This window comes from Haliotis cracherodii, unplaced genomic scaffold (assembly GCF_022045235.1).
Source record: "Haliotis cracherodii isolate W230 unplaced genomic scaffold, xgHalCrac1.p SCAF_8, whole genome shotgun sequence".
Taxonomy (NCBI): Eukaryota; Metazoa; Mollusca; class Gastropoda; order Lepetellida; family Haliotidae; genus Haliotis; species Haliotis cracherodii.
Window position 1 is genome coordinate 43755565 of NW_027266341.1, and position 123934 is coordinate 43879498.

At 38.9% G+C, this 123934-nt stretch overlaps 1 protein-coding gene and 2 long non-coding RNA genes across 3 annotated transcripts; 1 reads left to right on the plus strand and 2 right to left on the minus strand.

The window, feature by feature from the left end:
* Nucleotides 1–318: 318 nt before the first annotated feature.
* LOC139450060 (A-kinase anchor protein 17A-like) lies at nucleotides 319–84236 on the minus strand. The gene is made up of 4 exons (XM_071231699.1): nucleotides 83196–84236; nucleotides 75237–75385; nucleotides 2673–2913; nucleotides 319–1221 (listed from the first exon to the last, which is right to left on the minus strand). Exons 1-4 carry the CDS (start codon nucleotides 83970–83972, stop codon nucleotides 931–933), a joined length of 1458 nt encoding a protein of 485 aa, XP_071087800.1. The 5' UTR covers nucleotides 83973–84236; the 3' UTR covers nucleotides 319–930.
* Nucleotides 35129–41172, minus strand: LOC139450061 (uncharacterized). Its single transcript, XR_011652214.1, has 3 exons — nucleotides 41045–41172; nucleotides 40664–40747; nucleotides 35129–35569 (listed from the first exon to the last, which is right to left on the minus strand). It is a non-coding gene; the product is annotated as an uncharacterized lncRNA (long non-coding RNA).
* On the plus strand, nucleotides 41323–43786 carry LOC139450062 (uncharacterized). Its single transcript, XR_011652215.1, has 3 exons — nucleotides 41323–41551; nucleotides 41989–42079; nucleotides 42755–43786. It is a non-coding gene; the product is annotated as an uncharacterized lncRNA (long non-coding RNA).
* Nucleotides 84237–123934: the final 39698 nt, after the last annotated feature.

The window sequence follows — 123934 nt, forward strand, 5'->3', positions numbered from 1 at the left end:
TTAGACAAATGCTTACATAAATATATATAATAATGGAGATAGAAAAAGCTATTAAATGGAGAGAATTACCACAAGGTTTTTATTATATCAGTGATGTCAAACCAACCAAATACGGTTATCAATTGTTTCTTATCACTTTACAAGAAGAGTGTAGTTATATAGTCTGGTCTCCTAGTAAAATGAACGAAGAACTTGTCTAATATCGCTTTATTGATAAAAATAATAAAGAATATTTTTATTACCATTTAGGCTCATCTAAAGCAATGATTGGCCCCATGCATTGGTGAGCTAGAGCCAATTTAACATAATCTCATGACTATCATTGAATCGCATAATCATTTTGGCATAAAAAATGCCACCTGTAGTAGCAGTATAGGTATATAAATCCAGCTCCAGTGGGGTTGCGGCAGAACCATCATTACCTATACTACTGCTACAATAACAAGCGATATGATGTAGGTTTTTTTTACCAAATTAGAAAATAGTTTGATGAAAGTGTAACATTTACAAAGGCCGACCCCAATCTACAAACAAATTTAAATTCTGGTAATCAAAGGTCCAGCTTATCTAAGATTTGATACGGTATATGGTGACCAAAAAAGTAAACTAGTTTTCCAACCTATCCAATTTGGTTTTATTACAATGCAGAGAAAGAAGATACTATTTTTGGTGAAATGGCTTTACTTTAGCAATATCTTGAACAAACATGGCAGAACGTTATGCACTCATTACAGTGAGTGAGTATGGTTTTACGCCGCTTTTAGCAATATTCCAGCAATATCACGGCGGGGGACACCAGAAATGGGCTTCACACATTGTACCCATGTCGGGAATCGAACCCGGGTCTTCGGCGTGACGAGCGAACGCTTTAACCACTAGGCTACCCGACCGCCCCTGCACTCATTACAATTGCTCCATAGTCAGTATAGGTCACTTCTTCAAGACAACAGCACTCTTCAGTTTGTGCTTTCCTGACAGTTTCTTTCTTAAAAGTTCTCTTTCTAGCTCTAGTTTCTTTTCTTCTTTGGCTTTAATATTTCTCAGTATTTTTTCCCTTAATTCCTTTTCTTGACACATCAGTTCTTCCTGCTTTCTTTTCTTAACTTCAGCTTTCCTCATTTCTTCCTCTAGTTTCCTTTTCCGCTCCATTTCCACCTGCTTCACTCTCTCACATTCTAGTTCTTTTTCCTTCCTCTCCAGATCCTCCTTAAATTTATCCTCCTGTAGAAAAGAAAACATTATATTCATTTACCTATGACAAATACCTTAAAATCTCTTTAAACCAGAGTTCAGGGCTTCAGCTCACCTCTTGTAGATTACATCAAAAAAGCATACAACCCAAACTTTTCTGAACATTTTGTGATACCTTTCATTGCATAGCATCATGCTTTGGTGCCTTTACTGATAATGATCACTACAGTCTATTTCAAACAAGAAACTGATGAATAGCAACAATACTGAATAAAACAAATAAACATAATGAAACCAATGCAACAAAAATGTATTTACCCATACTAACATTCTTGTTACTTCTCCTTTCTCTAAAGAACCTTGTCAATGTTTCCTCTGGCAAAAACCCAAACAATATTATATCCCTTTACCTTTGACAATTCATACTTCATTCTTCATACATTGTTCTTCTTTGTAATTTATTTAAATTGGCATTGTTTACACTTTCTTCATCTACTGTACTTAGTCCTGTAGACCTGAAGGAAATTGATTGATGGCTTATGATTTAATGTGCTTATCCTCATGTGAAGTGTATAGCACAGCCTTGACAGGCTCGCACTGACTGAACTTTTGGAGTCATATCAAACAATAACAAGAAGACAAGTCCTTCTATATCACCCAATCCTTCTTAACCCTTGTGTATATCAAAGAGTGGATGTTTTCCAAGTTATTTTTATTCAATTACTGTAATATGTTTACGAACTCTAGGAAATTAAACTGATTGTAGTTTCAGAAAGTCAAAATCAAACTGATGGGGAAAATGATGCAGACTAGTGTGCTGTTTCATGGGTGAGGGTGAACTGGCTAAGGTGATTCCTTCACCACGGAAGAAGTGACATAGGCCAAACCTTCCCAGGGGTAGAACTGGCCAGGGGAAGGTTACACCTGAAGGCAAGTAGCATTCAAGGATGAGATCCTTTTTAGCCATGTTTTTAGCATACTTTACTTTAGGTCAGGAGAGCCAAAACTGGCTGATGAATGGCCATATATATACTCTCCAAAAAAAGTAGGGAATCATGAAATATAAATGTTATGATCAGTCGTCAGAAGATATGCGTTGAAAACAGGGACACATTCTAGCCGATGGTATTTAGAGTGTAGGAACTGGGAGAATTGCTGGTGTTCTGTTGAATGTCTTCAGATGTGTCCAGAGGTATCATGACAGATTTTGGGGTGGGTCTGTAATGATATGGGGCAGGATCACTGACACTGCCATAATGCTATTGCATAACCCATTTTTAACAAGTCATCTAAACTCATTCATTTTTTTTACGACACACACCTGTCTTCTTCATTGGTTGTTTGCACCCTTATAATACACCACCATCATGTTCTGGTGATTGTCATGTTACACCTAATCCTTTCTTTTTCTTATCAAGACAAGCAGGCCAACAAAAAAGCTCATATGACTTTCAGTGAGGTGAGCTAGAAACAAATCATACCTTAATCCTGTTGAAAAGCTCTGTCAACAAATGCAGCGACTCTAGTTTCCTCTTGGCCAGCAGCAATTTGCGTTCCTCCATGGCAATCTTTAGCTTCATGCGCTCCTCTTCCTCACAACGTCTTCTTTTCAAGTGTCTGTCTCGTCTTTGTTCTTCTCTTTCCTTTCTCCTTTCCTCTCTTATTTCCAACTTTTCCTGCTTTCTCCTTTCTCTTTCTCGTTCATCATGGATTTTCTTTTGTCTAAATGAGCAAAACAAGAACAGAAAGTATATATTTATGATGAAGCATTTGTTTTGTGTCCAGAACTAGCTCTCATGGTATAATGACCGCATTAAAAGTCAGCAAAGGTATGTAGCAGATAATGCTAACTATCTCCCACCACGAAGTGGTAGAAGCACATAGGAATGGGTGCTGTCTGTCCGCCCCTTCCGTATCTGCATCCGTCCACCACGTTTCATTTCCGAAGCATAACTCACAAACTGTTACCGGTAAATATTTTATTATGAAACTTTGCATATGTATCAAACACTTGCTGAAATGGTGACTTTTGAACGTCTGGTATTTCAAAAACAAACATTTTTTTCTGTTTCCTTGGCAAGAAACCAGACGTAGACTCAAATATGTGCTTAATATCGTTTCTGGAGCATAAGTCGAAAACTGTTTAATATTTTATTATGAAACTGTGCATATGTAACAAACACATGCTGAACTGGTACCTTTTGCTGTTTCCTTGGCAACAAGTTAGCCTTAACCCAAATACAGGTGTAGTGTAGTGTTCTTTTCTGAATCATATGTCCATAATTTTTTTCAAATATTATAAATGAACCTTTATACAGTGTAGATGCAAGATTTCCTAATGTTTCAAAGTATGAACTGTTAGTGAAATGACATGAAATCAAGTTAAAATTGTTACAATTGATTTAACTTATTATTATACATGGTGGTCCAATGATTAAGACACTTTATTATTACACTAATGTTCTAAAGTTCAATTTCCACGTAATATTTTTCAATTCTAAGATACATGTATACAATGTTTACATGTTCTCAGTAACTTTCCACTACCTCGTGACCTTAACCTTCATGTGCAATGTCAAAGCTCACAGGTCATGTCGCGACCTCTTCAAAGCTCATGCATTTCGAAGCACATGCTCACTAGTGTGTATTGGACCTCCATGCTGCCAGGTTCTCACCCTACTGCCTGCTATATTTGAACTATGTAAAGACACATGTGAGTACCTTTCCCTTTCATTGTTAGGTTTTATGTTTATTTCTGAACACCCTGAAATTGCATATATGCCAAAATATTAATTTAGTGCAAAATTGTTTAGATATTTCACACAACTGTTACATTATATTTGCAAATGTGTGCTTGGTAATTTTGCATAATTTCAATGTAATGTAATTTTGGATGTAATTTTGAATGTGTTAAATACTAGGAAAATTGGTAAATGTTTCTGAATTTACAGAAAGCTATTGTTTATTGTAGTTTTCTGAACATCATCAACTTGTCGACGCTTCAACTTGTCACCAACTCGTCACCAACTTGTCATCAACTGTCACCAATTGTTCCTAAAGCCAAGACTCTGACTATAAACTGTACTACGTTAAACGTCACGAAATAAACCCTGTTGATGCGAGTGTTAGTTTTGTCGTCTTGCATCCACATATAGTGTTCCCTCGCTATTGCGCTCTTCAATATAGCGGTAACTCGGTTATAGCGCACAGTAAAGCATGGCTCCCAAAATTTACTAACATAAACTCAAGTTTTTGAATGACATGATGTTTTCCCCACATCTCAGAAAACATTAGGAGCTGATCACCGGAAATACCAGTCAACAAATCCGAACAGAAGTACGCAACTTAATACTATTATTATAATATCTGGTTATAAACAAATTGTTCATTGTTTATCTGGACTAATGTTGGCAATATATTTTATCAATTATATTCATGATTTCATTCAATAATTAAAATAATGTTTACAATAATTTCTGCGAAATTGTATGCGAAGTAATCAGTAGATCACACAATTCACCGTTATTTACAGCAACCACGGTCAGATTACCGCTATTGATGCCTTGAAACAGACTTAAGTAGCAAGAGAATGGATACACATATCATAAATACCTACCATGACTCCTTAAAAGTCATATTTGAGGCAGTTTGACTGTTTAATGTCAACATAACGTTTTCGCAAGCGAAATACATGTAGCACAGGAAGTCCCAACATTGACCGGTCAAACTGTTCCATACAGAAAAAAATATCCTGCATACCATCTGTACCAAAGTGCTATGCTCATGATTCTTATCATTATAAATGAATATATCCTGGAAGCTGCAACTAAAATAACACGATATTGGAATATATTATTCCTGATAAAATAATAATTTCAGATACAAATACTTCCGACAAATAAATTGCATCAAAATTCTTTGAAGTTTCATTGGATGTTTTTTAACTGAATCACCGGTAGATTGGGAAGAAACATGTGCACAGCTGATTGCTATTTCCTGCTTAGTTTACGAGAATATACGCACAGAAATCCTAATCTCAGCATATAAAACAATGCCTTGGAGAGCAGGAAATACAATTTGAATGGTACATCATCATGTCTAGTAATGTTTTATGTCAAATTTAATACTTTATTGACCAAGTTTGTTATACCTGTTTATTCACCTGAATTCGCTGAAGGGATACAATGTGGTTTTTTGAAAGCACATATTAGTGCTCAATAAATCTTTTCAAACTCTGAATCGTGCAACGTAGATCGTGTTAGGTAGGCAAAGCATGTAAACTATTTTGTTGGTCATCTACCACCCATGACTCGTCAATCATTTGGACCCCGAAGGAAGCGTTGTAGCGATGGATCACTGTACCCATATTAACAGAGTACTGAAATTGTCATCCTATTTTGGATTTTTTACAAAAAGATCTAAGCAGGGTTGTCTGAGAACCTTTATCATTACCTAAATGAGATGCACAAGGTATAATGTGAATGGTAAATAAATACACAAACCAGACTACTTTCTCTCAGTGGGTTTAACAAATTATTTAGAGCTCGCAATCAGGCCATTCACAAAAGATTCCTGTGAACTTGTCAAGATTGATGCCTTCATGTTTTTGTTCAGGAGTTACCTTCCCTCTCTCCATGCATATTAAATACTACATGAGCAAATCAAATTCTAGTGTGCCCCATGGCGGGGGATAATGATAACACTGTTTCCTTCTTGTAGTTGTCTTCATCATTATTCTCATTACAGGTATCCAATGTGTCTGTTAGCTCTCAAAAGAATTTGGATGTAACCATATCCCAGTATCATAATAACAGCTGAATAATAATTATAATAGTCATGGATAATGTATCCCATATCCATAAATTCCAGAAATGAATAATGTTTGAATCTTAAAAAACACTATATTACAGAACATTTACATCATAATCCAGAGTACCGCACAGTACAGAAGCTCAGCTGTATTCATAGGTGTAAAAATTATAGAGCAAGTAAACTGAGCATAGCAACTTTGCAGATTTTAATATTTTAGGGCAGGCTTAAAGGGGCACTGATCTAACGCAATTCCCCGGGACTGGTTGTTGCCTTTGTTATTGTTTTTCCCCAGTGAGTACCCGGATGTATAGCAGAAATCTAGACTAGTTCGCGACCTCTGCTGCGCCATTCGTAAGCGCATTAGTCACTTTTATTGTTAGTAATAAGGGCGTATGGTCAAATTGATCAACAAAATGAAATAGCATCGGTAATGGTGACGAAGTCACTTGCTTGGTAATTTTGCGATTTTCGTTTACACTATTTTGACTTGCAACACAAAGTAAATATTTCACCCGAACATTGCTTTTTTTATAGTGTGTATATTTTTTTACTGTCAAATGTGTAACACATTTATTAAACGTCTAAATATTCAGTTATTTTACAAAGTGACTGAAAAACATTTCTATCTGTATTATCATGATAACAAATTCCAAACATTTTGATGTTTAATGTCATCACCAAGAGACTGAAAATGTTACGTTGAAAAGCTGCTAATCCTACATAATAATCTGTTGTGATGTTTGTAGGCCTTTTTGATCGTCTTAATCAATCTGGACAGATTTTTTAGTCGAAATGACTGAAATATTTACACATTTTATAAATTGCCTGAGAGAATCACATTTTACAAATTGACAGTAATATATACACGCTTACAAAGGAAAAGACCTGTGAAAATAACGTCTATCGCGCATTGAAGAATTTCCCAACCAAGACGTAGAGAAACAAGAACGAATCGGTTCAAAAGAAGGAAAACAAAATGCAAATATCATAATTACAACCTACCAAATTTATGTGTATAAATTTTAGGCAGCTTCCTTGTTCGAGGAATGTATCCATGAATATCCACACAAAGGAACAATATCCCACTCGTCTGCAGCTTTACAAAGAAACTTATTCGATGTCACGTGTCTCACTAACAATCAAATATTTTAAAAGATATATATCGTTTCGGGATATTATAACCCGTGTTCGTTTCTCAACTGATCACTTGGATTGTTTCAAGTGTTTTACATAGGTGTCACGTCTCAATGGTCGGCTGACAACTATTTTCATAACGTCCACGGTTCCGAAAAAATCCACTGAGTGATAGATAACAATGATCAATCAATCAACGTATTATCAGTTAACCATTTGAACAAAGTATGTTGTTTTTACAGCGGCACTTCACGCCAATATATGAGTGTATTCCCTTTGTATTAGAAAACCTAGACATGTAAACACTCACTCTTGACATATCCACTGTGCAAGATAACAGTGATAAATCAATCAACGTATTTTCTGTTAATCCTTTGATGACTAGGAACGATCCGTTGATTTACAAAACAAAGTAAATCAACTGATCATTCATCTCTTGCTGGGCTGCCACGTGCATATTACATAACACACATTTCACCTCACTTCAAACCTGGATTTAGATTGAATAATTACCCCAGACACAATAAATGCCAAATGGGAACCTTTGTCAGGTAATGTAAGTGGTGCTACCACTAATTGCACCTGTAATAAATTCATTAACTGAGCATCAAGTGAATGACGACAAATACACAAGTGTAGGGTTATACGAGAAAACGTGGATGACAACAAGGGAGTAGTAATCGTATTATCGACGCAAGCCGAAATCCGAAAATCCTTTCACTGCATGGATACTCTTTTTAGTATTAAACTATAACCATCTGGGGTATTTCCAAATGACATCTGATGAGCTCCGCTGTTCTTTTTGTCTGTTTGTTTAGGCTGAAGAAATTAATTAACATGTGTCCTTTGTCGAAATCTTTATAGATCACAGTTAACCAATCAGTGTTTATGCAAAAATGCGTAAAACAAATATTGCCTCCAGCCTCCAAGTTTATTTAGCTGTCCTTGCAGACGGTAGCCCAGTCTCTGGTCACGCTCAGTTGCGTTGCGTATCATCCGGGTACTCACGGGGGAAAAAACAATAACAAAGGCAACAACCAGTCCGGGGAATGGCGTTAGATTAGTGCCCCTTTAAACTAGGCTAAATCATCAGCCAAACAAAACGATTCACCACTGTGGTTAAAGCATAGAAAATGAGTTTCATGCTGCACAATTTCTACAATCAGGCCTGGAGCCTGCCAGCCTCGCCTTAGAATTTTTAATTGCGATTTCCCGCTTTCCTGTCTTCTCATCCAGGCATTTCATTGTGGAATAGCAGCACCTGAGGTGATTCGAGCACTAACAGTGTGATGTATGTCAAGCAAGCGAGTGTTCCCGTGTTTTTTCAGGACTGGCCTTTGCATTTGTTTGTGATGGATGCCAACAGAAAGGCAGGTTAAACTCACCTTTTTGCAAACATATGGTATCATGGCAACTAATAGTGATACATTGAATTATATAGTTGGATTCGTACAACAGACTCAGTAGAGATATCTTGTCATTATCGAAATTTAAAAATAAGCAGACTCATTGTCAAAAGAGTGATTAAGAGCAGGCGTGTGTACACACATGTGAATTCAAAAATAAATGGACAGACTGATTGTAGTAAGGCTCATTGACAAAGATAAACCAACTAGTTCAAAGATTTATTATTCACTAAGCAATAACAGCTAAGCATTGAGGATTTAACCCTCTGGATGCCATTTGGACATATATACACAAAATGCATTTTCTGTGCCAGGGGGACATGTGTCCTTCTAAAACATGTTAAAAGAATTGAAATTAATTTGGGGGGGATTACCCCAAACCCATATACATTGCAATAAATTGCAAAAAATAGTAAATTTCTAACACATTTGTGTCATTTTCTACTATTCTACTGTCAGTAAATAATTACACTTTCACCCAAATGTGCCGCCATTGAATTTTTTTCAGTTTGAACAAATTGCACCAACTGATTACACATGCAAAGGAATGTTTGAAACCTTAAAAAATATTGGTTAAAATTTTTAAAAGGACATTAATTCTACTGATCTATGTATTATTAAGCTTATGAAACCAAATAAAACCCAAGTTTATTGATGATGAATGGAGTGTATTTTGGTGTACATGTCCAAGGCATTGTTTTTTCACATTGATGTCCATATTAAAAGACATTCAAACAGTTATACACACATACTGACATCTGTTAAAAACAGTCTGTGTGAAACATTGCCACTTGTCATATTGAAAATAAAACTTGGATGTTCCATTAATGCTTCTTAAACTTCAAATTCTGCAAAACCACAGACAAGGTATCGCAAATTCTTGGACAAAAATTTACACTAAATGGTGACCTAAGATAAAGGTTGCTTTGCGGTCCTTTTCAAGAGAGAAAAAAGCAGAATGCATTGTTTGAAACAAAAATGAAATTATATCCTAGTGATGTAGTCATCGTAAAACACATAGCTGGACATGTAATCACCAACATAATTATAGCAAATTAATACATCATGAAATATGCAATTCATTCTTTAAATGTTGACGTATTGTCTTTATAAACAGGCCCTTATATAATCGGCCCTTGGTGAGACAACAACATCCAAGCTTCTTTGACAGGATGCATGCATGATGTCTGTGAACTCGGCAATGATTATGATTTGAGTGTCAGGCATATATCCCTGAATAGACCATCTTGAATCCGATTCCAATGAACCAGACAATCCACAGTAAGTAACATTTTGCATTGTCATGTCCAAAGGTCACATCTTAATTTCCTTCAAAATAGAAGTTGCCACATGACCATTGATACTGTGTTATGCCTGGTCTGAAAACTTTCCTTCATTAAATTGAAAATATTGTTATATTTTCTATAAATTTAAGACTTGAATGTCTCTGGAATTGAACTCATTTGAAACATGAGAATAAAGACAAACTACCTTAAAGCATCTACTGCTTGTTTTTGACAGAGAGAAAGAGCTGTCCGGCATCAAGTGACCATTCCTGTTGACAGGCAGGGGGGGAGGGACAGGCAGGCAATGTGTGTAGCATGTAGCCTTCTTGTCAGAGGTGATACGCACTCGAGAGGTCGCAAGAAGGTGTCAATGGCACTTAGTACCAACATCTCGCAGAAAGTGGCTGGCAAAGACGGTAACACGTAACATCTATCGCGTGTATCTCGTTTACACGTGCTGCCGTAGCGAGAACCAGGAGGAAGATTGTCTTCTTAGTCAGGTTGTAGAACAACGCTGAATGAAGTGGTTCAAACGGCGCACCTCTCAGTAGGGTGAGGACTATGTTCAGGACCCAAGCCGGGGGTCTTAACTCAGGCATCTGGGTCTAGATTTTTGAAACCATCTTAGCTAATGCCCCCATTTCACTACGACCATGAATAACCCGAATCACCTTGAATAGGAAACTTTTCATTTTCGTAGATAAATCTCAATCATTTCTTGAAGTTCTTAAATGAATCTTATTTGATTCCCAAATATTTGTACAGTTCTTGGGAATTTGTTGAATCAGCGAGAAAGTTTTTGCAATTTCGTGGCTGTATCGTAATCCATTCGTGATTAATACTTAGGTCCCGTAACAGCTTCGTAATTGATTCTTTTGCATTCTTGGCTATTCCTAGCGATTTGTGGCTCCCAAAATTTCTTGTCCTCAACCCCAAAACATCCCGAAACAGCCGAATGTTCTGAGTCAACAACAAATCATGTAAGAATTAAAGGGGCACTGATCTAACGCAATTCCCCGGGACTGGTTGTTGCCTTTGTTATTGTTTTTTCCCAGTGAGTACCTGGATGTATAGCAGAAATCTAGACGAGTTTGCAACCTCTGCTGCGCCATTCGTAAGCGTGTTAGTCACTTTTATGGGTAGTAATAAGGGCGTATGGTCACATTGATCAACAAAATGAAATACAAGTTTCGAGATAATAAGGAAATGTAGGTATCATTGTGGGTAGCATCGGTAATGGTGACGAAGTTTTGATAAGTCACTTGCATGGTAATTTTGCGATTTTTGTTTACACTATTTCGACTTGCAACACAAAGTAAATATTTCACCTGAGCATTGCTTTTTTTATAGTGTGTATATTGTTTTACTGTCAAAATGTGTAACAAATTTTATTAAACGTCTAAATATTCAGTTATTTTACAAAATGACTGAAAAACATTTCCATCTGTATTATTATGATAACGAATTCCAACATTTTGAGGTTTAATGTCATCACCAAGAGGCTAAAAATGTTACGTTGAAAAGTACATATCTATGTTGTTTGGCTTCTAATCCTACATAATAATCTGTAATGTTTGTAGGCCCTTTTGATCGTCTTAATCAATCTGGACAGATATTTTAATCAAAATGACTGAAATATTTACACATTTTATAAATTGCCTGAGAGAATCACATTTTACAAATTGATGGTAATATATACACGCTTACAAAGGAAAAGACCTGTGAAAACAACGTCTATCGCGCATTGAAGAATTTCCTTACCAAGACGTAGAGAAACAAGAACGAATCAGTTCAAATGAAGGAAAACAAAATACAAATACCATAATTACAACCTACCAAATTTATGTGTATAAATTTAAAGCAGCTTCCTTGTTCGAGGAATGTATCCGTGAATATCCACACAAAGGAACAATATCCCACTCGTCTGCAGCTGTACTGTACAAAGAAACTTATTCGATGTCGCGTGTCTCTGTAACCATCAAATATTTTAAAAGATATATATCATTTCGGGATATTATAACCCATGTTCGTTTCTCAACTGATCACTTGGATTGTTTCAGGTGTTTCACATAGGTGTCAAGTCTCAAAGGTCGGCTGAGAAAGCACACGTGACAACTATTTTCATAACGTCCACGGTTCCTAAAAAATCCATCAATTTGAGTGATTGATAACAATGATCAATCAATCAACGTCTTATCAGTTAACCCTTTGAACAAAGTATGTTGTTTTTACATCGTCACTTCACGCCATGATATGAATGTATTCCCTTTGTTTTAGTAAACCTAGACATGTAAACACTCACTTTTGACAAATCCGCTGTGCAAGATAACAGTGATTAATCAATCAACGTATTTTCTATTAATCCTTTGATGACTAGGAACTATCCGTTGATTTACAAAAAAACAACTAAATCAACTGATCATTCATCTCTTGCTGGGCTGCCACGTGCATATTACTTAACACACATATCATTTCACTTCAAACCTGGATTTAGATTGAATAATATACGAGAAAACATGGATGACAACAAGGGAGTAGTATCGTATTATCGACGCAATCGGAAATCCGAAAATGCTTTCACTGCATGGATACTTTTTTTAGTATTAACTATAACCATCTGGGGTATTTCCAAACGACGACATCTGATGAGCTCCGTCGTTCTATTTGTCTGTTTGTTTAGGCTGAAGAAATTAATTAACATGCGCCCTTTGTCGGAATCTTTATAGATCACAGTTAGCCAATCAGTGTTTATGCAAAAATGCGTCAAACAAATATTGCCTCCAGCCTCCAAGTTTATTTAGCTGTCTTTGCAGACGGTAGCCCAGTCTCTGGTCACGCTCAGTGGCGTTGTGTATCATCCGGGTACTCACGGGGGAAAAACAATAACAAAGGCGACAACCAGTACGGGGAATTGCGTTAGATCAGTGCCCCTTTAAGTAAGAACAACATTCGGCATATTCGTAACTTAGTCGTACGTGATTCTTACAATTCGTTCCTGATCTGTGAATGAATCTTGTAATTCGTACATGTTTCTTAACCCATTCCTGGCATTATTCATATTTTTCAACCCGACTAGCCACAAAAGTTTGCATTATTGGCCGAATCATAACAAATTTCGAAAGTCTGATTTGGGGTGAATCGGTATATTCGTGGTCATAGTGAAAGGGGGGGCATAAGATAAATCTTAACTACTTACTTTCAAAGATAAGATATCTTAAGGTTTCCATAAGATAGATTTTCGAAACTGTCGTCAACCTGTCGCAGACAAACCTACATATGTCCTTCATGTAGATGTTAAGTGATGTATACTGGGTCAGTTTGACAATACTGCATGTTTTTTTGTGTTTATGCCAAAAGTCAAGTTTAAAGAGTAAACACCAACATTATACATGGAAACACTCAAAACAAAAGTTGTTCAGGAAGCAGGGCACCCACCAGCAAGTTGTAATGACAAAACAAACTTAACAAGCTTAGATTGTTATTCATATATCCAATATATTTCACAAATAAACAAAGGACTTAAATACAATATCAACTTATTTGTATTTAGATTATGTAATTATTTTTGTATCTGTCTAGATCCATAATTCTTTTCAAAATTTGAAAGTGACACCAAGTTTCGTTCACAAAGGGAGATAATTTAGGAATTGTCAAGTTATTTTGTCTCATGGAACACGCCAGAAGTTAACGTGAACATAATAAAATTTAGTCTATCCTTTTAAATAAAGAAGAGCTAATAAACCAGGGGTCCGGAAACCAACATATGCGCCGGACATGTCCGATTGGGAATCTCAAATGTCCAGTTTAAAATATTGCTTACCGGACATTTAAATTTTTCTGTCCGGACATTTTAAAAAGTATTGACTGGACAGTCTTAAACTTTGACCGGACGTGATCAACAGTTAGGACTGAGCAGTTTCTGTCTGCACTTGTAACACAATGAAGATTATCTACACTGACAAGCTTTGTTTGTTTTGATTGCTGTAAATACATCGTACCTACATGATAGTCCAATTGGTAAATTACTGTAATAGGCAATAAACTGAGTTGACACTGATTAATCGAGGATTAATTACTGAGAACATCTTGTTGATTTGAGTAAAATGTGTTTACAACTGTACATAAATACCTTGCATCATCGATGTACCTCATTATCCTCACAATTCTATGATACGTAACCTCAGACAAGAAGCGAAAGCGTGACAACAGCCAGTCGACCGATGCAGATCAGTCGAGCGGATCTGCCAAACCCTCAAAGTCTGAATGATCATTTTGTAAGGTGTGGCTAACGACTTTCACTTGGTTGACATACAATGAGGATTTGCAGATTTTATTGTTTTCAGTAGCTAGTCGTATATTGAATCTTTAGTTTAAAAAAACACTTTTCCCGTGAGGTCACATGATAACCAAATATGGGATGATTGTCTCGATCCAAATGTTACAACGCGTACACTTGAGCAGACTCATGAATATTAATTAGACCGTTCACTACGTTAACAGATCATTATTATAACAGAAACAAACATATGTTTTTCATATATATCTAAAATGATATTATTTTTATTAATTGTCCGGTGAATTAAACAATTTAAATTGAAACAATTCATAATTCATCATATTATGAAAACGTAACAACTTGTAATGTGTGTGTAAAAAGTTGTACTAAAATGCGCTATTTGCAGGGGGCGTGGCCTATATGCAAATGTCCGATTGGGATTTTAATTTTTCCGGACCCCTGTAATAAACTGATTTGTCTGATTTGATTAAAATCCAGCCAGGAGCAAAATAACTCTCTCAAGCATCTATATTTTTTTAATTTAAAATAGGTAAATGTATACTTAAATATTATAAAGACCAACATCAATTATTATTTTAAAATCGGTCCATTGAATGCAAAATTCAAAGATTATTGTGGTGAAAATGTCTATTTCATATTCATCAGTAAATTTTATTCAATAAACGGTTTCTGAGAAAATATATGGGAGAGTAAACTTTGGACAAAATATGCTACTTTTTGACAACATTTTAAACCCAAACAAGCATGGGAACACATGTTTTATTTGATTTTTCCATTCTCAAAAATATAATAAAAAAATCTGTGCTTAACTTTTGCTGTCAAAATTTCAATAAATTGCTTTATGTAATGGAATACATCAATGCCATTAATCACCTGTTTTTAAAGAATGCAATTGTTCAATGGACAAAAGTTAATCACATGTCCAATATTTGTCTTTCAATAATATATAGTCTACCTGTTGTTTTTAAAACAGAAACAAAATACAATTACTTTTGCCAGAAAAATCTTAAATATACTCGAATATGAATATACATGTACTACACAAATATTTGATCACATGTATTTCACTGCATAGTTAAAATTCAATTGTTAACACCGCTCGTCCCACACCAATTAAGATGTAAAAACTGAAACACTCATGGTTTTACATTTCGTTACATATGTAAATTAATATAATTTTCTAAATTGCAAAATTAAGACTACAGCATTGACGCAAAAGCAATCCAGAAAATATAACAGCGGAACTCTGCGCTTTATAAAAAAAACATTGAGCAAGGTCTCGCCAGGAATATAAAGGGAAATCCACTCTCAACTAGAGTATGAACTGAGATTAGCTGCCCATGAGTTATCAATAAGGTCACGGTCATTACAATAGCCTGCCGAAACCTTCTGTTTTTATCCTTCCCAAATTATCGAAAAGGTATGTTTCACACTTCTTCAGCATGGACTCGGATAGAAATATATTGTAAGTTATCGACTCCATAGTTATGTGGATCGCTGTAGCGATTAAGAACATCAATGACGTGAAATCTTTGATGCATTCTTCTTGTTTTCGATGTGTCAATTTAAATCACACAGTTTAACAAAATGAAATGTCAATGATTGAATGTTTTATTTGTTTGAAAAATACCTATAGCAAAGTATGCCACTATCTTGGATAAAACTAATGACAGGTATGGGGCTATCTTATATTTACGACAATCTTAGGTTATCCTCGGGCTCGATAGTTTCCAAAATAGGCTATGATAGGCTACGATTTCCTCACGAAAATCTAGGCCCTGGTTTTTCAGTAGGAAGGAGCGAAGTAAGGCTTGGAGTTCATTTTCCGATCTTCTGAAACTGCCAAAACTGAATTGAGGGCCACAAGGTCATTGTGATAGTGCTTCCCTTCAGATGACACTTGTGACACAGAAAGAATAGGAACTCCGCCAGAAATTGAGGAGACGCAGAGGTGGAACACTGGTGTTTTTCCTTGTAAAAACTTTCGATGTGCCAGTGTAATAGCTCTCGCTGCCCTAGCCGAGTGGACCTTGGCCCTTAAGGCTCTTTGTAGATGGACCAGACTCACATATGTAACCTGCATGTCTGGTGCCGGGTCTGGTCGTTTGCTGTATGGGTGAATCAGTAGATTCAGCTATCTTTCTGAGAACCAACCCATCGCTGGCCACCAGCACACGACCAAAGTCAGATCGAGGCTCTGCGTCGGGTTGATCTTCTGAATGACCCTGTGAAGGAGTACTGGAGGCAGAAAAGCTTACACTTTTAGTCCTGGTAGTTCTGGCGGTTCAGGAGGCAGTTGTCTATGTACACCTCGAATTGGACACTCCTCATGAGGAGGAAGGAGGCTATTGGCTTGGTGATGCATGTTAATTGCCTTGGGGCCGAGGAAATTTCAAATGTGAGCTCTGCGCATTAATAGTGGGCTCCCATAAAGGTGAAGCGGAGGAATTTCCTGGATCGGTACATGTAGTAATCATGGTAATTGCCGTTCGTGTTTCACTTCGACTTACCCGATATCCCAATGTTTTATGTAGTAACTAAACTGAGCAAAAACTCTGCAAACCTATTTTTATCACAACATCGTTGTTGCTGTCACGTGGAATTATAAAAAGGCCTGCATGTGCTTAGCACCACTGGTAACGCAATATGATTCGCCAGGCAGTCTTTTTACCCTTCTCAACTGGTGGTCCCTTAAAGAATGCGAAAAGCGACACGTTGGAATCTAATGCTTGCTATTCGTATTTTTAAGCTACATTTATTAAACGAGGAGAGTCAGGATTTTATTATCGATTTCAATTGTGTGGCCGCAGATTCATATATAATATATACTCCCAGATGCATATTTGTAATGCTTTACACATGGAAATCAAACTCGATATCATGGTTCTATATAATTAGATCTGCTTTCACAACTAATATTGCTAATAAAATTCCACATGTCCCCCCATTTCCAACATATGTCTCCTGCGTTTGATCTTTTCTAAAAATGTATTTCAATTTTTCTTGTAATTGCTGTTTTTGAGGACTGTAATTTTCGATTCAAATGGCAGATTTATATATAATAAAATCCCACATACAATACAATAGCAATAGTCTAAATAATAATGCCATACAATATGTAAAGCGCACAGAAAGGCTTGCATTTCTAATTTCAGAATAAGCATGTTTGTTTACGAAAAGCTGTGTCACATGATATGCAAATTAGGTGTAATGCCACTTCATCACTGCGCCGGAATATAGCTTTTTGCCATAACCTCTTTTGCCAGATCGTGGTTCAATGGAACAATGGATAACGTTTTGCTGAATCGTTATATTCTGCACATTTTTTAGCTTGAAATCGCGTGGATGTTTCAATATGGTACTTCGTGGACATATTGTGACAAAGATTTCTTGTGTATATATTCTGGTATTAAACATTGTGTCCGAGCCGAAAACTTAGATGGCAAAAGCCGACTAACATGACTAACATAAGACAAACTTCTTTTGCATGCTCAGATATGAACCCGTTTTATTCCGTACCATATCGCCACATAATAAAGTGAGGGTACGGAACATTGAGGTGAACATATATGCTGTCATGTGCTAATTAAGATAGGAAAAATTGAACACTTGCTGTCTCAATTTGCAGATGACACAACATTAAGTTTGGATGGAACAGAAAAAGGCCTTTATGCTGTATTGCACACATTGCAGTTTTTTGCTAGATTTTCTGGACTTAAGGTTAATGCAGAGAAAGCTAAACTAATTTGGATTGGTTCAAAAAAGAGATCAAGATATAAACTATGTAAGGATTGGCATCTAGACTGGACTAATACAAAGTTTAAACTATTAGGAATAAACTTTGATGTTGATTTAGATAATATTGTTGAGGATAATTATAAAATAAAGCTTGAAAGATTGAGAGAGAAATGAACCTAAGAAATGAACGGTAAGAAATTTGACTCCAGTAGGTAGAAATATAGTCCTAAAAAGCCTCTTAGTCTTACTGTCAAAATTGAATCATGTTTTTTCTACCATACCCAACCCTCCAAAGGATGTGACTGATACTTTTCAGAAAAGATGTTTTAAATTTTTATGGAAGGGAAAAACAGATAAAATGAAAAGACAAATAATGTCTCAACCCCCAAAACATGGCGGAATTAACATGCCAATTATAAAGGATGTGGTTGCAGCACAAAAACTTTCATGGATCAGAAGATTATATTGTTATCAATCAAAATGGACTGAGTTAGTTGCTTGCTATATTCCAAATAGAGAGAGATTATGGTTGGCAGATGCCTCCTATGTTGATGCATTTATTGATCGACATACCATGAATGTATTTTGGAAGGATGTTTTGGAAGCTTGAGCAACATACTTGTCCAAAAAGAAACTGAAAACTGGTCAAGATATTACGAGACAGTCTATATGGTTTAATAATGGATTACAAATAGGAAATAGTCCAATCTTTTATAAACATTTGTCAAGCAGTGGTGTAGCCTTCATTGGGGATTTAGTGGATTACAACGGTAAATTTTATGTATTTGATGCTTTTGTGCATATGTATGGAATCCAAACAAATTATATAGAACATTATGGAGATATAAATGCAGTCAAACAATTTTGTAAGGCAAAGGAATACAATATTTTCAATTCTATATCTCCTCGACCAACCATGCCACTCAACATATCACATCTTCTAAACCAAAATATGGGTAGTAAAGAATTTTACAAGACTTTATCAGCACAGGAGTTTGTTAAATTCCATGACATTGAAAAATGGGAAAGTATACTATATAAGACATTTAGTGAAACAAATTGGCAAGAACATATATTGATGGCAAAAAGGTGTTCACAAAGTGAGGATATTAGATGGTTTCAGTTTAAAATTACTCACTATATTCTTACAACTAACAAATATTTATATAAAATTGGATATTCTGTGTAATGTTTACGTTCTGTATTATACTCCGAATATTTGTTCCGCTACAATATGGAATCCGATTTTTAGTGTTACCCCCAAAACGGAAGTTATTAGTGTGTATTAATCAGTGAATAAAACCAATCATCATCACCTCGTGCTCTTGTAGTTTAATGACAGTACATCACATTTTGGCGACGAGCAGCCTATCGGCCGACCTCTACAAGTACCCTAGAGGTAATTACTGGCGTGAGACACTTTTCTAGTGTTTGAATCGATACAAACATTGACTTTTTCCATAGTTTGTTCACACCTACCCTCGCACAACGTTGACCGTACGTAGACAAAATGGCGGCGGCATTACCCCCATTCGCAGAATTCGAACTGCAACCACGAGAAACTGCACCTACTCGTTTCTCAAAGTACCTCAGGCAATTAGAAAACCTATTCCTCGCCATGGACATCACTGATGCAAACCGTAAAAAGGCTTTGTTGTTGCAATATTCGGGTGAAAATGTGGATGACATTTTTGATACGCTGACTGTTCCTGCGGTTTCAGAGGACGCCGAGGACCGGAAGGACGTTTATTTGTGTGCGGTGAAAGCGCTAAAGACTCATTTTGAACCGCTGAGATGCATTGATCAGCTGTTTTACTCATTTCGTCAGGAAACGCAACAAAGTGATGACACTGTCAGTGAATTTTATACCAGGTTAGTGATTTTGGCAAAACTGTATGAGTTTCATGATGAGAACCTGGAAATTAAACGGCAAATCATCCAAGGAACACGTGATCACAGACTCAGACGTAAAGCCATTGAACAAACACTGACACTTGACAGTATTTTGAAAACTGCTCATTCCATGGAAGTTGCTAAAGAAAATGACCTCATGATCAGTTTTGACAGCAATCACAGCAACAAGTGCATGCACACCAAGCGATAGATCAGAAACCACGCCCAAGGGTTACAGTGGAAAATACAACATGTGGATTGTGTGGAGGACACTATCCCCATCATGGCACCTGTCCAGCAAACGGAAAAGTATGCCACAAATGTGAAAAAATTAAATCATTTCAGTCACGTGTGTCGTTTTAAACCAGCTTCCAGTCCCCACAAACCTGGCAATTTCAATCGTGGCCGTGGGAGAGGAAATTGGAAACAAGGAAATTGGAAATACACATCAGGGAGAAACAGACAATCTGCTCGATCAGTCAATCATGAAGATGAAACAAACAACACAGTAGCTGGCGCAACACACGAAACAAGTAGTGAGGAAGAATACACCTTCCTGCTATCGAAAACAAGTCTGGTTGACGCACCATTTTTCGACATTTCAGTTTCTGGTTCCCCGATCCGAATCATGGCTGACCCTGGTGCTACAGTGAATATTATGAACAAGTGTGACTTTGACAAACTCAACCCGAAACCACAACTTATTTCATCCAAAACCAAAATCTACCCCTATATGTCCAAATCACCATTGAACATTTTGGGGAAATTTGAAGCAGACCTGGCTTGTGAATATTCAGACACGGAGTGTAGAGAGACATTTTATGTTGTGAGTAGACCAAGTAGCTCACTAGTCAGTTGGAAGACGTCACAGAAGCTGAACCTCATTCGTGTGGCCAACAACATACACGTCTCGACCCAAGAAAAGTCAAATGAAAAGTCGACTTTGCCGTCAATCATACAAGAATTTCCAAATGTGACAGAAGGTATGGGTGCATACATAGGAAATCCTGTCAGAGTCTACGTTGACCCTAACATAAAACCAGTAACCCAACCCCGTCGCAGAATTCCATTTGACATTCGGAAACAGGTGGAAAAGAACATCGAAGAGCTCGAGAAATCAGATATCATTGAGAAATGCAATGGGCGGACACCATGGATCTCGTCGATCGTTGTTGTACCAAAACCGAGAAACCCAGATGACATACGCATATGTGTAGAAATGCGATCTGTGAACCGTGCTATCATTCGTGAACACCACATTATACCCACGATTAATGACATCGCAGCTGACCTCAATGGCTGTAAGTTGTTCCGCAAACTTGATCTCCAGCAAAGGTACCATCAAATCATGCTACACCCTGATTCTCGGAATTTGACTGCATATTCCACGCACATTGGGCTTTACAAAAGGCTCAACTTTGGCATGTCGTGCTCAGCCGAAATATTCCAAAAGGTGATTGGAGATGTGATCCAAGGCATCCCAGGCATCCCAGGTGCTCGCAATATCAGCAACGATATCTACATTGGTGGTAGAAATGTTTCAGAGCATGACCAGCGCCTACGACAAGTGTTACAGCGTCTCTCCGACTGCAACCTGACAATCAATGCATCAAAGTGTGAGATTGGTGTGCCTAGCATGCTATTCTTCGGTCATCGATTTAGCGCAGATGGTATCTCACCTGATCCAAAGAAGGTGGCAGATCTACAGGCCATCCAACCACCGACAAACGCCTCTGAAGTTCGCAGCATTCGGAGTTCAGCGTCATTCTGTAGTCATTTCATCAAAGACTTTGCTCTCATCACGAAACCACTGCATGGACTCACGTGCAAGGATGTTCCTTGGACTTGAGGTGAAACCGAAAAACAAGCTCTTGACAGGCTCAAAATGGCGTTATCTGAAAACATAACGCTCAGTTACTTTGATCCCGAGAAGCAATGCATATTGTTCGTAGACGGAAGTCCCGTTGGGCTTGGCACGGTGTTGACACAGAAGGATCCTGTCACAGGTGAAGTGAAACCGCTTCATTTTGCAAGCCATCCACTCTCTGACACAGAGTCGCGCTACCCTCAAATCGAGAGAGAAGCACTGTCTATCTATTGGGTAATCAAACGTTTCAACTTGTACCTCTACGGTAAAGAGTTTACAGTTGTGACTGATCACCAACCATTGGTATCACTCTTCAACAATCCAGTATCAAGACCATCGGCAAGAATCGAAAGATGGCTGATGGACTTGAAGCATTATCGCTTCACAGTGGAGTACAGACCCGGATCAAATAATCCGGCAGACTGCCTGTTTCAGATCGATCAGGAGATGAAGACCAGACTGCTGAAAGTTATGTCGCGTACGTCTCGCGAAATGCTGTTCCCAAAGCCACGACACTTACCGAAATCGAGAATGCAACATTGCATGATCCACTCCTGCAGGCGGTTATATCGGCTCTGAAATCTGGAAGGTGGCACGAAACCCCACCAGGCGTGTCACTGGCAGAGATGAGTAGATTCAAGAAAATCCAACACGAACTTACCTGTTCTGACACGATTCTCTTGAAGTCCAATCGGATCGTTGTGCCAACATTACTCCAGGAACGTGTGGTTGATATCGCACATGAAGGGCATCTGGGCATTGTAAAAACAATCGCATTACTCCATGAGAAAGTTTGGTTCCCGCTTATGGACAAATTGGTCACTCAGAAAATAAAATCCTGCTTACCGTGCCAAGTATCTGTGCCAACCATGCAACGAGAACCCCTGAAAATGTCGCCCTTACCAAAAGCTCCATTTGAAAGGGTGAGTGTTGATTTTGGGCATATTGAATGTGAAACCGTGTTACTGCTGATCGACCACTACTCTACATACCCATTCGTCGAACCAGTATCCAGCACAAGTGTACCGTGTGTTATTCCCGTGTTGGACAAAATCTTTGCAGCAATGGGAACACCCGAAGTTGTCAAGTCTGACAATGGCCCACCATTTACCAGTGACGAATATAAGAGATTTGCCAATTCACTCGCCTTCAAGATACAAAGAGTTACTCCTCTTTGTCCCCGTGGAAACGGAGGCATTGAACGCTTCGTTGGCTCCTTGAAAAAGCACGTGAAAGTGGCAAAGGGAAAAGGTGAGACCTGGAGAAAAGGTTTACAATCTTACCTCCGGTTGTACAGAACATCGCCTCATGAGACAACAGGAGTTGCCCCAGCGACATTATTTGTTAAACGAATCGTCAGGAACAAGCTACCACAGCTTCCCTACATCGATCCCTTGGCAGAGATTGTTAGCAGTCGAGATGCTGAACAGAAACAGAAAATGAAAACCTACCATGACCACAAACCGAATGTTCGACCGTGTAATCTACAAGTTGGTGACAATGTTTTGGTACACAGACCATTCAACATGGTGAAAGGAAACACACCATATGAAATTGACCCCATGATCATTGTGTCCCAGAAAGGCAGCATGTACACCGCAGAAGGAGGAGGGAGGAGGGAGAACAGTGAAGAGAAACTCATCTTTTTTCAAGAAGCTACCTTTAATGAACAATCAGTCAGATGATGACAACATGAGTGTCACTAGTGATGTTTGCCAGCCTGAGAATGTGATCCAGCACAACCCCGGATAGCAGATGTACAGTCCGACCCATGACATTCCCGTGTCGACCCAGGCGTGATGTCAAAGTGTCTGATATCCCATCAACGGCTGTCGATGTTAAAGAGACAGTAGTCGAGCGCGATACAAGTCGCTCGAGTCCAGATAAACAAACTATACTTCGCAGATCGACCCGTGTCCATAAAGTTCCGGATAGATTGGATCTTTAAACAAACAAACAGTGACTGTGTTTCCATATTTGTTCTGTGTATTTGTTAAATGTTGATTCTTATTCCTGAAATTCATCAGAGTGCATATGTTGTGATGTGACTTACATCAGCAAGAAAAATGGCAGTTTTAGTTATTACGGTCTAATTTGGAACTGTAGGTGAATAAGGTATCTTCTGTGGACCAATTTTAATTTGTCTAAGTGAAAGCATTGATTGTCAGAGACTTAAGTGCATGTATGTTTATGCAATCAGTGCATGTTTTGAAGACTTTACAGAGACCAGTGACAGTTATAATATAATGTGTATTAATGCGCATAATAATTAGTCATTAGGAATAGGTGTTTAACAAGGACATGATAAGCAGGTACATAATGCCTAATTCAGTTTTAATGTGCATCATTTCCAAGTTACATTCAACAAAGAAGGGGATGTAATGTTTACGTTCTGTATTATACTCCGAATATGTGTTCCGCTACAATATGGAATCCGATTTTTAGTGTTACCCCACAAAACGGATAATTTTGTGGCGGCAGATTAATGTATAATAATATCCCACTTACAAATTTGTCAGGCATATTTGTCATATTTTATACATATTTGTCATATTTTATACATATTTGTCAGCAAACCAACCTCGTTATCATGGTTTTAATATATTTAAATCACAATCCAACACACTTCTCCTTTTTTTCGCCACTGCATTACAAATGGAAGCTGGTGAAAATAGTGAAAAAACAAACCGCGTTATAGTGTTCCGTAAGCATTTTCGATTCTAATGTTACCCAAATTGTCATACAAAATTCATGAATTCAAGGAAACGCCATACATCCCTATATAAACAACTAAAAATTGTCATACAAAAATTCATGGGTCCGAGAAAATGCCGGCTCTGATTTTATTAACGAGGTGCCATAAATCCCTGTATAAACAACTTTGTGACACTGACAAGTTTATTACATAAACAGAACACCTGCCCGACATGCTCATACATAACATTTCCTGTGTGTTACAGCAAAGATCACGATTGTATTTGCAGGAATTACCATAATGAATTCACATGGTGTTATGAGGCACATGTAGTCAGCTGATCCAGTCAGTTGCAGTTTGTACTCCAAGCCAGCAACACCTCTCCAAGCCTCCAGAGCCTCCTCAAGCCCACGCACAGCACCGCTGATAGCAAGCCCAGGGAGAACTTCAAAGGTAATTATATAACCACTCACCCATCCATTCACAACAACCTACACCTCCTAATCAACGCTCACACCCAAGCCCAAACCTAAAACTACACTCACAAAGCCCACCTAAACAAACTCAAACACTTCAAATTAAAACACAAGCCCTCCAATTAATCTCTTAAAGCTTTAAACAACTCACAAACCCAAAACAACCAAAACACCGCAAACACTACTCACCCCTTCCAAAACACTCCATCCACAACCCCTCACCTCAAACACCAAAACTCACACACACATCCTATACACCCAATCCCAGCATGACAGACCAAAGACAAATCGAGATATGCGAAATATCTGGCATTACATCCCCTACACCTGCGGAGGCGCACAACACCTCCGACAGGGCAACACCCTCACTCATTCCCGCAGGCTACGGCGATGAAGACCCTCAAGCCTCCTACATGGAAACTCAACCCAGCACCCCACCTCCCCAAGCATGCAACTCAAAAAAACGCAAACTAGACGCATCGGCATCACCTACCTCACACACCCTCTCACCCGCAGCCCTCATCACCACATGGGCCCTCTACTTTTTTTCGGCCACCCCCTCAGTACAACTAGCTCCAACACTGACCATAAATAAAATAGGCATGTGGCTAAGGCAACAAAAAATCAATTACCTAAACATCAAACGTAGTTTCAAAGGATATCAGATAATCTTCCCAAATCAAGAATCCTACATAGCAGCAACTAAAATTAAACAAATATTCCAATTCACCGTAAATAGCTCTAAACCTAACTGGCAAATATACACTAGGGGAGTTATTCGAGTGCACCCAAGGGAAACCGACGAGGACCTCGACATATACGCCAAAGAAGCTAACACTATCCAAACCCAACCACAAATAACTAGCCTCCGCAGGATTAAATCAAACAGAAACGGGAAAACCACCCCCACACCTATTGTAATAATAAACTTCAAAAAAACAGCTAAACACCCTGAAGCCCCCAAACATATCACTTTCGGCGCTAACCATAACTTAGAGGTCAAACCATACATCAAGCAAGTAAAGCAATGTTCTAATTGCCTACAATATAATCACACCGCTAACCAATGTACTTTCAAAAAAACTAAATGCAAAAACTGTGCTCAAACGGACTGCCCAGGCATATGCACACCCTGGTGCATCCACTGCAAATCCATAAAACACTCATCACTCTCGAACCAATGCCCCCACAGACTATCACTCACCCAACAGGCCAACAGACATATAGACATGAACACGGCCAAAATCCAAACCAAAAAACCCACACCGCAAGCATACAAACCACTACTACCAACACCACCCTCAAACAACAACACTCACGCACGCAAAACAGTATACCCAGTCTCCGTATGGGACCCAAATCAGCGAGACGCATACACCGCAAATGAAATAAACACCCCACACATCCCACAAACTCACACTCTCACCCTCCCCGCCTCTCACCCTACAATTACCACATCTACACCCGCAAGCAAAACCCAACGCACAACGACCACCACACAACCAGCACCAACACAAGCCATCACAGCCACAAGAGCAACAACACTCCCAAACCTACAGGCAACCCCCGAACACCCAGTCAACAGGGAAACTACAGAAACCACTCAGACTCTCGCACCCAAACCCAGCATGCAACCCACCACCGAACAGATTGACCAAACTAAAGACAACTTAACCGAAGAGGACCAGTACACATCCTCAGAGGAAATAAACGAGCTTACCTTGTCAGCCCCAAAAACCAAAAGCTATAGAAAAAAACTCACCCAAAACGTAGCAAGCAAAAATCTGAACAACTTAGTCCTCCTACTAGCTTACGTGTTAAAGCAGTCTAATCCAGAAGCCAGCTCCAAAGCCTTCTTTGGTGTAGCACATAAACTAAAACTCGTCACCACCTCTTTCGAACGTTTCAGCAGCAACCTTAATAACCTACTAAAGTAAATACCTAAACCAAGCCTAAACCAAACATAAATCCACCCATTTTCCCAATGGAAGGCCTAAACATTTTTCAATGGAATGCCAATGGCCTCGCCGGCCATGGTTCTGAACTCAAAGCTAAATTCAAAATAGATAAAGGTCCCCATGTAGCTTGTATTCAAGAAACCAAATTCTCACATAAAACTAAATTCAACCTACCAAATTATAACGCAGTGAGAACCGACAGGTCCAAAACCATGCCAGGCAGAACAGGAGGAGGTCTAATCATCTACGTTAGAGAGGATATTAACTACGAGGAAGTTAAAGTAAACACTCCTAATCTAGAAGCTAATGGAATCCAAGTCACCATCAATAACCAAAAAATAAAAATCATTAACATCTATCACTCAACACTAAAACCAATTAAAGATACAGACCTAGATGTCCTTTACCAATTAGGAAATAAATCAACCATCTTCCTAGGAGACTTCAATGCCCATCATCCTACCTGGGGCATTGCAGATAAACTAGACAACCATGGACAACTAATATCAGAGTGGATCGAAAAAAATGACCTAATACTATTAAACAATAACCAACCAACTAGGTACGACAAAACCCACCACACCATGTCGGCTATCGACTTAACAATATGTACGCCAGACTTAGCACAAAGTCTGATGTGGGACGTCCACCCAGTACCTCTAGGCAGCGACCACTTTCCCATAAATATAACCCTAGGAAATATAAAAATACCAAATCAAACCCCTAAACAGGAACCTAAATTTCAGTACAAAAACGCCAACTGGGACCAATTCCAAGAATTATGCAACGAAGCTAATCTAAACGATTTAGAAACAACAGACCCCGAAACATTCTGTCAAAACCTAACTAACTTCATAATCAACGCAGCCAAATCCGCAATCCCCTTCAAATCATCCAACCCAGGAAAACCCACTGTCCCTTGGTGGAATGAGGAAATAGAGCTAACTTGACTAAAACGCAAATCAGCTTTCAACAGAGCTAAACGAGACCCCTCTCATCTCAAAACAGCTCATGAACTTAACCACCAAGTGCAAAACCTAGTTAAAACTGCTAAAACCAAAAACTGGAAAAAATTCTGTGAGGAGCTAAATCACCACACCGACGCTAGGAAGGTGTGGCGCAAAATTCACGCCATCCGAGGCATCAAACGGCACAAAAAAAGCCCCAATATAAACAACTCAACTAACCCCACCCAAAAGGCCAACAACCTAGCCAAACACTTCTCTAAAGTTAGCAGCAACAGTAACTTCAGTAAGAAATTCCAAGATAAACTAAATAAAGAAACCAAATTCTCCAAAGAAAACAGACAAGACAACCTAGAAATAAATCAACCTTACACCATAGAAGAACTAAATCACGTACTAAACAATAGAAAAAAAGGAACAGCCCCTGGCCTAGACCTCACCTCTTACCAAATAATCAAACACTTACCTACCAAACTACTCCAAACTTTACTTAAACTATACAACCTAGTCTACCTAAACGGACAGGTCCCATCCTCATGGAAGGAAGCTCTAGTAATCCCAATACCTAAACCAAATAAACCAGCAGATCAGGCAAACTCCTATAGGCCCATCTCCTTAACCTCAAATCTCTGCAAAATAATGGAACTTATGACTAAAAATAGGCTACAGCACTACCTAGACCAAAACAACATCATAAACCCTGACCAAAGCGGCTTCACTCCTGGCCGATCAACTCTCGATAACCTTGCCCGACTAGAACAGGATATAAAAACAGGACAGTTAAACAAGCAATACACCATAGGCATATTCCTCGACTTCTCTAAAGCTTTCGATATGGTATGGCACCAAGGGCTAATACAAAAACTAAAAAAAATAGGACTAAAAGGTCAAATAATAAACTTCATCCAAGATTTCCTAAACAATCGCAAAATTACCGTGGGTATAGACCATACACTATCGGACCAGTGTCCCCTAGAAAATGGCACTCCCCAGGGCAGCATCCTCAGCCCAACCCTCTTCAATATAATGATAAATGATCTATTCGAGGGCTTATCCCCTAAACTAAACACTTCAAAATTCGCGGATGACGGAGCCCTATGGATCCGCACTAAAAGCATTAAAATGGCAGAAAACTTAATCCAAAAATCTCTAAATAAAATACAACAATGGGCAGACAAATGGGGCTTCTCCCTTAACTCAGATAAAACAACAGGAATAGTATTCAAACATAAAAACATGAAACCTGCCTACCCAATCCTCCAGCTAAACAACCAAACAATCAAATTCCAAAAACAAACAAAATTCTTAGGACTTATTTTCGATCAACACCTCACCTGGGAGGCTCACGTCCAAAACCTAAAAACTAGATGCAGCAAAGACCTTAACACATTAAGATGTCTCACCGGCTCTAACTGGGGAGCCTCCAAAGATACTCTCCTCTCACTATATACAACACTAATTAGATCAAAACTAGACTACGGCTGTGCCATATACAATACCCTAAACAACTCTCTTTCTAAAAAACTTGACTCAATACAATATCAGGCTCTCAAACTAATTACACGCACCCAACATGGCACCTCTTACACCTCACTTCAGGCCCTTACAGGAGAAATGCCACTAAATCTACGCAGGGAACATCTAAGCCTTAATTTCTGGGCCGCGTCCCAAACAAACCCTCTCATCCAAAACCTAATTAACCAAAACATTAGCCCAAGAAACCAAGCTCTAGCTCGCAAACACCCCTTACTCACCCCAATATCCCAAAGAATAACTAACTACCTCAATGAACACCAAACTCAAAATCTTAAACAAAACTGCAAAAAATCAAATATCTTCACCCCTAAACTCAAAATACCCCAAATAGACACAACGCTAGCTAACCAAATAAATAAACAAACCGACCCAAACATAGCTAAAACCACCACACTTGCATACATACACGAAAATTGGCCAAATTGGTGTCACATATACACTGACGGATCTTCAGACCCGATCTCCAACCACACAGGCTTCGGAGTCCATACCACACAACCAGTTATATCCACACAATCTTACCGACTCCCTAACAACCAATCAATATTCACGGCCGAACTTATGGGCATGGCCACAGCCCTGCATAACCAACAATCTAAAAACAACAAAAAAATCCTAATTCTCACTGACTCCCTTAGTGGACTACAAGCCCTCCAAAACAAAAATACCAAAAAACGACCTAAATTAATAAACCAAATACTTAAAAGCTCCAACGACCTAACAAAAGCAGGCAAACAAATAACCTTCTTGTGGATCCCCGCCCACGTAGGAATTTACGGCAATGAAAGCGCCGATAAAGCAGCTAAATTATCTCTCAAAATACCAGAAATAAGCCTAAACCTACCCATCTCAAAATCAGAAATTAAAAGTGTAAACAAACAAAAAATAACCAAAAAATGGCATAATCAATATCAAAACTCAAATAGCCAAATAAAAAAAGTGCTCAGAAAACCACTAGCCAAACCTAAAATCCTACACCCCTCTAAAAAAATTGACAGATTAATTACAAAACTCCAAACAGGACACACCAACCTAAATAACCACCTAAAACAACTTAAAAGACACACCACAGGCAACTGCCCCCACTGCAAACAACCCGAAACCACAGAACACGCACTCATTCACTGCACCCACTATCAAACACACAGAACCACACTACAAACCGCCCTCAATCTAAATAAGGTTCCTACTCTAGATGAAATACTAAACCCTCAAAATAAACTAGAAAACTTCAAGGCCCTAGGCGTATTCCTAATCAAAACAGACCTAATTAAGCGCATCTAAAAATTAATTAATCTACCAATCCAAAATCCAATAAACATACAAACACGCACCTCACCCGGCTCCCTTAGTTCCCTCCTCCACCCACCTCGGCATTTATTCCAAATTTAAAAATTTCAAAAAATCAATATAAGCAACCCCTAAAAGCCCCCTCTTGGGTTGCACACACCACTTTCACCCTTCTCGGAATACACTAAATGGTCCGGCCAGGCCCGTGTGCGAAATACGCTGTAGTCGGAAAGCGCACGTTAAATCTTTTATATCAGTCAGTCAGTCAGCTGATCCAGTCGAAAAACTCTCAAGTGGTCAGTTGAGCTCTCAAAATGTGATGAAATGTCATTTCTTGGATAACTGAGACAGGAAAAGCTTTTGAGAATTTCCCCATTCTCCCTTCAATGTCTTTTTGGTTGAAGACAACACTGTAATAATTACGCTTTATAATTACGATATTTATTAGTGGTGTATATTTTATTGCAGCTTCTTCTTCTTGGCAGCTGATGGTATATAAGCCACACTCGGTTACCTCCCTTGGACGCACACGAACGGCTTACCCACTAATTCCAGCACATTTCTCCTGCTTTTGATATTTTTTCGACACTGTGTTACACATGGAAGTTGGGAAAAGTAATTTTTAAAAATGCGTTACAGTGTTCCTTAAGCATTTGCGATTCTAATGATATAAATTTTATAACAAAATTCAACATAGTTTTTTGTATGATTTCTTTACACATTTTCCCGTTCTAAGTCAAGATTACTGTTAATTATTTTTCAAAAGTACAAACATTATGAATGTATGTTACTATTTGTGTCTTTCTTCATGTAAGTTAATACAAAAACGGATAAAATGTGCAAAAACAGGCAGAATTGAATTTCTACACAGAGTTATGGGAACTGAATTGACACATAGACAAGAGGCCACCCTGACTGTCTAGGGAAGAGTATTCAGAAAGGTATGAACGTGAAAATGGCTTTGCTACTCATTCCTGATGAAATAACTACAAATCTACAAATGCAAGAACCATTCAGGTAGATGATGTGAATGTGCAGCTTAAAAGTCCTCACAACTCCAGATTGCATATGCCCTTGACATTTGACATGTTCATTACAGCTTTTGGGAAGTATAAAGCCATCATGTGTCTACACTGGCCACAAAGACGAGCTGACTTGATGATTATCAGCGCCTTATAGTTGATATGCACAACCAATATCAGAATCAACTTTTATACCAGTATCACAAACATTTCTCGGCTAAAGCTGCAGCCTATCTTGAGCAGGGAAATATTCCAAAAAGAAGCGGATGATTGTTGACCTCTTTGACCCACATGATGATGTAGGAAACCCAAGTCTGAACTCTTTGATTGACAAAAGACAATTTTCCCTCACCTATGTGAAAGTGGATGATGCTAGTCAAATTATCAAAGCCATGGGCCAACATGCTTACCTGTGTAGGGTCGACATCAAAGATGCGTTCAAAATGTTTCCAATACACCCTTTCTTATGGAACTTACATAGCATATCATGGGATCATCAGCTTTATTATTACACTCTCTTGGTATTTGGATGCCGGTCCAGTCTAAAACTGTTTGATGGCCTGTCTGATGAAGTATGTTGGATTGCAAATAATATGTATGACATGGACAATATATTGCATCTTTTGGATGATTTTTTACCTGTTTATAAGGACTTAGAACAAGGCATTAGAACTATAAACAAACTGCAGTGCATAGTCTCGGAACTGAACATCCCCTGATCCCCCCACAAAACGGTCGGACCGGTCCCATGTTTAGAGTACCTGGGGATTATTTTGGACACTGATAGAATGGAAGGTCGTCTACCCACTGAGAAAGTTGCCTGAATCGTCTCCATCATGGAATCTATTCAAGCTGACAAAGTCACTAAGCAACTACTGCTCAGTCATCTAAATTTTGCTATACGTATCATTCCAGCTGGTAGGGCCTTCATCAGTTACCTCCTGCAACTGGCCCACTCTTTGAAACACCAAAGTCAATGGGTCACTTTGAACATCATTTAGACTTTGACATGAGGAGAACATTCCTACGAGGTTTGAACTGCCGATTGTTTTTCATTGAAGACCTAATCACAGCCCCTCAACTTCACCTGTTTTGGAGCTCACTTCCAGGGGAAATGGTTTGCTCTCCATGGCCGATTAACTTACTGCAAGCTACCACAGATGACATGTCCATTGCCTTACTCAAACTGGCGCTGCAATCTGGGGGAGGCTATGGGCTAACAAGAGTAGATGTTATTGTGACAATACTGCTACCGTTTACATACTTTGCAAATGTCATTCTAAATCTCCATTCATCATGTGTCTGAAAAGGGAATTTGTATTAACAGCTGCCAAATATAACTTTGTATTCAGTGCACGACATATACCTGGCAGAGTTAACCATATTGGTGATAACCAAGTTCCCACAACTAGCTCTCAATGCCGAACCAACACCACCGACATGACTCAGTCTGTCAACTCACGTTACCGCCAGTGAGGACTTAGATAAATTGTGGACAAAAGCTGTGTCTAAAACTACTAGGGCGGTTTACAGATCAGGGGTTCAAGCTTTGTCATTTTTATGGCTATGTTCGGGTTTGTGTGGCAGCCCATTGTGTTACCATCATAGTCGGAAGATTCCTTATTCCTGTTTATAGCCCACTGTCGTCATCATCGACTGCACTTAAGATATACTACCATCAAGTGTTATCGGTGTGGCATGAGATTCACATATTTCAGGCATAATGTGCCAAATGTTCTATGAATCTGCTACGAATAGAGCCAATAATGAAGCTAGGCCATCAAGCAAGAGCAAGGTGTTAATCAATTTGTGCAACTACTAATTACTGTGACAATTTAAAGCAGATTTGTCTCACTTTACAGAAAGGACTATTTTCACCTTGCACGGACTTGTTGATAAAACCCGTGTTCAGAAGCTTTATTTGGCTTTCTCTGTTGTGGATAGTTTACTTGTGACCATTTTAATGCTAAATTGCATTTGTCTCTCAGTTCTGTTGTGTTTGGACCAGATTATGAATCTTCTAAATTGACACTTAAATTGTCATAGATAGACGCAGGGGTATAACATTGTCCATCCAAGCGGTTCCAACAACTTCCTGTCCGGTTTGTTGTCTAGAGAAATATATTCATCTTAGGAGGGTCATGGGAGTCAATCAGCATGATCCTCTGTATTTAAATGAGCAGGATATTCCCTTTACCCGTACTTTCTTCATATAGCTGGAATATTGCTGAGTGCGGCGTTAAACAACTACCAAAGCAAAGCAAAGCATAGTTTGTATATCTTTATTTCTTTGGGGATTCTCAGTCAATTTTGAACTTAGATTACCCCCTGCAGTCATAATTCGGATAGGATGCTTTGGATGCCTGTTGTCAGAATACAGGTCATGCTTGACCTCTATGTATTTAACATCTAATGGGTTCTATCCATAGTATGATAGATGTGTAGCACAGCAAAAAAAATGCAGTTTCCGGTATCCGGATACCTGCCGGATACCACCGGACACTTACCCAAAACGCGTCCGGGTATCCGGTGGCAGAAACCTTGCCGGATACCAGATCCGTGGTATCCGGCATGGACACCTCACCTGAAAGTATGCCACCTGGAATCCGGGTATCCGGCACCGGATACCTCACCGGATACCTCAATCTGGGTGTCCAGGGATCCGGCACCGGATACCTCATTCTGAGTTTCCAAAAACATGTCACAATTTGGGGGGTGCATTTTGTTCAATTAAGTGTGAAACACCTAAAAATATATTGGAAACTAACCATGAAAATTGAACATTGCTGAAGGTATCCGGCAGGTATCCGGCAGGTATCCGGATGCAATTTTTCGAGATGTCTTTCTCCTAGTAAATAATGTTAGCCTGGGCATAGCAGATAGCTGTAGTAATATTCTGTGTTATTTTGGTTGTAAATATCCCCTTAAAGTTGAGATCTATGGGCAGGTACTTTTGGTGAAAACATTTTTCAAATTCATATATATTTCATTTTAGATGTTCAGCGTATTAAATGAAAAGCATTCAGTCCTGGTATGATGGTATCCTTACATTTCATCTTCATATTCCCAGTTTGTTCTAGCTTCTCGTGGTTGAAGCGCTTGATTCACCACATCGGTACATTGCTTGGTGTCACCCATCATGATATTGTTGGAATTTTGCTCATAAAGTGACATGACACCATATTCACTCTGACAAAACAAATGAAAGTCATTGGCTATGTGCTCACTTGGGCCTTTGTTCCTGGTGAGATTAAAAGATTATTTTGGAACTGTATCAGTACTTGTTACATCTTGACAGACGAGTTTCATTGAAGTTTGAAACAGAATATCATTAACCCAAATGGGTGCATCCACAGAAAACACCTAATAAAGTACCGGTACATAAAAACATCAATGTAATTTTTCTACTGACATGGAACTAAAAACTTCATTCAGTGAGCTGTATTAATTGTTGGAAAACATTCAGGGCATTAGTATATTTGATATATGTTAGCACCTATGTTATGAATGATCAATATCATATTTCTTTAAAGAAGCAAAACAAAAAAATTTGTTAAGATAACAAATCATATTTATTGATTTTATGACATTTCATTGGTTCAGTAACCAAAGGTGTTTGCAAGAACATTCAAAAACAGAAACAGATGCTTCAATGCCATTTTCTAAATAAACAAATCGGTCAAATCTCAGAAGAATTTCAAGGGAGAAGAATATCTAAAGTCAATTATGTTTGTGCAGTAAACCACAAAAGTCATTCAGATTTGTATAGTCAGCGTCAGTGTACACCACATAAACATAGTCTCACTGCTGTGGTATTAATTCCTTTAGACTTGATTAATGTCGTAATAAAACAACCTACAGAATCACACTGATGTGGCATTAGTCATTCAGAATCATCACTTTCTGAGGTGAACCTGCTAGTTGTTCTGGGGAGGATTATTCATCACCCTGAGAGTCCTTTGTATGACTTGTCTGATCTGGTGTCATTGTGAAATCCAGGTGCCTGAAACAATTTATAACATCTTTAAGATCTTGTTATTAAAAATATAAGAAACACACATATATTGACAAAGGGTAAAAAGTTGGTTTCTCAATGAGTAAGGTAATGACAGTTTATCAAGCAACTGTTAACCAAACAATGTTAATCAATGTAAAAAAGCCATAGCAAACAGTAAATTTTACAGAAAATACAAAATTGTAATTGATCTTCTGAAAACAATTCCTGTAGTGCCATAAGGCAGGCTCACCTGATTTTTTCTCAAATGTTTGCATTACATCAAAACATAAGGAAGGTTAAACAAGGCAATGCAAATTGCATAAAATAGGTTCTTATACATAAAACAGAACTACCGTATTTGATGTAATAAGCGCCTCGCTCTAATAAGCGCCCACGGGAATATTTGCTAAAATATTGTCTCGTTAACAATCCCAAATAGCACCCTTTCCAATTGATCAATGTATACAAGACTTATTTATTTGCATATAATACTCATTCGTGTGTGATATGCACCCTTAATTATGGGGAATTTCATTCTGGAAAAATATATTTGTCGTACATTAACATTTCAGGCTGCCAGCATAAAGCAGGAAATTTTGAGAGCGCCCTGGGCGCTTATTCTGTCGAATACGGTATTCATAATTATCAAAACTTTCAATCACACAAGTAATGTAAGTGATCTCAAAATATTATATAATGAGTGTGCAAGTTAGTATAGTTCCACACAGCTTTTAGCAATATTCCAGCAATATATCTGCGGGGACACCAGAAATGGGCTTTTCACACAGTACCCATGTGGGGAACAGAACCCAGTGCTTCGGAGAACGCATTACCCACTAGGCTACCAAATACAAATATCATCTCAAATACAAAAGTAAGTAACATTAGGATTTCATACAACAGATATTTTCTCCAAATATCAAGTCACTATACAACTGATTGAATTACTGATTAGAGAAGCAAGGACATATAAATGTAGCAGCTGAATCAGGCTTAATTTGAATCGTTCCTTGCTTCAGTTGCAATGGGAGCCACATTGAAAATAATTATCTCACTTATTATTGATAATTAATATCTACCATTAATTGGTAGGCCAAAATAGACACTGATACAAAAAATCAACTGAAAAGAACCACCTGAACAATCGACTAAAAACTATGTATATTACATTTGGGGGACCTTATTTCGGCTGCTGGCAATAGCATGGGCGGATACAGAGGGGGGGTTGCTGTGGTGCGCACCCCACTTTTTATTTCGAAAATAAATCTTTATTTCTGTATAAATTTCCACCAAAGACAATAAATAGCTGTAAAAAAGCTGTATCCGCCCATGATTAGTCATGAGTAAAATCATTATCATATTTTTATCATTTATCCTATCTTTAATTAAGATTAACAATAACAGGAAAAGCTGCCAAATATATTGGTCAAGTGTAATCATAATTTAAGTAGTTCTATTTGGTTTTGGAACTTTTCAAGGGTCATTGTAAATATATGTGTATTCCTATTTGAATACTCGTTTGATTGTTATAAAGTTACACAGTATTGCATCTATCGTCTGTTTCTAAATACAGTGGAACCCATCTTTGACTTGTGTGACATAATTGAATCATACCCCAAGTGCATTGTTATGCATCTGCACAGAGTGGTCAAAGTCCTTGTCACACACATAGTTTGCTACAAGGCAGAATCCAATAAGTACAGTTGAGACATCAGGTTGTATCCAGACAAACTGTCTGATAATCTCAAGTATGGTCTTGGTAGGATCAAGGGATGTAGCTAATCCTAAATAAACATTAAACAAATGACATAATCTCTTCTACAGAACACTTGATCAAAGCCTGCCCCACCTTTGATGTTTATCATCTTGTTACGCTCACAACAGCTCATTAGCAAGATGAACTCAATGTCAACTCATGGTGGATTAGGGATTAACAGGGCAATTAGTGTCAGGTGGGTATTATCACTTGCAATTATCTGTTAATTACTTAATTGAGTAGTGACGGCTTAGTTAGTTTCCAACCACACTGACAAGTCAGTTTACAGTTTACTAGTAACATGTTTCTGTGGACCAAGGAAATGTATCTTGCCAGATACTTAAAAAGTTCTACTCATAAGTAATAAAATAATGACAGTTTTGACAGTCACTAATTAGATCAAAACTAGACTACGGCTGCGCCATATACAACACCCTAAACAACTCTCTATCTAAAAAACTTGACTCAATACAATATCAGGCTCTCAAACTCATTACACGCACCCAACATGGCACCTCCTACACCTCACTTCAGGCCTTAACAGGAGAAATGCCACTAAGTCTACGCAGGGAACAACTAAGCTTAAATTTCTGGGCCGCGTCCCAATCAAACCCTCTCATCCAAAACTTAATAAACCAAAACATCAGCCCTAAAAACCAAGCTCTAGCTCGTAAACACCCCTTACTTACCCCAATATCCCAAAGAATAACAAACTACCTAAATGAACACCAAATTAAAAATCTTAAACAAAACTGCAAACAATCAAATATCTTCACCCCTAAACTTAAAATACCCAAAATAGACACAACACTAGCTAGCCAAATAAATAAACAAACCGACCCAAACATAGCTAAAACTACCACACTAGCATATATACACAAAAATTGGCCAAATTGGTGTCACATTTACACGGACGGATCCTCAGATCCGACCTCCAAACACACGGGTTTCGGAGTCCATACCACACAACCAACTAAAACCACACAATCCTTCCGACTCCCAAATAACCAATCAATATTCACGGCCGAACTTATGGGCATGGCCTCAGCCCTCCACAATCAAGAATCCAAAAACAACCAAAAAATCCTAATACTTACTGACTCCCTAAGTGGACTACAAGCCCTCCAAAACAAAAATACCAAAAACCGACCTAAATTAATAAATCAAATACTTAAAAGCTCCAACGACCTAACAAAAGCAGGCAAACAAATAACCTTCTTGTGGATACCCGCCCACGTAGGAATATACGGTAATGAAAACGCCGATAAAGCAGCTAAACTATCCCTCAAAATCCCAGAAATAAGCTTAAACTTACCCATCTCAAAATCAGAAATTAAAAGTGTAAACAAACAAAAAATCACAAAAAAATGGCATAACCTATATCTAAACTCAAATAGCCAAATCAAAAGAGTGCTCAGCAAACCACTAACCAAACCAAAAATTCTCCATCCATCCAAAAAAATCGACAGAGTAATCACTAAACTCCAAACAGGACACACCAACCTAAATAACCACCTAAAAAAATTTAAAAAACACACTACAGGTAACTGCCCACACTGCAAACAACCAGAAACCCCAGAACACGCACTCATCCACTGCACACACTACCTAACACATCGAACCGCATTACAAACCACCCTCAATCTAAACAAGGCTCTCACTCTAGAAGCAATACTAAACCCACAAAATAAACTAGAAAACTTCAAGGCCTTAGGCGTATTCTTAATCAAAACCGAACTAATAAAACGCATCTAAAACCATAATAACCTACCAAATCAAAATCACATAAACAAACAATCATCCACCATACCCAGCTCCCTTAGTTCTCCTCCCCAACCCCATCGGCATCTATTCCAAATCTCAAAATTCCCAAATTCTATATAAGCAACCCCTAAAGCCCCCTCTTGGGTTGCACAGACCACCCTCGCCCCTTTCGGAAACACATTAAATGGCCTGGCCGGGCCCGTGTGCGAAATACGCATCAGTCGGAAAGCGCACGTTAAATCTCCAAAGTAAGTAAGTAAGTAAGTAAGACAGTTTTGATATGCAATTCTCCCTACAAAGACATTTAACATTTGATATACATAAACTGTCTGTTGAAACTATGATGATGCTAATATACAAGTCGCACAAAACAACTAATTCAGATACTGGTACCTAGCCAAACATACATAATTTTTATACGCGTATGCACATGCTTGTACATATATACCTCTACTGGCACAGCACACATACAAACAATCATTAGATGGATGTAATCGTTGAAAAAATATTTTACATACACAAACAAGTGAACAGATTCTGTAATAGCATGGTTAATATTGGGAGATGTTTAAGCATTTCCATTTTCACAGAATCGAAGGCATATCCTTTCAGGACTCAGATCAGCTTGTAGTGATTTAAATTCACATAAAAATGATTCATGTGAAATGACCTATCCCGCACGTGTGGCACCTGTTATAAAAATACCATTCATTACTTATTTGTGTGTCCAAATTATGCTATTATTAGAAATAATAGGTATTATTATACAGCATGGATATAAGAAAGCTTTATATGGAATTGTTGAAAATTATGTACAGGAAAACATTGAAATAAATCAATCAATACGTGCATTTATCTCAGAATCTGGTAGATTTAATCAATATGGACTTCTCCTTCATTATCTAATTATAATCAGATGATTACATTATTGCTCAACTGATAGTTTGCAATAGTATAGAATTAGTATTTTATTAATAATTATTTTGTATTTGAGCATCATTTAGATAAGCCAATGAAATAAATATATGTTTAAAACACATGTAGTAGAACATATTGCAATAGTTAAGACCCGAAAAGAAGTTATGTGTAGGATCCTCAAAATGGTATCCACAAGAGCAGGTTGTAGAATCATGTTGGTGTTTGTTGTTTAACTCTGCACTCAGCCATATTCCAGCTAAATGACGGCGGTCTGTAAATAATCAAGTCTGGACCAGACTATCCAGTGATTGACATCATGAGCATCCATCCACACAATTGGGATACAATGACATGGATCAACCAAGTCAGCGAGCCTGATCAGCCGATCCATTAAGTTATCTCTTACAACTAGCATAGGTTGATCATGTTGATGGGGACTAACTTCAACCTGGAATCCCCATGTGAGTATGTATGCGGCTGTTAGCTTTGTTTGATGTTTAACGCCACACTCAGCAATATCGCAGCTATGTGGCAGGAATCAAACCTGCATGGGTCAAGAGTGAACGCTTCAACCACTAGGCTACCCCACCACCCAAAATTCCCCCATGATAAAGTTGTCATCATGGTTATTGTTCAGCTAGTTCAAGTGAAAATGTTCATACCCTTAAAATGTCTTATCTTCCACTTCACGATGATCTCTGATGCAAAACTTCCCTGTCATTAAAGCTGTTCTTGATTCTTCACATCTGGAAAAATATGTTGAGGCTATTAATCATCTCACAGAGTAAAGGGAGTATATGAAATAAGACAGTGAGTCACATTAGCATACAAATTATCCAGTTAAAGTAAACATATTTCTTCATTATATACATAAGCATATACTAACATATGATAGACAGGCTACTTGTTATATAAAAATATAATTATATCCTGATACATTTACTTACATGTTGGTTATGAAAGTTAATGTGTCACATGTGACAGGCTTACATGTGGTAAATTACTTTAATACGTGATCATTGTAATATTCACATATTCCTTACCTTAATGTGTCACTTCAGCTGCCAGCATTACCTCAGCTGCAATCTCAATATTTGGCCAGTTTTGACGAAATGACCGATTGTGTTCAGTGTATAAGCTGGGCCTCGTCTCTAATATAACTTGGCGCAAGTTGACGACGCGCATAGAGAGCCGGGAACTAGCTTATGTCGTGTTAAACTAGTTCCCGGCTCCCTATGCGCGTCGTCAACTTGCGCCAAACAATATTGTGATATTAGAGACGGGGGCCCAGCTTTGTGTTAACCCGGAACAAGCCAATTTACCCATATTCCCCTGCGGTCCAGGGCGCCATTTTAGAACATGGATGTAAACAAACCTCGTGTATAGATATACACCGTGATGCTTGATTACGATAAGCTTACCTCGTGTATCGATAGATTGTTCTCATTCACCTCCACCACGGAAATGCCGGCCGAAGTTCCTCTGAGCCATCCACAACGCGGAAGTCAACAGTATTTGGAAAGGCGATTGGCAGCAAATGCGGATGCCAGGTACGTAGCAGGGCTTCGTGACCTTATGATTTCCGTGCAGAGATCTTATGGAATGGATTGATTTAGATATTTTCCTGCTCTACATACTTTACTGTAAACGCCAAGGGTCCTTTTTTTAGTATTATGGTCAACTGTTTGTTATGACGACAAGGATTTGCATAAGGGGCGTAATGGATTTGTGGTCAAAACAAGATGATCCAAATTAGATCGGCTTTTTATAGATAATGAAGAAATGTACAAAGATCTAGGAACGATTATTAACTCTAAACTTTTGTGGGATGCTAATACAGACTATAATTTACAATAATGGCCACCAAAGACTTTACTTTTTTTACGCTTAACATATTTTTATAATTACACTGTTATGTCCTTGTTTTGTATAAGCTTCATAATTAAATAATATATTTCTGTAATGTGAATGCTACTTATTTTTGCAGAATGTCTGGATAAATGAATGAGTCAGTCATCTGCACAGCATCAATGGAAAAAGGGAAGCAATGAGGAACAAGAGAAGAGTAGCAGTGAGTGGTAAATATTTGAAATTATTCTGTTTGGTTCATCATGTTCATGTAGCTATTCTGCAAATATTTCTTCAGTTTGCTTGTTCTTTATCACCTGTTGGCATGGATGGCCTAATTATCAAAGGCACCACAACTTGCTGTGCATAGTTGCATCTCTTGGGCTTGACAGAAACCAATGGTCGTGGGATTGAATCGAGGGTAGCATCATACACTTGCTTGTGGGTTTCATCAAAGTGGTAAACATGTAAGACCTGCATCACTTCGGGCTTTCTTCCCATTTCACTCATTTAACACCACATCCAACAATAGTTCAGCTAAATGACAAGGATTATAAATAATCAAATCTCAAATCTCAACTAGGCAAACCAGTTATGAGCTCGATCAAGACGCACCGATGATGACTGTTATGGACAACATCCCACGTTATTGGGTACGATTACGAGCGATCAATGAGCCCACTTGCTACCTCATCTATTACTTTGGCTTGTATGGCAAGCATTTTTAAGAGATGTCAGTTAATGATTGTTTCAACTCATCAGCATGGAACAATATATATCTCAAATGTTTGGTATATAACAAAACTCAAAGACGATAAATTAAGTGAATTTGCTGCCTTTTATCTGTAAGTACATGTTGCAACGATTCTTTTTTATTGCTACAATCTTTATACATAATTTTGCAGAAACTGAAGTCCAGCTTGAGATACCCGGATGACTGGTTGACAGTCTGGAAGGACCCTTCCAGATATCAGAAGTGATAGGCAGACAGTGATGAGGAGAATCCTGTTATTTCAATGGGGGCCTACCAAGAAGTTATATCCCAATTGACACTGGGACACACTCACACAGGCTGGTCTGGCTAATGTGAGAAGACCAGCCAATGCCAAGTCGGAGTGGGACCCTTCAAGGACGTTGAAGAAATTATTGTCTTTGGCCATGTGGTAATCACTTGAAAGGAATGATGTTTGCGACTACTTGTCTATAAATGTGGACCCAAACACCAAATAGAATTTTCACAATTCTACTAACACAATGCAACAGGGATAGAGCCGATCTGGCCTCCCCTCATCCTGGTTCCTGTTTTTCCATGGCAATATAGAAGGGAAAGGATATTTGAGGGCAAGTAACTCTGAACTGGTGAGCATGGTCTGCTTATGCTTTCAAGCGAACAGTTATCCCACTCTGTTATGAGTATTGAAGAATAGGAGGAAATTGCATACTGCATCAGGAACCATCATGTGAACAATGTTCAGTGTGTGATATAGGCATATAAATAAAAGAAATTGATAATTTGTTTGTTGTTTATGTTTCTTTAGCCAGGTGTGTAAATGGGGATTTTCCAATATTTTGCCTCACTTTGATAGCCATAGTTATCGGATGAAACCATGCATTGCTTGGACATCTTTGGAATAACACATTGATCTGCTATGTCAAAGGTCAATGTCATAGCCAGACAAAAAAATTGTTAATGGCCAAACTCTTCCTTAGGGCAGGGATAGAAGTTGGCAACAGGTCATACACTTACTTTTTATCCCCCCGGCATATAATACGGGGTGATGTAGCGATCAGCCAGTCTGTCTGTCCGTCCGTCCATCCGTAATCATTTCCTTTTCCAGGGGAAGGATTCCCAAACCATTCAGTGTATTTGATCGAAACTTGGCAAATCTATCAGGCACATACTGAAGTGGTGCCTTTCGATATTTTGGGATTTTTCTAAAAAAAATTTTTTTTTTTTTTTTTATGGAATGACGTTGGACATAGACTCAATTGGGGATGGGGTTCGTTTCCGGGGCAGAATTCAAAAACCATTCAGTGTATTTGATCGAAACTTGGCAAAGCTATCAGGCACATACTGAAGTGATGCCTTTTGATATTTTGGGATTTTTCTAATTTTTATTTTTTTAAATTTTTATGGAATGAAGTTGGACATAGATTCAATTGGGGATGAGGTTCGTTTCTGGGGCAGAATTCGAAAACCATTCAATGTATTTGATCGAAACTTGGCATTCATATGGATGCGACCATGGTGGATCTTTTGTGGATAAACAATGTATGCTTCTTAAAGAACTTTAAACTGTTGACTCATTACATACAGAATTGCACATTTACTAGTGGTTACTTTACAGACAGCTGCCGGGGGGTTATGTCATCTTTCTGATGACTCTTGTTCTCTAATGTGCCTTTTCCTGCAGAAGTCTAAATAACTCTTATACATATAGTTGTATATCATTGTCATATGTTTGTCAATGTTATACTGAATGAAGCAATTTACAATTGTTTTTGAAATAGTCGCAACTGATATTGAAGGTCAAATTAGCTTTCAATGTCTTTCAGTAAAAATGTTCACAGTAACTGAGGAACAGCTCTCTGTAGTGTGATGAAATCTGGTACATGTCACCCTCAGAGTGAGGCATATTGTGTTTCAAAACTTAAATGAAGCTGGTATGCTCGTAACAAGTACTTGTACCTTTACAAATAATCATATTATCATCTCACTAGGACCAAAGGCCAAAGTGAGCACACAGTCGATGAGTTTATACTTTCACTCAGAACAATCTGGAAGTCTGAACATGAAATTTAAGGGTATCATCATACATGTATTAGAACTGATGTTTGTTCATTAAACAGCTTAACATCTAAAAAGATTGAAAAAATTGTCTTCTCCAAAAGTACATGCCCATAGATCTCAACTTTAAGGGGATATTTACAACTAAAATGACACAGAATGTTACTACAGCTATCTGATATGCCCAGGCTAACATCATTTACCAGGATTAAGACATCTCGAAAAATTGCATCCGGATACCTGCCGGATACCTGCCGGATTCCTTCAGCAATGTTCAATTTTCATGGTTAGTTTCCAATATATATTTAGGTGTTTCACACTTAATTGAACAAAATGCACCCCCAAATTGTGACATGTTTTTGGAAACTCAGAATGAGGTATCCGGTGCCGGATCCTTGGTATCCGGTGCCGTATCCTTGGACACCCAGATTGAGGTATCCGGTGAGGTATCCGGTGCCGGATACCCGGATTCCAGGTGGCATACTTTCAGGTGAGGTGTCCATGCCGGATACCACGGATCTGGTATCCGGCCTGGTATCTGCCACCGGATACCCGGACGCGTTTTGGGTAAGTGTCCGGTGGTATCCGGCAGGTATCCGGATACCGGAAACTGCATTTTTTTTGCTGTGTAGTCAACTGCCCAAACCAGTCCGTAATTCTCTGTACCACTCTTGACAATTGATCCCAACAGCTTGAGCCTGACTGTTGCTCGGTCAGGTACACCAGAGCTCCAGATAAGCTGGGTATCTGCGTAAAATACGCATCAGAAATGCAGAAATATGTAGTAAAATAAAATCCAAGCGTATCAAATACGCAACGAACATTACAGATACGCTACAAAATAAAACATATGCGTATCATCAAAATATTGTGAAATAACCCTGCGTATTCGATTAGCAAATCAGCAACTTATTTTGAAATTATAAACAGGCATTCCGTCAACCTTGCCAAACTCCACAATGACAGTTTAAATTAAATACCCACATGTGTAAAAACCTGTGGGTAACAGAAATTTGAATACCCAGATAGAATTACTGATCCCCAATGATTTTAAAATGCATGGGTAAAATACCCACAACACCAAAAGCTTATCTGGTGCTCTGCTTGGGAAGGTTGTCATTTGCCAGGCAAATCGATCCCTAGCTGGGCATGGCTGTACATGTACCAATAGCATTTATAGTCACATTTATATAATTTACAGTGAGAATCCCCTTACCCCAAGCGTATGTTATGTATGTATTATCTTAAATATGTCTCAGGTATAAAATCATTGTTGCAGTTTTGTGTTGAGTTGTCATTATAAACAGTATGGTAAAAACACCCAAAGAAGGTAGGGTTCATCTCGAAAACAAAACCGGGACGTAAGGGGATATTAGACAGCTTTGATACAGGGTGATTAGGCGTATAGTGTATAAGCTTTATGAGCAGAAGTTAACCCCGACTTGGAAGTAGAATTCAAAGGGAAAAAAAGGACACAATTAATGTTTCTGTGATTTCGATACACTGCACGTGATGATGAGGGTTGAGGGGAAAATATTCCATCCTGTTTATGGGATAACATTATCTCTGCACCATTCATGACTATCGCAGTCAGGGCTTCCAAATCATTTACTTGATAAAATCTGGGTGAATAAGAATCATTCCACTGACTACATGTGGCTACCGTCAGATTGACGAAAAGCAATCATCAGCTAAAGCTAATTGTGTCATTTTGAACGCCGCAACCCGTGATCTGTGGCTTATTGATGGCTGGTTTCCGAAGAATACTTAGATTTGCGTCAAACTCATGCTCACCTTGCACAAGATAAACACGTCCATCAAAGAAACTCACAACCATCGAACAATAGTTATCATTGTTCATAATTCTAAGAATACTACCTCTATTACATCTTTGCCATAAATCCTGTATTTTGGCTTCAGTCACACTAACTAAAATTTTCAGATTTTCAAGAAACGTCCTCTTCACAGCAGGGGTCCGGAAAATTTAAAATCCCAATCGGACATTTGCATTTAGGCCACGCCCCCTTCAAATAGCATATTTTAGTACGACTTTTCAAACACATAACAAATTGTTAGATCTACGTATTCATAATATGATGAATTATGAATTGTTTCAATTTAAATTGTTTAATTCACCGGACAATTAATAATAAATAATATCATTTTAGATATATATGGAAAACATACGTTTGTTTCTGTTATAATAATGATCTGTTAACGTAGTGAACAGTCTAATTAATATTCATGAGTTATGGTCATGAGTCTGCTCAAGTGTATGCGTTGTAACATTTGGATCGAGACTATTATCCCATATTTGGTTATCACGTGACCTCACGGGAAAAGTGTTTTTTTAAACTTAAGATTATTTAAAAACAAGACAGATAATATAATCACAAATACTAAAATATCGTTGATAGTTATTTGAATACTTTTTTCATCTGTACTTAATTATTGACCATAAAAAAAATTGATATCGATCATCACAGAAAGCAAAATGGCGGTCAATTAAGATTCAATATACGACTAGCTACTGAAAACAATAAAATCTGCAAATCCTCATTGTACGTCAACCAAGTGAAAGTCGTTAGCCACGACTTACAAAAAGATCGTCCAGACTTTGAGGGTTTGGCAGATCCGCTCGACTGATCTGCATCGGTCAACTGGCTGTTGTCACGCTTTCGCTTCTTGTCTGAGGTTACATATCGTAGCATTGTGGGGATGATGAGGTACATCGATGATGCAAGGTATTTATGTACAGTTGTAAACACCTTTCACACAAATTAACAAGATGTTCTCAGTAATTAATCCTCGTTTAATCAGTGTCAACTCAGTTTATTGCCTATTACAGTGATTGACCAATTAGACTATCATGTAGGTACGGTGTATTTACAACAATCAAAACAAACAAAGTTTGTCAGTGTAGATAATCTTCATTGTGTTACAACTGCAGACAGAAACTGTTGATCATGTCCGGTCGAAATTTAAGAATGTCCGGACAATACTTTTTAAAATGTCCGGACAGAAAAATTTAAATGTCCGGTAAGCAATATTTTAAACCAGACATTTGAGATTCCCAATCGAACATGTCCCGCGCATATGACGATTTCCAGACCCCTGCTTCACTGTCAGTCTCACACAATTAGCACTATAGCAACCCAAGCTATGACATGCGTAATGGCGGGAATCTCACTTCTTTTCCCACATCTAACCACTAGAGGTAGTATTCTTAGAGTTATTAACAATGATAACTATTGTTCGATAATTCTTGCGAATCCTCTACCTCTATTTCATCTTTGCCAGAATATACCAGAGGGACCCGGTGGAATTTGCCTCCAGTAACTCCCTGTGTAATTGACAGTAATCCTCTTCTGGAAACAATTATTCACTGATTCTAATCCTGATTCGAGATAATTTCCTCTGAAATTCCCCTTGAGGACTTAAAAATCAGAATGTATCAAGAATCAGTCAAATACATGATACCTTCACTAGAATTACCGTTACCGTTTATTTGATAATGACATCTCTTATGGTTTTTCACCACATAAAGACATAATTTCGTGACTAGATGGACCTTGTACAGCTCATTCCGGTGCTGACATCACTTCCAGTGATGACGTCAGTTCCTGTTCTATCTCTTCCGGTTCTGACAACAGTTCCATTCACTGGCAGTTGATACTCAAGGTGCTCCTAATCCATCCTACATATAATAGATAGGATAATCCCTTTTTTCGATAGACGGGGGAAACTATTTATGGATGATGGTTTGCGCCACAACTATATAGGGATTCTAATATAGGGATTCTAATACAGGTAATAGTGTCACAAATCCAATTTAACCAGAAATGGCGTCATTGGGTAGAAATAGACCAGAAATGCCATCATTATTACTGACAAGATCAGCAAATATAACGGTAATTCTAGTGAAGGTATCATGTATTAGAATATAAGGGAATATAGGCCCTCTGGCCCTCCGGTTGCACATGAAGCAAGCAAAAACTAGTGAAGGTGTTTTGTGAGGCCAACTGACAGCTAAACACTACTTGTTCTACCAAGACGAATGTCCATCAAGTGAGACTCGTGGCTAGGGCTCTAGTCTCATTAGCCGAGCAGGATCCAAGACTTCGGGTGGAATTGTATCCCTGCGTATAACTCGCTGCAAAGGTAGCCTTAAGCCAGCCTGTAATTGTAGCCTTGGTGATGTCCTTGTTGGAATGAGGCTTGCGGGATATAAATAGTCTCCTTCGATGGCATCTATGTGGGTCTGTAGCCGAGAGACAGAACTTGAGAGCTCTGATGGGACATAAAGTCTGTATGGGTGATCCACTGTCGGTCCCAAGGCAGGAATAGTATAGTGTCTAGGGCCCAACGACCCCATGGTGGTATATTGATTTTTGGCTACAAAATCTGGGAGCGATCTTGGGTTGATCATGTGTGAGACTAGAATAGCCCAAGGCATGGAGTTCTGAAACTCTTGCTGCTGTCGCCATGGCTAGGAGAAAGGAGGCTTTCCTGGATTTTTGGAGTAAAGTGGCCTTAGCCATGGGCTCATAAGGTTCCGTTAAAAGTGCCGATAGTACCACAGATAGATTCCACTTGGGAAAGATACAAGGTGTGCAAACATCTTCTGATAGGAAGGATCTCATAAGTCTGTTTAGAATGGGATGGTTTCCAATTGGTAGTCCATCATGTTGAACTACAGAGTGAAGTGCCAATCCGTAACCTTCTATCATTCCATGTCGGAAATTATTGTCCTGACGTAGATGTAGTAGAAAGTCCGCTGCCATAAGGATGATCATCTTACAACAGCTTCCGAGGCAAGTCCAGAGTACCCGGATGTCTGCATCTATTGTGTGATAACTTACAGTCGGATAGATGTAGGCTGGGCAGATTGTCCTGGCAAATGTTTGGACTTGGGCTGTCATAACAGATCTCAACGCAGAGGTAACTGGACAGGTTCTTCTATTAGTAGACTTAATAATCTGGGGAACCAGGCTCTGCTGGGCCAGATTGGTGCTATCAAGATTATCATGCAATCCGTCTCCTCCACCTTGTGGATGACCTTGTCTAGGAGAGACAACGGTGGGAATGCGTATGCCAATAGACCCGTCGAATCCATGGATAGAGCATCGATCTGGTGAGCCCTTAGGTTGGGAACTGGTCTGACATAAACCGGAAGTTGAAGGTTCTGGCAAGTGGCAAAGAGGTCTAGGTGCGGAGTGTCACATAACCTGGTTATCCAAGGAAAGATCTGGGGATGTAAGATCCATTCTGTTGCCACTATTCTCCTGGCAAGGATGTTCAGCTTCCCAGGAATATGTCTCGCTTCCATCCCGCAACTGATGGAGTCTGCCAAGGCAAACAATCATGTAGTCTCCGCAATCAGGGAACTGGATCTGGTTCCCCCTTGTTTCTGGATGTAAGCCACTACTGTACTGTTGTCCGTGGCTATGAGGATGGATGATTTGGAGATGGTAGGATGGGGTAATAGATGGCCTTCATTTCCATGCAGTTGATATGATGGGTCCTCTCTCAGGTGCTTCAAGATTCCTGTTCCTTGAGATCATCCATATGGGCTTCCAATCCCGAATCTGACGCATCTGTGAATAGATGGTGTTCGCGAGTTGGAGATGTCAGAGGAATGCCGCTCATCACATGCTCTCTGAAAGTCAACCAATGCCATTCCTGCACTAAGTTGAGAGGTAACTGAGTCTTGAACTCAAGGGTGTGGGGTCGTCTGTAGAGGACGTAACATCAACCTTCCTCTGAAGGTCATATCCTGTAGAGATGTTAAGTTGCCTAGAAGAGACATCCACCACCTTAGAGACCTGCTGGGTTGACTTGATAGGGATTGAATCATCGTAATAGTCTTGACGAATCGATTTTCTGGTGGACATAGATATCCCTTGTGAAGTTTTGTAGCTCCGATGTATACAATGTCTTTGACTTGGAGGGAGGAGGGATTGACTAGGAAGCCTGGGAAGGTCATAAGCTGGACCAGAAATAGCATCTTCTGGTGTAACTGAGCTTCCTCTTGGTCTGCAGCCAGGAAATCGTCCAGGCACCCATGGATTCGTACTAGGTGGAGGTGGCCAAACCTGATGACTGGCGCTGCCATCCTGGTAAACAAGCAAGGGGCTCTTGATATCTCGAATGGTAAGACTTGGAACTCGTAACATCGACCATTGATTGTGAAGGGCAGGTATTTCCGTGACGATGGATGTATCAGGACGTGAAGATAGGCATCCATACGGATTCCATCTGGAACTTTGGCGGAGGTACCAGGAATTTCTTGTTGAGGGTCTTTAGGTCGATTATCATCCTCATGTCAGTCTTTCGGGAAACTAGGACTACCGGAGAATAAAGATGACCACACTTCTTGCAACCAGGAGTAAAGGGAGACTCCATTACGACCTCACAACACACCTCACACCAGCTTATACTCACGTGAGCACAATCGTCACTCCAATTAGTAGCTATTAATATTGACTTACTATGTCTGTTTTAGAAACTTTTAGAATAATCTTACATTAATGTGACTACTACCAAATGCTAGATCGTTACAACTATAACAATAGGTGTTGACTCTAGCACACAGAGAAAAGAAGTGAGATTCACGCCATTACACATGTCATAGCTTGGGTTGCTATGGTGTTATATTGGGAACAACTAATTGTGTGTGATTGACAGTGAAGAGGACATCAGCTGAAAAACTGAACATTTTAGTAAGTATGACTGAAGCCAAAATACAGGATTTATGGCAAAGATGAATAGAGGCAGAGGATTCGCAAGAATTATTCCAGATGTAAACCTCAATATAGCCACAATTGCCAAGTATGGTTTACTTGTGGTAAAGCGTACAGATCCCTTACTGACAACACATGATAGTATATGTTTCCATTCCAAGGATCCGTGAACGGCCTGGGTAGAATCGGTCTTCAGCAACCAGTGCTTGCCATAAAAGGTGACTATGCTTGTCATAAGATGCGATTGACGGGATCAGGTGGTCAGGCTCGCTGACTTGGTTAATGCATGTCATCGATCCCAATTGCGTGGATCAATGCTCATCATATCAATCACTGGATTGTCTGCTCCAGACTCGATTATTTACAGACCACCGTCATATAGCTGGAATATTGCTGAGTGCTGTGTAAAACAACAAACCAAACCAAACCATTCCAAGGCAAGTTCTTGATGGTTTCCTCACTGCACTACACATACAACTGCAACATCCATCAGCTAACCAGTTGAAGAAGATAGAGTACAGATATTTCTTTGCACTTTGACAAAGCAATTACTCACATGTCCTCTGCTTATCATCAATGTTCAGCTTTACAGGAATCTCCAGGTATTGCATAACAATAAACAACCTCCAACCCACTGGAAACTATCATGCGTGAAACTGTTACTTCATATACTGTGGCTTCAATTGTTTAAAATGAGTGCTTAGCGACCATTCGCAATGCTTTGATTCAAAACTGCATAGAAATGATTCCACTTGATTAATCACCATGCTTTACCAAAGACCCAATCATGAATCCACATTGCCTGGGAATAGAGATCAGTCTTGCTAAAAACAAGAATAAAAGTCTTGTAGCAGAGAGGGCTATTCAAGAACTTTAAGAGGAACTACTGTGTAAAGATCCAAGTCGAGGATCAGTATCTCCAATCACTTTGTCTGTGGCAGTTGCCATCCTCAATTCACGCATCAGACACATGTACAGAAGCATGTCTGCAAGAGAAATGTGGACATACAGAGACCAATTCACTAATAGCCAACTTCCCCTCTCCGACAGAGAATTAATTTTTGGTCAACATGATTTTTGAAAAAAAGAATGCCTACAGTCAAACATCCAAAGCATCACAGCACAAACTGCCATCGCCGCAATTTACACTGGTAACATTGTGAACCTCCAAAGTGACAGAATCTAGACTTGCACACACAATCGTTACCTAGTGAGTCATGTCGATGGGCAGTGGTTTAATACACACATTTTCGGGTTCTCAGCTGCACAATACCTCATATCGCATAAAATCTTCGGAATGTTAAAAAGTACCTTCATGGCTTGGGTCAACAAAAGAGACTGACAACAACAACAACATTCTTTAAAATGACTGTGGTCCATCTGCTGAGATACACCTGGACATCATGGCAACAGAAACTATTACTCCACCTCAAGACTTTGACAGACCCACGCGTGAGTGGCAACTTCCCAACAGGTTTAAGGATTACGTGATGAACTAATTGTTTCAGATTTTTATGTGTTCATTTCAGGTACTGTATTTTCTTGAGTATAGTGCGCACCCATGTATAATGCGCACCCCCCTCTAGCGGATTCAATATTTTGGAAAAAAAGAAATTTGAATATTATGAGCAGCAAAAAATTACACCGTACCCCTTCAGCTAAGTCCGGCAAATGAACGGGTGATGAGAAACTTTGTCAGTACAAATTCGAAATTTGAGATAAAAAAATCACCAGACATGTTGACTTACAGTTTAAATTGTATTTTTTGTTCTACTAGGCATTGTTTTATATCCAGGGATTAAGATTACCTTGTGTATTTTCTCGTAAACTAAGCCAGAAACAGCAATCAGCTGTACACACATTTTCTTGGAATCTACCGGTGATTCGGTCAAGACACACCCAATGATATAACTTTACAGGATTTTAATGCAAGGATCAGCATAAATTGTATCTGAAACTATTTTTTTTTCAGGAATAATATATTCCAATATCTTGTTAATTTAGAGGCAGCTTTTACTAAACATATTTAAAATAATAATAACCCTAAGCGAAGCAGCTGATCGCTATTGCCGGGAATTATTTTTTCCATGGAACCAGTCTGACCATTCACCGCCAAGGCTCCAGTGCACGTGATCGCGAGAAAATCGTCAAACAAAAACAAATATGACTTTTAACGATTCAAAGTATGGCATTTATGATATATGTATCCATTCTCTGTCAACTAAAGTTCGTTTCAAGGTGTCAATAGCGGTGGTGACCGTGGTTGCTGTTAATAACGGTGAGTTGTGCGATCTTCTGATCGCTTCACACACGATTTCGCCGAAATTAATTAAAACAATATTAAAAGGAATTTTGAATAAAATTAATGAAATAAGTTTCAAACATAAGTCCAGATATACAAAGAACACTTTATATAGCCAGACAGTGTAATTACATGACTAATTTGCGTACATCAGTATGGATTTGTTGACATGGTATTTCCGGTGTTGCGTGCTCACAGTAATGTCTTTCCATGGGGGGAAAAAACATAAAAACTCATTAATTCGTGTATAATGCGCACCCCTTTCTACACAGCTGTGTTTTTTGGAGAAAAAAAGTGCGCACTATACTCAAGAAAATACGGTATATCAGAGACAGTATTTATTCACTGGATGTGAACAATATCTTTCTAGTCAATGTGCCAGTAGACACACACCTTCTCTTCTACACTTCTACATACACATAGAGAATCTCACCCTAGTGACTTTTGATATCAAATATACCCAACAGCAAAAGTTCCTGTGACACCAATATTTTAGTGTATTTTTCAAACAAGTAAAGTTTGGTTTTCAATAGTGTAGTTCATGTATGGAATCAAGTCACAAAACCGCAACTGCTACAGAAAAGCATGCATTCAATGCAAAAGTTGACTTTTATGCAAGCCCCATGCATTTCACTACCCAAGAATGGGTATAAAAACATGTGCATTAACGGGATTCCATATGCATTGTTTAGCATCATGCTTACAACAACCACTCAGAAAAACAACAAAATTACGCAATTATTCAAAATAACGAAATGAGATCATCGGCCCTGTTGTTCTACCGTTTTGGCATTACCTTTCAACATGACAACACCCGGCCTCATATTGCTCGACTTGTTCAGGATTCTCTTCAACAAAACAACGTGAATGTCATCCCCTGGTCGGCTCGCTCCCCTTATCTCTCACCAATCGAGCACATGTGGGATGAGATGGATCGGCGCCTTCCACGTCAACCACGTATTCCACAGACACTCCAGGAACTTCGAAACATGCTCCAGCAGGTATGAACAGATATCCCACAGGACTTTGGGCGACGCCTGGTCCATTTCATGAGACGAAGATGTGTTGCTTGCATTGCAACCAGAGGTGGACACACACGCTATTGATTTGTAAATTGACATTTTGGCATGTTCATGTTTTTTATGAAATCACACATTTTCTGAAGTCAGTATGGCAAATTAAACCATTTGAACACTTACTGGAGTCTTTTATCTGTTGCAAACTGAAATTGTTTCAGATTTGGTAAAAAACATAACTTTGCATTAAATCTTATTCAGTGTCACAGGAACTTTTGTTGTTCAGTATATATCAACACAAGTTGATAAAAGAGGAAAAGCTCCGAAGCTTTTGATATCAAAAGACACGAGGGTGAGATTTTATTTATCATCCAACATCATTCTTCCAACATTTTTAGTTTGTTGACAGTAATAAGCCATATCTTAAGTGTAAAAAGTACTGCTAACAGCTTCAGTAACAGAGCCATTAGAGATGTCATTTGATTGAGACATCATGGTAACCAATGATGACACAATGGTCTGCAAAGCAATGTCGATATCTCCTGTGGGAATCAGTTTTGGATGATAAACTGCCTTCCTTCCAACTTTCCAATTCTGTTCATTCTGGCCTAATCTGATTTATCTTCAAGGTGCTCCACATGAGTCAGCTGATTGACTTGTGCTTCGTAGTTCTGTATCTGTGTAGTCCACATTAAACCAATATTTATTCATTCGAAACAACTTGACAGTTTCCGTGCCATTGAATCGTCAGTTCGTGTAGACATTTTACAATCAACACATTCTGATAGACAACACTGAGGACAGGTTTCATAGATGGCTCCCATACTGGTATCAAAATGTGGCTGAAATATGGCCAATGTAGATGGTGTCTAGTACTGGGTGTATATCTAACATCAGGAAAATGGTGCTCTCTTGGAGTTGTCCTGACTGGCATAGAGGAAGTTGTCTGTATGGCCACGTAGTCTGACAAGATGTAGATAAGCAAAGCTGACAATTGGGGTGGTTAATCACAGATACTTTCAACTTTGAGTTGAGGTCACACCCAGTGTCCTTCCAGATAAAATCAACAGCCCATAGGCCATAAGTACAGGTGCAGTTTGCTGATTTAAGAGCAACTTGTACCAAGTCCCCACAACTTCAAGTATCCTACTGTCAGTCGTAATGACCTTGCTTGAGATGTCCTCCCTCTGGTCCTAGAGTTGACGTTGTGTTGAAGTCCGGTAGTCAGTCAACAAGATCCATAAATAAAGCCAGGTTGACAGGGTTTGGGTGAACATGAGTTACTTTGTAATTACTCTGTAGTGGTTGAAATGTAGAACTATCTCTATTGTCAGTAGTGTAGGGAAACGACGCTCTCCCACCTTCCATGCAGGGGCACGAAAAGAGCCTCGACCCAAAATATTATGTCTCCTGTTCGGTGGATCCTTATGTTCTATAAGCCTTTGCCACCAGAATGCTAGTTGAACCCTTGGATCTTTTAGCGGTGTCTTGATTAACCTCATTGACTACTCTGTGAAGTTTCTGATTGAAGAATACAAGCGATGTGATGAAACAAGACTTCCTAATGGGCTCAGATTTCTAAGTACAGACTGATGATACTGAGTAGGTAGAAGCTGGCCTGACATCCACTCTTGGGCAGACAACAGATCTTCCTGCATCTTCAGAATGCACTCCAAAGAACTGTGTGTGAATGAAGCCAACTTGACCTAGTTTCATTTCAATCGGTATATCTCCTGCCATGTCAGAGTAATCCTGCCTCAATCGAACTGAAGTAAGAACCAATTTCCGTCATCAGCCTGTTGACGACTTCCTTGTCTTTCAACTTGGACACAGGTACATACATCCCTAGCATACATGATTTGACAAGTAAATAATAATCGTGATGGTAGGAGGCTGAAAAAACAGAGAGTTGTACCTCATGCACGTTGACATTATTATGGGAGGCAACAGAAAATTGTCTTCGAATTTGGCTTTCATAATGCTCTCATTAGACCATTAGATGACTTTCCCCATGAAGGATGGCCACAGCTGAATGTTAAATGGCTGTCAGCATATGGGGTGACGACTCTTTCACAAGGGATGTAATTTTCCTCAGTGACCTGAGTGAAGGTATAATCTGGCCTAAATTGCGGACAGGCGCTGATTCTGCTTTGTAGCTGCCATCTGTTGCATCATATGCATCATATTCCAATGCTTCTATACTCTCATGTTGTTGACTGGTAGTCCCTCACCAGTCACATATGAGTGATTTGTCACTGCCTGTTGGCTGAAGTTTCCTCAGGTGCTTGACATGTAACAGTTAACCTCAGAGGAGAGCATGGCATCCTAGCTCATATCATTCATGTATTAAATCTAGCATATTTCACAATGTCTGAAATACGTATTCCATTTCAATTTATCATTTTTTATCACTAGATTAAATTATTCATTTTAACCCGCAATGTTATTGTAAATAAAATTCGTGGACACACACTTTGACAACGGGTCCACGTCAAACATGTCAAAGAGCAAAATTAAGACGTTTCAAGAAAATCTTTAAATATATTATACAAAGTAATGAATAAAATCAATAAAAATATATCTAAGAAGTTGTTAAACTTACACCTAAGTTATCATTTCCATGTTTTAGTGCAATCGCGTGTATTGTAAGTCAAATTACATCTCAGCTTTCGTCGCCTCGATTTCCCAGCTCGGACACGATGTTTAATGCCAAAATAATACATGAAATTTTTTGGTCACAGCTCGTAACCTAGCATGATACATCCACGAAGTTCCATATTTTAAATATAGATAACACGTTAAGAAGTAACACAATTATCAAAAAACTTTTGTCAAACTTTGAAATTTATCATACACAAAGATGGTACCATTGCAGTAATTTGACTGCCTGCCTTAGGTCATGTGCTCAGGTCACGTGCTCAAATTTGACCAATCATGAACCTTGAATTAGATTTCGGCAAGAAAGCGTGATTAGAAATCAATTTTTATCCAATAAAATCACATGTTACAGATAAGTAAAGACTACAGGCGATGAAGACGAAGATAAGCTTTCTATCAATGGTTCACATGGCTGTCTTCAACGAATGTGTTATTCATACAAAACTTCGAAAACGGAGGTATTTCTTCATGTTACTAAGCGGACAGCCGCTGTTACCGGGGAATTGGTGATGACAGGTACCACATATAATTCTTTTTAAAATAATTTTCTGATTACCTCAACAACAAGAAATAGGTAGATCTAAGTGGGTTTTATGAAATCGTCAGATTTTCACTTACTTGGTCCTTAATCTGGACGTCATGAATGTGTTTAGCTTACAACAAACATAATAAAGTCGCAAATGCATTATTCAAATGATGTGATAAATGTCTTATCAGTAGGATAATGGTGTATAACATGTAGCAGCAAAGATGTATTACAAGCATCTATTTTCCTCGATAAATGCTGGCTTCATCTATCACATAAGAGCCTATGGAAACTCGGTGTCACAGCAGTAAAAGCTTCGGGTTGCTTGGTGTTGAAAGAGTTAGCTATATAGCATTCTGTAATTAATGAAAACATAAAATATTTACTGGCAATTTCAGATCCAAAATACAAACAAGAGGCCCATAGGGCCTCACCTGGATATTTACGCAATCATGACAAAATATAAATTTGCATTGTACATGTATATAACACGGCAAATATTTCGTAATTTTGACTCTGTCAGCATTTAAAATGGGTGGATGGCAAATCTGAGAGCATGAACGTGTATTTCTCTAGATGAAAATGTAGCATAAAGATCTGAACCGTTTCCACGTTATGATCCAGGATAAATCATATTAAAGGTATTATTCTCTCCATAACAAACAAATGTATACAATGTATCTGTTTATCATAGGGTGGGGATGATATCGGTTTGCGTGTTATGGTCAAGGTTCTAACTCCTTTGGGAGTGCCGGACAGATGAAAAGAAGGGCCAGTCCTGGTAGGATATGTGCATTCCTCTCCTTATACTCTCAATTGTACATATGGTTATACGGTAGGGATCTTAACTGCGTCCAAGTAATAAACTCTTTTTAGCCCCGCCCCTTAGTCCCCGGGGGTGGGGGTAGGGTTCAGCCCCTCCATTTCTCCAATTTGAATCCCCATAATTGGAGAATGCTTCCAACCAAATATGGTTAATATCTATATCTTAGTTCCAGAGAAGAAGTAACTTAAAACAATATAGCTAAATTACCCCTATTTGGCCCCGCCCCTCATCCCCTTGGGGGGTCAGCCCAACCATTTGTACAATTTTGAATCCTCACCACCGGAGAATGCTTCCAACCAAATATGGTTGACATCTATTTCTTAGTTCCAGAGAAGAAGTAACTTTAAACAATATAGCCAAATTACCCCTATTTGGCCCCGCCCCACCATTTGTACAATTTTGAATCATAACCACCGGAGAATGCTTCCAACCAAACATGGTTAATATCTATATCTTAGTTCCTGAGAAGAAGTCGTTAAAAGCAATATAGCCAAATTACCCCTATTTGGCCCCATTCCTCACCATCTAGAAGAAAACATCAATGTATTGTAACAACTGTGTGAACTTCCACTTCTTGAAATAGAAATCATCAATATCTACTGCCCATTTACTACACATATCTAGCTTCCATTGGTAAGTTGCATGTGCTTTTTATCTTTACTGGTACAAAATCAATAATTAGTGCCCATATGGTACTTATTAAGTTAAAAGGAAGTCTGCCACCATAGGTACTGTTACAGTCCCTCCAAAAACTCCTCATTTTCTGCACCACTGACAACTCCATCTGATGTCAAACAGGGCAGAGGTGGTTTGGATCCAAATCAAAGAAACTACCTCTGAAACTGACTTGGAGTAATTAGAAATAATTATCTTCACAATTTAAATCTTCACAATAACCTCCAAGAGTGACACACAAAGAACATAAAGTCAGACCTGGGTTGTAGTAACAAATTTCAGCTTTCCAGTAACCTGAGAGGTTCCTCCATCAGGAATGGGAATAGCCCAGGAAACCAGTTCTGAGCTGGCCATACTGACATTATAAGGATGATCACTGAATCACTCTGCAAAGAAGACTCCAATAAGGGAATGCATAAGCGTACATCCCCACTCAGTGGAAATCCCATACATTTCCAGACTGACATATACTGGAAGCTTGTTGTTCTGAGAGGAGCGAACAAATCCAGGTGGTGACTGTCCCATATCCATGTTATTCATTCTAATACACTTCCGAGTGTAGTAACCATATACATTCTGTGGCTACCACCCTCCCCTGATGGGATAAGCTATCCGACAGTATGTTGAGCTTTCCCGATATGTGCTGGACTTCCAACCTGTAATGCATTGATTCAAACACATTCAAATAAATGTGTAGTTTTGTGCATCAATCAATGCAATATGCTTCACTTTATCTTTGTTTGATGTTGGCCACCACAAGATTTATGATTGGGATAAATGTGCTCTCCACTCTCCACTTGTTGATCACATAAACAACTGCTCTCATCTCAAGAAAATTTATATGCAATAAGCACTTGCTTGGACTCCACCTTCCCTAAATCATGAGGTTACCCATATGAACTCCACAGGCCGAAATGGATACATCCATGAACATGTGATGGACATGAGTGGGATGCCTGTCATGACATTGTTCCAGCACTTCCACCAAGAGAGACAGTCCATTTATGCTGTTGGAAAATGTACTGAAAAAGACAACTGTTTCGACCAAACTGCATTTATCCAAGACTGAATGTATTCTACTGAAGTCAGATTGCCGATTAGTGACATCCACCAACTACCACCTGCCACCTTCTGTACCAACTACACCCCAGGACCTTGACAAACAGATCCTCTGGTGGGCAAAGAATTCCCTTGTGGCTTGAAATCATGATAACTTTGATCCAGAGGACGGTACAGTATTACCACCATAACCATAAGCATAGGTAGTTATGCCATCATTATCAATCCATCTCTCTGTATCTAAGGGGGATAATGATGTCTTGTTCATTCTTAATCCATATATCCTATGATTGTAACTTCTTAAAGAGTTCATCTTGTGTTTGAATGTTCTACCGTTGAATAATGCTTCTTTATACTGTTCGTGTCTGATATGCTTTTTTACCACATACTTTTTAACACCCTTGGCTTTTCTTACCTCTCCATTATCGGACTTCTTTATAGATTACATCTTAGGTCTTAAATCCGACATACTCCTCTATAGGAATCCCGGCACATTCATCCTTCCTCTTACTTAACACCTTTTTATTTACTACGCTGTGCAGTGGATTATCTTTTGGGTAATCGCTCCTGTCATACATATCTATTTTTTCTGCCATATCTTTATACACATCCTCGGTTTGTATTTCTATCAACAAAGAATCTGTGTCGGTATATAACACCTCGCATCTATCGCCGTATTTCTTCTTAAGTTCGTTGTAATAAAAGTCATACATTAAGTGTTTTGACAAGTCGAGAATACTCATACCGACGTACACCAGTCTGTTGAATCTTATATTACTCTTCTGCATATGCAACACGGCTAAGTCGTTATCGAATATCTTGCTTCTGTTAAAAGCCGGACTGGCTATAAGTTTCCTGAGTCTTTAATTTAACATCAACACGCTTCCTTAGATTCTCCATAGTTTTACCAAATACTGAGTTATTCATGAGCTTATATAGATTCTTTTCGAAATCGCTGGTAGCTATCTTTCTTAAATCTGTGTTCAACCTTATATCGGGCTCCATCCAAGGGCTTTGATCAAACTTTAGAACTCTGTGTATTTTGTTAACCCTTTCGCCCCGACTGCCCGATTTATCGGGCAGCATAAACCATGTCCCAGTTCACGGCTGCCCGAAAAATCGGGCGGCTACTGTCCAAGCCTCACACACGGCTGCCCGATAAACGACCGTGTTTACAAAATCGTTCTTTCTACTTCCTTTCTCGTGTGTAATCTCGTTCTAAATATGGAAACGAGATCTACACGTAATGACACGTCATTCGATGGAATTTCCCCGTGTTTTTGGCGCGAAAATCGCGGATATGTCACCTGTTTTCACGACAGGTATTTTTCTTGCTTGAATCGTAAATCTAGCGTAATGGCGGCCAACTATGATTCGGATAGCGATCACATGACTAACGACTCTATCGGGAATAATAATGTGTTTGATTTGAATAATTTACGCAAAGGGGAGAGGGAATTTCGCGAATATTTTGGTGAAGATTTTGACGGTTTCGACGAGGTGTTTTTCAGGAGGCGACCGGACTCAAGAATATATATTGACACGGTGAGTGAAGTATCGTGCTATTGATTTTTTCCAACTGTTTTACAATGATTCTGTGTTTGAACAGATTATCAGTGCGACGAATGAGAATGCAGCCTACAGGTGAACGAGCGATCACAACAACAACAAAGGTGAGTGGCATGACGTATCTCTTTCTTTTTTTTTAAATTTAATTTTCTGATCGCAATCCGAATTGTAGTTTGCCGGTTTGTCGTATGTTCTTATATTTCGCTCAATTTGAATAAAATTTATTTCCATATTCATGTTTGTTTTCTTGTTTTTTACATCTTAATTTAAATTTTAGTAACTGTAATAATTATTTATTTATTAATTGATGTAATAAAGAACTGATTTAATTTATTATGCAATTGTAAATAGCAGTGCATTGTAAATATGTTATCACAACTTGTATATTTGCAGAACTTGAATTTACGATCTTTCCGTCCTTTTACAATCTTTCCCTCCTTTCAGATCAATCTGTGATATCTTCTCTGTGATGTCATTCTTATAGTAGCTGTGGTTCAATGTTAAGGTAATGTGATAAATTACCATTTAAAAGCTTAAAGATAAAATTTTGTTTCACATCCTGAAAAAGAACAAAATAAATCAAATATTTGTGTTTTTACCTGTGTTAACGAGTTTACCTGCGTTAACAAGTTTACCTGTGTTAATGAGTTTACCTAAGAGGCTGTAAGTGTATCATAAGTAATATGTGACATCAGTATAGAAAACAAAGGCAGTACCAAGAGTTGTAAACTTGTTTATTTGTTTACAGATGTGCATGAAGAGATTTTACCTGTAACACCTGGGATTACCTGTGCCGTCCAAGATGACAAGACCACTGTGTTATGTTTACCTTGTGTCTGTGATTTATTTTTGTGATTTTTAATACAATTTGAGCCAAAATTCATTGTCTGTTTTCATTTTTTCAGTGTTTTCAAGTTTTATTTCACTTGTAAACACCTGTAATTAGAAAATAACAAAGGTTAGAGACAATAACAACAAAGAATATTACAGTATACTTAATCCTCTTTACAATGGTATATGAAAAATGTATATTAAAAGCAAGTTTCTGGTAGAAAAAGTGCATCAAAAATGATAGTGTGATTTTCCAATGATACTGCCAGGGAGGCCAGTGTGCAGGCCTTGTCAGTGTCAGGGACTGCAGGGTTTCAAGGGACATAACTCTGGGGCAGCCAGGGATGAAAGAGTTACGTTTCATACCTAACGATAGATATAACTGGAGATTTCTGTAGTGAACTATATATTTTGTCTTATCCATCAAATTTGGTACGAGTTTTTCTATGTTAGCTAACCTACTTTTACCCATCAAGGAGTGTTGATATTCCGACATCCAATCTATATTAACCATTAATCTTTCGGGAGCTAGCGGATAACTGTTATTGTCTTTATGTAACGAATTTGGATATTCCAAGTCAACTTCTAGTATGTACCCTATATTCTCATTGATATTATTCACATCGATATCATCGACCCATTCAAAACCACCCGTGGGTAAAGGTTGACTCATAGCCCATTCGTACAAATTGTTGGCGTCGAGATATAATATGTGCGTGTCGGGTTTACTCAGATCATATCCTTCCACTAATTTATTATTAGCCTTAGAATACCTTTTCGCTACCATTGATATACCACCTCTTAATCCTTTCTCAATAAACAAGTGCATATCGTAATCTGTGAGTAGTTTTAGTTCTACACCGGTCTTCTTCAACAATGCATCCCACGATAGTCCCGGACTGGAATAGTACCATGCCAGGGCCAAGCCGTATTGTTTTAAACATGTCTTTCTAAATATCTCGAATATATCGGTGAGTAAAAGTACATCGGTTTTAAAGTACAGATTGTGATAGTCGCCTAAATTCTTACAACCTAATTTATCCCACACCGTCAGAGCGTGTTCATAATCAGCATCTGTTATTTTAGATTCTGTTAAGTTACTATAGAATGATTCAAGGGGTGGTAATTTAGTTTCGTCAAATCTAGACCAATCATCCATATATTCGTAAGGATATACACCTTTTCTCAGCAACAAATGACGTGTTATCTTATCGGTATATTGATTTGTTATCACAAAGTCATCAGGATTGTTTGTATTAGCTAAATTGTTCAGGGAAAATAACAGAAACTGTACGCAGTCTATGAATCTAAGCCCATTACTTTGCTTTATTCTGGCCTTCCCATCCTTGTCCCCATAATGTATAGTTTTAGTCAACAAGAATGATATGTATTTTTCCATGTTGTTAGGAATGCACGTTAAACCGCCATCGGTCTTTGAGATAGCTTGCATAATGAGATGTGAATCGTATCCCCTAAGGTTATGAAACACAACTGGGATGGGAATTGTTTGAGAATTAATTTTTAGTTTCAAGTTACACTCGTTATGCGCGGCCCCCCGATAATTACCCGTGACGTGGCATTGATCTCTTACGGAATCCCCATTCAGGGGTTTATTACAAATATGACAACTCGTTGACTTCTTATAGGCCCTCCAATCATCCCTCGTCATACACATGGGTTTCTTACGCGATAAATTTTCCCTTATTATTCTCTCTTCGTTTTGTAGATATTCTAGGAACTTTCCCGCTGCATCGGGACCTCTGTAAATCACGGGAGTGTTTGTTTTCCCATCATACCTTACAACTATATATCCCAACCGACAAGGAATATGTTCTTGAGTTTTGTACGTATTATTGCGTTCAGTATTTTCTATGGGCTTGATAAGCGCTTCGAAGTCAGCGTAAATCACGTAAGGTACTGGCATTTGATTACAATAATGTTCAAATTTTAATATATTTTTTCCTTCTTTAGGCATATCGATCCTGAAAGCGGTCTGTCCAACACCTCTGCAGTCTTCTTTATGCGCTTCTAATAGATCTTGTCTGCTGTACCCATGTAGGCATCTTTCGCAGAAATATTTCTTTTCCTTATGTTTTGTTTGATCGTATAACAGCCTGTTTAAACTCTTTATCCATGTATAATGATATTTTCCATCTTTTTCGATCAAAATTGAATTGATTCTGGGAATATGTTCCGGAGCGGAATTTATCCTGTGTACAACAATTCCTTTTTAATGTCCGAAAACATTTATAGCTAAATTATTTTGCTTTTCCACCTTATCAATTTGTGATATTGGTGTAGGTTCGTCTATACCATCGAAGTTGAGTCCATCGTTTTGAGGATAGCTAGAGGGTCTATTTGCAATTTTAGAATCTACGGGGAACAATGCAGATCTTATCATCATTCTTAAACAATCATCGGATTTATTTTTTACATTAATTATGGCTTTTTTCTTCTTATAATACGGGGGTAAATCTATATAAGATCCATCTTTGAAAGGCATATAATTTGCTATATCTAAATATAAATTATCGATTTTATCCAAACCCCAACCAGAACCTATTATTAGTCCAGCGTTCTAAAGTTTCCTGTATCCTCTGAATTGATGTATCTATTGATGCGTTTATAGTATCGGATTCGGTTATAACTTCTTGATTGGTTCGGAAATATGGTTCTGTATATTCGGTGCTATCGTCTGCGTTACTTTTACTCAATGACATTTTAACCATCAGCTGGTATTTTATACTATGTAAATCATCTAACTCCTCGTTAATTTTACTCGATATGATGGGCTTAACATCATTAACATCCATGTTGGAATTAATATCCATCTTCCAACCTCTTAGATATATACCAACGACGGCGGATGTGGGTATAAATATTAATTCTTCTTGTTGTTTATCATCAACATCATTATTATCTAGTAAAGCGATCAATTCAGCTCTTCTCATTCGCGAATAAACTCTCAGCCCACTGTTTTTTGCTTGAGCTTTGAGTTGTCTAACAGTCTGGGGTTTGTTGTATTCCAAACCAAGTAAATCGATCAATTCAGCTTTTCTCATTCGAGAATATCCATGTAGACCACGTAGACCACGTAGACCACGTTGCTTTGCCATAGCCTTCAACTCTCTGACAAAAACCATTGTGGTTTAATGGTATATGCAAAATGATTCATTTGTCTAATTGGTTGTTTTTCATATATCTAAATACGTATTCTCCCCAACCTTTTCCTCTCGTTGATGTAATCTCTCTTCCTAGAGTAAATAATCTGGTTCCTGACCCTATCAGCACTGTGTATCTTACATAAACAATAACTACCCCTATCCCACATACAGATCACGTATAGTTTATATTTCCCCGTCTGATGTAATAAGAGTGTATACCACAGTAGATATCAACACAGCGTAGGTTACATTGAATTTTTTTCCCCATGAGTGTAAATCTGCATACCGTATATCGCTGTGTATTAGGCGACTCCACGTATAAGACGACCCTCCTGTACACGCCTTAAAAATCAACCCAAAATCCTATACTCCGTGTATAAGGCGACCTGGAATGAAACACATCATAAGTCTGACTGATATACCGGTAGAAGATTTAACGTGCGCTTGCCGACTGTAGCGTATTTCGCACACGGACATCACAAGTTAGTTAGTTAGTTACTTTGGAGATTTAACGTGCGCTTTCCGACTGGTGCGTATTTCGCACACATCACAAGTGCGCACAGAAACCTTATATATGCAATAAAAATATGTTTATCTTGCGTTGTTTTTTTTCTACAATGATAGGTCGCGTGTGTAACTCCAGCACACGTCGCCATTTTGTGTTTACACGGTACGACATCAAATTGGTGCCCGTAAAATAAAATTCATTTATGAAGTAATAACATATAAGAGACAATGGTGAGTAATTTAATCGCCAATTAACTATGTTGTAACTAACTAGGCTTATGTTTGCTTCACATTTAGCGTGTTTATTCCACAATCACTTGTACACACCGTCTCCAACACTTGTTAATACAACTGTAAAAACAGCGGGAATTGATTACAGCTTCACCGGTTATCACATGTTAGGTCACATGTGCAATATGCAAATGCTTACTGGTACTTCCGGCTCTCTACTCACGGATGTTGATTGTTTTACCGTGTCAGGTGGTTTGACAATCTGCATCGAGGCGAGGGTCATTTCAACTTTATTTGCAGAAATTATTAAACTTTATTCAAGGAAAGAGATAGAAATCATGTTTATGAATGGAAATAGTTATTGGAACAGTTATTTAGGACGAAATGCGAAGTTTTATTGTCAAATGCTGGGCTGGCTATCGGACGCCGGTTGACATCGCCAGTGGAAAAAAATGTGAGATCTTTGACTCCGTGTATAAGACGACCCCCCTCCTTAGCCCCCTCATTTTAGGTACGAAAAACTCGCCTTATACACAGCGATATACGGTAAATTCATGGTTATACATCTATCATATCATTTGACTAAATGCAAAGCAAATCACATCTCCAATGCTATTTATAGTTTAGCAGTCATGGTGATTTATTGATTAGCTGTCACTCTGTTTTATGCGTAGCTATTGTGTAGCTAAAAATCAATACAGCAGTTAACCCAATTATCACGAATATGACCTAGCGGTTCTTTTGTTCCTCTGACGGTGTATAAAACTGACTCATTGTTGGTCTCGGCATTGGGTCAAGTTTTTCCCATAAACGAGGAAGTATTCGTGCATGGCAGATTCGACATCCTTAAATGTTTGAATTGAATGTCCTTCCTTACGCAGTTCTTCATGAATAAAATCTAATCTCTTCATTCTCTGCCGCCCCCATTGTGACTGAGCTTTTTCGAGTCGTTCTAAAGCTTTATTCTGTCTTTTCTGCTCCGAACCTCTCATACTAGAAAATAAAAAATTACTCCTCGAAAAAGTTAGAGCATTAACAATAGCTCCACCGACCATCATCGCAATTGATGCCATGTTTATATTATCAATGTATTATTGTTGAATAACTGAGACCCAGTTAAAACAACTGCTTTCTCAAAATATTATTCATTATTCTTATTTCCCTTCCATGCATTCTTCACAATCACTGTGATGCTGTGTTTTGAAAAGGTAGTCATTGCATCTTCTCTTATGACAGCAAAACGCGTACCTGTACATGTAGGATATATTCAGGATTTTACCCCCAAAAATGTCAAATAGATGCGTATTAACAATGACCTTATGAAACATTTGTAGGATCATATATTTACGTGTTATGTTATATTTCAATATTTTCATAAAACATCGTTAGGTATTTCTCTAGTTGCAGCAATATCAGACACACAATTCCATATATGCAATCATCCTTGTAATAAGGACCTGATTATAAAACTGTGCAAGGTGCCATGGAGAGAGGTACGTGTTGTGTGTCGTAACCAATTCCACTATTGGTATTAACAGACAAATGTAGACAGAAGTCGAATTTAAGAGATTCATAATTCCACTGTTGAAGATTTCAATCTTAGCTAAGACTGTGCTCTGAAAACCTGGTCGTCTTACCATTACGCTAAGATTGGTTTATGCAAGTGGACTAGGGCAATTGTATGGTGATTGTAAAGTTGATTGTAGGCACCTAAGACCGATTGTAACCTAAGATTGCTCTGGGCAAGTAGGCCCAGGTCTCTTAGCCTCGTTAATTGAACAGGCATAGACATGTTTAGGGATCTAACCAAATCATAGACTTACTTGTCTAAAATTGGCGGGTCAGCAAGGCAGAATCATAAGTACTGTAAGCACGTCAAGGTAGTCTCTCATCACTCCTATTTTTTTAGCCTGACCAAGGTAACCAAACTGTTTAGGCCCAGTTGTGGTGACAGGACATATATCCCAACATTTCGGGAACCAGGACCTCCTCTACCTGGGGTCTAAGTGCCGGCATCAGGAAACAAATCTCTTCCATTAAATTCAAAAGCGAGTGACCAGGTGAAAAGTTTATATTAGTTTTATCTTCAAGGGAACCAACAGGTGAAATCCATTCCAGTGGTCAGTGAGGAATCTCCTGCAGATCTGATGGCAGCCAACAGTCTGTACTCTGTGAAATCTCTAACAGGAGAGTGCATGATTTCTCTCAGAACTCCATTGGTTGCCAACCACCCTTGATTCAAGCTAAAGGTGATATCCACACCCGTGGTAAAAGATCTATCCCATACGATATGGTGACTCAATGACTAATATGTGACTTGTCCTCGGTGAAACGGATTGTATCCTAGTGATCCAAAACCCTAGCCCAGCTCCTCTAACCCCTCTATGTAGTAACGATTCTTAACAAAGGTGCTCTCACTCAGGGATATTGTTGAGATACTGTCCAGTCCCAAGTTGAAAATAGCGCTCATTTTCTCTTGAACTTTTAGCAAGTTTCTCTGACACTGACACTGAGTGTTGGTCAGAAAGTTCAGCAACATTTTTTCAATGACTGATAACAAATAGGACCAAAACATTACGCATGGGCCCATACTTAAATTCAGTTAAAAGGTCAATAAAATGTGAACTCCTGGTCAGCTAACCTTTTATTGAGCTTTGGGTGCAAATGAACATCGAAGGCTACACACTGACTAAAAGCCTTACATAGACTATGAATGCACATGTTTCAGTTTCAGACAGCAACTGACAACATAAATCCAAACAAGTGAGAGAAGCTTTTTGTTAACGGTATGTGAACAAGATCACCAAAGACTATCAAACTTTGTATAAAATTGAATGACAAACCTTGAATACCACAAATGGATCCATAATCAGATATTTGTCAATAAAATTTCTTTAGTTTAAACATAAAAAATTGAATACGTCATGTTTGAGCAATCACAGAAGACACAGCTTATTGTATTGTCAATTTAAACATATGTGCCCACTTACTAATAAGGGAGACTGAAGTGACACCGATTGTGGAGACGCAACAACAACAAGTCCTGATTGCACAACAAGTGAACGATGAAACACCTAGATTGCACAACCACAACAAGCGATTGCATCACAAGCCAGTGACTAAGAATCCTCGAAAAGTCGCAGCTGGTAAGAAGGGTGCGCTAGCGAGGAGGGCAAAACTAATACACAATACAGAACAACATAGTCGTCCGATTAAAACTTGGGCTCCCTATGTACTAGGAGTTGTTGCTATAGCAGCGGGTATGGTTTTATAAGACCGGAGAAGAGAAAACATCACACCCGATTACACAATCACATCAAGCGATTGCATCACAAGTTCAATTAGAGTTAAGGCCTCATGTAATGTTATAAAAGCATGACTACTCCAGTTACAGACGGTAAAATGTTGGTAAACGCAACGTATCATTCAGCGGTGGTCAGCGGCTTGGCCATTGGCTATGCCCGTATGGCTATGCCTGTATGGCTAAAATGATTACTAAAGCCACACCACCCAAGCTAGATTTTAATGGTTATGATATCGGTATGATGATTCTTAATATTGGATTGGCAATGGCAACAATAGATATGCTCATCAAACAAGGACTTATCCCAGAAGACATAATGAAGTAATTAAACATTTGAATATTTTATATTCATATAAAACATTTGAATATGGCATCAATTGCGATGATGGTGGGTGGAGCTATTGTTAATGCTGTAGCTTTTTCGGGGAGTAATTTTTTATTTTCTAGTATGAGAGAGGAGCAGAAAAGACATAATAAAGCATTAGAACAACTCGAAGCAGCCCAGTCACAAGGGACCAGAAATAGGACGTTGAGATTAGATTTTATTCATGATGAACTTTGTAAACAAAGACATTCAATTCAAACGTTTAAGGATGTTGAATCTGCCATGCACGAATACTTCCTTGTTTATGAAAAGAAACTTGACCCAATACCAAGGCCAACAATAAGTCAGTTTTATACACCGTCAGAGGCTCAGAAAGACAGCGAGATAGCATTTATAGTGTTTGGGTTATCAGTAGTAGCAATTTTCAGTCATACAATTACTACGCATAAGCCATGATCTATTGCGCATCAGCCATTAATAATAACCCTGACTACTTAGCTATAAATAGCGCTGACTGGCTGTTCAGCTATGTCGAGCTGACTGGCTGACTCACCAGTGGAGATGTGATTTGCATTTAGACAAATGATATGATAGATGTATAACCATGAATCTGTGCAGATTTACACTCATGGGGAAGCCGATTCAATGCAACCGACATTGTGTGGGTATTTACTACGGTATCCATTCTTATTACATCAGGCAGGGAAATATAAAGTATACGCGTTCTATATGTGGGATAGGGGTCAAAGGTCGTTATTGTTTATGTAAGAAACACGGTGCTGATAGGGTCAGGAACCAGATTACATCAACGAGAGGAAAAGGTTGGGGAGAATACGTATTTAGATATATTTAGATATTTAGATATACCATCAAACCTCAATGTTTTTAGTCAGAGAGTTGAAGGCTTTGGCAAAACAACGTGGTCTATGTGGTTATTCTCGAATGAGAAAAGCTGAATTGATTGATTTACTCGGTTTGGAATACAACAAACCCCAGAGTGTTGGAGAACTCAAAGCTCAAGCAAAAAAAAGTGGGCTGAGAGGTTATTCTCAAATGAGAAAAGCTGAATTGATTGAATTACTGGATAAAAATCAACCAGATGATAAAAATCAACCAGATGATAAAAATCAATCAGTTGATGAGTAACTATTTGTACCAACAGCCGGCGTTGGTAATTATCTAAGAGGTTGGAAGATGGATATTAATTCCAACATGGATGTTAATGATGTTAAGCACATCATATCAAGCAAAATTAACAAGGAGTTAGATGACTTACATAGCATAAAATACCAGCTAACAGTTAAAATGTCATTGAGTAAAAATAACTCTGAATATACCGAACTTTATTTCCAGAGCAATCAAGAAGTTATAACCGAATACGATACTATAAACTGATCATAAGATACATCAATTCAACGGATACAGGAAACTTTAGAAGGCTGGACTAATAGAGGTTCGGGTTGGGGTGTGGATAAAATAGATAGTTTATATCAGGGGTCCGGAAGATTTAAAATCCCAATCGGAAATTTCCATTTAGGCCGCGCCCCCTTCAAATAGCGTATTTTCGTACGACTTTTCACACACATTACAAGTTGTTACGTACAGTGTTCCCTCATTATTGACCGGTTCGGTTACAGCGCGGTAAAGCATGGCTCCCAAAATTTACTATCATTTATAGTAAACTCAAGTTTTCTAACCATACAATGTTTTCCCCGATCTCAGAAAACTAAAATTACTCACCGATTACAGTATGCACTTGTTTATTGATAAAAAGGATTAAGAGGTGGTATATCGATGAAAAGGTATTCTAAGGCTTATAATAAATTTCCAGAAGGATATGATCCGAGTAAACCCGATATGAACATATCATGTCTGGACGCCAACAATTTGTACAGATGGGCTATGAGTCAGCCTTTACCCACGGGTGGTTTTGAGTGAATCAATGTGAATGATATCAATGCGGATAAAGGGTACATACCGTATTCGACCCATTAAGCGCCCAGGGCGCTTAAAAAAAGACAGAAAGGGTTGGCGCTTATTGGGGACAATTCAGGTCAAATTGGCGTAAATTCATCAGTAAGCCTTACCGTATTCTCTTGAGTATAGTGCGCACTTTTTTTCCAAAAAACACAGCTGTGTAGAAGGGGGTGTGCATTATACACAAATTAATGAGTTTTGATGTTTTTTCCCCCATGGAAAGACATTACTGTGAGCACGTAACACGGGAAATACCATGTCAACAAATCCATACTGAAGTTCGCAAATTATTCATGTAATTACACTGTCTGGCTATAAAAAGTGTTCTTTGTATATCTGGACTTTTGTTTGTAACTTATTTCATTAATTTTATTCAAAATTCCTTTTAATATTGTTTTAATTAATTTCGGCGAAATCGTGTTTGAAGCGATCGGAAGATCGCCCAACTCACCATTATTAACAGCAACCATGGTCAGATTACTGCTATAGACGCCTTGAAACAAACTTAAGTTGACAGAGAATGAATACATATATAATAAATGCCATACTTTGACTCGTTAAAAGTCATATTTGTTTTTGTTGGACGATTCTATGTCAACACGTAATTCTCGCGATCACGCGATCACGTGCACGGGAGCCTTGACGGTGTCTGGTCAGACTGGTTCCATGTAAAAAAAAATACCCGGCAATAGCGATCAGCTGCTTCGCTTAGGGTTATTATTATTTTAGATATGTTTAGTAAAAGCTGCATATTATTCCTGATAAAAAAATAGTTTCAGATATAACTTATTGGGGGAGGGGCGCTTAATGGGTCGAACACGGTACTAGAAGTTGACTTGGAATATCCAAATTTGTTGCATAAAGACCATAACAGTTATCCGCTAGCTCCCAAAAGATTAATGTTTAATAAAGATAGGATGCCGGAATATCAACACTCCTTGATGGGTAACACAAGGTTAGCTATTATTTGATGGATAAGACAAAATATATAGCTCACTACAGAAATCTCCAGTTATATTTATCGTTAGGTATGAAACTAAAGAAAATACACATAGTTCTAATGTTTGATCAAAGCCCTTGGATGGAACCCTATATCAGAATGAACACAGATTTAAGAAAGATGGCTACCAGCGATTTCGAAAAGAACCTATATAAGCTCATGAATAACTCAGTCTTCGGTAAAACTATGGAGAATCTAAGGAAGCGTGCTGATGTTAAATTAGTCAGATCTAGCGAGGAAGAAAGACGCAGGAAACTTATAGACAGTCCGGCTTTTAACAGAAGCAAGATATTTGATAATAACTTAGCCTCACTACATATGCAGAAAAGTAATATAAAATTCAACAGACCAGTGTACGTTGGTATGAGTATTCTTGACTTGTCAAAACACTTAATCTATAACTTTTATTACAACGAACTTAAGAAGCAGTATGGTGATATGTGCGAGGTGTTATATACCGACACAGATTCTTTGTTGATGGAAATACAAACCGAGGATGTGTATAAAGATATGGCAGAAAAAATATATATGTACGACACAAGCAATTACCCAAAAGATAATCCACTGCACAGCGCGGTAAATAAAAAGGTGTTCGGTAAGATGAAGGTTGAATGTGCTGGGACCCCTATTGCGGAGTATGTCGGACTAAGACCTAAGATGTAGTCTATAAAGAAGTCTGATAATGGAGAGATAAGGAGAGTTAAGGGTGTTAAGAAGTATGCGGTAAAAAAGCATATCAAACACAAAGAGTATAAAGAAGCATTATTCAACGGTAGAACATTCAAACACAAGATGAACTTTTTAAGAAGTGTCAATCACAGGATATATGGATTAAGAATGAACAAGACATCATTGTCCCCCTTAGATACAAAGAGATGGATTCATAAGGATGGTGTAACTACCTATGCTTATGGTTATGGCAGTAATACTGTATCGTTGGGAACTATGAGCAACTCTTCTCGTACAAATGCCCTGCCCGGTCGATCTTTAAGATAATAAAGAATAGGCTCTCCTGCTTTCGTAACCAACCGACAAAGATCGGTTGTGCGACGTAGGCCTCCTTCGAGTTCACCGGGCTGGTATAAATATCTTACGCTTACTCTATCTTGAAGTATTTGTTCTTTGCCTCTCCGCAGTGCTGAAGATTCGGAAGTCACAGATTTAATTTTAATCACATCGGATGGTTTCTTCCCAATTAATCTTGTTACTTCATTATTTAACGCTGATACAACAACTGATAATCGTGTCACCCATTCGGTTGATCTTAATCGATCCGATTTCATTTCAATCCCATACTGATATCCAAACAAACGTTCCGCTAGTGTCCGGTTAAATCTTTCAACAATGGCTTGACTACGGTGAGCTTCGAGGTTAATGGCTCAGCCTCTTTGTACCGACTAGCCACATCCACTACAGTTAAAGCGTATTTATACGTTTTGCGTCTTAGCTCATCATGGGGAAGAAACAAGAGGTCAGCCTTATGAACTTCATTCGTTGTAAAAATATCAAACTTCTTTCTCAGTATAAAACACGGTGCCTGTAAGTATATTTGCCACATCCTTGGCTACATCTTTAGATACCTTAGCCGCAGTGGCTAATTTTTTATTGATCCTATACCTTTCCAATATCCTCGTGGGCCACAGTAAATTTTATCCATTATTAATTAATATTGATGATTCTTTTAATACGACTCATGACGATCGTTGAATTGCATCATCATCTTGGCATAAAAGATTCCATCTGTAGTAGCAGTATAGGTATATAAATCTGGCGCCGGTTGAAGTGAGCCAGAATCACCATTACCTATACTACTTAACTAAATCAGAAACTGTAGATATAGGTTAACAAACAATATTATAAGCTAAGGATGATCTGATCAAATTTACCTCTCTTCTTCTTCCTTTCTTTCGGTTTCTTCTTTTTCCTGTTTACTTTTCATCAATCGAATCTTCTCCAGTTCTTCTAATTTTTCACGTTCAAGACGACGTTTCCGAATTGCTTTGTCAGATAGATGCTTTGTCTTATCAAAATCAACCTATAAAACAAAAATACATATGTAATCTTAAAAAAGCGTCTTCAGACACTTTACATAGCTTGATTTATCTATACAAACATGCACCAGTACAACCTATTATTGAAAAATGCAACCTAATATCTATGTCTACTTTCACCAAGTGCAAAGATAAACTTCAAAGTTGTGTCCAACTAACTCTTACTTGTCAACACAACAACAATCTTTAAACAAACTCAATACCTCTAAGCTTTATTTAGAACACTACATCACAAATTCCTGTGTTATGAGGGTGGGATCTTGTTAAAACTAATTTGCATAATTGGCTGTGGCCATGTTACTTGTAAAACAAAGAAAATGCCTCCTTCTGGTCATGCGTAACTAAATCAAACTAAAGTACTGTCAGAAATGCTAGAAAACTGCTTTTCTTGCTTCATTTAATAAATACGAGTCATGGGACTATAAAAAGAGCATATATGTAAATAAGTTGCCCTTATCTAGCCTGTCTTAACTGACACTGTGATTACCATTAAAATGTTCTTTTACAGGTAAAATGATGATCAACTTATAACCTGAGGTAATTACCTAACACATATCCTGAGGTGATGACCTCACACCGTCCGTGCATTCTCCCAGGTGCAAATGTCACCGAGTTGGGGGTGGTCTCAAAATATTACTGTTATTGTGCTTAATTGACATGTGCGTTGATGGAGTAGCAATTTAGGATATGTACTGCATTATATTTGCTTGGAAACATGGTGGAACAGTCAAGAGCTATGAAACGGGATGAGTATTGGAAGGTTGCGGTTTTGGAATCCAGAAGTATTTGTTGTTCTACAGATGACTTCTTGAGGTAACATTTATCTCCGCTGATGATGTATATGAATCTGTACTTTTGAATGTTGTGTTCTGTCTTGCCACAAACCCTTTACACTTAGCCAAGATGGGCACAACAGGGTTGAGCTCACAATGTCTGACTGGCGTACGGTAGACAATGTGACCCTGTACGATAGACAATGTGCCGCCAGCACAGTACCTGATCCCCGGACGTCATATTAACTGGCATTATCCATGACACTGACACTGATCTTGTTTAAAATGGGCAACAGCTGATGTTCCAACCAGTCTATGAACACATCTCCTCCTATAATTTCCTCATGAAAATCACCAGTTTTCTTTTTCGCCTCAAAAACTAGCACACATCCATCAATAAGCCCCATATCATGGGTTGTAGCGTACAAAACAATATCAATGACACTATTACCTTTACTTGATGATACCATGGGTGCTTTTTGTCCATCTGCCGATAGACACATGTAGTCAGTGGAATGATTCATCAAGGTAAATTATCTGGACGCCCTGACTGTGATAGTTATGAATGGTTCGGAGATAGTGTGACCTCATAGACAGAATGGAATATTTTCCCCTGAAAAGTGTTTGGTCATTGCCACGCCCAGCGTATCGAAATCCCATCTCTTGGAGTGCAATAGTTAGTGCAGTTTACATTAACTGTATCTTTAATTCCTCCCAAATTATACTACAAGTCAGGGTAACCTTCTGCTCATAAAGCTTGCACACTTATACCCCTAATCACCCTGTATGAAAGCTGTCTAATATCCTTTTATGTCCTAGTTTTATTTTTGAGACCACCCCTATACCTGTTTTTTTTTATTTATCATACCGTAGACTTGATGGTATGAATTGAAAACCCAATAGCTTGGGCAAATTAATAAATGTTTTCCCTCTATCTCACTAAAGCGTAAAGAACTTGTATACATTTCCCAGCACAGACTCCATATCGTGTACCATGGTTATGGCTATGCAAGTGTAATGTAACATGCATCATGGAAGCAATGTTAACAAAACAAACACAGCGTCATTTTGTCATTTTAGAAGATGTACATCTAGAATTTTCTCAAAATGATTTTTGTGTGTAGATTAGATGTTTAATGAAGACTACATTATTATCAATATAACGGAGTCACATGCTCATACTTCTATAGTCCGTTCCAGACTGCCATCATTGGACTTAGAATAAATGTAAACTTCCTGGGTTCTTTTAATTTGTCTCCTGTAAACTTGTTGATAGGACTCCTTGTGACTGAAATACTTCAAACCACAGGTTTTTGTTTTATTGTTTAACACCGCACTCAGCAAAATTCCAGCTATATGACGGTGGTCTGTAAATAATCGAGTCTGGACCAGACAATCCAGTGACTGATATCATGAGCATCGATCCACACAATTGGGATCAATGACATGCATCAACCATGTCAGCTAGCCTGACCACCTGATCCAGTTAGTCGCCTTTTACAACAAGCATAGTCCCCTTTACGGCAAGCATGGGTTGCTGAAGACCTATTCTACCCCGGATCTTCAGGGGTCTCAAACCACAGGTAGGTCGATCAGTAGTTACTCGATATTTCAATAACAACAGTCTGTGAAAAATTATATCGTTTTTTAACAGGCAAAAAACAGTTTTCTAGCATTTCCGACAGTACTTTAATCTCAATATGAAACATTATGGACTAAGGGGGACAACTCTTCCGCCCTTTGTTAAAATACATTTAATAGAAATTTACACTGTAATGGCCAGGTGGAGAGAATGAATCACACCAGCAGAAAGACTTGCTGTACTCATCTGAAGCAAAGGGCCAGCTATTGATCCTTACAGCTGTACTGAAGGTCATTAGAACAACTCCAAACAACGTGACTGAAACACCATTAAAAGTGGTGTTCAAGGATTCTGCTCGTGACATTATGGATTGATTTAGATGTTGGTTCCAGTCAAAGAGTGGACCCTTCAACTGGACTTTTAGATATGTTGGAAATTCAGAAACAAGTGAGAAAGAAGATAGTGGATGAGCAGGCCAAACAAAGTGAGACCCATGGTGACACTACATAATTTGTTTCTCATAAAAAGGGGGAGAAGGTCTGGTTATATCATCCAGGGAATATTCCAGGAACCAGCAATATAAGTTCAGTGCACAGAGTTAGGAAAGACCTGTTGCTGTCAAGGCCCAGACCAACCTGACAACATACCAGATTGTGCCGTGTGCTGGAAAGAAAGATCTTTTTGAAAGATTGCATCTGTTGAAGAAATTTATAGAAATACTATTGAATGTATATATTATCTTATTTAATATGCACTTGTATGTGAAAACAATGAATGTCCTGAAAACTAGGGTGTGATCTGATCTTAATGGTGTTGGTGTTGGTGTGTATCATATCATATCACCCACCATGGAGTGTCATCAAGACAATGCTGTGAACAAGTGGATTTCTGATTTGCAGCACCAAGGATACTCGGCTCATATACTCAAGCAGAAAAATTAAAAAATTATTTTTTCTCCCAGATTGGCCCATAACTCAAGGCAAATTACATATTGGAAGTATAGATATACATTTGAAATTCAACTAACAAATCATTTAGCCAAGACAAAAATAAATCATTTGATCAAACTTGTGCAACTAAATTTTGATGCACAGGTCTTGGCAAGTCGATTCGATTAAAGGGACTGGGGATAAATTCAAGTGCTTCCTTAATTCAGATCAGCAACCTTCTCAAAATTGTACTAAAATGAATATCATTTCACTCTTTATCTCTGCTATTAAACACATGTTTGCATGCTATATCTTCAGGTCTTTGAAAGGCATTTAGAAGTGATACACATAAGGAAGAGAATTTATGGATGTCAACTTCTTTATTAAGAGAAACACAACGTTTCGGAGTATATGCTTACTCTTTTATCAGGTGAATGAATGCCATACGAGGCAGAGAGCATATATATGTATATGTAGGGGGGGGGCACTAAGCACTGATAGGTGAAAGAATGGACATAGCAAAGGGCAAATTGAAGCCAGCTAGATAATTAGCCCCGACAAAGATCAAAGCAATAAATTCCAAGCACTAGGCAGATAGGTTCCCTGGTCACGGTTCATGGCTGGCTGGGGTCTCCTGATGTCAATGGCTTCTTGTAGTTTTCTTTGTTGCCAGTTATTGTTGGTAGACAGGACTTTGGTGGCTTATGGTTTTCGTTCTTCAGGATGTGTTCGGAAATAGAGGATTTCAGGTCAAGTCTCTTAACAGAGGTCGGATGTTCTTTGAGTCTGGTGTTGAGGGGTCTAAGGGTTTCTCTAATGTACTGGTGGCCACAGTTGCAGGGGATCTGGTATATACATCCTGGGGGTTGGGACTTGCGCTGCTTGTTCCTCTGCCATTGGCTTGTAGATGGATCTTGATGGACTTGCCGCTAGAGAAGGTGACATCTATGTTGGCTTTGTTCTTGATGAGGCGAGAAATCTAAAGAGTGACAGGGCCTTGGTAGGGTATGGTGATTCTGATGGGCGATGGAGCTGGTTTGGGCCTGGGGTTGTAGTTCTTGAGGGTCTTGCGGATGGTTTTGGAGACTAGGTGGACAGGATAGCTGTTGAGGGAGGTGAAGGTTTCCTTGAGATGGTCCAGTTCACTGCTGAGGGCATCAGGGTGGCAAATGGATTTGGCATGTCGGGTGAGGGTGGCCAGAGAATCCAGTTCATCATGGAGACCGAAACCAATCAATACCTTCCTTTCCTAGACACGTCAGTGTTCCCATTTACCTGTAATTACCAGTTTTTTTAAATTTAGGCTTGGACTGATAATTCAGGTGACTGCCAGTCCCTCTGGAACGGCAAACAAAGATCCTTATAAATCTTTGTTGTTGAACAAAACATCAGTGATATTCATAGAAATATATAAGAAGTCAGCTTGTATGTTACCATCAGGTCATCCCCTTGTCTTTTTTTAGTGCAAGGAAATAACATTTCACTTTGCTTCGAGGTTAAATATCCATTTGTAGTGACTTTGTCTCGAAATATTAAAAAATGAGAGAGAAAATTGTGACTGAAGTTTGTGTGAATGACACATTGATCTAAGTTATTTCAGCGATGACTCATTGCACTTAACATGATGTTGAAAGAATTAAAACCAGCTAATTTTCATACATTTTTTATTTGTTGAAAGTTGGGACTGACAAAAAATAGTGGGGACTGGTAATTGTTAGAGTTGCCAGACCAGTACATCCACTACAACTCCTGCCACCATCCCCAGATAAAACAAGCCATCATCACCACCCTCACCCGACATGTTAAATCCATTTGCCATCCTGATGCCCTCAGCAGTGAACTGGACCATCTGAAGGAAACCTTCAACAGCATGGGTCAACACGTGATCGGCCAAGAGTAACCACCCCCACCCAAAATCACTACACCCGACTGCGTGAAAGGACGACCACAGCCACCTCAACCGCATCCCAAATACCCAGATTGCCCAGAATCTCCGACCAGACTGTACGAAACTGTTTAAGAGCAGCAAGTCTACGAGAAAGACGTCCTGTTCGACATGTCATATTGAGTCGACAACAGTGTCAACAACGGCTGCATTGGTGTCGTCAACACGGGGTATGGCCTCAACTGCGATGGAGAGATGTCTGGTTCAGCAACAAATCAAGATTTCTCCTCCATCGAGGGGATGGAAGAGCACGGATCTATGGACTTTGGGAAGAACGTTACACTGGAAACTGCGTACAGGAAGTGGACGTGTTTGGTGAGGGTACCATTATGATGTGGGCGGCTATCTCTCATCATGGTAGGACAGGTTTGGTCCATATCCAGGGCAATCTTACGGCTCAACGATACATCAACAAAATTCTCCTACCACATGTCCTGCCAATTGCAGCCAATGGCAACGTTGTATCCAAGCAGGACAACGCTTGACCGCATACAGCACGGATCACCCAATAGAGCACCTGTGGGATGAATTGGATTGACGACTACGCCAACGTCAACCACAACCCCAGTTGGCTTTTGCATTGCATGCCGAGTGGGCTACCATTCCCCAGGATGTGATTCACATACTCGTCTCTTCCATGGGCAGGAGATGTCAGGGCACTATCGATTCCAACAGGGGACATACGCGTCATTGATGGTAGCTGACCTTCACCTTGGACTTTTCCTATGTGCCGATAACTGAGGTGACAACAATCACCAAGTATTCTCTCCACAACATTTTGGCTCAATACATTGTACGGTTCCTTGTATAAATGTATTTTCCTACCTCACAGAAATCTGGCTTTGCGTTTCTATTGTAGTTTACGCAATGTCATCTGCAGATTTGTCGGTGTTAACCTTCACTCCACATTCAAAATTAATTTATTGTCATATCTACAGGTAACATAGGCTTAGCTGTACATTGAAAATACAGCATGTTTATCTCCTAATAATATCTAAATGTGAAGTTTACACAATATACAGCTTTTCCATTGGACGAGCGGTCGGTCACATGACTGCAAAATTGACCTTCGTAAGTGTATGAACACACAATTTGACATTCATACGTTTTTCCCCGACACTGTATTCTTGAAATGACGTAAACACTAGGGCTGTTACGATTCACTCTCGTATTCAGTGAATCAAACCGTAACCATCCATGAATTGAATTCGTTATTCATGGCCACTAGAATTGAATATATATGAATATGCTGTCATGTATATTTACATACCCTGTACCTAAAAATATCCATAACAACATATTATATGCATAGATTTCTTTCACTGACAACACTCTAATAATATTTAATTTGATAGTATTGTTGTCACTGGTCATTGTCGCATTTGAGCAGATACTAGTACCTGGATAAGTGCAGTATATAAATGTATAATTTATTAATAATCAACAAGCCATGTCAAATAATTTATGATGTTATTGTTTCACTGAATATAATAAATACTACATAAACTGCTGACTTGTTATTGTAATTGTGAATTAATATTCGTATTCGTTACCCTATATTCGTCATATGAATCGTATTCGCCTCACAGTGTATTTGTTGCAGCCCTAGTTAACACTGATGGACTACTTCCATGTTCCTGGAGAAAGCCCTGGAAAATCACCAGCATGAAAACATGCAGAAGCGTCATTTCTGAGCATAGTAGTAGTAACAACTTGATCCGTGTCTAGACTGACAAGTGACAGTCTGCAGCAATCTATCATAAATTTGCATTTAGTTTCTATTTGACACATCTTTAAAATCACCTTTTAATGATCGGCCAATTGATCAAAGTTGACTAACACTTGTAATTATTCATGAACAACTTCGGAAATCTCTCCCGTCACATTTATCGTGTCAGCCATTTTGACGTCTCATATTTCATGTAAATGTATTACAACTCGTGGTCACTGTGACTGTCTTACTGAGGTAGTTCTAAAAGACCTTTTCATCTAATGATAATATTATGTGGATCTATTAATTGTAACCAAACTACGAGTACAAAAGATGTTCATGTGGAGCAAGTTCAACATACATACGCCCATGTAACACCTCTTTTTGATGAACTATCTTATTCCCCATTACAGTTGGTTGCTGTCTGGCTGCCACTGTTAACATGAAGTCACACATCCTACATGAAATTGCGTACTTGCACCACTCGAGGTATAAAAGTAATACAAAAAATTATGACAACTGACTTTCGCTTTGTGCAAGTTCATTAGAGTATGAACCTTCATAGAGTGAGGGCCAAACATTGTATGGACATCAGAGCTTGTGATGAGCTTGTTCATACAATGTTTGGCCCCGACTCTCTGAAGGTTCATATGCCATTGAACTTGCACAAAGTGAAAGTCAATTCTCATAATTTTTTATATTACTATTTTATACCTTGACGGGTGCAAGTACACAATTTCATGTAGTATGACATAATTTGGTTTTAAGGTTCTTGGCTGTAAGCTTTTAACTTGCATCAGCTGCATGCAGTGAAGTGCTCTTTGTCTGAATAATGACCAGATTCACATACTTACTTTGATATTTGCAGTGAGTGCCTTGCCTTCTTCATCCTTGTTCATCAGCTTCATACCTCGCAACGCATCCATAGCCTTGACAAAACTAATGTACTCCTTGAACTGAACATAAGCATCAAATGTGAGATCTTGACCATAACAGAATGTTTGTATGGACCCTGGCTTTGTGGCTGCAATAATTTCCTTTCTGTATGGGTCTAACATTGGAATATCCACACATCGAACCTCTCCAAACACTTCAAATACCCTCCTCAGCACCTGCTCACAAGGCATGTCTTTCTTTGAATCCTTTCTTGAAGCAAACCACCTTGTTGGCAAATCTTTGAAATGAATGGTATCTGGTCTTTCCCCACTTTTCATCTCATTCATATTTTTCGCATCACGGAAATATGAATCCCAATCATGTCTTAGAGGAAAACTTATCTTTGCTTCTGCAGCTCTTACTTTTAAGCTATCAGGAAATCCACTTAGCTTGATGGCTTTTCCATCAAGTTTTGCAATCAACAACTTTATTTTTCCTTTGTTTTCAATTTCACCCTCTAAGCGAATGAACTCCAACGAGCTTTTAACAATTTTTAATGTGATAAATATTTCTGGTCTGATCATATGCTTTACCTTTTCCATTACCTCCCAGTTTGATATACTCTTCCCCGGTGTCTTTAACTGTGGAAGTTGGACGCACACATTGAGTTTAGCTATAGGTTTTAGATATATCTTCATCTGTTCATGAAGTTCAACTGCCTCGGATGTGTCATTACAAACAGTCGTGTTTGACATTTTCTTTGTTTTGACACTTGCACAGTCACAAGTCACCAATGGTGAAAAATAATAGCCCTATATATACTTTTCATGAACGACACAAATTACTTTACTTTTGCTGCAGACACTCGAATTTCATGTAATCTTACAAAGCGCACGTGTGATGAGACTGCAGTTTACTTTCAACACTACCGTGATGTTTATTCTCTGATCTGCTAACTGAATACCACTCATTGTTTGGGAAGAATAAAACCAATGACATTTTTCGCTGTGGCGTTCAAATGCCGGGTGCTGGCTAAAACGGCCCCATTCCAAAACGGCCCCATATCTCGTTGGCGAAAATGTACCAAGTCATCATTAGCGAAAACGGCCCCGTAGAAAATACGACAATGAATATATAGACCCCTATATATACAAGAAATTTGACATTATGTATTCATCCACGTTACTCTATGTTTCAAACATTTATGATATGATTAGATCACGTAAACAAGGTGACCCATTCAAATATTTCATTAATTTATATGGCACAAGAACGTACCGGATCTATATTATCCAGACATTAGGCTAAAACAGCACTGCATCAAAACGGCACCAAATCGCTTCAGGGTTGAATAAAAATAACAGCACCTGTTTTTCAAAGGTGCAAATGACACCATACGATCTATGTATTAGTGTTTTATATCAACGGAACACAAACGCTATTTTACCATTCACCTTTGAGGTCTATAATATACTGAGTCAAATTAAAATATATGATATACAACGGAGAAATGTATCAGAGAAGGTAGTTTTTAATCATTAATGTCCAAAGAAGGATTTTAATTAACGGTGGTAACCATAATTTGTTCAAAGCACCTACGGTATTCGGTAATAACATCAACAGTTTAAATCATAAGTCCCAAGCACGAGAATCTGATGGCACACAAGTTCAGTAGCGTGTATGGCCACCGTGTGCGTTGACAAGTTCTGCCACACAACGCCTCCGCATGGACCTTGTGGTGCTTGTGAACACATGATTGGGAAGACGACGCCATTGTTGCTGCAAAATGGTGCCAAGATCTTGCAAATTCTGTGGTTGGTTCTGGAGAGTGCGCAGACTTCTGCCAAGAGCATCCCAGACGTGTTCGATGGGATTGAGGTCGGTAGACATTGACGGCCAGTCCATGACGTTGACTCCCGCATTCTGGAGGAAATTCCTTGTCAAAATTGCTGTGTGGGGTCTGGCATTGTCGTGTTGGAAGATCAAACTGGGTCCATGTGCTGCCATAAAAGGCAGAAGTTCGTGTGCTAGTACCTGGTCGCGGTAAGCAGCAGCATTGAGGTTGCCTCGGATGACAAGAAGCCTGGAACGTGCATTGCCACAGAAAGCACCCTACACCATGACACTTCCGCCTCGAAATCTGTCAACTTCCTGTACACAACACTGGGCGTAACGTTCATGACGGCGCCTCCACACCCTCGCCCTACCATCAGCAAATCGAAGATTAAATCGGGATTCATCACTGAAGACGACTTGATTCCAATTCCTCTGAGTCCATCGTAAGTGTCGCTGTGCCCACAATTGACGTTGACGTTTGTGTAATTGAGTCAGAATCGGCCAGCAGTATGGCCGTCGTGCTTGAAGGTGAGCAGTTCTCAGGCGGTTTCGAACAGTTTGTGCACTCAGTCTACACCTATACAGTTCATTTCTGGTTGATGTAGCCGTCAAAAATTGGTTAAGGAGGTGACGTAAGACAATCTGACGATCCTCTGCATGTGATGTCACACATGGTCGACCTGGCCGAGGGCGATCAGCGGTGGTACACGTTTGCTGTAGACGCGTCTGTAAATCATAAACAGTCCGTCGACTACAACCCATCGTCCTTGCGACTTCAGCTACGGACGTTCCCGCCTGCAACATGCCGATGGCACTTTCACGTTGCACATTTGAAAGGCGTAGCATGACAAATGACCATAAAGACTTTCGTTTTCTTGTGTTTTTCTTTTTTTGTTAATGACTGCTAACAAGTATGGCTGAAAACATGTGCGGTATTATGGCCACGTGAACAGTTGCACATGAAAAAACACTTTTGCCACTATAGTGCTGTGCACATGATTTTGATCGATTCACCTGCACAAAAACGGGTGTTATCTGAAGACAATACGTGGCCATAACTGTTTGAATACACAATAAGGGCTCACAATGATAACTGGTCAAAATGTTAAAATTTTCGGATTGTGAAGTTTTTAATTTGGTTCAGTATAAATAGAAAACATGCTCTGACTTCACCAAATATTCCCAAGTAATGTATGGAATATAGAAATCGAAAAATACTCATCATTGTTAATATTTCTAAGAATACTCCCTCTATAACATCTTTGCCATAAATCCTGTATTTTGGCTTTAGTAACACTAACTATATTTTCAGATTTTCATCAGACGTCCTCTTCACTCTCAAACACATAATTAGTTGTTTCCAATATAGCACTATAGCAAACGAAGCTATGACGTTCGTAACGGCAGGAAACCTCACTTCTTTCCAAAATCTAACAACTAGAGGTAGATGGGTGGGAGTAATTCTGATGTTAAAGAGGTAGTACCCTTAGAATTATTAACAATGATAACTATTATTCGATAATTCTTGCGAATCCTCTACCTCTATTACATTTTTGCCAGACTATACCAGAGGGGCTCGGTGAGATCTGCCACTAGTAACTCCCTGTGTAACTGCGGCAGTAATCCTCTTCCGGAAACCATTTAATTTACTGATTCTAATCCTGACTCCAGATAATTTCTTGTGACACTTTGTGACACTATTTCCGGTGCTGACGTCACTTCCGGTTTGTCACTTCCTTTTTATTGGATAATGACGTCCAAATTTGACGTCCAAATTTCTACCAAAAGACGTCATTTCCTGATTAGATAGACGTGGAATTATGTGCCTGCCTATAACTGCTGCAACGGTAGCCTTATGCCAAGCCCACTATCATAGCCTTGGTGAACTTTTTGTTCCAATGAGGCTTGCAGGATATGAATAATCTCCTTCGATGGCGTCTGTAAGGGTCTGTAGAATTTGAGAGCTCTGATGGGACATACAGTCTGTCTGGGTGATTCACTGTCGGTCCCAAGGCAGGAATGGTATGGCCGAACGGCCCCATGGTGGTAGACTGATTCTTGGCTACAAAATCTGGGAGCAATCTTAGAGTGATTGAGGTCCAATGTTGATCATGGGTGAGACTAGAATAATACATAGCATGGAGTTCTGAAACTCTTTATGCAGTCGCAATGGTCATGAGAAAGGATGCTTTCCTGGATTTTTGGAGTGAGGTGGCCTTAATCAGGTGCTCCTAAGGTTCCGTTTAAAGTGCCAGTTACACAACAGGTAGATTCCACTTGCGGAAGATAAGAGGTGTGCGAACATCTTCTAGTAGTAAGGATCTCATTAGTCTGTTTAGAATGGGATGGTTTCCAATTGAGAGTGTCATGTTGAAGTTGAAGTGCCGATCTGAAACCTTCTATCGTCCTTTGTCGGAACTTATTATCCCGACGTAGATGAAGTAGAAAGTCTGCTGCCTCCTTGCTTCTGAATGTATGCAACTACTGTGGTGTTGTCTGTGGCTATGAGGATGGATGATTGGGAGGGACGTATCTTCCATACCAGGATTGTGAATAGACGGCCTTCATTTCCTTGCAGTTGATGTGTAGGATCCTCTCTCCAGTGCTCCAGGGGCGGTCGGGTAGCCTAGTGGTTAAAGCGTTCGCTCGTCACGCCGAAGACCCAGGTTCGATTCCCGACATGGGTACAATGTGTGAAGCCCATTTCTGGTGTCCCCCGCCGTGATATTGCTGGAATATTGCTAAAAGCGGCGTAAAACTATACTCACTCACTCACTCACTCACTCACTCACTCCAGTGCTCCAAGATCCCTGTACCGTGAGATCGTCCATATGGACTCCCCATCCCGAATCTGACACGTCTGTAAATAGATGGTGTTTGGGCGTCCTAGAGGTCAGAGGAATGTCGCTCATCATATGCTCTCTGTGAGTTCACCAATGCAGGTACTGTACTAAGTTGGGAGGTAACTTGAACTCTAGGGTGTGGGATCGTAGTAAGTTGATCCATGTAACATCAACCTTCCTCTGAAGGTCATGTCCTGTAGAGACGTTAAGTTGCCTAGAAGAGACATTCACCACCTTAGAGACGTGTTAGGTTGACTTGACAGGGATTGAATCATCGTAATAGTCTTGATGAATCGATCTTCTGGCTCACATAGATATCCCTTGTGTAGTTGGACATGCGCTCCGTTGTATACGTTGTCTTGAACCGAAGTGGTCTCCCACTTGGAGGGATTGACTGGGAAGCCTGGGTAGGTCATAAGCTGGACCAGAAATAGCATCTTCTGGTGTAACCGAGCTTCTTCTTGGTCTGCTGTCAGGAAATCGTCCAGTTACCCATGGATTCGTACTAGGTGGAGGTGGGCAAACCTGATGACTGGCGCTGTAATCCTGGTAAACAAGCAAGGGGCTCTTGATATCCCGAATGGTAAGACTTGCAACTCGTAACAACGACCACTGATTGCGAAGCGCAGATATTTCTGAGACGATGGGTGTATCAGAACCACAAGTCGACCGCAACTTCCGTACGGATTCCATCTGGAACTTTGGCAGAGGTACCAGGAATTTCTTGTTGAGTATGTTTAAGTACATTATCATCCTTATGTCAGGCGAATTCATATGAGAATAAAATCCTTTGGTCTTGTTGGTCTCTGCTGCCCCTAGCTTGGCACCGAATAGATGAAATCGGCGTCCAACGGCTTGAGATTTGAGGATGGGATGCCTCTTGAAATGCAGTTTGTATCCATGAGCCACAACGTCTAGGACCAAGCAGTCGGGCGTAGTCTGCTTCCAATTTTCGGTGTATGACAGATGACGCCCTCCCACTGGCCCCAGAATCCATAGACAGTCCATAGACATAACCAGGTCGAAAGGGTCTATAACGGCGGAATGGGTGGCAAGGAAGTCAGAACCTGCTTTGTATCATGTATTAACTCTCTTGATTGTTTTGCCAAAATATCTGGTCTTGAGATAACTATAATAAAACTCAAGTTATCTGGCTTGGGTCCAAGAGAGGTTGTAAGGAAAAGTTCAAAGATGATTTGCCTTTAGAGTTTAGAATTCTTAGAGTCAAATTTTGCACAAATTTGGGGAAAAATGGTTCAGTTGAACTTTAGAAACAAATTATTTGAGTAAACTAGATTATGAATAGGTGGATGAAACGGATAGTTACACCAATTGGTAGGGTGGCAATCATTAAATCCTTGTTGATTTCAAAACTCAATTATCTATTGTTATCACTGCCTGCTTTGCTTTTTAAATTTCTTTGGAGTGATAAACGAGACAAAGTAGAGATGATTAAAGTTTCTCAACCTGTTAAGCAAGGGGGCTTAGGTATGATGAATATTTTTTCATACGTAACATACCTTGGATAAGCCACATGGATAAGGAGATTTGTGTCCTCACGTGATCCAAAATGGAAGCACCTATTTATATCTATATGTCCTTATTTGTGTAAACTTGGTGAATTTGGTGTGACGCTCTTTGAGGGAAAATCATCTTTGATAAGTGAATATGCCAAGATGAAAGTTTTTTCTATTGATTAGGTTTATGATGTTAATTTGTTCAGGAGATTTCATGCGTTTCTGTGGTCCAGTGGATACAGATGTAGGATTGTTTTCCAGAAAGGTTAGTGGTTGTGAGTTCAAACCCATGTTTCAGCGATGAGTTTTTTGTATAATCTGAAACCAATATTGAAGCCTCAGTTTCACTTCTTCCTGTCATGTGATCAGGTGTGAGCACACAATCTCCATGCCTTAGATGTACATGTGCTGTGTGATCCTCCATGTTGCCTGCCGATTGTCACAGTCTGTATGAAAGTATGTTGGAGCACAAATGTAAGTTTTCTTTTTGTATTTCTGACATTTTGTGATGATAGGTAAATGCATTTATATGCTTTAGTAGGTCTTGAGTTGAAAAAGTGAAATTAATGCATACATTTTAAGAAATGTCAAAAACATGTTTATATAGAAAATGAAGGTCTAAATGTCACAAACTAAATTTCTTTTACTTTGTATTGTAGTTTTCTAAACCTCATCACCTCGTCACTTCATTTCAACGTTAACAGTTTGTGATGCAAACGAAACTTTCAGTGTGAACATTTAACGATATGACACTGACAATAAATTCCCTGTGATGCGAGCGTTTCAGAGTTTTGTGTTCTTGCATCTACATTTGTTTAGAAAAAATTACAGACCGTGACAGGCAGGCAACATATCAACGTTAACTCCGCCGTGATGTTCATGGAGTGTGCGGAGGGCCAGCAGTGTTCAACTACTGTAGAGGTAAACAGTACAAGTTTTTTATGGCCAGCAGTGTCGACTGTATAAGAACAATCCTTGGAAGATTGGAAGGTCAGCAGTGTTCAACGACTGTACTGGTAAACCAAGTAGTTTGTGTGAACATTTGATATCGTGATCCAGTATTGTGATCTTGAACTTGTGTTGTGCTAATGTGAGATAATGGCATCACAAGACGACAGTGTTCATGTTTGTAACGTCCCTGATGTGAGAATCCTTTTGATGGTGAGAATGATGATAGTAGATGTTTACGTCAACAGAGAACTTTAACATAAAGGGAATCAGTCAACATTTACGCTTAATGAAAGCTAAAACTGTTGCTGCTCTTTCAGCTTGTACAAAGAAGAAAAATGAACTTGATCGTTTGATGGACAATTATGACAATTTACATTTGGGCAAAACTGGTTTTGATAGATTTAATTGTTTGTTTTTCTCTTACAGAACATGTGTAGATATTTCTTGCAGTGAACTTGAGGAAGATGAGAAAGCTAATGTCATGAAGAGAGCTGAGGAGAAACTTTGTTCTTTCCTGAACTTTAGAGACACAATGGGGAGTTGGATTCAGTTTGTTGAAAAAAAATGACAAATGAAGTTGAGGATGATTCTGTATCAAAGAACAGTTCAGTAAGATTTAATACGTCAAAGCATTCCCTGAATTCAAGATCATCACGTAGCTCTTCAATCAAATCTTTACATACTCATGAAGTGGCGAAACTTGCTGAGCTTCGTGCAGAGAAGTCCATGTTCGAAGCGCAGATGAAGATGAAAGAACTTCAGTTAGACATCCAGATCACCAAGTCAGCAGCCAGGGAAAAGGTGTTTGCTCAGGTAGAAGGTCAACGAACCAATGGAGAGGTAAAACATATCAAAATGGAGCACGGTGAGACAAAGCAAACTTCGTTCTTCTCTAGTCCTTTGCCTCAATCTGGTAACAATCTTCCACCTGTGAATCGGAATAAGACTGTAAAACTTGAATGTACAAATATACCTCTTCCAGCAAACGTTAGTGTTGATCAAACAGTATCAGAGTCTGGGCAGTGTAGTCAGTCAAGTTGTTCTGTGTTCAATCCTTCTGCCAATGTATTTGTCCCTTCAGGTCAGAATCAACCAAGTAATTACCAACAGGAATATTTTGTCCCACCTGTTAGTCAGTCTTCAATGATTGGGAATGTTGTTGTAGAAACTCAGAAGCAGATGGTCAACGCTATGTTTCTCCCCAAACCAGAGTTATCCAAGTTCAGTGGAGATCCTACAGAGTTTTCAGCATTTCTGATGGCATTTGATGCTCGGATCATCCATACACAGCAAGTGATGCAGACAGATTGTATTACCTGGACCAGCAACTGCACGGTGAGCCAAAGAACTTATTTCTGGTTGCATTCACATGGACACCTCTGTTACACTGTTGCAAGAGACATGCTTTGTGAGGAGTATGGTGATCCATATAAAGTTTCTTCTGCATACCTGAGCAAAGTTCACTCTTGGCCTAATTTGAAGAATCATGATCATAAAGGCTTGAAACTGTGTCTGTTCATCGCAGCAAATGCTATCATGTAATGCATAGCATATCTCACATGAATGTTCTTAACCATGCCCCAAATATGCAGTCCATTGTTCAAAAGCTACCACTGTTTCTCCAATCCAAGTGGAGGGATCGTGTCACCAAGCTGAGAATGGATGGACGAGAGGACATTGTGTTCAAGGACCTGGTTGATTTCATAGATTTTGCTGCAAGATCTGCCAATGAACCAACCTTTGGTAAGCAGGCTCTTTCTTAAAAACCTGAAGACATTAATCGTAAGGATAAGCATCCTGATAAGAACAAACTGTCTTCTAGCAAGTCGCATTCCACTACTTTTGCAACTCAAGTTACTACTGACACATCTAAACGCAGTTCTCTCCGATGTTATTTTTATAAGCAATCACATGACCTTGATGACTGTAAGACATTTCTACCGATATCCCTAGATGAAAGGCGGGCATATACCGTATTTTCTTGAGTATAGTGCACACTTTTTTTCGAAAAAACACAGCTGTGTAGAAGGGGGTGCGCATTATACACGAATTATGAGTTTAGATGTTTTTTCCCCCATGGAAAGACATTACCTTGAGCACGTAACACCGGAAATACCATGTCAACAAATCCATACTGAAGTACGCAAAATAATCATGTAATTACACTGTCTGGATATAAAAAGTGTTCTTTGTATATCTCGACTTATGTTTGTAACTTATTTCATTAATTTTATTCAAAATTCCTTTTAATATTGTCAACATGAAATTCTCGCGATCACGCGATCGCGTGCGCGTGAGCCTTGACGGTGACTGGTCAGACTGGTTCCATGTAAAAAATAATACCCGGGAATAGCGATCAGCTGCTTCTCTTAGGGTTATTATTATTTTAAATATGTTTAGTAAAGGCTGCATATAATTAAGAAAATAATGGAATATATTATTCCTGATAAAAAAATAGTTTCAGATACAATTTTTGCCGATCCTCAACGTTCCAATGTGTCTTACACCATCATGCAGCCTATTCTTCCGGTTAAAGTGAGACAGAAAGGAAGTGACAAGGTTGTGACAATGTATGCTGTGTTGGATGATAATGGCAGCACAGTATGCTTCATTACTGAAGACCTTAAGGACAAACTCTCTGCCAGTTCTACCCCGACAACATTGAAGCTGCAAACGATGAATGGAACTGATTTCATTAGTACACAAGCGGTATGTGATCTTGTTATCTCTGACCTTGCAGACAACCATTCTCTAAGTTTGCCATGCACATTTTGTAAGGAAGTAATGCCTGTTGACCAAAATCACATTCCTAAACCTGAACTGTTGATGAAAATGCCACATCTTAAGGATGTTTCAGATATGCTGCCACGATACGTACCGGATCTTGATATCGGACTTCTCATCGGAATTAACTGTGCACCATTGGAAGTTATTCCCACACAAGGCAATGGACCTTTTGCAGTGAGGTACAAGCATGGGTGGACAATTAATGGACCTCTTCAAATCAAGTGTAATGCTCAAGATAAAACTGTTTGCAACAAAATTGTCCTGAAAGAAAGGGAAAAGATTATGGAATGTGTTTCACCTGAAGCTGTACTTCGATTGTTGGAACTAGATTTCAATGAGCAAGACCTTGGGAAAACTCCTGGTGAGCGTGGTTACTCTGCTGAAGATCAACATTTAATGAAGGAGACTGAAGAAAATCTGAGGTTTGTGGATGGTGATTTTGAAATTCCTCTTCCATTCAGAAATGATAGTTTGATGCCCTGTAATAAAGAACAAGCTGTGAAAAGAATTCTGTCGCAAAAGAAGAAAATGTTAAAGAATGATACTTACCACAAAGATTATATGAAATTTATGAGCACAATATTGGCTAAAGGATATGCAACTGAAATTCCTGAAAACGAGCTACTTGGAAAGCCTGGACATTTTTTGTACCTACCCCATCATGGAGTTTATCATCCCCCAAAAACCTTACAAAATAAAAGTCGTCTTTGACTGCAGTGCCAAATCTGATGGGTTGTCTATTAATAATGATCTTCTCCAAGGCCCTGACTTAGCCAACTCTCTCATCGGTGTTTTGACTTGATTTCGATCAGATCGAGTTGCTTTTATGGGAGATGTGGAATCAATGTTCCATCAGGTGAAAGTTCTTCGGAAGCATCAGGACTATTTATGTTTTCTATGGTGGCCTGATGGTGACGTCCACAATGAACTGAAAGAGTACCGCATGACAGCGCACACCTTTGGAACTGTTTCTTCTCCAACGATTGCAAATTATGATTTGAGAAGTACTGCAATTAAAGCAAGAGGCAAATATGATGACAAAGTTGCACAAACCATTGGAAGGAACTTCTACGTGGACGATTGTTTGAAGTCTGTAGAAAACGATGAAATAGCAACTGATTTGATTAGAAACCTGAGACAGGCACGTGCAGATGGTGGTTTCAATCTAACAAAGTTTACAAGCAATAGCAAAGCAGTGTTATTTACAATTCCTCAAGAGCACCGTTCAAAGGAAATACAAGCTGTTGATCTTAGCTATGATGTTGTTCCAATGGAAAGAGCACTGGGCATGCAATGGGGCATTGCCTCGGATAGTTTTAAGTATATGGTGGACCTGCCTGAAAAAACATTCACTAGAAGAGGAATTCTGTCCGTGGCATCATCACTATATGATCCCCTTGGGCTTGTATCCCCTATGTTGCTGCCAGCAAAGAAGATACTTCAAGATCTGTGCAAGGACAAATCTCTTGACTGGGATGAGGATGTCGGACCTGAAAACATGTGCTGTTGGTTAGAATGGCTTCAGGATATGGAATTGCACAATGGTTTGATAGTAAGAAGATGTCTGGAACCTCCATTCTTTGGCAAAGTCGCTTCTCGGCAGCTTCACATATTTTCAGATGCTAGTACTACAGGCTATGGTTGTTCTGCCTACATCAGATTATTCGATGTCAATGGAAGCATTCACACTTCTCTACTTCTTGGAAAAGCTAGACTAGCTCCCTTGAAACATCAGACAATTCCATGATGAGAGTTGACAGCAGCTACTGTTTCGGTGAAGATTGGTAAATTTTTGCTGAAGAAACTGGATCTGGATATTGATAGTATCACTTACTATACAGACTGCACTACTGTTATCCATTACATTAGGCACTCGTGAAGAGCAACCTCCTCGTGGTGAGTGCTGGGTAACGCTAATCGCTCTTCCCCCGTGTGAAACCGGGGCAGAATATTTCCACAGCACCCCATTGCTGGTCGTAAGAGGCGATCAAAGTGGGCAACCTGTTTGCCGTGGGTTGCGCCCCTGTGTCGGCGGAGGACGAGATTCTGGTGGTTGAGGGCATTGGAGCCAGGAACCAGTGTTCCTTTTGCCCAACACACCACTTCGACCCTTACTTCGCCTAGACGGGTGGTAGAATTGGCCCGATTCTATCAATCGGCTGGTCACGCCATGCCCTGTGCATGGATATGTGTCAATTTAGAAACATGATGTCAAATAATTTATGATGATCAAATATGTACACAACTATGCCAATGTAATTATTTCCTAGAGTCCTATGCCAGAAGGTGGTGGCTCATGGGCCAATCTGGTGATGTCAACCTCCGAATTCTATATGTCTCCAATGTTCTGTCACGGGCCAAACCAGCTTGGCATTTCTTTTGGTAGATAAATGTAGCTTTTCTTGTTGTATTTACTGGAATATACCACCCCTGTAACCCTGGTGTTGTAGACTGGCTTCCTCTTCGGCATCGTCCTTTTTGACACTCGATGGCGGGTGGGGAACAGGGGTGCCGAATAAATTCCTGTCATTATGGCGCAACAAATCCCTGGTTCAAATCGTGAAAAAAAGAGAAGACTCGAAAATGACAGTTTAACTGAAAATGTGTTTCAAAACAATGATTCTTGGGCTCGCTTCTTGGTAATCGAGGCTGCTGATCATCAACCGTTAAAACTAAACCCTTTTGCTATTTCAAAAGCTGTTTCCGGAATTTGTGGTGTAGTAAAAAATGTAACCCGTCTTCGGTCTGGCTCCTTACTTGTGGAGTGTGCACGGAGACAGCAATCTCTGAACCTTTTATCAATTACTCAGTTTGCCAATGTTGATGTTGCTGTGTCCGTGCACAGAACACTGAACTCGTGTCGGGGAATTGTTCGGGACAGAGCTCGATGCCTCTCTGATATGTCAGAACAAGAAATTGTGTCTGAACTGGAGGATCAAGGTGTTACGTTTGTCAAACGTTTCACCAGAATCAACGATGCAGTTGTCACCAATACGCATACTTACCTGTTCACTTTTGCGAGTTCTTCCTTACCGCAATCAATCAAAGCTGGTTATGTTAATATCGGAGTGGATATGTATATCCCAAATCCACTCCGATGTTTTAAATGTCAAACTTTTGGCCATGGTTCTAAATCATGTGCTAAACCTGTCAAATGTCATCGTTGTGCTGGCAGCCATGAGGGTAACGACTGTGAGGAGGACATTGTTTGTGCTAACTGTGGTGGCCAACATTTGTCTTCTTCTAAGTCGTGTCCTGTTTGGCAGCTTGAATCAAAAATCAATAAAATGAAATATGAAAATAACATTTCTTTTGCAGATGCAAGAAAACTGTTCACTAAACAATCCACTACTCCATCACATCTTACTTACTCTGCCGCAGTTACACGTTCTGCAACTATATCTACTGCCACTGCATCAATCACATGCCAAAGGATCTGTCATGGGTCCATTCTGATCAGCCCCTTAATACCGCTGGAATCAGTCCACCAACTTCTGATAATCAGACCAGTTCCGCAACCCAGACTTCTACTCAGTCTGACACTCAGACTGATACTCTGACTGTTAGTCAGCCTGACACAGTTGTCCAAGAAAAAGAACAAAAGCACTGAACCACTTGACAGCTCACTTGACAAAAAGAAAAAAAAGAAATTAAATAGAAAACAATCATCTCCGGCAGCCTCGCCCCCAGAACTATCTCTTCAAAACTCCTTTGAGCCTCTTGACATGGAGGTAACTCTGTCTGTACAGGACAGTAGGAGTAATTCGTCCTCATGTTCGCGTGTGAGATCTCCAATTGAGCCTCCATGACTCAATTGTCCAATATGATACAATGGAATTGCAGAGGACTTAGAAACAATTTTAATGACATTCAATTATTGATACAGGATTTTAAACCGTCTGCTTTATGTCTTCAGGAGACATACCTTAAAAGTACAGATAAATTTGATATCAGACAGTATAACTGTCATCATTCATATTCCCCCCCAGGTGACAAAGCAACTGGGGGGTCGTCTATCTTGGTTAGACAGGGCGTGATTCACAGCCCTGTTGCTCTCAATTCAAATCTTCAAGCTGTTGCTGTTCGTTTAACTTTGAACGTTGTCTTTACGCTATGTTCCTTGTATATTCCTCCATCTACTTTGCTTCGACTATCTGATCTTCAAAATCTGTATGATCAGCTTCCCAAGCCATGTATCATCGTGGGTGATCTGAATGGGCACAACCCCCTGTGGGGAAGTGTTACCACAAACAATAAAGGGAAAATACTTGAGGAATTCATTTCTGATAATAATTTGTGTATCTGTAATGATGATTCGAACACCTATCTACATCCTGCCACTGGAACATACTCAGCACTTGATCTGTCTCTCACAGATTCAGAACTATTTAATGAGTTTGAATGGTTGGTCCATGATGACCTCTGCGGAAGCGATCACATTCCCACCATTCTTAAAGCTGTACATCCAAATCCTGAAACATCCACATCCAGGTGGAATTTTACAAAGGCCAATTGGTCATTGTATGAAACATTGTGTACTGCAAAATTAATCCCTCATCATTTTCAAAATGTTGAAGATCCCATTCAATTGTTTTCAGATCAGCTCAATGAAATAGCTGATCAAACAATTTCTAAGTCCTCTGCAAATCCTCATATTCGCAAACCGTGGTTTACCTACGAATGTAAACAGGCACGAAAGTGTAGGAAGAAAGCGGAAAAGTACTTCCGCCGACATCCCACAGTTCATAATTTAGATCAAGTAAAAATTACAAATGCAAAAGCCAGGCGGGCTTATAAACAAAATAAGCGTCGTTCTTGAAGGAACTACGTCTCCAAAATAAATTCCCGTACTCCTATATCCAAAGTATGGAACATGATACAAAAAATTAAAGGCAAAGGATCAACGTCTACTGTTCACCATCTTAAGGAAGGTGATCAGTTATTAACTGGTAAATCAGACATTGCAAATAAACTTGGTGAAACATTTGCAAAACATTCGTCATAGTCTAATTATGCCCCTGAATTCATAAAATATCAGAAAAAACAGGAAAAGAAAAATGTTAATTTTCACTCTGATAACGGGGAAGACTATAATGAAGTGTTTTCCTTCCATGAGCTACATACAGCCCTAGGGCAAGCTCACGATACAGCAGCTGGTGCTGATAATATTCACTATCAGCTCCTGAAACATTTGCCTATATCATGTCTAGAAACACTATTGGCTATCTTTGACCAAATATGGACATCGGGGAATTTTCCTCCTTCGTGGCATAATGCCATTGTAGTCCCTATACCAAAGCCTGGTCGGGATCATACAGATCCTGCAAATTACCGTCCTATATCTTTAACCAGTTGTGTCTGTAAAACCATGGAGCGAATGGTAAATAATAGATTAGTCTGGTTCTTAGAAACCAATAATCTACTAACAAATATTCAATGTGGTTTCCGCAAAAATCGTAGTACTATTGATCATTTAGTACGATTGGAATCGTTTGTAAAAAATGCTATTGTCCACAAACAACATGCAATGTCAGTATTTTTTGATCTTGAGAAAGCTTACGACACTACCTGGAAGCATGGCATTTTAAAAGATTTACACAAGTTTGGTCTGAGAGGCCGCTTACCACATTTTATATCACAGTTTTTAGACGGCAGGCAATTTCAAGTCCGAGTGGGTTCAACCATGTCTGACCATTATAATCAGGAGCAGGGTGTCCCACAAGGAAGTATTTTGCCAGTTACTCTATTTAGTATTAAAATCAATAGTCTTTCCAAGGTTTTAAGTGATGCAGTGGATGGATCACTTTTCTTAGATGATTTTAATATATCTTGTCGTGGTAAAAATATGCACACTATTGAGCGACAGCTACAATTATGCCTCAATAAAATACAGAAATGGTGTCTAGAGAATGGGTTTAAGTTCTCCAAAGTCAAAACCAACTGTATCCATTTTTGCCGCAAATATAAACCGCATAAAGACCCTGAACTATTTTTGGCTGGTTTTCCTATTAAAGTTGTCAAGGAAGCCAAGTTCTTGGGTATTATATTTGATAATCATCTCACATTTTTACCACATATAAAATATCTGAAGACTAAATGTCTGAAGGCAATTGACTTGTTGAAAGTCGTTTCTCATTCAAAATGGGGAGGGGATCAGACTACTCTCCTTCATTTATATCGGGGGGCACGGGTGGCCCAGTCGTCTAAGGCGCCGCGATTCGCTGTGCAGAGTTGCGTCCCTTGGGCACGCCAGAAACCTATGATTGTGGGTTCGAATCCCGGTTCGCCCCGATTATGTTTCTAGGTTTGTCAGCACCATACCCGTGCTCGTGGGTTTCACCGAAGTGATAAACGTCTGAGACCTGCATCACTTCGGGCTTTCCTCCCACATTAAGCTGACACGCCGCGATATAACTGGAATACTGTTAAAAGCGGCGTTAAACCCAACTCACTCACTCACTCACTCATTTATATCGCTCTCTCATCCGTTCCAAACTCGATTATGATTCTATTATTTATGGGGGGGCCTGTAAAAGCAACTTAAAAATATTAGATTCAGTACATCATCAAGGCCTGAGACTTTGTCTTGGAGCCTTTCGAACATCACCAGTCGATAGCTTATATGTAGAGGCCGATGAGCCATCTCTAAAACAACGTCGAATCAAACTTTCGTTACAATATGTGACTAAATTGTACTCAAACCCTTCGAATCCAGCATATGAATGTGTGTTTAATCCCATGTATGCCAAGTTATTTCAATCTAAACCAAAACTTGTTCCTCCTCTAGGGATCAGAATTCAGCCACATATTACAGCAGCTAATATTGATCTTTCTATTATCTCACCTTCCCGGCTACTGTCTACACCTCCTTGGCAACTAGTTAAACCAGAGGTAGACCTAACAATAACTACCCTTAAGAAATCTGACACTAACCCATTGATATATCAACAAGAATATGCGCAATTAAGGTCCAAATATGATTCTCATCGATCTATTTTTACTGATGGTTCAAAGGATGGTGGCAAAGTTTCAAGTGCCACTGTCATTGGATCTAAAAGAGTGTCTTCGAGAATTCCTGGTACTGGCTCTATTTTTACAGCTGAAGCCAATGCTATTCTTATAGCATTGGAATACATTCAAAATCAATCATCTCAACAGTTCATCATCTTTTCTGATTCCTTGTCATGCCTTCAGGCCATCCATAATTGTTCTTCAGATCATCCACTCATTCTTGATATTTTAGAATTGAATAATGTTCTCGCCACTGCCCAATACGACATCGTCTTTTGTTGGTTGCCAAGCCATGTTGGAATTGTTGGTAATACAATGGCTGATGCTGCTGCAAAAGCAGCACTCAACAAATCTGTGACACCACTTCTTCTTCCATACACTGATTATAAGCCTGTTATTAGATGTTACATCAGGGACCTTATGCAAAAGAAGTGGGACACCCAAGCAGGTGTAAATAAATTGCATGAAATTAAACCAACTATTGGCTACACCTACTTGGGTTGTCAGTCCAGATTTGAAGAGGTCATTTTACGGCGATGTCGTATTGGCCACACGAGATATACACATGAATATCTTTTAAAAGGTGAAGATCCTCCGTTCTGTATCCCTTGTGATGAAAGAATCACGGTCAAGCATGTCCTGCTTGACTGTATTGATTTTTCCATCACAAGGGATAAGTATTACAAAGTCTCATGCTTTAGGGATCTTTTTAATCAGATAAGTCCACATTTTATACTTGCTTTTTTACAGGAAATTGAATTGATAGATAAATTTTGATGACTATGTATTGTAAATAAATAAATATCTTTTGCTATTGATAGTACGAATAATTAACTGAGATTGTCAGTGGCTTTATCCTCGAAGGGGGTTAAACTAGTGTAAAATTATTGTCCCCCTGAGAGGATATGTTAGACCACTTCATTCAAAGTAATTTATCTATCACTGTTTTTAAACGTAGAATATTTGTATAATTTACTTTTCGGCTAATCTCGTCCACATTCGCCAATAACTAAAGGAATGGTGTAAATCCTGCTAGGGAACCTTGTAGGTAGCTAAGGTACTGTAAGTCCCCTTGGTCCCTAGTATGGTGGCCTAACTTTAGTTGTTGGTGATTAATAGCCTGTTTTTATAATGTGTCGTCTGTTGTAAAAAAATCATTTTATTGCTCTAAAACTAGTTTTACACTTCTGATCTGTGATATATTGCTGGTTGTTATACTGTCCTTCGTTGACAGTTTTTTATATAAATCTATAATATAAATGCATAACTTGTTCAAGTCACGATATGGCTGAAATACTGCCGATGTGACTTTAAATATTAACTCACTCACTCACTCCATTACATTAGCAATGAGAAAAGCAGATTTCCAATCTTTGTGACCAACAGAGTGAAGTTGATTAGAGATTATACTAATCCCGAACAGTGGAAGTACATAGCTTCTAAATCCAATCCAGCTGACGTTGCTTCCCGAGGATCTAGCTGTTCAAAATTTTTGACATGCAAAGACTGGTTAGATGGACCATCATTCTTGAGACTGCCAGATTCTGAAATTCCTGTATCTGAATTTCATGAAGCAACAGAAACTTTAGGTATCACAACTTCACAAGAAATGAAATCTTCCTGCAATGTAGATACTGTGGATAGACTTATCCATCATTATTCTTCCTGGTATCGGTTGAAAAGATCAGTGGCAATCTACCGCAGATTCTTCAATTTTCTTCAAATGAAATCTAAGCAAAACAGTGCTGAAATGAAAGACAGATGCTCAGTGAATGCACCATTGTCTGTTCAAGAGCTTAAAGATTCAGAAAGCAGTATACTCACTTTTGTTCAGAAAGCAGTATATAAACCTGAAGTTGCCATGCTTTCATAACACAGAGAACAAGACATTTCATTCAAGTTGCCAAGAAATATACTGAACCAAATTAAAAACTTCAAAATCCTAACATTTTGACCAGTTATCATTGTGGGCCCTTATTGTGTATTTAAACAGTAATGGCCACGTATTGTCTTCAGATAACACCCGTTTTTGTGCAGGTGAAGCGATCAAAATAATGTGCACAGCACTATAGTGGCAAAAGTGGTTTTTCATAATACCGCACATGTTTTCAGCCATACTTGTTAGCAGTCATTAACAAAAAAAGAAAAACACAAGAAAACACAAGTCTTTACGGTCATTTGTCATGCCATGCCTTTCAAATGTGCAACGTGAAAGTGCCATCGACATGTTGCAGGCGGGAACGTCCATAGCTGAAGTCGCAAGGACGATAGGTTGTAGTCGACAGACTGTTTATTATGATTTACATGATTTACGTCTACAGCAAACGGGTACCACTGCTGATCGCCCTCGGCCAGGTCGACCATGTGTGACATCACATGCAGAGGATTGTCTTACGTCACCTCCTTAACCAATTTTTGACCGCTACATCAGAAATGAACTGTTTAGGGGTAGACTGAGTGCACAAACTGTTTGAAACCGCCTGAGAACTGCTCACCTTCAAGCACGACGGCCATACTGCTGGCCGATTCTGACTCAATTACACAGACGCCAACGTCAATTGTGGTCAAAGCAACACTTACGATGGACTCAGAGGAATTAAAATCAAGTCGTCTTCAGTGATGAATCCCGATTTAATCTTCGATTTGCTAATGGTAGGGCGAGGGTGTGGAGGCGCCGTCATGAACATTACACCCAGTGTTGTGTACAGGAAGTTGACAGATTTCGAGGCGGAAGTGTCATGGTGTAGGGTGCTTTCTGTGGCAATGCACGTTCCAGGCTTCTTGTCATCCGAGGCAACCTCAACGCTGCTGCTAACCGCGACCAGGTACTGGCACCAGGCTTCTTGTCATCCGTGGCAACCTCAACTCTGCTGCTTACCGCGACCAGGTACTGGCACCAGAACTTCTGCCCTCAATGGCAGCACATGGACCCGGTTTGATCAAAGATGACAATTTCCCCAGAAGTGCATGGTCCATGGCTCGTGTCAGTAAAACTGAACCTGACGGTGCTGGCAAAGTGAGAAGTGTGGTACTCAAGACAAAGACTCGGAACTTCGAAGGCCAATTCACAAACTTGTCCTGCTTGTCCCAGCTGATGCTGAATAGTTATATACTGCAGTTGAATATCATAGTTACATCTTACATTTCCTTTATCTGTTAAACACCTAAAGTGTGTTTAAGGGGCTGAGTGTGAATATGCCAAGATGAAAGTATTTTTCTGTTGATTAGGTTTATGATGTTAATTTGTTCAGCAGCTTTCATGCTTTTCTGTGGTCCAGTGGATATAGATGTAGAATTGTTTTCCAGAAAGGTTACTGGTTGTGAGTTCAAACCCAGGTTTTAGCAATGAGTTTTTTGTATAATCTGAAACCAATACTGAAGCCTCAGTTTCACTTCTTCCTGTCATGTGATCAGGTGTGAGCACACAATCTCCATGCCTTAGATGTACATGTGCTGTGTGATCCTCCATGTTGCCTGCCGATTGTCACAGTCTGTATGAAAGTATGTTGGAGCACAAATGTAAGTTTTCTTTTTGTATTTCTGACATTTTGTGATGATAGGTAAATGCATTTATATGCTTTAGTAGGTCTTGAGTTGAAAAGTGAAATTAATGCATACATTTTAAGAAATGTCAAAAACATGTTTATATAGAAAATTAAGGTCTAAATGTCACTAAATTTCTTTTACTTTGTATTGTAGTTTTCTAAACCTCGTCACTTCGTCACTGGAGGAATCATTTCAACGTTAACAGTTTGTGATGCAAACGAAACTTTCAGTGTGAAACGTTTAACGATATGACCCTGACAATAAATTCCCTGTGATGCGAGCGTTTCAGAGTTTTTGTGTTCTTGCATCTACAATAAGTAATGAGTTTTGGAAAAGTTGTTTTCAGTCATTTATTGTGCTTGATAAGAAAATCAAGCCAGAATCTTTCAGTAGTTTTTTAAATGAACCAATATTTTATGACCTTAATATTAGAATTAATAGGAAATCATTTTTCTTGAAACTGGTTTGAGAAGGGTGTCTCCCAAATTATAGACAAGGATATAAGGAGTTTCTGTCATGTGAGGAATTTAATGAAATGTATGGTATTTGTTCATCCTATTTCGAATGTAATGGTGTTGTCAGCAGCATTAAACAATACCTGAAAACTCTAAATTTAGTTAAAGTTCCTACAGATTCTGTGGAGGACCAGCACTTTTTGGTAAAAACTATTTGTAGTTCAAAGTCCGGTTCAAATCATATTTATTTTTCATTTATTTCTACAGAAGTGAAAACTAAAGGGCAGGAAAAGTGGGAATTACAATTTGAAAACTTAAATTGGAACAATATTTGTAATAAAATATTCAGTACAACACAGGATGTCAAACTGCGATGGTTTCAATACAAAATTACCCCATAAATTGTCACCACTAATACTTTTCTGTATATAATTAATTATGCTCACAATGATCCGTGCTCCTTTTGTCACAATGAAAAGGAAACAATGAGTCACTTATTTTGGGGGATTTGATGTAATAAAACGATTTTGGGATGAAGTGTCAGAGTGGATAGACCAGTGCATTTATGTTCATAATATGACATTTTGTGCAGAATTGATACTTTTTGGAGTTAAAGAGAACATAAAAACAGATAAAGTGTTTGAATTACTTCTACTAATTGCAAAATTCTATATTAATAGATGCAAATTCCAAAATACAAAACCTTACTTTCATGTTTATAAAAAGGAAACTTTTTAACGATACAACATTGAAAAAGATATTGCTTTCAAGACGGGTAATCAATAGAAATTCTATGGTGCTTGGATGCTGTATCATCATTTCGAAAATGAGGAGCAGCTTTCAATGTAATTTTAGTTTTTGACTTTAATGTTTGAGACCATGTACTTTCCTACACTGCAATGTGATATATAAACTTTAATATGTTTATGCATACTTGATATATGCAGTATGTGTGTATTACTAGAGTGAATGTGTGAGTGAGAAGTATGTTATTTTCTGTAAAAAAAAACAACTAAGATGTACTGATAAGTTGTGCTTTATGTCATGGGCTTTCTGCTGCCCTAGGCGGAAGCACATTTTATGTAACAGGTACTTTTTTTTAAAAACAATAAAAAAAATGAAATGTTCAGTATAATAATCAGTCAGATCACCCATCAAAATTTAGAGTATCTGACCAAAACAGAAACGTCGCAATACCACGAAAACAAATTCATTCTAAAAAAACCGCTCAGTAGCGTGTATGTGATCCACTGATGCCATCACATCTTTGGCAAGCTTGAAACTTGGTCAGCGCAAAGTCATGTTGCAAACGTCATTGGTGTCAGCCAAAGTGTGATCAACAGGTTATGGAATCAATACCAGACATTTGGATCAGGTACCCATCGACATGCAGGTTGCCGACAGCGTTCCACCACAAAGTTTCGATTGTGAGCGCCACCACATTCACAAATGAGCTGCAGAAGGCCAGTGGCTTTACAGTTTTTACTGAGAAAGAGGGGGAGGAATTCGCATTCCACTGACCCGACATCACAGGCAGGCACGTTTGGATTGGGCTGAAGATCACGTAAACTAGACAACCAGGACTGTGCTCCAAGTTCATTTCACTGACGAATCAAGATTTATCTGTTCGTAGTTAGGTTTGCCAGTTTAAACGAGGAATTGTATATTATACAATCTGGATTTTAGGGATTTTAGATGTATATTTAATATACATGTCGTAAATAATCAACAGATGGTAATCGATTGTACAAAATTTGCTCACAGCACTGTCTATGACCCAGTTTCATATGGTACACATGGAACAGTAGATTTTCAAGGTGAAGGTAATCTGTGCTCAATATCTTGTATGGCCACCACTAGAGTAAAAAAATGACTGGCATCGTTGTTCTATGGAAGAAATCAGATCCCGAATTGTGGCCTCTCAAGTTATCTTTAATATCATTGAATTCAGTCACCAAATTTAAACTATAATTTTTTTATGCTGGACGACTAAATAACATATGACCTGGGTTTTCTGGCAGGGGAGAGACTAACACACTTTTTCGTTTTGATGGGATATAAGCCCCGAGTATGATGCCACTATTTATTATCTTAGTTAAATTATGTGCCTTACCCATCATCACATATGGTGGGTTAATGACGATATTCAGTAGCCACTCGATTTTTGCTTCGATCGTAGTCCATTTATTATCATCGTTGCGAGTAAGATTGTACGAAGTGTTTGTGTTGAGTCTACTAATGTCGACGTCACTTAAATCTCCTAGATTACCTGTGAATGTAACTTCTTTCCGCTTTTACACATCATCTTGTAAGTGTAAAGCATATAACTTACCATCGGTTCCGGGTTTACCCAATCCTTCTGTGTCTCCGAGATCGGAAAGCACAATTGTATTACATTGTCTGAGTGTTCCAGGGCCTGATGAATCAACCATTATTTATAATATGGAGTGTTACACTTAAGTATCCTATATGTACAGGTTGATGTTTTACATCTAGTACAGAAATTTTGAGGTCTTAAATAATACCCCGCTTTAATCTTTTATATTGTAATGATGAGAAAGATTCCGTTCTACCACTATTGTATTTTTCATCTTTGATTGGAATAGCTCTCAGCAGAGTAGAAGGACTTTCGAGTTGAATATTATCCGTCGTACTGATCTGATCAAGATGGATGCACAACTCTTTGTAGGGAACTAAATTGGGTAATTTTGTTCCATGCCCTGTTTCGTTGGGATTTATTATTGTCATTATTACTCCTCCGGAGTTTACAAGTCCAAGTGTATCTACTACGCTCTGGTTAAGCATTAAAATCTTTTCTCCAGTGTTTAAAATCATCATCTCATTTGACTCATTTTGTGTGAGACTAACTTCCAAAGGCTTAAAAAATTCATCATTGAGTGAGCATACGCTGTAATACCCATCAGGTATAATGTAATCACTATCATCTAATACACCTAGTACCTGAGTATTATGTCTCGCAGCACTTATATTGGTCCACTGCGGGTAATACGTTACATCGCATAGAGCGACTTCAAGTTGTCCAGCCGAGTTATCGATAGTATGAAGCAGTTGAATAGACTGACCATTTGTTGTATAGTGTGACATACATATTAAATATACAAAAATACTATATCATAACTAAGATATGAAATCAACTTACATTACTAATCAGATTTTAGTAAGTGCCTCTGGTGCTAATTTTTTTGTTAAATTCCCTGATATCTTTGAAAAATACAGGGTCACGGTAACTAGCGATAAAATGGTGTACGATTGGTTCCACAATCCGATGCAATTTTGGCAGAACTAGTTAAACTTTGCCATATGGTGTGCTACAACAGGATGTGGTGTATCTCTTTATGCCCCAGGATTTGAACTAAATAAGTCTGTTTTATCATTTCACGTGTACTATCAGATTAGACGTATACTTAAAGAAATTAGTGTTCCATTACCGCAGGATCGAGCATGGAATTCCACAAATAATCCATACAATAAGAGGGCCTTTGAACGTATTTGTAATCAATTTAATGTTTCAAGTAAAGATTGGCGTATTAAAGGAATTAACCATGGTTTAGGCGTTCCTTACACAGGGAAAATAACTGTCAAAAAAGAAAGCGATGATTTATTTAAAGAAGTTAACAAAGGTCCGTTTAATGCATTTAAGTTGTTGCATACGAGCATAATTGGTTCTGGGACGGCGCTCAATGCACAAAAACAGTTTGTCGCAAATGTAGAGGATGCTATTAATTCACCAGTTGATATACCATCTTCTATAAAGCGTTATCAAGATGTATTACAGTACGCTCAATCCAAAGTAGACAACGTTTATGCGCCCGGACTATACATGTCTCCGAGTAATATGGAACTTAAGATCGGTCAAGTGATCGGTTATAATAATAAAATTGTTATTGCTTCCGATCAGCAAAAAACAGGTATAAATTCAGATATTTACACTGAATTAATAACGCAAACAAACACAGGCGAAACGGGAATAGTCAAGCCACAGACACCACATGGACCACAACCATCTACTGATGCACAACCACAAGTGCCACCACATATTGCAGCTAAAAATCAACAACATATCGATGAAAAAACAGTGCTTATAGTAGGTGGAGTCGCGGCTGGTTTACTCATGATTTGGTTAAATAGTTCTTAGCGGATACGTTCAACAGACCGACAATTGCTACGATCAGTGTCCACAAGTTTTGACTGAGCCAAGTGGTGGTCTTAGCTAATAAATTTAAGAGCCAGTTAACAATACTCCCTATTATACCGGGAAGTGCAGATGCCTTTAAATGCTTTTTTATCCACTCTTTTACACCATTTTTATCACTAGGCGGTGTGCCACCTCCTGTACCGCCTGTACCGCTGGTTAATGCGAAAGTCAAAGTCGATATAATAAATCCCAATGCGGTTAAAATACTGGCAATGGTTATTCCCTGTTCTCTGAACAATGTTATAATTTTATCGGCCAGTGTAGTATCATCGTTGAGGACTCGATCGATAGTTTCTCGAATTCAACTGATTTGTGAATGAAGTGCCTTTCTGTTACTGGAAGCCGCTTCGACGCGGGCCGATCTTTCGTCTTCTAAGTTACACAATCTTACTGAATTCATCACCTGCCTTTTCAAGTTTTGTTTTCTCATAAGCTATATGCTTGTCGAGTTCGGATAGCTTGGCTTTTTTATTGATGAGTTCTCCCCGCATTGTTTGCATTGCCTTGTCAAGGCCTCGTAATTCCCTTCTACTGAACTCTGAGGATTGTACCTGTAACATGGAATTATTGTAGTAGGTATCCAAGATTTCTCCGAGACCGTCCGAGGCCAGCTTCGGGCTTTCTTCCAAATTATCTTTATCTATGTTACCGAGTTCAGTACACACAGTCTGAAGAACCTTAGAGGTCTTCACAGAAAGTTTTTCTCGTGAGTAGTCTACAAAACCTAATTCATTAAGAACAGTGTTGATGCCATGTTTAGCGGCTATTGTAGACAAGGCTAGGGGCTTACGAGTATGAGAATTCCTAAGATCAATATCCGGAGAGCCATGCAGTTGCAATATTCCTTTACTATCTATCGTAAACTTTGAATAGTCAAGACCTATAGGAGTTTCTTATAAGGCAACGTAATAATCATTAACGGCTGGTTTCAAAAGTTCATCATTAAGATTCATAAAGCTGGTTTGATCAGTACCCTCTTCCATTGTACTAGTATCAGTTATGTTATCTAGATTAATATCATCCATTTTATATTAAACATAAGGTTACATAATTTCGATATAACAATGTCTTCGCAATACGGACACAAGTTAAACCCACTACATAGACTTCGGGATCCATTAGGGGTCAAAGCAATTCGTCAGTCTGTAACTATAACTAATAACCCAAGTTCCATTGATCAGAATCAAACACTTCTGGTTCGCTTTCCTAATCTCGGCGCACACGATGTGTTAGTTCCAGGAACTGCACGACTATCATTTACAATTAGTTTGAATTCTACCGACGGAAGCAGAGAGCTCATTCAGAACATGGGTCGTGCAATTGTTAAGAAAATAGCGATTAAAATTAGCGGTAATGAAGTTTTGAGTATTGATGACACCAATGTATATTTCTGTTACATAGATCTCTGGAGAACGGATAAAGAACAGGAAAACTTACAATACCAAGGTATTTGTAATCAGAACACATTGAGAATGTGTGTAAGTGCTGATAGTGGTGATAATACCGTCGCAGAAGATAAGGCCGTTGCTGATGCATTACCGATCTATATTCCACTCGATTTTGAATTACTAGATAGTCACATGCCCTTCTATCAAGCATCCCTAGGCGATAGGTTAGAATATGAACTCACTTTTAATGACTACAGCAGAGTAATCAAAGCTACTTAAGATCCTAGTAGCTATTCTATTGAAAATATGTCACTGGAGTATATAACAGATCCTGAATTAGCCAGACAAATTCATAACCAGTCTACCGGAAGTTTAGCCATGTACAATCGCGTTCTTCGACACCGAAAGATCACCAGGAACAAAAGAGATACGACGTGGAATATCAATCTAAACGTCCCAACGAGATCGTTGAAGGGTATTTTAATGTTGTTCGAGGACCCCTCTGATGCATTTGCAAGAGAAACCAAGAAGTTCTACAACACCAAGATTACAAGAGTAGAATTGACTATTGAGGGCGTGCCTAATCAAATATATAGTCAAGGCATGCGAGCATATCAACAGTGGGTTGAGATTAAAAAACTCCCTTCTATAAAACGAAGCGCAGAAGTTAACGTGGTCATGAAAGATCTGTCTCTCGGGGATGTATCTATGGCTGAATTCCTTACCACGAAGTATGCGCTATGGCTCGACATGCGAACAACAGACAATGACTAACTACACAGTAGTAGGCGGAGAATAGAAAATGCCAGCGAGGGTGTTACTATACAGATAACGAAGCTCCGGGAAGCGGCTGGAAAATTAAACATATATTTGTACGTGATTATGGACGCGCAACTTAATATATAGAATGGAAGATTCGTACAATCAATCTTTTAATAATCTGTTACCTAAAGAACCGCACTGCACTAGCATCTGCGGGCAAACGGGTTGTGGTAAAACAGCTTTTATTCTAGATATTTTACAAAGTCATTATCGGGATGTTTTGGATCATATTTTTATTCTGTGCCCAACTATAATCGTTAATAAAACATACCTATCGAGAGATTGGGTAATGAATGATCCTGAGGTGTACAAAGCTGATCCGGGTGATCGTTTACAAGACTGCTTACGAGTAAAGAACTTACCAAAAGGAAAGAATGCTTTCATGTTTAGCATTCTCCGGTTGGCATACTCAGCATAGCGTTTGGGTACTTACTCAAAAGTACAACTCTGTCCTGAAAGATCTCAGAGAGCAGACCAAATGGGTAGCCCTGTTTCATGGCAAAGACCGAGATTCATTTGAGGAATGTCTACGTGATAATGGTGTTATTTACACCAAGCCCGAACGGGATGAAGTCAGAAAACTGTCAGTGGAAATGAAGCATTGTAAACTCGTTTTAAAAACCGATCAACCAGCTGCTAATGCAATTGCTTAGCAAAAATAGCAGAAACATAGCAAAAATAGCAACTGCTAAGCAAAAATATAGCAAAAATAGCAACTGCTTAGCAAAAATATAGCAAAAATAGCAACTGCTAAGCAAAAATATAGAAAAATATAGCAAAAATATAGCAAAAGATAGCAACTGCTAAGCAAAATTATAGCAACTACTAAGGAAAAATATACCAAATATAGCAAAAAATAGCAAAAATACGATAAATTGAACATAGGGGTTATTATGTAATAATGTGGTTTGAAATCCTCATTCTTTCGCAACAGTTTATTATTTCAGGCTGTATTGGATATTCCATATTTTATTATGTTAGACTTAAATATCTCCTGAGGTATTACATTATGGAATGCAACGAACTCATCGCACAAATGCTCAAAGAACCAGATCAACAGGCAGAAGAACATACAGATACATCTTTAGATAAACATAGAGAAAGACTCGCTGCTTTGGTAGCCGCTGGAAAATGTTCCCAATATTTGGGGGAAAATTATACCACTGAAAATAATTGATAACATGACCGATGAAGAATTTAAAAAACCTGTACGCGCGTTACGAGTCTAGACTGGGAGCTACCATGGTTAAAACAATAGGTTTGGCTACGTTACAACTATACACAGTCATAGCTAGTACTTTTCTCCCTACCTCGACAGAACATCGCCCGTATTTATGCAAATCTCTCGAGAAAGACCCATTCATCGAACGCACTATGAGCGCAGTAAGCTGTGAGTTTTATCATAGATACGGAATGTTCTTAGCTCCATGACCACCGCTTTAATAATGGATAGGTATTGTCAATTTAAATGTAAGTGTCCACTTACTAATAATGGAGACTCAATTGACCCCACAGATTGTTGAAACACAATATCAACAAGTGAATGAGGAAATACCAGCGATTGCGAAATCACAAGCCAGAGTGACAAAGAATCCTTTGAAAATCGCAGCTGGGAGAAAGGGTGGGCTAGCGAGGAAGGCGAAACTAATGCGTAATTCAAATATTGAACATAGTCGTCTGATTAAAACTTGGGCTCCCTATGCTTTAGGAGTTGTTACTGAAGCGGTGGTATGGTTGTTTTATAAGACCGGAGAAGAGAAAACGTCATCCCGATTACACAACAAGTTCAATTACACAACAACAAGTTCAATTAGAGGTAAGCCCTCATATAATGTTATAAAAGCCTGACTACTCCAGTTACAGACGGTAAAATGTTGGTAAACGCAACGTATCATTAGCGGTGGTCAGCGGCTTTGCCTTTGACTATGCCCGTATGGCTAAAATGATTACTAAACCCACACCACCCAAGCTAGATTTTAATGGTTATGATATCGGTATGATAGTTCTCGATATTGGATTGGCAATTGCAACAAAAGATATGCTCATCAAACAAGGACTTATCCAAGAAGACATAATGAAGTAATTAAACATTTGAATATTATATATTATGGAACATTTGAACATTTTATATTCATATAAATATGGCAACAATTGCGATGATGGTGGAGCTACTGTTAATGCTCTAGCTGTTTCGAGGAGTAATTATTTATTTTCTACTATGAGGGAATCAAACGCTAAAGAAGTTGAAGAGGAGCGTAAACGACATAATAAATCATTAGAACAACTCGAAGCAACCCAGTCACAATGGACCAGGCGCAGAATGTTAAGATTATATTTTATTAATGATGAACTGCGTAAACAAGGACATTCAATTCAAACGTTTAAGGATGTTGAATCTGCCATGCACGAATACTTCCTCGTTTATGGATAGAAACTTGACCCAATACTGAGACAACTATCATGGAACTGTTCTGGGTGAACAATACCTTCCAAATGACGTGCTGGTTTTCTTGGGGAATTAGTCAGCAAAGAGCCAGAGTCACAGGAGACTAATCACAATTTATTTACAAGAACAATTAACAATTTACAATATATTTAGATAATAACTGAGGGTGCCACAGAGAGTCGGTACACACTCTGGGCTGTGGGAGAGAGGTCTGCTTGGTAAGAGAGTCAAACCCCTTCTCTCTGCTTACTTACTTACTTACTTACTTACTTTGGCGATTTAACGTGCGCTTTCCGACTGATGCGTATTTCGCACACGGGCCCGGCCAGGCCATTTAATGTGTTTCCGAAAGGGGCGAAGGTGGTCTGTGCAACCCAAGAGGGGTTGCTTATATAGAATTTGGGAATTTTGAGATTTGGAATAGATGCCGATGGGGTTGGGGAGGAGAACTAAGGGAGCTGGGTATGGTGGATGTTTGTTTGTTTATGTGATTTTGATTTCGTAGGTTATTATGTTTTTAGATGCGTTTTATTAGTTCCGTTTTGATTAAGAATACGCCTAAGGCCTTGAAGTTTTCTAGTTTATTTTGTGGGTTTAGTATTGCTTCTAGAGTGAGAGCCTTGTTTAGATTGAGGGTGGTTTGTAATGCGGTTTGATGTGTGAGGTAGTGTGTGCAGTGGATGAGTGCGTGTTCTGGGGTTTCTAGTTGTTTGCAGTTGTTTGCAGTGTGGGCAGTTACCTGTAGTGTGTTTTTTTATTTTTTTTAGGTGGTTATTTAGGTTGGTGTGTCCTGTTTGGAGTTTAGTGATTACTCTGTCGATTTTTTTTGATGGATGGAGAATTTTTGGTTTGGTCAGTGGTTTGCTGAGCACTCTTTTGATTTGGCTATTTGAGTTGAGATAAAGGTTATGCCATTTTTTGTGATTTTTTGTTTGTTTACAATTTTAATTTCTGATTTTGAGATGGGTAAGTTTAAGCTTATTTCTGGGATTTTGAGGGATAGTTTAGCTGCTTTATCGGTGTTTTCATTACCGTATATTCCTACGTGGGCGGGTATCCACAAGAAGGTTATTTGTTTGCCTGCCTTAGTTAGGTCGTTGGAGCTTTTAAGTATTTGATTTATTAATTTAGGTCGGTTTTTGGTAATTTTGTTTTGGAGGGCTTGCAGTCCACTTAGGGAGTCAGTAAGTATTAGGATTTTTTTGTGGTTTTTGGATTCTTGATTGTGGAGGGCTGAGGCCATGCCCATTAGTTCTGCCATGAATATTGATTGGTTATTTGGGAGTCGGAAGGATTGTGTGGTTTTAGTTGGTTGTGTGGTATGGACTCCGAAACCCGTGTGTTTGGAGGTCGGATCTGTGGATCCGTCCGTGTAAATGTGACACCAATTTGGCCAATTTTTGTGTATGTATGCTAGTGTGGTAGTTTTAGCTATGTTTGGGTTGGTTTGTTTATTTATTTGGCTAGCTAGTGTTGTGTCTATTTTGGGTATTTTAAGTTTAGGGGTGAAGATATTTGATTGTTTTCAGTTTTGTTTAAGATTTTTAATTTGGGTGTTCATTGAGGTAGTTTGTTATTCTTTGGGATATTGGGGTAAGTAAGGGGTGTTTACGAGCTAGCGTTTGGTTTTTAGGGCTGATGTTTTGGTTTATTAAGTTTTGGATGAGAGGGTTTGATTGGGACGCGACCCAGAAATTTAAGCTTAGCTGTTCCCTGCGTAGACTTAGTGGCATTTCTCCTGTTAAGGCCTATGTTCTCTCTCTACATATCCCTAATTAGATAAAAACTAGACTACGGCTGCGCCATATACAACACCCTAAACAACTCTCTATCTAAAAAACTTGACTCAATACAATATCAGGCTCTCAAACTCATTACACGCACCCAACATGGCACCTCCTACACCTCAATTCAGGCCTTAACAGGAGAAATGCCACACCTTAGGCTAGCATTTATCTAAAAGCTTCAAATCAATTAACTATGTAGACGTAACCCTTGTTTTATTGAATAGTATGTCTAGAAGATGTGCTCCCATTACCTTAGGCTAGCAACTATCTAAAAAGCTATAACTGAAACCACTGATATTTTATATATGCATTTTACCTGATGATAATTATTACTTGCTAAACTATAATTATATGAAATGATGTATAAATATTACACCATGATAACTCATAAAAGCACTTGATGTAGATCTAATTATTATAAGATAACTTAGTATAAATGTTATACCATGATACAACAATAAGTCAGTTTTATACACCGTCAGAGGCTCAGAAAGACCACTAGCATTTGTAGGGTTTGGGTTATTAGTAGTAGCAATTTTCAGTCGTACAATTAGTACGTATAAGCCATGATCTATTGCGTATCAGCCATTAATAATAACCCTGACTACTTAGCTATAAATAGCGCTGACTGGCTGTCAGAGGCTCATACCTTTTAGACAAATGATATGATATGTGTATAACCATGAATCTGTGCAGATATACACTCATGGGGAAATCGATTCAATGTCAGAAGCCATGTGTGGGTGGGACCAACTCTTATTACATCAGGCAGGGTTTTAAAAAGTATGTTTGTACTGTATGTGGGAATGGGGTCAAAGGTAGTTACTGTTTATGTAAGAGTCACTATGCTGATAGGGTCAGGAAGCAGATTATTTACGCTGGGAAGAGAGATTACATCAACGAGAGGAATAGGTTGGGGAGAATACGTATTTATATATGAAAAACAACCATTTAGACATTTGAATCATTTTGTATATACCATTCAATCACAATGGTTTTTGTCAGAGAGTTGAAGGCTTTGGCAAAACAATGTGGTCTACATGGATATTCTCGATTGAGAAAAGCTGAATTGATTGATTTACTCGGTTTGGAATACAACAAGCCCCAGACTGTTAGAGAACTCAAAGCTCAAGCAAAAAACAGTGGGCTGAGAGGTTATTCTCGAATGAGAAAAGCTGAATTGATCGCTTTACTAGATAATAATCACCCCGATGATAAAAATTAATCTACTGTTGTTGATAATAATGAGTTAAAATTTGTACCCACAACCGGCGTTGGTAAATATCTAAGAGGTTGGAAGATGGATATTAATTTCAACATGAATGTTAATGATGTTAAGCCCATCGTATTGAGCAAAATTAACGAGGAGTTAGATAATTTAAATAGTATAAAATACCAGCTGACAGTTAAAATGTCATTGAGTAAAAGTAATGCAGACAATAACACTGAATAGCACTGAATATACCGAACCTTATTTCTTGAGCAATCAAGAAGTTATAACCGAATCTGAGTCTATAAGCTCATCATTTTGTTTTGGGTTGAGTCCTGTCCCTGTATCAGCGGGGTACTCAAAGTACGTGATCTAGACTAGCAGTTGTCGGACTTTCATTTTTGTGGAAGCCTCGGTGGCTGAGTGGGTTAGATCGCTGACTTTGTGTGCTGGCGATTAGGTGCCTCACCCTGGCAGGTGTGGGTTCGAATCCCGGATGGGACTCAACCCAAAAAAGTACTAGAATCTGTACTTTACTAAGAAAGTGTTATCCCAAATATAATATTAGTTACATTTGACCACTTTCTAAATGGCATTGTGTATTCATAACAAGTCATTTGTTGTTGAGAAAAGCTGTATATCCTTACGAATATATGGATGATTGGTCTAGATTCAACGAAACTAAATTACCACCCCTTGAATCATTCTATAGTAACTTAACAGAATCTAAAATAACCGATGCCGATTATGAACACGCTCTGACGGTGTGGGATAAATTATGTTGTAAGAATTTAGGCGATTATCACGATCTGTACTTAAAAACCCGATTTACTGTTACTTGCCGATATATTCAAGATATTTAGAAAGACATGTTTAAAACAATATGGCTTGGACCCAGCATGGTACTATTCCAGTCCCGGACTATCGTGGGATACATCGTTGAAGAAGACCGGTGTCGAACTAAAATTACTCACAGATTACGATATGCACTTGTTTATTGAGAAAGGATTAAGAGGTGGTATATCGATGACGGCGAAAAGGTATTCTAAGGCTAATGATAAATTAGTGGAAGGATATGATCCGAGTAAACCCGACACGCACATATCATATCTCATACCAACAATTTGTACGGATGGGCTATGAGTCAACCTTTACCCACGGGCGGGTTTTAGTGGGTCGTTGTGAATGATATCGATGTGATACTGTTCCCCACAGATTCCGATAAAGGGTACATACCAGAAGTTGACTTGGAATTTCCAAATTCGTCACATAAAGACCATAACGGTTATCCGCTAGCTCCTGAGAGATTAATGGTTAATAAAGATTGGATGTCAGAATATCAACACTCCTTGATGGGTAATACTAGGTTAACTAACATAGAAACACTCGTACCAAATTTGATGGATAAGACAAAATATATAGTCCACTACAGAAATCTCCAGTTATATCTATTGTTAGGTATGAAACTAAAGAAAATACACAGAGTTCTAAAGTTTGATCAAAGCCCTTGGATGGAGCCCTATATAAGGCTGAACACAGATTTAAGAAAGATGGCTACCAGCAATTTCAAAAAGAACCTATACTGAGTCAAATTAAAAACTTCACATTTTTAAAAGTAATCCCATATATGATATACAACGGACAAATGTATCAGAGAAGGTTAATTTTTAATCTTTAATGTCCAAAGAAGGATTTTAATTAACGGTGGTAACCATAATTTGTTCCAAGCACCTATGGTATTCGGTAATAACATCAACAGTTTAAATCATAAGTCCCAAGCACGAGAATCTGATGGCACACAAGTTCAGTAGCGTGTATGGCCACCGTGTGCGTTGACAACTGCCACACAGTGCCTCCGCATGGACCTTGTGATGCTTGTGAACACATGATTGGGAAGACGACGCCATTGTTGCTGCAAAATGGTGCCAAGATCTTGCAAATTCTGTGGTTGGCTCTGGGGAGTGCGCAGACTTCTGCCAACAGCATCCCATACGTGTTCGATGGGATTGAGGTCGGGAGACCTTGACGGCCAGTCCATGATGTTGACTACCCCATTCTGAAGGAAATTCCTTGTCAAAATTGCTGTGTGGGGTCTGGCATTGTCGTGTTGGAAGATCAAACCGGGTCCATGTGCTGCCATTGAGGGCAGAAGTTCTGGTGCCAGTACCTGGTCGTGGTAAGCAGCAGCGTTGTGGTTGCCACGGATGACAAGAAGCCTGGAACGTGCATTGCCACAGAAAGCACCCTACACCATGACACTTCCGCCTCGAAATCTGTCAACTTCCTGTACACAACACTGGGCGTAACGTTCATGACAGTGCCTCCACACCCTCGACCTACCATCAGCAAATCGAAGATTAAATCGGGATTCATCACTGAAGACGACTTGATTCCAATTCCTCTGAGTCCATCATAAGTATCGCTGTGCCCACAATAGACGTTAAACGTCTGTGTAATTTAGTCAGAATCAGCCCGCGGTATGGCCGTCGTGCTTGAAGGTGAGCAGTTCTCGGACAGTTTCGAACAGTTTGCGCACTCAGTCTACCCCTAAACAGTTCATTTCTGGTTGATGTAGCCGTCAAAAATTGGTTACGGAGGTAACGTAAGACAATCTGACGATCCTCTGCATGTGATGTCACACATGGTCGACCTGGCCGAGGGCGATCAGCAGTGGTACCCATAAACAGTCCGTCGAATACAGCCCATCGTCCTTGCAACGTTCACTTTGCACATTTGAAAGGCGTGGCATGAAAAATGGCCGTAAGGACTTTTTGTGTTTTTCTTTTTTTGTTAATGACTGCTAACAAGTATAGCTGAAAACATGTGCGGTATTATGGCAACGTGACCAGTTGCACATGAAAATCCACTTTTGCGTTGCATATGCAGAAGAGTAATATAAAATTCAACAGACCGGTGTATTATCATGGTACAACATTTATACTAAGTTATCTTATAATAATTAGATCTACATCAAGTGCTTTTATGAGTTATCATGGTGTAATATTTATACACCATTTCATATAATTATAGTTTAGCAAGTAATAATTATCATCAGGTAAAATGCATATATAAAATATCAGTAGTTTCAGTTATAGCTTTTTAGATAGTTGCTAGCCTAAGGTATCAAGATCCCATCTCCCAGACAAAGGATATTTATTTAAGTATATCTGTCATCACCTACCGGGGTATATTAGAATAACATTACTTCAATTAAGATTCATTAAGGATTAGCCCCCATACAAGCTCGTCTATAGTGCATTAAGGATTAGCCCCCATACAAGCTCGTCTATAGGGCATTAAGGATTAGCTCCCACACAAGCTCATCTATAGTGACACCCTAATCTCTTTCAAAGCATCCAGTAAATATGTCAACAAGATTAGTGCCAGTCCAACAGGATAAACAGGATTTAGTATTCCCCTCTGTCTAGCCATCCATTTAGCTTAGAACACAACCAATCGTGTATCAACCAATCACATTCCTTTCTATTGTTCAAACTTTCATTAAATACATACTGTAGCCAAGTTCTAGCAGAGAAGGGGTTTGACTCTCTTACCAAGCAGACCTCTCTCCCACAGCCCAGAGTGTGTACCGACTCTCTGTGGCACCCTCAGTTATTATCTAAGTATATTGTAAATTGTTAATTGTTTTTGTAAATAAATTGTGATTAGTCTCCTGTGACTCTGGCTCTTTGCTGACTAATTCCCCAAGAAAACCAGCACGTCATTTGGAAGGTATTGTTCACCCAGAACAGTTCCATGATAATTTGGCGGAGAATCATCGTTTTCGGAACCACAGAGTCCAGGAACTAACTACAACCAGCTACAAGAACCCATTGGAGGACATGTCCAACCGTGATCATCTGATGGAATAACAAGCAAGCTGCATCTACCTCTGACCTCAACACTGGATTAAAGACAACCAACTCCTGCAAAGACACCAACAAAGGAAGAAAAAGTCTTCAAATATTGTAAGTACTACATTGTTGATTACTTGTCTTTCTTTAATTTAGTACGGTACATACTAATAGGTGTCATGGCAAATATGGAGTCTGGTATGGAAAGTAACTTTGAAAGTGAAATTCCAACAGTGTCTTTAGTTACGCCCCTTGCCAAAAGTGTAATTCAGGCAAAATTTGGCAAAAAAACAACAAATTGTTTAGTAGATACAGGGGCATCCATTTGTTGTATTTCGTCTGCTTTTCTGAGCACAGCTTTTGAAAACCTTACTCTTGGAAACTCACCCTTTCCACAGGTTAAAGGTGTTGGCGGCGAATTGCATAAAGTGTTAGGTTCAGTTGTGTTAGATTTTGTCATTGAGGATCAGGAATTTTCTCAAAGATTCTATGTTCTGCCTACACTACCAGAAGCAGTGATACTAGGTGAGAACTTCCTTGATGACAATGATGCAGTCTTAGATTATAGCTGTCATTCCTTGATACTTAACAACAGCACCTCAGATAGGCAATATATCAATTTCATAGCCAATTCAGTGCAAGAGATTAGTGGATTAGCAAAAACAATAGATCAGATTTACATCCCCCCTCAGAGTGAAATTCATTTCAAGGTTAGACTATCAGAGGTCAAAGAGGATTCCCTCATCCTGATTGAACCCATTGCTTCCCTCACTGCTCATTCTGAAGTAGCAGGTGGTAGAACTCTTTCCAAAGTGAAAAGCAAAACTGCTACCTTTAGGCTTATGAATCCCTCCCAAGAAGAAAAAGTTCTTGACAGGGGTACAGTTGTAGGTAAATTTAGTTACATTGACAAAGACTCTGTTTTTGAAATCGGCTCTGACCAACCATTCATCAGTACCGTTAACACCGACAATGAGAAGAGAGACAATGACACCAGGGATTATGTTCAAATTGCACAAGAATTAGGATTTGATTTGACCAATACACAACTGACTCCAGACCAACGACACAGACTACTTAGATTTTTGGGACAAAATAGAAACATGTTTTCAACGGGTCTTGCAGATTTAGGAAAGACTGACATGCACCAACATATCATTGACACTGGCGACCACCCACCCGTTAAGTGTAGACCATATCGCCTATCTCCTCATCTCCAAAAAGTCACTGAAGAACTTATAGATGATTTTCTGAAGTATGATTTAATTGAGGAGTCTACTTCTATGTATTCAGCTCCCATTATCCTAGTCAAGAAACGCGATGGCTCATATAGATTTGTTTGTGACTACAGAAAGTTGAATTCTGTCACTTTACCAATGTCATGGCCTCTTCCTGTTTTTGATGATGTTGTTGATAACATCGCCAATGCACAAGCTAAGATCTTCTCAACTTTAGACCTTGCTAATGGCTTCTTCCAAGTGCCATTACATGAAGATTCAAAGCATAAAACTGCTTTCGTCACCCATCAAGGCCTTTATCAATTCAAACGTTTGCCCCAAGGTTTGACAAATTCTCCACTTTGTTTTCAACAGCTCATGAGCAAAGTGCTAAGAAAATTGCTTTTTAAGGTTGCGCTGATCTACATTGATGATTTGATAATTTACAGCAAAAACTTTGAAGAGCATCTCCAACATTTGGAGCAAGTATTTTACTATCTGAAACAGGCAAAATTGACACTAAAGCCATCCAAATGCAATTTTGCAACGGACAAAGTTTCTTTTCTGGGTCATGTTTTATCATGTGGAGGTGTTCAAGTTGATGACAAAAAGATTGAAGCAATAAGAACCTTTCCAGTGCCCAAATCACAAAAGCAGATCCGCTCCTTCTTAGGTCTCACGAACTTCTACAGGAAGTATGTGAAAAATTACGCTCACATAGCGCTTCCACTGAATGCCTTGCTAAAGAAGCATTCAGAGGCAGAAGTAGGAAAGAAACCAAAGTTCCAATGGTCACTTGAGTGTGATCAGGCATTCAACGCCCTCAAACATGCTATGAGTAATACACCTGTTCTGGCGTATCCAAATTTTGACAAAGAATTTCTTCTTGCAACTGATGCCAGTGATATGAGCATAGGTTTTGTTTTGAGTCAAAAAGACGAGAAAAATAATGAACATCCAATAGCTTTTGGTGGTAGAGCTCTACATGGCATCGAAAAGAACTGGAGCATTACAGAAAAGGAAGGCTTAGCTCTAGTTGAAGCCATTAGATCCTTTCGTCCATACCTTGCAAATTCCAAATTCACAGTCTACACTGAATATATAGCATTGAAATGGCTGAAATCCATCAAGGATGCCACAGGTAGGTTAGGGCGATGGTCTTTGGAACTTTCTACCTACACTTTTGACATTGTTCACCGCAGCGGCAAAGCCAATGGGAATGACGATGCTCTCTCACGTAGGGAATATGAGGAAAATATTAACTGTAATGATCAGACAGAAGAAGATGCTGAGAAAACAGTCTTCTCAGTAACTTCAACTCAGCAAAGCAAATCAACTAGCAGTAACACAATCTTGCCAAACACCCATTCATCCACACAAGTCACACAGACAACTCAGACTGAGGATATTTGCACACCTATTGTCAATCACTTAGAATCAGACACACAGACAACACATTGGTCAGTCACCTTTGAATATGAAGAGGATTATCAGTCAGTACCAGTAAATGTTGTCGCAGCATTACATGCTACAAATGCTGATGTTACCCAAGACGCATTGGTTGAAGTAAGTATAAAAGAACATCCAAATTTACGTCACCTACAAAGGATTTGTCCAGATTTCATCCAAATCTTTGACTACAAAGAGGATGATGTCCTTCGTCAAAAGATTCTTATTGAAGCCAATACTTTTGAAATTGATGAAGGCATCCTATACAGATTTGTTCCACAAAGACAGAAAGGCCATGCAGACAAGTTCATTAAACAGCTGGCAGTCCCAAGAACCCTCAGAAATCAAGTCCTGCAATCCTATCATGAGTCAGAGTTTGGCGGTTGCCACCATGGGAAAGAAAGGATGCACAACACCATGAGACCTAAGTACTACTGGCCCAAAATGTACAGCGAGATTGCTACTTATGTCCAGACATGTGAGGTATGTCAACAGACCAAGAGGCACTACCATGGTAAGAAGGCACCACTTCGTCCACTACCTGTAGAAGAGGTCTTCACCCGATGGCACGTTGACATTCTCGGTCCCCTGCCAACAAAACCAGATAAGTACAAATACATTTTGGTCATCACAGATGCATCATCTAGATGGTGTGAAGCCTTTCCACTTCGGACCCAAGAAGCCAAAGAAGTAGCAGATGTTCTCGTCAGAGAAATATTTTGTCGGTATGGCGCACCAAGGACCTTAATTTCAGACAGAGGTCAGAACTTCATGTCCAAACTTATCAAAGCAATTTGTGAACTTTTGGCAATTAAATTTACCCATACCAGCCCATACCATCCTCAAACAAACAGCTGTGTAGAAAGGCTCAACTCTTACATCAATCAATCACTAAGAGCCTATTGTAACAAGTCTCAAAATGATTGGCCCCGTTTTATTCCTGGCATCATGATGGCCTATCGGATGGCTCCAAATTCATCAACTCAAAAATCCCCATATGTTATGCTTTTCGGCCGAGAAATGAGAGCTCCACAAGATGTAGCATTAATTCCAAAAGAAAATTTAGGCCACAATAACAAAAGTTATCTTTCCAATTTGCTTGAGGAGCTTGAAATCACTAGAACAATCGCAGCTGAAAACACTGCTCGGGCTAAGGAGGTGTATTCAGAACAATATAATAGAAAGGCTAAAGAACCAGAATTCGCCCCAGGTCAAAGAGTTTGGCTTTACTGTCAAAAAGTTGAAAAAGGCCTTTCCAACAAATTAACCAAAAAGTGGTATGGTAGCTATTATATCATCCATACAGGTCCAAATTATACCTACAAACTGCGCCGAAGTTCTGACAACAAAATACACAAACCACTGGTCCATGCCAACCGTCT

Bases quoted from the DNA above. Each gene is read 5' to 3' on its own strand.
- LOC139450060 (XM_071231699.1), bottom strand. From the start codon at position 83,972: ATGTCAAACACGACTGTTTGTAATGACACATCCGAGGCAGTTGAACTT. The intron at 75,386-83,195 runs GTAAGTATGTGA...TTTGTTTTATAG, and splicing joins CACTCACTGCAAATATCAAA to GTTGATTTTGATAAGACAAA. The intron at 1,222-2,672 runs GTATGATTTGTT...TCTTTTCTACAG, and splicing joins AGCTTTTCAACAGGATTAAG to GAGGATAAATTTAAGGAGGA.